The sequence below is a fragment of the Polypterus senegalus genome, chromosome 6 (genome assembly GCF_016835505.1).
Source record: "Polypterus senegalus isolate Bchr_013 chromosome 6, ASM1683550v1, whole genome shotgun sequence".
Lineage (NCBI taxonomy): Eukaryota > Metazoa > Chordata > Cladistia > Polypteriformes > Polypteridae > Polypterus > Polypterus senegalus.
The window spans coordinates 168509372-168653550 of NC_053159.1; positions in this window are offsets into that span (position 1 = coordinate 168509372).

Here is a 144179-nt window from a genome sequence, read left to right on the forward strand (position 1 = left end):
AGCAGCTGAAAGAAGGAGAAGAAGGTGCAGTGAGAGTAACAACGCTAAAGCAGTTATTGTATTTAGAATAGTTTGACCATTCCGTGGACCATTATATTGTTACAGGTTAATTACAATCAGATGCATTAAACTAATAAACAATATGCGGTTAATTTCAGTGTATTTATAAAGCCGCGTCAGGGATTTGAATCTGAAAAACAAAGGATAACCACACAGGAACAGTAGCACTGCTTTGACGTTGGGTACCGCCAGTCTGCAAAATTGAGTGGAGAAGTTGCGTACGCCAGGGTATGAGGTACCGTGAAAATGTGCGTGGCTATACGGCAAGTTTAGGTTTTATGTATCGCGATTTGAACGTGGAAACGTTCTTATGCAACATTTTTGTGCGTACACACTGTTTGTACATGAGGCCCCAGGTCTTCACCTCTCTCACATGGAGGTAGGGTTTTCCTCCCAAGCCAACCACCATGGCAGACTTATCTCATAGCAAAATGTAGTTTTGAATGAAATTTATGTATAAACAAAAAAGCACTAACTTTTCAAATGATTTCACTTTTTTAAACCATATATTTAGTGATAAATAAAGACACTGCACCAACATGTTGTAGTAAAGTGAACAAAAGTGCTAGACTAGCAGCAGGTGGCTCAGAGCACATGTGACTTCCACATTTTTTTCAGAGACCTTATTTCAAAAACATGTTGAGGCGGATGGCCGGGGTCCATGCCCGGCCGGGATGCCCCTTCATTATATGTTCAGGAGGAGCAGCCATGGACTGTGCAATACCTCCCCCCTGGACTCTAGATGGCCATCCCCCTGGGTTGGAGCAGTGCCTCGGTTTCCCGTAGGGCTCCATGGGAATTGGAGTTGGGTGCAGCCCTGTTGGGTCCTGCAGGCGCCACCAGTGGGTGCTGCAGCTGGGACTCCTGAGCCCGTATTGTCAGCGTATTCGCAACACCCGGAAGTGAAGCTGCAACTCAGTAGTCAACCACCTGGAGCACTTCCGGTCCAGGTGGACTATAAAAGGGCCCAGAAACCACCACTCAGAAGCCAAAGTCGGGAGGAGGAGGACGAGGTTGTCTGGGAGGAGTGGTGGAAGAAGAATAGTGTGCCTTTTGTTATTGTGCCTCCCTGTCTCTTTGTGCTGGGTCAGGCACCCATATAGTGCCTTTCACAATGTCCATATACTGAGTGTGGTAGAAAAAAATATGTGCCATTATAACAAAAAATCAGGTTAAGAAAAATCTGATAGACTGATGGCTGGATTTCTTAGTGCTTGTCAATATCTGCATCACTCACACTCAAGGAGATCAGTGCTGATGTGCAAATTTGCAAATAAAATTAATTTAATAGAAACTGAAAATGTGAATGCAGGTCACCATAACAATCTCAGTAAGACCGTAAAGCATTTAAGACATCATAGATGTGTCTGCAGCAAACTATAAAAAAAGCTACAGTCGCCTGATGGCTTTGGCTGAAGAGAAGAGAGCAGTGGAGTGTCACATGACACTAAGACATAGGCTGATGGTTGATCCACCTCTGTTGTGTCAACTGGTGGAGGGTGGTTTCCCAGTGAGGCAAACAAAACCAGCTGACCACCTCCTGGTGGACCCAGCAAGTCAAATGAAACCAGACCACCTCCTGGTGGACCCAGTGGAGCAAATGAAGCTGGTGGACCAAGCGAGGCAAACAATACCAACAGATCACCTCCTCATGGCCCGGGAAGGACAGGCAACTGGACACCACTTGCCAGGGGTCCAAGCAGGGCAGCCGGAAGCAACTCACCTTACAGCAGGGATGACTGGTCCACAGCAGGAAGGACACCTCCATCAAGGGCACCTGGGCAGCGTTAGCAGCTCCTAGGCTGTCTGGTGGGGCTAATGAGGTGAGCAGATGACCTCCTGGCTTGGTCAAAGAAACTGTGAAAAGCAAGCTAAGAGGTGAGTTTTGTATAGGTGTACTCACCTCTTGCATCTAAAAAGAGATGATTTCTTCCAGGCTACATGGTGGCAGCAATGGGCAGCAGCAACCTCCTGGCACTCCGGCAGTAGCAGGGTGGCAGCAGCAACCTCATGTTTGAACTCTGGTAGCAGGGAGAAAGAAGCCTCAGGGCAACACTCAAGCAGCAGCGAGATAGTGGCTACATCTGAGTTACACTCAGTCAGGAAACTTTCAGGGGTCTTACGAACAATTCTGGAAGAGCCACAAAAAAAATTGGTGCTTTATGGATTTGTCTCCAAAAAACTGGATCTTACACTACATAACCAAGACATTTTATGATGCACAACCCTAGAATCAATTTTCATTGGTGCCCCAAATCTGTCATCTATCATTGTACCAGGTTTACGTGTCATATCCCATAGCATTTCAAAGTTATACTGTTTGGCACAAGGATTCCCCCATTTTGGAAACACTGTGTCCCTTTTTGGAAACCTTCTCTCTTTTTACCTAAACAATCTCTCATAACAAGTATTGCATCCATCCATCCATTTTCCAACCCGCTGAATCCGAACACAGGGTCACGGGGACAAGTATTGCAGTTGTTGTTTTATTTCTTCCAATTTTTTTAGAAAAAAAAAAATCTACACATACATACAAACACATTATATCATGCTGAAGAAACAAGTAAACAGTTTTAACTATATATGTGTAATTATGTACTCATTCAAACCTTTACTTTCAAAATGATGTTTCATGTTAGTCCTTGAAACAATTTATGTTTACCAAAAGACACAATGAAACCTTACATTTTGTACACTAGATTGGAGATTTAGTGCTGCAAGTCACCATCTTCTCCTGCCTTCCATTGTAGTTGTAGTTGTCCCACAAAGGCTTAGTTATTTATTTTTTGGTGTTGTTGCTTTTTATTTTGCATTTCATGTCTGGAATAAACTAAGTACATGCATACATGTTCACACCAGCTTCTTCCAGTTCTGGTTTACAGGGGTACGGACAATGCCTTGGCTGGTAACTCTGGGCACAGAGCTCGTAATACAGACACATTCACCTAAACCTGCGTTTCTCAGCTACTTTTAAGTCGTAGAATGCCGCTGTTGCCTCGTGAGCATATGAAACTTGTTCACGATATAATCTGCTACACACTTTTTCCCCACGATACTACTGAAGAGATAGACACAGCCTTGCGAGGCTTTTAATCCTGTTTTCAAACTACGTTTCTTTTAACCTCCCTGACCCCCCAGGTGCTGTTCGATTTTATTTCCTTTTTGTAACTGTGCTGTTTGGTTCGGTGGGAGAGCCTGGGGTGAATCAAGCATGATTAGCAACGGGACACAAAATACTGCAATGTGCTGTCTATCCCTTTGGTGGAAGGGGTGGGGAGGGGGATTATACTGTGAATAAGTCACTATCCAAAACTGTTTTTTTGTTTTTTGTTTGCTACACAGCAACATTAGTGGCATGATCTAGTGACATTTGATCGAGTGGGATGGGGGTCCTTGCATGAAACTTCAAGAGGCACAAATACAACATAATAGTTACTCATCGATATGCTAAGAAACACTGTGGGTATACTGAGATGAAACTGAAAGGAGCCTGCTCAGAGGGAACACATGCAGGAGACCTGCATGAACGTACAATTGAACCTACAATGCTTGGACTGTAAAACTGTATGCCATGATGCTTCAAAGTCATACTCAGCAGTACTTACAAATCAAGTGTAGCCTTGAAACCTTCATCAAACATGTCGTTCTCAGTAAAGTCAAATTTTTGCTCAGTATCAGACTTGAGCTTTGTGAATAATGATACGCATCAAGCATTAAGATGAGCTTATGCATATGTAATGCATTTTCTGCCATTCATTCGCAGCTGCGACATGCAGTACAGATCACCTCAAAAGAAGCACAATGTCTGAACAAACTTATCAGGGAAACCTGATCTATCACAGGACGAACCCTGGACACACTGGAAGTTGTTGTGGAACAGACGATAATGGTAAAATGGGATGCCGTCATGAAAAATCCCCTCCATCCCCTCCAGGAGGCACTCTCTTAGAGCACTTTAACCCATGGGCTCATTCTACCATGGTGTCTGCCCACTGCTATCAGGTGATTCAATGTTTCTACCCAATGTACTTGTTAAACTTACGTATTTTTATTTATTTTTTTATTGGCTGTATTATCTGTGCTGTGAGTCTATACCCTTGTCTTTTATGTTTCTGTTGCTGTATGCATCTGAGTTTCCCCCATGTGATTAATAAAGTTTAATCTTATCTAAATGACCAATCATAGACAAATATACTGTACATCAATAGAAAGCTCTGTACCTCAGCTATCCAATGATAATGAGTCTTTCACTCGATGTAGGAGGGATATTTGGAAAAAAAATGGACTAACTCAGCTGTGACTCGTGACTATCCATCCATCCATTTTCTAACCCGCTGAATCCGAATACAGGGTCACGGGGGTCTGCTGGAGCCAATCCCAGCCAACACAGGGCACAAGGCAGGAACCAATCCTGGGCAGGGTGCCAACCCACCGCAGGACACACACAAACACACCCACACACCAAGCACACACTAGGGCCAATTTAGAATCGCCAATCCACCTAACCTGCATGTCTTTGGATTGTGGGAGGAAACCGAGTGCCGGAGGAAACCCACGCAGACACGGGGAGAACATGCAAACTCCACGCAGGGAGAACCCAGGAAGCGAACCCGGGTCTCCTAACTGCGAGGCCTCGTGACTATATATATGCAAATCGTATATTTTAATATTGAAAGAGAGCAGACAACATGGAAAGAAGACATACATGGGTATAGAAAAAATTATTACTTTTGTTTGACTTGTGGGTTTACTGTAACATAACTCAGAAATGCGGTGTGTATTAGAATTTACTTTGATGACTAATTCTCTCCATTTTCATATATTATTTATTAATAATACATGTTATTTAAGCCAAAATGGAAGTGTTTTTCTGAAGCGAGGCAATTTTTTAAATTGAAATAAATGGCAATTATGTGTTAGCACTACAAAAAGTTACCTAATCAAAGGGGTTTACATGAACAGATTAGCATTGCAAAGAGGGGGAAGCCTCAATATTCCTCTGGCTAGTGAATTCAATGGAAAGCTGTGCTGCTATAAGCTGGGAACGGCCACATATGTTTTTGTTTTATTGTTGCTGCTCTGCCTACACTACAGTATGTATTAAAATCTGCTGACGTTAGACTCCATACCTGACAAAAGGCTCACTTTGCCACAAGGGAATGTACATCCTCTCACAATATATATGCTTTCCTTAAATATAAACATTATCTATTGTGTGCCTTTCAGTGACACAAGTTTGGTTCATATTTAAATCAAAAGAATGAAAATCTTAAATGCCTATCTCTTGGTGGGCACTTTAATGTATTTTTAAAGATCTGTGTTTAAATAAAGAATAGGAAAGTGGCACCTGGTATCATTATAGCGTACTCAGCTGAAGCATTCAAAAATGAAGTTCAAAATGTTAAGGCACGGCTACAGCATAATAGAATGAAAAAGTACCTTTTCTGCAACTTTGTAATGCAAAGTTCAGTTCAGTCTACTGTATAAAATATGAACTAACTATGTGATTATTAATTGGACCTATTTTAATTTCTGTATTCTGTGCTGCATATTGCGAGATTCTCCCCGGACTCCTCCTGCTAAGTAATGTGTCGAGGGGGTACCAGCCTGGATGCCTGAGCCATTTAAAAAGCTGTTCGGCACTTGCAGATTGGAATACCAATGAGTGGGGTTAAAAAGCCTCTGCTCCACTTGGAGGCGAGCTCTCGTTCTCAGTTGCTCTGCAGAGTAGTCTCAGTGGACTAATTTCCAAAACCACATCGTAATGTGGGCTCATGTCAATCATCAGAACAGACAGCTTCATCCCCTGATATAAAATAGTTATACATTAGAAATCAACTAGAGGAGCTTCATTAGAATACGGCTCTAGTATTAAAACGAGAAGAAAGGATTTTAATCCCAACAATACCTCAAATGGCTTTTTAAATTCATGCTTCTCATTTCACATTAAGATAATCAAAATAACAATGAAAAAAATCACACTGACCAATTATTTCTAAGGCTTTTTATTATCAGCGTGTATGTATTGCACATTTCATGAATAAACAGCAGCTTTATTAATCCTTGCAAATCAGTCTTCAGAAAATTTTATGAACCTATGTCCTAATCTTTGATTTTTTTTTTTCTTTTTGTCTGGGAAAATACTATTCATATATGCAGAAAAAGAATTTGATTCTTTATAAGAAATGAACTGCTATTCTCTGTTGTAATTGTGATCTCTGTAACTAACCTAATATATTTTTGAGTTACTCTTTTAACTTGGACTTTATTTTAGATTAACCTGCTATAATATTTTGGTACGCAAAAACACTGATCCCATGTCTTCTGTTCATAAAATCAATGAATAATTATATTTAGTGCTGGGCTTCTTTAGCTAATTGAAATTGAGGAGTGATGGGTAGCCAAGCAAAAGTGAATGTGTTGGATAACACATGGAAAAAGCAGTTACGGGAATTTTTTTTTTATCCTTTTTAAATCATGCTTGGATGAAGTATGGATGAGAAGAACAGAGAAGGACCTAGAAACGGATGGTGTACAGTTCATTTAAGATGTAGTGTGCCTCTCTGTGAGCAAGTAAGGTTTGCTGCCTTTCACAAAGAAAGAAAGAAAGAAAAAAGAATCTTTCAACTTTTAATGTCAAAAGTAATAAATGTGTCTATTTTCTGAGCTGCTGCGATGGACTGCTGCCCCATCAGAGTTGACTGCTGCCTTGGAACCCTTAAAATCTTACCGGCTTTGTATACACAGCTGAAATGTTGTCTCTCACCTTCTTTTCATTTCAGAATGAAAATAATCTTTTTTCTTTCTTGTACACTGATGCACCCTTTCACCAAATGACACTTTAATGTGTTACGTAGTACGTAGGAATGAAATCATAAAAATAACAGCATTGTGAATGGACTGTTAATACACAAACAAGGCAGAATGTTGATAATCACATTTTTTTATTGAACATCATAGGAATTTTGTCTTTTCACTTGTGTCACACAATTTCAGTTCTGGCTGCTCCTTTCCTACCTTGGTCTCCTACGTTCATAGCATGTTCCACTGGTCCAGTCCTAATGCATACCCCTAGAGTGTAGTATGGAAAACAAGTCTTCTCAGCAACACAGAGCCCACTTATGTTGCACGAAAAGCAAGAATAAAACCATCAATAATGTTCACTCCTCTTACCAAAACCAAAAGGGACACTTAGGCCACCACTGATCATCACCACACTCTGAATTTACTGCTGTACCAGTGCATGCTCCCCAACCTGACTTGACATGATTAAAAAAAAACTATTATATTGCAACACACATACAACTAAATGGCCAATGACAAAAGTATCTTAGGAAACATTTACTGGAAGAACCCAAAATAAACACACCATAGTAAATTACGTAGATTATGTACCTTCTGTTCTCTCAGTAAAATAGACTGACTGTATAGTCTGTGCCTTTCTAACCATCCATGTGCCCAGTGATGCATTGTTCTTTTCTTTTTACTTTAAGAGAACAGTATGGTAAGAGACAGTAATGCAGATCTTTTCTTTGTTGACATTTTCAGAAGACTGTGGCCATATTGGTTTATTGATTAGTGTCACGCATGCATGCCATCCCCCGAGCACTGACGCTAATCTCATACCCTTCTGTTCACCCCACAGTGCTGAGAAGATTCCCAGTAAGGGCATTTGACTCTGCCTTTTCCTTTCACCCCACTATATATCCCACGGTCCCTGAAAGGATGCATCACTCGATACAAAAATGCACTGCAGGAAGAACCTCCTAGCTCAGTGACTAAAGCAGGGATTCCATAGCCAAGAGAGGTTCCCTAATTCATGGAAACCACTTATTTGTTTGTTTCTGGCACCATCAAGCACGTGGTTTGTTTGCACTGTTCATTTGATTAAACAGGGATGACCAGGTTGGTGCCCCAATATTTCTATTTATGGATTTGCAATCCTTCCATTGACCACAATAGGTAAAACTTTATTTCAATGGGTAAAACTGTGTATCAGGGCCATGTACACATATACTCTAAGCACCCACATCATGGCATGTCAGTCGTTTCGGACATGCTCGTACAGTTTGAGCACATACACGACTCTTATGTACAGTGTGACCAAGACTTCTAAAAATTGCACAGTATATGTCTGTTGTGTATGTTAAAAGGAACTCTACATTTTCATACCTCAGTTTAAAGATGCACTAAGATCACTACTAACATCTTCACTACATTCTGATTTTTCCCAGCCTACACAGAAAGCAATACTAATACTCTAAAATTAAACTCTGAATATCTTTACTGCACATCTAATCCAAGTGGAGGGTACAATCAGAACTTAGCATTTTTTAGTGCTTTCAATAAATAGTCATGGTCCACTTTGATAAAACGTTTCCTTTGGTCAAGAAAAATAATGACACTAAGGTGTTTAGAAAGCTCAAACACAGGAAGGAAGATGTTATCATGGATTACCACTTTGGACATACAATAGCTTTGATCACGATCAATAATACACTTTATACACTTCCCAGTCTGATAACTAAGGCTTTACCCAAGCTCTGTGAAAAGTAAAGCCCCCTGTTGTCAGTTCTTAATTTAGAAAAGACCTTAGTTCTGAAGAAGAACAGCAGTCGTTGCTCTCGTTCGGGTATTAGACAAGCATTCCTCTTTACTCAATTCAGTTCAATTCAAATTCTATTCAGTAGCTTTACTGGAAAGACAAGCATTAACGTGTTTTGCTAAAGTAGAAATGGTTCAAGTGCTAACAAAAATGAGCATAAAAAAATGAAGAAAATTGCACTGAGCTGAATCATTACAAGAAAAAGAGAACTCTAACTGATTATTCTCTTGTTCGTCTCACAAGTACAATACAGAATACATAATAGAATGCATTCAATTTTTATACTATTTGGTACTGAAATTGTTTTACACAGACTATATATATATACATTCAATAAATTAGTCACAAAATTATAACATAAAACGTTTACTTTAATTTCTAACGATTATTTACTTTCAAATTTAATTTAACACACATTTTTTATGTGTATCATTCACTAATTGTTTCAAGTTTGAACTGAATCATTACCTGAGAATGAGTCTCACAATTCTTATTTATTTGTTTCATAAATTAATCATTACCCGAAAATGGGATGCACAATTCTTACTCACTTGATAGTCTGATATTTTGTATTTTAACTGAGTTGTCACGCTTTGTGCACTGAAACAAGACAATGTCATATGAATTATCGGAATGCTAATATATAATTTATTATATATAACCCAGTGGCTGAACACTGTTCTAAGATAAGGAGGACACCCATGGGCTTGTTGATGATGACTTTATTCTTAGGTGTTCCTTTTTACAGCTAATTATCTCAGATACAAAGCATATGCTATATTCATGAGATGGTCCACTTCCCTTACTTTTTCAACAATAATTAAAAGGGAGAGTGCGGACATGGTGGAACAATCCAAATATCTAGGCACAATCACTGATAACAGGCTAAGATTAGATCTCAAGGGGGCAGAAATGGCTTTTCATTGGTAAAATCATAATGGCACTTTTTTATACTCTTTTGTTGAATCTGTTGTTAAATTTGCTTTTATATGTTGGTTTGGCAACCTCAGCATTAAGATTATAAACTATCTTAACAACACTGTAAAAATCAACAGTAAAATTATTGGTTTGCAGCAAGACCTCTGTCACTGAGGTGTATTAGAAACAAGTCAGAAAGAAGGCCAACTCAGTTCTGTCAGACAGTAGCCATCTAATTTTTCCTAAATTTCAGTTATTGCTGTCAGGTTGCAAGTTTAGGTTCCTGAGGATAAAAAGCAACAGATTTAAGAACTCTTTTATTCAATGAGCTATTAGCATTGTGAATTCTGTTGGTTGTAGAGATGCTGCTAAATTCTAAATTATTAGAAAGGTAATTCTTCTTCTTTGTACTAATCTTGAGTGTGTATGTATGATAACATTAATCTTCAGTTGTTCTGTCTTTACTTATTTTTTGTATCTGTGTAACAATGCCTTATGTTTCATACCTTCCTGCTTTAAACAAATTTCCCTCTCGGATAAAGTCGACCTAACTACCTGCCTACCTACTTACCGCACCACAATGCTGCTATGCTGCTAAATGCAAAAAATAAATTTTGGGTTTCATTCATCAAGCATTTTAAAAACAGTCACAAGTTGGTCTTGATACAAATAGTAGTCAGGAAGAAGTGAACTTAAAATCAGGTAGGAGAATTGCTGATTTAGAAGAGCAGATAACTTAAAACTCAGGCTCATGGGTGAGCTGAAACATATCCCAGGAAAACTGGGTGCATTCAGAGCAGAGAGGATACCAGTCAATCGCAGGGCCGTCTCATGCATATAAACCCGCTCACAATTTAGAATAGCTAGTTAGCCTCATCTTCACATCTTCTAGGATGTGCGACATGAAAAAGAAGTATAAACTCCACTCAGACGGCACTGGAGTGCAGGGTTCAAACCATAAGAGAATATTACAATTAATAATTTGAAAGAAAAGGGCATCACGGAGAACAAGAAAAGACGTGATTTTTCAAAACATATCTGTGCATTATTTATAAGAATTAGCATATGTATGCGCTGGCAGAACAGTTGAGAAGTGAAGGAGCTAGTCTTCAAACCACAAGGTCATACGTTTGTATCCATGTGTTGGTTTACTTTGTATGAAAAAAAAATAACAACAATTCTTTCAACCACTGGGGTGTTAGTAGTAAAAAGTTTACTTTGTAATAGCTCACAAACCTTTAGGATTATATTTTGCTCAAAAAAAACACTTTTTAAAATTCACAAGGCCAGTGCTGGAGCTGTAAGGTGACACAGTGGAGTGCGTCACAAGCTGTCTACTAAAGCAGGTGGCCTGCTAGTAGTTCGGGACCAACCAGGACTGAGGGGGTGATAAGAGAGGCACAAGAGAGGCAGATATACAAAAATAGGTAGGTTTTTATTCCACAATAGCAAACAAAAAAAATACGCTGTTGGTGTAAATATTTTGCACTAAATGGCAAAAAAAATGTAGTCCAGAGTTAAAACAATTCTTATTGTGAGAATGTCAGTCAGTCATTGTCCAACCCGCTATATCCTAACTACAGGGTCACGGAGGTCTGCTGGAGCCATTTCCAGCCACAACAGGGCACAAGGCAGGAAACAAACCCTGGGCAGGGCGCCAGCCCACCGCATACACCAGGGACAATTTAGGATCGCCAATGCACCTAACCTGCATGTCTTTAGACTGTGGGAGGAAACCCACGCAGACACAGGGGGGACATGTAAACTCCACGCAGGGAGGACCCGGGAAGCGAACCCAGGTCACCTTACTGCGAGGCAGCAGCGCTACGCACTGTGCCACCATGCCGCCCCTTGTGAGAAGGTGAAGAAGAAAAAATAAATAAATAAAAACAGAGTGTGGAAAGCAACACAAAGGCTCTAACTCTGATGTTTACGCAGTCTCTTTCAGTTCAGGAAAGCGTATCAGCAAACTTTAAAAAACAAAGCAAAAACTAGACTCTTATTTCAGCACATGCCATAATTCTCTCAAAACTCCTCGGGGAAAAAAAAATACTCAAATCTCAGGAGCAGTTTTTGGTTCTCAGGAGCCTCGAGCAGCCCCTTAATAGCAACCAACTGCTCAGTCACCACACATCTCTATGTCTGGCACACCTCGCACACCCTAACTCTTTCTCTCAAGTCTCCACATCCCATTTGCGGCCACAATTGTACTTATAAAGATGGCTCGACTTCCCTGGTCAGCATACCTACACACAGGGAGACACCATTTCAATCCTGCAGGAGGAATCACACACCTCAAACAAAAACTAAAGTATCAAACGACAAAATAGACATAAATAGCATAAAAAAATACAATCATACCTAACTTTGAGAACAAAAAAAAAGAAAAATGCTAAAGTGCACATCCGCTACTAAACCAAGATGCTCTCCTCCCCAGTAGGAGAACAAATCTAGACCGCAAATGTGCTTAGCTTCAGTGCCACTTTTATAACACCATCTAGTAAACGTGGACTACTACGTTTGAAGATCGTAGCTGAAATGAATGGCGAACCATCTGAAAAAAACAAGAAACAATCCAAGTCCAAAACCTTGTTATATATATATATATATTTTTGTTTGCTGTAAACCCTCTGACAGAATACTTATTGCAGCTCACGTTTAATGCTTACAGTGTGTCTCGCTGTTCAATGTCCATCAGCACTGTACGGTGTTGGTGTCCTGGTGAGGCTATAGCATCTTCATAGTTCCTAAGTTTAATACCCCATGAAGGACAATCACTGAGGAGTTTGAACTTTCTGCCTGTCTGCTGTGGGTTTTCCTCTCATATCCCAAAGATGTATCTGTTAGGTTAATTGGGCAGTCCTGGACTATATGAGTCCTGGACTCACCGATAATTGCAACTTTTGTCTGATAAGCAAACATCTGTCTGCTCCCAAGGCTTGTTCTCACCTGACCAAAGCAGCATTGTGATTTCTTTAGTGCTTTCAGTACCAACCATCCTCCATGTTAGGAGTAAATTCAGAGACATGCAGGTGGATGAGCCTATGGTGCCCTGGATAATGGACTATCTGTCAGGCAGACTACAGTTTTGTGAGGCTTAAGGACAGAGTGAGCAAAACTCACAGAGCACAAGGAACAGTCCTGTCTGGTCACACTGTACACCTGCAACTGTAAATATAACACCGGGTCATGCTACCTGCAGAAACTCTCAGATGATTATGCACAAGTGTCAATAAGGGGTATAAGAGTCAGGTGGAGAACTTTGTTTCTTGGTACAAAGGGAATCATCTGGAACTCATCATCAGCAAAACCAAGGAACTGGCTATTGACTTTCACCATGCTGAAGAGATGCTTTGTCTAGTCACTACAGAGGAAGTGAATGTAGAGGCGGTGCATTAATAGATAGATAGATAGATAGATAGATAGATAGATAGATAGATAGATAGATAGATAGATAGATAGATAGATAGATAGATAGATAGATAGATAGATACTTTATTAATCCCAAGGGGAAATTCACATACTCACATTGCTACAGTTACTTGGGGGTCCACATCAATGACACGCTGAATTGCTCTTGTAACACCGGGGGGCTATAGAAGAAAGGGCAGAACAGACTGTAATTCTCTTAGGAGACTGCAATACTTTTATTCTTGTAGTGACATACTTTACATGTTCTACAACTAGTGAGCCCATGACAGACAGTGAAATGTTCTTTGCTGTACTGTGCTGTGCCAGTAATGTCATGTTTAAGAGAGGCCTACTGAATCAACAATCTAACTAAAGTAAGGCTCAGTTATGGGAAGCACTCTGGACCCCCTAGAGGTAGTGAAACAAAACTGAGTGCCATTATGAGCAATACTGCACATCTGCTCTCTGACACACTAACACTGAGGACTTCCAGCCTACAAATTATTAAACAGAAGTGTGGCTCCTTCATACCAACATAAATACATCTTTATATTGCCACAGTGGCAATGCTCTCTTATTATTAGCACAGTCAGAACTTTTCTTCATTTTAGTAATTATTTGAGTGTATATATTAGGGGCAGTTGTTATTTATTATAATATTTTTGAGCTTATGTAAAAAGTTGAATTTCTCCTTGTGTAAAATCAAGATCTATCTATCTATCTATCTATCTATCTATCTATCTATCTATCTATCTATCTATCTATCTATCTATCTATCTATCTATCTATCTATCAGCTGCTGCTTCTTAAACAGAAGTGGAGTTCAACATAAAGACTCAAGAAACATAATTTAAAGGACAATACAACAAAAACTAATTATTCACAAATACAAAATTACCAATAATCAGTATATTAATGAAACATACAACAAAAAAACAAAAATACAATCAATCACATATACAAAATAATATTTAAAACACAACAAAAAGAATAATAAACAGAAAATACTCTTGAACCAGAAATAAAACCCTGACTAAATCATGACAGACTTTCAGAGAAACAGTAAAAACAGGAGCCATTATTGCTATAATAAGAAAACACAAATAAAGATAACGGGTTTGGTATATTATGATATTTGAAAAAGGCTTTGGAAAAAAAAAAAACCTTCTACAGCTGGCACTCTCTGACCATACTGGTGAAAGATGGTTCTGTTGCCCTTTATAAGGTTGATGAGGCAGAAAAGGAGGGATCGGGAGTCTGAAAGCTGGAAATGACATTATATGTCAACGGCCCACAATTCTCAGGATCAGCAGAGGGAATGGGAAGACTGGCGTTAGGAGGCAGCGCCAACCCCTGATTCAGGGAGGAATTGCAAGTCAACAAGCCCAGAAGTTGTCTCCCATGCACGTGTGTGTGACAGCACTTGTGTTGGTCTTTTTGATGCTTATTGTGTAATTCTTCTATCGGAGTATTCACATTAATAATATTTACCATAGCTAATTTATTTTATATCCTATAAGGCCTGAGTAAAATATCAGTCAACTATGAGGATCACTTGATTATATAAGTGAATATAAAACACGCATTGAGTAGCAGTTCCATTGAGGGATGGTTCCTACTGTGCAACTGATACTGCTGGAATAAGTTCTGAAGTCCCTGGCCTGGATTAAGCAGATTTCATAATGGGTGGATGGCTACAAGGCGGCTGTTAAGAATGATCACCCAGCATTTATACTTGATGATTGTAGGACACATTATACTTCTATTTAGCAGTGCTAGGATTTCTCCCGTTAAACAAAACCACTACACAGCACAGATTCACAGCAATATTAGATCTGTCTCTGTCTCCTCTTTCCAAGCCGCAGATATAATCAGAAACAATTCAGAGAAATGACTTGTGTAAAATGAGTCTCCTGAAAACTCTGATATTTTTAAGACCACATACATCTCTTCTATAAAGTGAAGGTCAATCCGAAAGTTTAGCTAGATTGCTATATGCAGATGGATGATGACGAGATTACAAGAAGCAGAATAGTTCACTCTGGTGAAATGCCATAAGCATTCTCAAGTAGATCCAGGATGATCAAATCTGCAGCAGTTCATTAATGAAAAAGGATAAGAATTGTTGCATTCACTTGATCCCTATTTCAGCTGTAATACTGGTAACTGTGAGGTTCGGCTGGTAGTAGGTTTGTCCTAGACTTGTCTCACTTCTTAGTTTTTAAGATGTAATTAAAATAAAAGTGGAGTGCTGTGTAAATCCAAGAATGTTCCACAAGATGGACATTATTCTGAAGTAATAAACCATCCAGGGGAACAGTAATTTTTATCGAGAAATATTAAGAAAATAATTACCCAGATCAACTGCCTCATCTGCAAATTGTAATGGCACTATTGGGATTGACATTATTTTATAAATGATGAATCTACTAAGAAGCTGCGGCAAGATGAGATGAGATTGTGTTTCTGGGGGGGATATCTGTCTGCACTCGGCAAATAAGCTGGGGCAGAGATAGAGATCTGAACCAAAGTACATCATGTACTATACAAATTACAGGGATGTGTATTTAAAAGACTGAAGCCACTGAGCACTTCTTCACATAAAGGGAATCAGGAACAATTTACTAGTTTATTTAAGTGAACGTTAAACATTGACCATCTTTAAAAAGTATCTGTATGGGATGTTTATGTTCTATGAACACTTTGAAATCTGTTCAGAATTTTTCGTCCAGCACCTCCTAACTCACCAGTATAAAAAAACCTTCCACATATGATAAACCTTTCAACTTGTCTAGTTATGCAAGACATCAAACGTTTTGGAGTTCCCCCATATTTGCAGACCCCTAGACCCCCACTAATGATTTTTAGCTCATTTTTGACCATATTTTGTGTAGGAAGTTACACTCTTATGATAAAAGTGTAAACCAAATTGGTGTCTTCAGGAAAAATGATTAGAAGGACTTGAAGTTGTGCATGTCACAACAACAAACCCCAGGGCTTCCACCCAATGGGATAAAAAATAATCCCTTTACGCAAAACTACTATAAAATATAAAATTGTTATTTTGAGAAAGTTGATCATGAATATGATAACATTTTTAGTGTCTGATTCTTATTCTAGCCCTGTAAGAGCCACTTCTAGATGTTTAAAATTGACAAATTTCAAACAGAAAACATGCGCGGTATCATTTTAGACTATGTGATAAAGGAGCTATATAGCGCCCAACCCGGCACAGACTGACGCAGAGGCACGTGTAAAATCACACAGGTTTTTTTATTTTCTCTTTAGCCGTGGGGCACGTCTTCCCATTGTCCCACAGGCCCAACACAGTCCCAAAGCACTTTAAACAGAGCACAAAAAACACTTCCTCTGGCAACACCACTACTCCTCCCAGGCAACCTTGTCCTCTTCCTCCTGATTCTGGCCATTGAGTGCTGGAGGCTGGCCCGTTTTATAGCCCACCCGGAAGTGTTCCAGGTGTTTGACCACCTGGTCCCAATTGCACCTCTGGGTGGGGCTGATGACTCGTCCAGCCGGGTTCTTGAGACCATGGAGCCAGGTGGGAGGCTGGGAATCCTAGTCGGCCCGGGAGGCTGCCACCAACCGTACCGGGGGAGGTATTGAGCTGTCCAAAGTTGCTCTCCTGGAACATACATAGCAGGGGCCTCCCGGCCAGGCATGGAACCCAGCCGTCCATCACAACTATTTCAAGGTCAGTGATTATGAATATGGTGTTATTCTTGATTTTTGATCTTTTCCTAGGGATCTTGCCCTTGATGGACCTCTATCAGAAGGTGAAAAATGACAAATTTCTTTTCAAATTGAATATATTTAGAATTTAAATATTTAAATTGACGGACGCATTTTAATATTTCAAATATTTGATGCAGATATTCTTTTTCCATATGAACACCCCAGGTTGGGGCTGTTTATGGTAATTCAGGCTTTTGGAAAGTCTAATTATTAGTTAATTAAATCAAACGAAGGAATAACTTAAGTGGCATCTCTGAGATGAACCAGCAAATAGCTGCAATAATATTTGTTGCTATTTGCCAGAACTTGCATCATTTTAGTTTTTTTTTTTAATTATGTCCATTTTAGTGATTATTAATGTTCTGCCAAAGCTAGACAAAGATTTTTGAAAAGTTTCAGATGATGAAATGTGGTCAGAGACACTCAAGTTCAATAAATAGAAGGCAATCCTATTTTATGTCAAAAAAACAGCAACACTGAAATCTCAGTCAGAAGTTAGAAAGAGAGGACTTTTAGAGCCAGAAAATAGAAAGAAATGATCAAAAAGGTGTTCTTGGGGTTTTATCCAATTTGGATCAATTTAAGTCGGGTGACCCTTAAATAGTCATGTCGATGATATCATTATCGTAATATTATGGAAAGCATTACCTAGGTATCAAATGACATAAAATCCACAAAATAGCAGTGCCTGGGGCCTCATGTATAACGCCGTGCGTAGAACTCGCACTATAACATGGCGTAAGCACAAAAGCCGAAATGTGCTTACGCACAGAAAAATCCAGATGCAGGAATCTGTGCGTACTCCAACTTCCACGTTCTTCCGTTACATAAATCCCGATCAGTGTGAAAACTAACGCTCGTGCACGCGCATTATGTAACGCCCCAAATCCTCCCAGAATTACGCCTATTTGAATATGCAAATCAATATAAATCGCCCTTAAGCGCAGCCTTCTGTGAAAAGACAATGGGAAAAGCATGGGGGGAAACATAAGAATTTCAGTGAATACCAAGTGGAGGCAAAGGAAAAACATACTATTTGTTCAAATAAACCGTGGTATAATCAACAAAATGAAGTTGATCGAGTGACATAGCGTGTTGGAGAAACTTGAAAGCTCACATCCACAAAATCGCACAGTGCAGGATATATAAAAGAAGTCACATATCAAAGTCGCCATGAAAAGGCGAGTTGTAAGCCCACTGTCTGAGTGTCATATGAAAGTTTATTAGGGTACAGAGAAAAAAGCCACACGGTGGGGAAAAAGCACGAAATGTCCACTTCAATCTCGACATTTCCACTTTAATCACGTAGTTTATTTTGTCATTAAAGTAGAACATCATAAAATTCATCTTAAAATTGTTTAATTAACCAGTTTCTAAAATCACATCGTAATTAAAGTAGCACGTTAAATGCTTTGTTTTGTATTTGATCTTCTATGTGCTCTATGTGTGTGAATCACTACTTGCTTCTTAAACCGGCTCTCTTCCTCCAACTGGACACAGAATCCATTACATTCGTGATATTACAGCTCTCTGAATAACTAAAATACTGAGATGTATACGTGATATCATTTTCATGATGATAGGAGTTAAAGCACGTTATTAAACATGTGTTTCACTTCGATGAAATAATTTATTGCAGCAGTACTCAGGGCGGCTCTAAGCTTGTGGTGGCACTGGGCAGAGGAAGAATCGGTGGCTCCTTCGCCGCCAATGTCATGCACGGTGGATGGCCACGTATGTTGCAGACACTAGCCGCCTCGTGCTCATGACACAAGCATTTAACTTTTGCGAAATTTGTCGCTGCGTTTTTAGCTGTGTTGTTATTTTCTCTTTCTGTTTTATATTCAATATATATTGGCGTAGCCGTCACTGCAGTCAGTGCTTTTCTTTCCCCAAGTAACCGATCGCCATACAATCAGCTCTGTAATAGAAGTTAAGCCATCTGTAAGCTTAGCCGATTCTTCAAAACGCGTTTAAAGAACATTGAAATATCTTTGTAGTACATGTTTAATTATTCTATCCTTAAAGACACTCCCAGTGAAGAATATAGATTATTTAAATGAAGTTAAAGTTTTATCTGTATAATTTAACAAACATATTTTGCTGCATTTCACCTTAAAAATGATATCGTCATCATATGTAAATACACGCTTCATAAAGTGGCTCAGGTTGTGTGATATTATAACTATAGTGCAAGTTTACAATGGGGTGATTGTACTTATAAGTCCTAACAGTTCTACAAGGTGCAATTGATTGGCTGCATTTAAAGTTCTTGGGATTAAACTGTTTTGAACCGCGAGGTCTGTACAGGAAAGGCTTTGAAACGTTTTGCCGTGGCAGAGACAGCGTGTGCTTAATGCTGTATACCGATAATTCTCTTTCCGATCAGCTGCTGCTGTGATTCACACTCAGATACAGTGATATAAATACTGAGTGGTGCAGTGAGAGTAATATGGAAAAAGATGATCCGCTGTGGCAACTCCTAACGGGAGGAGCTGAAAGAAGAAGAAGAAGAAGAAGAAGAAGAAGAAGAAGTGAGAGTAACAACGCTAAAGCAGTTATGGTATTTGGAATACTATGGCTGTTCCCTGGACCATTATATTGTTACAAGTTAATTACAATCAGATGCATTACACTAATAAACAATATGCAGTTAGTTTCTGTGTATTTATAAAGCCGCGTCATGAAAATAATGAGTAATCACACAGGAACAGTAGCACTGCTTTGACGCTGGGTGCCGCCAGTTTGCAAAACCGAGCGGAGAACTTGCGTACGACAAGGCATGAGGTACCGTGGAAAAGTGCGTGGCTTTACGCCAAGTGTAGGTTTTATACATCGCGAATTGAACGTGGAAAAGTTCTTACGCAACATTTCTGTGCGTATGCACCGTTTATACATGAGGCCCCTGGTCTCTAAACAAAATGGCATCAAAAGACAACACAAAAAAATTATAATTTTTTTTAAACCTTCAGGTACAAAACAGACTGCAGAAATGGATTTAGTGGATTTGATAAAGACTTCCAGAAGGCCACGATCATTTTAGAAAAGTGGGTTAAAAATTAAGGAAAACTCTAATTATGCAAATTAATTGTCAACATTATTTCTGTGATTTTCTTGCCACCATGATGTTGACAGCAACAATGCCTGTTCCTAGCCACAAGTAATTATAACAGTTATGGCAGAATGCATAATGTCACATCTGAAATTTGGTTCAGAAAATAACGTGTTAAGAACCTTTTTGTTACCATCCATGATATTGAAATTGAGGGTCACCATTTTGATAACTCAAAGGACGCATCCTCAAAGTCTAATACTATGTAAAAATCATGCTATAGACAACAAGGGTGATGGGTCCTTGGAGTCTAATGCTGAAAGCACAAAATGCACACAGTGGGGAGAGGTTTAGGTAACTAAAGGTATTATGTAACTTTATTTGCCTGTAGTTGTTGATGGGCATTACACTAGTGTTTGTGTGTATGAACTGAATCACAATAAGTGAATTTAGGAAGTGGATGGATAGGTGGGTAGATGCAGAGGACAGAAAGATATCGAGGAAGATGATCCACTGTAGCAACTACTAATGGGAGCAGCCGAAAGATGAAAAAGAAGAAGGGATAGGTGGATAGATCAGTTTAGATACTGCATGAAATACTAAACATCCCCTTAAAAAGAAGCAAACAGAACCTCTACGGAGTAAAAGATTAACCATAATATGTTCCTCCATAATAATAAATTCATTTAACACTAGTTAAATGGTTTCTATGCAATCAAATATGAATTTTTCTGTTCTTGCTTAAGGATTTTTTCCTACCCTTCCTTTGCTGAATTTTTCTAGCTTACAAATTTTCTTAGGTTTTTCTTGTATGCATTGCATGTTTGAGATTGTTGGGGACTGTACGGACCATTCCAAAAATGTATCTTTCCTTCCTGTAAATTCTACATGGTTGATTTGGAGGTATTTTTGGATCACTGATTTTCCTAGAATATCCAGCTCCACTTTTTATGTTTAATTTCCTCACTGACTCTGAAATTTTAGCTTCTGCCACTCTCTCAAAATTACCCTAAAATATAAAACATTCAAACTACCTTATCACTTTGCTTTCTTCTAATGTGCTTCTTTTTGTCTTTTCAAAGTATTGATCTTGGCCTCTTTTGCTTACCAAACTATATAAAATCCATACAAACCCTCAGTCTTTTACCATAAGACCTGATGAAGAGTGTTGTTCCAAGACTAACATTTTCCTATCCTAAGCCAAATCTAACTCTTACCGTAAATGGGTTTTTCGCTCTTGAAAGCCCAACCTTCTGTTGCCTTTTCACACAGTGTCATATACTGTTTATGTATTTCACAAAATGTCTTTTTTCTGGTTACATATGCCCTCATTTTTAAGCTAATGATTCATGTTTTTCAAAGGTAAAACGAATGGCAAGAAAACCACCTAATTGTGTGCAGATTCAACTAGACTAAAGTTCAAGACTTCAAAATGAAAAGTTTCCCATCCTTCCTTGCCATTTTCAGAATTATCAGCCACTAAACAAATTTCTAATTGCAGACAGAAATGTGGGAGTTCTACCTTCAGACTTCTGCACGCACTGAAAACAAATGGATAATTATGAAGTAAAATAATTAAAAACTGTGACTCACAGTCCTGCAAAATTCTCAGTCTAACAGAGTAGGATGTTTTAGTCAACATTCAAGCTGTTCTTTAATCAAAAAACATAATTATTTGCACAAATGTGATATATATACTGGAATAATTTTTCCTAAAGGCTGTGATTTTTTTAAACATGATTTGAGCTTCAAAACTGTAATTTTCTCACAGACTTTGCAAAAGAGATGTACACTTATAGCCAGTGTCTGATTCATAAGAATAATTATGTTTAAATATTTTTCACACTATATTTGTAATTATTGAGCAAAGTGCCCGGCTTGTGAGTGGAACAGTTTGAGATCCACGACAATCCGTAACTAGTTGGGTTGATTAAACCCTGGAAAGTTTCACTCCCTAATAAATAACTGAATAATTACCTTAATCTAAATTTACAGTAGCAAACAGTGAACGTAAATAAGACATATACTAAATAAATTTATATGTTTAGAATAAGCAAAAGTGAATATTACTATTGAATATTATGTAGTGAGAAGTCAAGCAAAACAACACCTTTTATTGGTTAACTAAAAAGATTACAATATGCAAGCTTTCAAGGCAACTCGGGCTTCTTCAGACAAGATCCCCTAGTTTCTAGTTGCCTCGAAAACTTGAATATTGTAATCTTTTTAGTTAGCCAATAAAAGGTGTTATTTTGATCGACTTCTCACTTCATCCACAATAGCTAACACGGTACAACACCCTAGTACTACTGAATATTATGAAAATCTTGTAATTGCTATTCTTCAATTAAAGCACCAGAAGAAAAGTTTTAAGAAGCTAAACAAAAAAGGGACACAAATGGTAAGACAATTAAACATGTAAAACTATTATAAAAATTTTGAAAGAAGTCTCTAAAAAATGAGAAAAGCAATTTCCATAAAGAAACATATGCAAGTAAATAAGTCATATACCACGCCTACAGATACAAAAGGAAGACCTTTTCCAAATTAAAGAATTAAGCTGTACATAAAATATAATAACCAAACTGTTTTCTTGATGGTCAAAGGACAAAACAGCAGAACTCATAGGATGCATGAGGTGTGGAGGTTCAGCCCCTTAACACAGACAGACATAACCCCAGATGTCCAACACCACACATGTTTAATATTCCTTTTGGCGTTACAACACCACACAATGCACAAATCTGCTATAATTGCTCACAGTCTCTTCTTTCCTTTACTCTCACTCTCACTCTCTCAATTTTTCTGCCGCCTCTATTCCTCTCCTCGTAAGCTTCATCCTCTTCCTCCAGACTCCGGCTCATCTAATGGAGTGAGGTGGCCCCTTTTATAATACCCAGGATGTGCACCAGGCACTCCGTGACGATCTTCTGGAAGCACTTCCTGGTGTAGTGGAAGTGCTGCAGTTCAAGGCTCTATAATCCTCCAGGTGCCCCCTGGCGGTGGCCATGGGCTCCAACAGGGTTGAGCTTCTAACCTCTGATCCCATGGTCGTGACCAGGGTGGTTGCCCTCTCGTGTCCCCGGGGAGGTATTGTCCCTCTTCCGGTCCTTCCACCTTCCATGTGTCCTGGCTGGGCAGGATCCCCAGCTGTCCGCCACACAGGCTAAACGGTAAACATGAACTGAATGCCCGCAGGTATGACTGCCTCTTAAATTCAGCAGACCCTGTCTCCTACACCATTGTCTCAAAACTATGAAACATAAGGTGCACTTGGGAATGGCTGAATCTGAATTTTCACTAAAAGGATGGACTTGAATAACTCAATAAAACATTCCACAAAAGGGTAAAGCCCAAACTCAATAATAAATAAAAGGAGGTTTACCAAAATCAAAAAAGGTCAAAGAGGCAGAAGCCAAACCAAACCTGTTGCAAAGCCATAATCTGTAATATTTCATGTCACTGTTTTATCTCAAAATTATTTTAATGTCACATTGCCACCATTTTATGGTTATTATTTTTTTTTTTGGACCATGGACATGTTGCTTATAGTAATGATGGACATTTCAATTACATGGACATGGGCTATGATGTCACATGAGTGTGACCTGTGATGTCACTGTGCCACCCATTTCAAACTGGAGTCTTGAACAAAAATGGGTATGGGGCTTCCAAAAATGAGCCATGAACCAGGTTCACCAAATGGAGATTTTTTCATGAACATTTTCAACTAACAGAAGTACATTTGAAAAGGCAGGATAATAGAAAATTACTTGTAACATGTATAAAATAGGGCGGCACGGTGGCGCAGTGGTAGAGCTTCTGCCTCGCAGTTAGGAGACCCGGGTTTGCTTCCCGGGTCTTCCCTGCGTGGAGTTTGCATGTTCTCCCCGTGTCTGCATGGGTTTCCTCTGGGCAGTCCAAAGACATGCAGGTTAGGTGGATTGGCGATTTTAAATTGGCCCTAGTGTGGGTGTGTTTGTGTGTGTCCTGCGGTGGGTTGGCACCCTGCCCGGGAATGGTTTCTGCCTTGTGCCCTGTGTTGGCTGGGATTGGCTCCAGCAGACCCCCGTGACCCTGTGTTCGGATTTAGCGGTTTGGAAAATGGATGGATGTATAAAACAACAAAAACAACAGTAAAATATACAAATTTAAAGCATGGCTCAACATAAGGAAAATTATTTTGGTAATGACTAAGCAATGAACTAAATTCAGAATTTGTAACACTTGGTTGTTGGACATGTTTTGTGCATGTGTTGGTGAGTTGACCTGAAGTAACGCAGTCAGAACCACTGGGAAGAGAAGAAGAAGAAGAAAAAGAAGATACGAGCAAGGAATACTGGTTGGGATTTTTATGGAAATTAAACAAGCAAGTTCATAGTTTAGACTTAGAGACGTTGGACTGCCTGTCCCCTTACATTCCCAGTTGTAACCACGGATCGTCTAACACTGGTTTTCTTATTATACCAAGTGATAAACATATGAAAGGAGTGGTGAGGTGGCCTTTTGCTGTTTTGCACCACAAATTTGAAATACTTTACTGATAGGTATATGCCAGGTTAATAACATTGAGCAATTTAAAAAACAATTAAAATCTCACTTTTTCAATATGGCCTTTTCTTAACTGCATTTATGTTCTATTCCTAATAGATTATATATGCATTGCAATATCACATACTTCATGGAAGTACTTTCATTACTAATCCCTACTTTTCACTGTTTTCTTTTCCAGTCTCTCTATGGTGGCATTTTATGCCACCTCCACCTTATCAAAGTACTGCGCAGCCACTTGTGATGATGGAATGAAAGTACATCCTCTGACTCTCTATGAGACCAAATACATCAAATTGTCTAAAATGAAAACTGCTCTTCCAGAGAAGAGCGACTAGGCTGATTCCAGGGCTACAGGGGATGAGTTATGAGGAAAGATTAAAAGAGCTGAGCCTTTACAGTTCAAACAAAAGAAGATTAAGAGGTGACATGATTGAAGAGTTTACAATTATGAAGGGAATTAGTGCAGTGGATCGAGACTTGTATTTTAAAATGAATTCATCAAGAACACAGCGACACAGTTGGAAACTTGTTCAGGGTAAATCGCAAACATTTGGAGGTTTTCCTTAACACAAAGAACGATAGATACTTGGAATAAGCTACCAAGTAGTGTGGTAGACTATAAGACATTAGGGACTTTCAAAACTCGACTTGATGTTTTTTTGGAAGAAACAAGTGTATAGGACTGGCGAGCTTTGTTGGGCTGAATGGCCTGTTCTCGTCCAGATTATTCTGATGTTCTGATGTTCAAAAATCCTGGGGATTTGTCCGGTCTTTTGGCCTGGAATCCCTGCAGATTTTGTTTTTGTTTTTTTCTCTAATATCTCACCCCTGAAGTTTTTTTTTTGTTTTGTTTGTTTGTTTGTTCTCCCCTCCCTGGATATCTGACCATAGGATCGAATATATCTTAATGTATCTAAGAAGCTTATCTTCAAATTAGGATTCTATTACTTGTATATTTTTATTAGGTAAGTGCATATTAATTGTCTATAAATAATTTTTAAAACATTGTTTATTTAGTTGTATATAACTATGCATTTGTAACTTGCCTTACTTGCTTTTCTTATATAACTCTTCCATTATATTGTGTAAAGCACTTTGAGCTACATTGCTTGTATGAAAATGTGCTATAGAAATAAAAATGCTGTTGTACAGTACTTGGTGTTTATATTGTGTTTGCAGCTGGTGTGAACGCTGGCCCTGGCACAGACAGACGGACAGCATATTTCCACCCACACACCGTTTATTTACAATGATATTATTTACAAATTGCTCACGTGCACCCCCAGTGCCTTCTTGCACCGATTTCCCCAATGTCCAGGCCCACAGTCTCTTGTGCCTTCCTGGCCGCCTCCCGTCCTCTCTCTCCAGCTCTGTCTGCTTCCTCCCGACATCCACCACTGACTGGAGGGAGGCGGTCCCTTATATAATGCTCCCGGATGAGCCCCAGGTGTTTCTGGCATCCGCTCCTTAGCCACGCCCCAGCATGGCGGAAGTGTTGGCTGTCCTCCTGGCAGCTCTCCGGGCACCACATAAAGTCTTCCCCCCAGCACTTCCTGGTGTGACGGAAGTGCTGGGCTCCAGGGACAATTAGGCACTGAGGCGCCGCCTGGAGGTGGCCACAGGTCCCTACAGGGCTGGGCTTCAAAGCCCCCTACCCGAGGCCCCCTGCATAACCAGGACGGACGCCCCCACTCGGTCTGGAGGAGGCACACGCCCTCCTCTGGTCCTCCAAGGCGTCCAGGCCGGGCTTCAGCCCGGCCGAGGACCACACGGGATAAACCGGCATCGGGGCGCCGCCTGGCGGTGACCACGGGCCCCTACAGGGTAGGGCTTCCATGCCCTCGACCCGTGGCCCCCAACAGAACCAGGACGGACGCCTCCTCACGGTCTGGAGGAGGCACAAGCCCTCCTCACGTCCTCCTGGAGCCCGGCCGGGGACCACACTGGACAAAGTTGTGCAACTTCGATTCTGTTTTTACTTTTCTTTAAGTGAATGTGCTACTTCTTTCATTTATTATTATATGCTTTAAACATGATTTTGTTTTTATACAGTAATATCACTTTATACTAAACTACATGTTTTAGTTTTGAACATGGCACTTTTGTTTCACAATTTGATTTGAAATAGTGTAGAATTCTTAACATAAGAATGAAAACTCATTTTCTCATACTGTAGATGACTCTCACACATACATACACACACACACACACACACACACACACACACACACACACCATGGACATATGCCTGCGTATGGAGTGATTGCTTCAGGGAATAAAGTGAAGTGTGCTTGGGGATGGAATGCAGTGATCGCCCAGGGGAGTGAAGTGGGCTTGTTGACAGGTACAATATTACACCGCTTTGGCTTTGGTACCCTCTGTCAGCTGGAGGACATGACAGCTCACTCTGCCATAGCTTTTTTCTATTCTATTACTGAGCTCTTCTTTTTATGGCCTATTCACCTTGTTACTGCATAGATTACACTGTATACATCCTTGTAAATAAAATAAACAAAAGCGATGCACTTTCATTTAGGCTACCTTTGAATTGCTCCACTCTAGAGAAATTTGACAATGTGATGGCAGATGGGAGTAAACTTTAGGTTGCTCTTTAACCCTTCCATTTGGTGTCATATAGTTTCAGCCTTTTAAATTACTGTGCGCCACTGGTTATTGTAAAGCAAAATAAAAATGATAACCTTTATCTTGTTTAGATCATTTTAATAATGAACAATTGAATAGTGGGGCTTTCAAAAACAGTCTTATGCTGCTTTGGTTATCTGTAATTTTGACATATAGCTAATGCATTACCATAAGATGGTGCTCTTTAAAGAGGCATCCAGTTTTTAAAACTGTTTTTCCAGTACAGAGTCTTAGGGATCCTTTTTCATCAGAAATAAGTGTAACCATCCCTCCATTGTATAACACTCCTACAGTCATCTAATGGAAAAGTGACAATCCTCTGATGTCATGTGTAGACTTAATTCTTCATTCAAGAATATATTTATATACAGTAATCCCTCCTCGATCGCGGGGGTTGCGTTCCAGAACCCCCCGCGATAGATGAAAATCCGCGAAGTAGAAACCATATGTTTGTATAGTTATTTTTATATATTTTAAGCTCTTATAAACTCTCCAACACTGTTAACATTATTAGAGCCCTCTAGACATGAAATAACACCCTTTAGTCAAAAGTGTAAACTGTGCTCCATGACAAGACAGAGATGACAGTTCTTTCTCACAATTAAAAGAATGTAAATATATCTTCTCTTCAAAGGAGTGCCCGCATCAGGAGCAGAGAATTTCAGAGAGAGAGAGAGAGAGAGAGAGAGCGCTCGCAAAGAAAAGCAAACAATCAAAAAATCAATATGTGTGCTTTTAAGTATGCCGTAGCACCGCAATAAAGCGGCATTTTTTAGAGGAGCGTCAGTATCTTCTAAGCAAACAGCCTCTGTGCAAACAGCTCCTCTGCTCACACCACCTCCGTCAGGCGCAGAGAACGTCAGAGAGAGAGCGAGATTAAAGCAAACAATCAAATAATCAATATGTGTGCTTTTAAGTATGCCGTAGCACCGCAATAAAGCGGCATTTCTTAGAGGAGCGTCCGTATCCTCTAGGCAAACAGCCTCTGTGCAAACAGCACCTCTGCTCACACCCCCTCCGTCAGGCGCAGAGAACGTCAGAGAGGGTGAGAGAGAGACAGAGACAAGCAAACAATCAAGCACTGCGCATTGAGGAGTTTTAATTAATATGTAATTTGGGTAGCTTCTAAGCCATCCGCCAATAGCGTCTATTGTATGAAATCAACTGGGCAAACAAACTGAAGAAGCATGTACCATAAATTAAAAAAACCCATTGTCCGCAGAAATCCACGAACCAGTGAAAAATCCATGATATATATTTAGATATGCTTACATTTAAAAACTGCGATAGAGTGAATCCGCGAAAGTCGAAGCGTGATATAGCGAGGGATTACTGTATTTTTTTCTGTTACTTACCCTGTGTTGTTTGTAGCAATTTCTGAGAAAAAAATTAATATAATGTTTTAATGGAGAATGAAGATAAAGTTTGTGACACAACAGGCTTTAACGGAAATCAATGCTGAACAATCAGCAAACAATACTAAAATATCTACGAAGAAAATCTCCACGTAGACATGTCGTATAATTCGTAACCAAATTTGTTGGTACCCTTTCAGCTCATTGAAAAAGTGCTGAATGCCTCTTGAAAAGGGATTATATGGAAAGGAATTGTCCCGTGTAGACCTGCGTGCTTTTGAAATGTCATTGAGTGAAGTAAAGCAAGTGTGAAAAGAGATCAAGAATTGCTTTTTCTACAAAGATATTCTAAAATGGCCTGGACAGGTTTGTTGCTACCCCTAGAAAAAAATCCTAAATAATTGGATTCAAGTGATTTTTTTCATACTAGCTGTGTTCTTAAGTTAGTATCACACACGTCTCCAATTGTGCAATCAGCCATTCAGCCTATTAAATGGAGAAAAGTCGTCACTCTGCTGTTTGATGTCATTGTGTTTTCCACACTGAACATGGATCAGACAAGGAAAAGGAGAGAGTTGTCTGAGGAGATTAGAAAGAAAATTATAGACAAGCGTGTTAAAGGCAATGACTAGAAAACTATCTCCAAGCAGCTTGAAGTTCCTGTGACATCAGCTGCAAATATTATTAAAAAGTTTAAGGTCCATGGACCTGTAGCAAACCTCCCTGAACGCTGCCGCAAGAGGAAAATCGACCCCAGAAAGTGCAGTAGTGAGAAAGTCAGACAAATAAGCGAAGGGCAATTTCCAAAGATATACAAGCTCAACTCGAAAGTGAAGGTGTCTGATTGCTCCATCCGTCACTTTGTTAGTGTCAGTGGGCTTAATGGAAGAAGACATAGGAGGACTCCACCATTGAAAGACATCTGCTAAAATGCATATTGACCAGCAACATGCTTCTGGGAGAATGTCCATTGGACAGATGAGACAAAGCTGGAGCTTTTTGGCAAGTCATATCAGCTCTGTGTCCACAGATGAAAAAATGAAGCTTACAAAGAAAAGATTATCATACCCTCTGTGAAACATGGAGGAGGCTTGGTTATGTTTTAGGGTTGTTTGCTGCATCTGGCATGGGGTGACTTGAGTCTGTTGAGGGAACAATGAAATCTCAAGACTATCCAGACCTGTTAGAGCAAAAAGTAGTGCTCAGTTTCAGAAACTGTGTCTCAGTCACAGGTCATGGATTCTTCTGCAGGATAATGACCCAAAACACACAGCTAAAAGCACTCAAGAATGGATAAGAAGAAAACTTTGGACTTTTCTGAATTGTCTTTCAAATAATAATAATAATACATTTTATTTATATGGGCTCTGATATGAATGTTATTGAAATCTATGAAAAGAACTAACATATATAGTCTGGAGTAGACACCTTTCAAACCTGACACCACAGAGCTGCAGGAATCGCTTGTTTGCAGTGATTGACCTTAAAAGCTTGTGCAACAAAATATTAGGTTAAGGGTCCCATTATTTATGTCAATGCCATTTTGAGTTATTATCTGAAATATTCTGTTTAATCAAAACTCTGCAGCAAAGTCTGATTTTTGTTAAATAAGCAATAAACAATGATTGGTCCAAATTACTTCTGTCAGTTTCAAATTATTTCACACACAATTATTGGTTCTTCTTTTTTCATGGCGCTGTATAAATAAAATTGTCCATGTCAGATATCCAGTTGTACGTTTACTGTTTTATTTGTGAAATAATAGGATTTGAGAAATGACCATTAGAAAAGATGAGTAAACAGAAGAAGGGTCAAAACTGGGAAATGTAAAACACAAGCATTAAAGTTAAAATAAAAGACAAGAATCATGGTCAAAAAATTCAAGCAAAACTCAGAACCTGGTAACATTCAATTATTCAACTTAAAATCTTTTATCAAGCACATCTATTTTGTTTAAAATTGTCCAAAATGTTTCTAGGACAAGACCCAACCTGCGAACATTGCAGTCGAGCTCCAGCCTCACTGGGTCACATGTTTTGGGCCTGCACCAAATTAACATCATTCTGATCAAAAAAATTTAAAAGTCTGTTAGACAGCCTTGGTGTCAAAATCACTCCTCACCCCCATTAACAGCTGTGTTTGGTGGACTCCCAGATGGGCTTAAAGTGGAGAAGGACAAACAAACTGTAATTACCTTTACTTCACTATTGGCAGGTAGACTTATCTTACTCAACTGGAAGAATCCTTACCCACCTCTTTTAAATCAATGGGCAACTGATGTTATATACTATGTGAAATTGGAAAAAATCTAATTTTCCCTTAGAGGATCTGTTCATAACTGTTTTTAAAACCTGTCAGGAACGAATCAATAATATTTTAGAATAAGCTTTTATACTGGGGGGTAAAGACTCCTTTCTGTCTTTACTACTCTCAACAGTTTTACTCTGGCTGTTGGCCTTCCTCTCTCTCTCATGAGTGGGGGCTGATTTGAATTTAGTTTTCAAGTTTGACCTGATTGTATGGAATGTTATATGCTTTTAATAAATTCAATAAAAGTTAAAAAACAGTATAAAACAGTACCTGGGAACAGTAGTATTGAGAAACCTTTAGAAAGAGCAGTTTAAAAAAGGGTTTTGAATCTTAAGCTTGGATTAGAAAGTGAATTCCTTGGTGACCTTTATATCCCTTCGAGTCATAACCTTAGAGGACAGGCCCCTGCTAACATACCAAATGGTTCTAATATTAAGGAACCATGCTCGGCATTGATCATGAAAATATACAAGATACTGTACACTGTCCAAAAACTTTGACTCTTTAAGCAATTGGAATTTCCAGAAATAAACATTACACTCATAATCGGGAGCCTCAAAAACCTCTAAAACAAGTGTTTGATCTCAGAAAGCCACAGAAACAACGTATAAAAAAATAAAAACAGAAAGCAAAACCCTAAAACAACATTACAGACACATGTATTTCTACTAAAATATTGTTAAATAACCACTTCTGAAAAATCCTCTCATGATTGGCCAAGGAATGAATCTAAATGAAATCAGGTTTAGTTGAAATGAAGTTGTTCCCCTCATTTGTTGGTTATTAATCCATAATGCCATATTTAAGGATTTTTCAATGGAATTTCATAAAACTGTTCTGATAAATTGACCTTCTTCTTCTTAAAGCACCTCAGAAATGCACAAGTAGGAGGCATACTTTCCACCTGATAGTGTTTACCTCTCTTTTCTTTAAATTTTAATCTCTAATTTGAATCCTTTCTTGCATCATGCTTTGCAATGTTGATATTATGTGGGCTAATTCTTACCAATGAATGAGTGAGGAAGGGGGGTCTCCAATTTAAAAGCTTGTTTTCATTTGAGCATATTCCCCAACCATTTATGAGAGTATTTTCTTGAAGTTGTTCATTTAACAATATTTTAGCAGAAATACACGTTTGGGATGTTATAGTCTTGCTGAAGCCAGGCATATAATGTATATGTCCATGGACTACAAGGAGTGAATTTTGTTTAAAACTGGGTGGGAATAATTAGATGGTTCAATGACTGTCGCATTTCTAAACCAACCCAATGCTTCATGAAGGTGGTGCTCACAGTAGGGGCGGAGATTTTGAACTGCAAAGACTAGAGGTGCACTCATTAACCTGGTACAGCAGACAGCAATCTTCAGTCTATGTTGAACCATCTACAATCAAAAAGTCTCCTAAAAAAACCTATGTGACATATAAATGTGTGTTGCATGTTTAAAGAGCACAAATAAAGATACTTGCTTTAAAAATACACATAGTCTGATGCAAGGGAAGAACCTTTCTGTAGCATCCGATTATACATTGGCATTCACATCAATGGACAAAGGGTAAATGTGAGCGATACGTTATTGCATGTGCTGTGTGTATTCTCTGTTGTTCAGCATTAGGACGACAGTGCAGGAGTTGATGTAAGTTTGAAAGAATTGGCAGCTATATTCATGAAAATATGAATTGCTAAATTTGCATTTGAAGTACACGATGTGTCACACTCCATCAAAAGGATTGGCTTTAAGACAGCTGATAACAAAGAGCTACAGGAGTTCAGATTTCAGTACTCAAAACACCTGAACCAACAAATCTGCCTTAAAACACCAATAAAGACAGATGAGGTAGCACAACATCCACCTTCTGACTGCACATCTAAATGAATAACTAAAGAAATTTAACATTACTGTCTATGGAAATACAATACAATACAATTTATTTTTTGTATAGCTCAAAATCACACAAGAAGTGCCGCAATGGGCTTTAACAGGCCCTGCCTCTTGAAACCCTTCAGCTTTGACTCTCTAAGAAGACAAGAAAAAACTCCCAAAAAAACCCTTGTAGGGAAAAAATGGAAGAAACCAGTTCAAAGAGAGACCCCTTTCCAGGCAGTTTGAGCATGCAGTGGGTGTCAAAAAGAAGGGGGTCAATACAATACAATACACAAAACAGAACAAATCCTCAATACAGTATAAAAATAAAAATTTTAGATGTACAGAGTAGAATTTAACAGTAGATGATACCACATAATATGATTTGGATTTGTTTTGAGTCCTGGAGACCTCATCCATCAAGCTGCCTCCCCCACAGCTGAAATAGCACTAATCTGATGAAAGGACCTCTCTTTCCCACGATTCCTGCGATCCTCCATCAGGAATGACTTTACCTTAGGCAGGCAAAACAACTTGGCAGGTGGGCCAAGGCACCAAGTACCACATTTGAGTATCGAGAAGAGAAATAGAATAGGTGAGGATTAGTATCAAATTATAACTATCATGCAACTTATGTTTTAGTGCTAATGACTAACAACAGAGATGCAGTCTGTACAGTTAATCAGCAGCTCTAGTCAGGATATGCTAAACTGAAGTAGTGAGTCTTCAGCCGGGATTTAAAAGCTGGGACCGAAGGGGCACCTCTTATAGTAGCAGGCAGACCAGTCCACATTTTAGGGGCCCTGTAACTAAAAGCTCGACCTCCCACTGGTATTTTATTAATTCTTGGAATCATAAGCAGACCGGCATCTTGAGATCTTAAGGTGCGCTCTGGTTTGTAAGTCATGATAAGTTCAGACAAGTAAGCTGGACCTTGGCTATTTAATGCTTTATGTGTTAAAAGGAGGATTTTGAAATCCGCGCTAAACTTAACCGGGAGCCAGTGTAAAGATTTAAGAACTGGAGTTATTTGTTCGTATTTGCTTGTTCTTATAATAATTCTTGCAGCAGCATTTTGGATTAACTGGAAGCTGTATAAAAAACAGTTTGAACATCCAGTGAACACCGCATTGCAGTAGTCAATCCTACTAGAAATATATGCATGAATTTATTTCTCAGAATCCGGTTTATTTAGAAAGCACCTTAATTTCCCAACATTTTTAAGATGGAAGAAGAAATGCAAACATGTTGTATAGAACTTAGAACACAATGCTTATCTAAACTCCAATTGCTCTTGCAATGTCATATAGTGACGCAATAGTTAAAAATTACAAAGATATCATAGCAGACAGAAGCACTTCTCAAATACATGTAGTTGCAGGGGTCTGCACATGTGTCTGTCTGTCCCCACTCCCACAGTGCTCATTATAATGCGTAAATTAATTATCAAGCTTCAGTTGCATTGTGCAGCTGAGCTCCTGAATGGATAACAACAATTTTATCTTTTTATTTTCTCTCAGTGTCAAGTCTTTTGTTCGGTATTTTTTGCTCTCTTCCTGATACCGTGGCGGCAGTTTAAAATGCACAGGCTGGAGTAATTGGGGACAAGTGTTTTAGGAAGAAGCCCTGTAGATGTTGCCTTTGCAGAGTAGGATTTTGCTGCTATTCACTGCACACTCTTTTACGGGTTGTTCCCAAACGTGTATTCTCGTTTGAGAATCACGTCTGACCCCGTGAGACTAGGGACGTCATAAACATGCAACTGGAATATCCGATGTCTGGATTGTTCGACATAATCAAATGGAGATTTTTTATGAATGTCTTCCTGTTTGTTCAGTTTTTGGTCTTCATTGAAGAGATATGAGATAAACATTTTTTCTTGGCCATTACTACAAACAACATGAGGTAATAGATAAAAAATTACTATTTATGTGACTGTGAGAGTTCTATAAAATTGTTGCTGTTTCTGCTGTGCCACTGGGTCACATGCTATTATTATTACCCATATCATTTTTGCTGTGCATTGTTGTGATTTGCTTTGTAAATCTGTTACAGAAATCTCTAAGAACTTTAGAACCATTTGATTATCTACACTGTGATATTCGTCATTGCTTTGAATAAAAAATGAAAATGAAATTGTTAATTGCATGTATTCGAATATTACTACTGACTATTCTTATCATTTTTACTACCTTATTGTTAAAAAGGCTTAAATGCAAATAATACTGATAATCCTTATTTTACACATTTAATGGTTTTGAATGTAAAATTAACATAAATTCTTCTCACTATAATTAATAATTAAATTGTTAATTGCTTTGAATCTAAACTAAACTTAGATTTTTCTTATTTGCACTATTACAATGACATCTGCTTTAAATGTAAAATAATCAGTAACTCTTTTTATTATAATTTACACAGTAAAATGAACTTCTTTAAATCTAAAATAATTACTAGTTGTAGCATTATTTGCATTGTAACATTATTAATTATTGTTTGAATCAAAGAAAATATAGATTATTCCTATTATTATGTAACTCACATTATTAATCAGTTTGAATCTAGAAATAATTGTGCTACTTTTATTATAATGTAAAATTCTGAATAGCTCTAAGTCATTAAACATTGATAATTCTTGTTATAACTTCTACGTCTGCCATGTTAATCTCATAAACTCTAAAATTAACCTCTTATTTTTTGCACTGTAAAATTTTAATTACTTTGTATCTAAAAATGATCATCGTTTTTTCTCATTATTATTTGCACTGCCACATTTGTAATTGCTTTGAATGTGCAATAGGTATTGATTATTCCTTTTATTTGCACTGTCACAATTTTAATTGCTTTAAATATAAAATACAATATTAACTATTATTATAATTGCTGTCGTGTTAATTGTTTTCAATATTACATAACCATCACATTTTCTTCTTATTATAACACCGTTAAGTGTGTTGAAGCTAAATTATTCATTGATTATTCTTGTTATCTGCACTGTAACATAGTTAATTGTATTACAGCTAAGATTGATATTTACATTTATTGTTCTTCTTAACTAAAAGAGGATTGAAGAAACAATGATTATTATGAATAATAATTTGTAAATAGTTTTCACTGTTTATGTCTATATCAACCCAAGCAATGGTAATGAAAAGCTGAGTCGTAAGGCTGCTGTAACAGGAGGTGAGCCGGATCAGATGCAGTCCATTACAAGCACCAGCAATCACACTGGGGTAATTTGTGGATGCTAGCTGTGATTAAGCCTTATTAAAACACAAGAGGTACCTGAAGTACTTGCATTCCATTAGATCATATCAATAACCATTCTATTTCTACCCTTTATTATGGCTGTCAAGTCTAGTGTCCTGTTACTTTAAAACACCAACAGCTGTTTTGGGATAGCTCCAGCATTAAAGGGAATTTTACTTCACAAATCTAACACTAGAACATGTTTAAGTTTAATGCACATCAAATGTAGAAACAAGACAGGAAGAGTAACAATTTAATGAAAAACATTTTTGACAATACATAACTCACACTACTCAAAAAACAAGAGTAAGAAAGACGACTGCATTGATGGGAAGTCGGTGTTTGCCCTCTTTGGTAAAGACCTGAAGAAAAAGGTCCACTGAAAGCAGAGGCAGAAGCTTTGAAAAAATAAGCATATTTCTGACAGAAGAACAACATAGAACTCGATAAAAGAGAAAGTAAAAAGCAAAAAAGAGAAGGAGTTCAGCAAAAAAAAAAGGATTTTTTTGGAAAGTACAATCTGCTGCTGGCTCTTCAGTGGCCATACAATAAGTTGATTTTAACCAATATTTTAAGATGATGTCCTTGATATTGACATTACATTCCCTGTAAGGACAAGGATAGGCTTTAATAGCCGGCCTTCTGTTCTTATTATAACTGATCTGAAAGAAACAGTTATGATATTTGTGAAGACAGAGCCTTTATTGTCCATTATGCTGCAGCTCTGCTTAAGATCTTTCTTTTCATATCTCATGCTTAACTGTGAGCCTGTTCAATTATTAATATTTTTCTATATATCTTTGTGCTTTCATAACACTTGCATACTGACAAGGTTCGGCCTTTCATAGGTTTGTAATTTATTGTAAAGTCTGGTTCCTGAAAGCATGTCTAGACAGAAGAGCCTGTGGATGTTTTGAAAACCACCCTTTGTCAGTATGCATAGTAGAGTTCAGATTAGAAGAAGCTCACAGCGTAACACGATAACATTCATATCAGCTACCTGCTGAAAAAAATGAATCATTTTGAGATTTCAATAGAGGTTTTCGTACGGGGCATTTGTTAAGAATTACAGAATGTAACCTCGTCTTTACATGTCCTGCTTTTCCTTTTTTGTACTGCGATCTCAAAAACCTAAACAGAATTTTTACTGAAGAGATGCATAAAAGAGAAGAGAAAGCAAAATAGTACACAATCAGTGGAAAAACAGTAGGCAACATTGTGGAAATGTTTTACCGAATGCCCACCTGTCACATCCTGGGGGTTATCCTGAAGATCCCATTTTAATTTCTTACTTTGTCTTGCAGTCTCAGGCACCACAAAATAACAAAGTGAAATATCAGTGAGCACAAAACAAAATGATGTATACAGGAATTAATATGCACTCTTTCCTAGTTGACCTTCTATTAAAATAAATTGCTCTGGAAAATTTCCTGGAATGGGCTGGAATCTTTACATTAATGTTCCTTGTTTTGCTTATTTTGATACAGGTTTTTCAGGGACTAGAATCTACCCCAGTAGCACTGGCGGTAAGTGAGAAATCATCACGGAATAGGCTGCCAGTCACCTTACCATGCATATGGTTGTGATGTGTGCGGATATTCTGGGATACCAATAAAAAGAAGAAAAATAGTAATGGTGATTGAGCTTGGATTTGAACTCAGCAATGCTCATCCTGGTCCCTGGGTTTGATTTCAGGGAAGGGTCCCCGTTGTTGTGAGCACCTTCTGAGAAACAGAATGCACACTAAAGACATTAAAATTAAAGGACCTGGAAAGGAAAAGTTTCAGTGAACAGACATATTCATAGATGAGATATCTGTAGCAGGGAGTTGGTGCAAATGAAGGCCAAAATCTGAACACCAAACAAAATTCTAAAGTCACAAGATTAGCAAAACTTCAGGTGTCAAAATTAGCAAATAATTCCCTGAGCAAAAAAAGAAATAAAGTATGCAGCATAAAAGAGGTTAGTTTATACATATCTAAAAGCTACAGTGCGAGGTCTGCTGTGCAGAAATGTGGTGCAACATGACATCATATACCATGTGACCTACATATGATATGTCCAGCAACAGGCATAGTAAACAGTAAACAGTATAACAGCTTTCATGCAAACTGAGTACAAAATGGCATGAAAGTGACATCATTGAGTGTGTTTACAATAAAGTAAGTTACCCAGTTTAGGCACAAACCTAGTTTCTTAAAAATCCTCCACTTATGGAGTTCTTCTTTGGCAAACCACTCTGATGTCATACAAATGTGCTAAAACCAATTGAGCATCACCAATGGCTACGGTAAATCCAAAAACAAGCATGGCTGCAAGCCTGTGTCTCCGAGATTGTGCTGCTGAGCTTAGCACTGTACTCTCAGTTCATTAAAGTAAATTGACTGATTTCTGAAATATTGAGTCAGATTACTTCAACCAGGAGAAGGAGTAATGTGATCACCTAAGTAGTTGCTTCAGGAAATTTTCTACCCGTGGCTGCTGGATGCGTTTGCAAAGCAAATATTGTACATGTGCAGGCAATAGGACTTAAGGCATCCTTAACTGCCACCCAATTGAGGATTTATATTCCCACATAACTGGGTTACTCACAGAGAAGTTTACATGTGTTAATACAGATTCTTAGAGACAAATAACCCATCCATCCATCCATCCATCGTCTTCCGCTTATCCGGGGTCGGGTTGCAGGGGTAGCAGCTTAAGCAGAGAGGCCCAGACTTCCCTCTCCCAAGGCCACTTCTTCCAGCTCTTCTGGGAGAATCCCAAGGCGTTCCCAGGCCAGCCGGGAGACATAGTCCCTCCAGCGTGTCCTGGGTCTTCCCGGGCCTCCTCCCGGTTGGACGTGCCCGGAACACCTCACCAGGGAGGCATCCAGGAGGCATCCTGATCAGATGCCCGAGCCACCTCATCTGACTCCTCTCGATGCGGAGGAGCAGCGGCTCTACTCTGAGCCCCTCCCGGATGACTGAGCTTCTCACCCTATCTTTAAGGGAAAGCCCAGACACCCTGCGGAGGAAACTCATTTCAGCCGCTTGTATTCGCGATCTCGTTCTTTCGGTCACTACCCATAGCTCATGACCATAGGTGAGGGTAGGAGCGTAGATCGACTGGTAAATTGAGAGCTTTGCCTTACGGCTCAGCTCCTTTTCACCACGACAAACCGATGCAGAGCCCGCATCACTGCAGATGCCGCACCGTTCTGCCTGTCAATCTCACGGTCCATTCTTCCCTCACTCGTGAACAAGACCCCGAGATACTTGAACTCCTCCACTTGGGGCAGGATCTCACCCCCAACCCTGAGAGGGCACTCCACCCTTTTCTGGCTGAGGACCATGGTCTCGGATTTGGAGGTGCTGATTCTCATCCCAGCCGCTTCACACTCAGCTGCGAACCGATCCAGAGAGAGCTGAAGATCACGGCCTGATGAAGCAAACAGGACAACATCATCTGCAAAAAGCAGTGACCCAATCCTGAGTCCACCAAACCGGACCCCTTCAACATCTTGGTTGCGCCTAGAAATTCTGTCCATAAAAGTTATGAACAGAATGGTGACAAAGGGCAGCCCTGGCGGAGTCCAACTCTCACTGGAAACGGGCTCGACTTACTGCCGCAATGCGGACCAAGCTCTGACACCGGTTGTACAGGACCGAACAGCTCTTATCAGGGGTCCGGTACCCCATACTCCCGAGCACCCCACAGGATTCCCGAGGGACACGGTCAACGCCTTTTCCAAGTCCACAAAACACATGTAGACTGGTTGGGCAAACTCCCATGCACCCTCCAGGATTCTGCTAAGGGTGTAGAGCTGGTCCACTGTTCCGCGACCAGGACGAAAACCACACTGTTCCTCCTGAATCCGAGGCTTGACTACCCAACGGACCCTCCTCTCCAGAACCCCTAATAGACTTTTCCAGGGAGGCTGAGGAGTGTGATCCCTCTATAGTTGGAACACACCCTCTGGTCCCCCTTTTTAAAGAGGGGGACCACCACCCCGGTCTGCCAATCCAGAGGCACTGTCCCGATGTCCATGCGATGTTGCAGAGACGTGTCAACCAAGACAGTCCTACAACATCCAGAGCCTTAAGGAACTCGGCGATCTCATCCACCCCGGGCCCTGCCACCAAGGAGTTTTTTGACCACCTGGTGACTCAGTCCCAGAGATGGGAGAGCCCACCTCAGAGTCCCCAGGCTCTGCTTCCTCATTGGAAGGCATGTTAGTGGGATTGAGGAGGTCTTGAAGTACTCCCCCACCCCCCTAGCGCCCCGAAGCGAGGTAGCAGCGCACCATCCCCACCATATATGGTGTTGACACTGCACTGCTTCCCCCTCCTGAGATGCCGGACGGTGGACCAGAATCTCCTCGAAGCCGTCCGAAAGTCGTTCTCCATGGCCTCTCCAAACTCCTCCCATGCCCGAAGTTTTTGCCTCAGCAACAACCAAAGCCGCGTTCCGCTTGGCCTGCCGGTACCTATCAGCTGCCTCCAGAGACCCACAGGACAAAAAAGTCCTATAGGACTCCTTCTTCAGCTTGACGGCATCCCTCACCGCCAGTGTCCACCAACGGGTTCGGGGATTGCCGCCATGACAGGCACCAACCACCTTGCGGCCACAGCTCCGGTCAGCCGCCTCAACAATAGAGGCACGGAACATGGCCCATTCGGACTCAATGTCCGAAGATATGCCGGAGGTGGGAGTTGAAGCTACTTCTGACAGGGGACTCTGCCAGCCGTTCCCAGCAGACCCTCACAACACGTTTGGGCCTACCAGGTCTGACCGGCATCTTCCCCCACCATCAAAGCCAACTCACCACCAGGTGGTGATTAGTTGACAGCTCCGCCCCTCTCTTCACCCGAGTGTCCAAGACATATGGCCGCAAGTCCGACGACACGACCACAAAGTCCAATAAAGTCCACAAAAAACAATAACCCAGTCACTCTAATTGGAATAAAGGAACACTGTACATGGAATTTTTTAAACCAGGTTACTGTAAATAACTGGGTTATTAAGGCACATGTAAACGCAGTCATTGTCACAATAATAAAAATAAGTAAGTGATTGAAAAACAAAATATTTATATTGACAAATGGTCAAAAACGACTTAAAAACAGAAAATTAATGGGAGTCACTACTCCTGCCTTTTTGAAGATTGCCCAGTCACAATTTGTTCACGTGGCTTTCTTGCAGAGAAACATAGTTATTAGGTAATTGCTCACACTAATCTACCTCAGTAAGTATACCCTGACCATCAAGCCCTCATTTCTGTCTAATGCTGCCATTGTGCTGATATAGTCTGCAGCTCATTATGACAGCTTAACTGGAACAGTACCTCCAGATGAACTTGCGGAACAGGTGCATGATAAATTGGGTGTGAGGAATTAAAAGAAATGTTTTTGCATTAATTTTCTTGTTTTTGTTTTTCTTCTTCTTCGTGTTGAGTAGCACTGTTAGAAAGACAGTGTAACTGAGGTGAAATACTCTTCCATTTGCAGCCAATGAGTATGATTTTTTTATATGATTGAAATAAGATTGAGAGGGCTAAAAACCCAGGGATGTTTTGATAAATTTTTAGTTTCAGTGGGAGAATGGAGCCATTACAGAACTGAGAGGTATTTAACATCAGCACCCACACCATGTAAATGGAACATTCCTGAGGAAAAAGGGAATGTGTGTTTTGGCGCACTGTCACTTCTGTCATGAGGTGAGGGTTTGTCTTTTACTGATAGCTGTCCGTTTCCTGTTCGTTTTGAGCTAAGTAAGTGAATAAATAAAATGAATCAGTAAAAGGGCATAGAAATTGTGGATTTTTCTTGCTCTTCATGTTTTATGTTCTATGTTAGCAAATCTTGGTTTTTGTCATTTTGGTTTCACTAATGATTTATTACTAGTGTTGATCGCAAAAATTTGCCAAAGTGCCTATTGCAGTGCATAAACTGTGATCGCCAGTGACTGTTTGTTGAATATTTTCCTAGAAATTCACCTTGTGGCTGGCTTAGGCAAACATGTTTTTCCTAGTGCCCCATGGTGCTTTGCAAGGGCAGCAAGACATTGCAAAGCTGTAACAGCCATGCACAGAATTTTTACACATGTATAGTGTAAGATTGTTCTCATGTTGTTATGGCATGATTAATACTCCAGCTGTATTTCCACCTTGTATGTGTTTTAAAAAAATATAAATCTTGCAGAATTTTCATTTGATTGGTACATTAGCTAATCTTAATGAAAATATTATGAGTACTGCGTCCAGATATATAACACTGATCCGTATGTGCTCACAGTGCAGCACCACATGGCTTATTTGCATGGACTGAAGTTAAACAAGCCTTTATGGAGCCCTTCTCTCTCTCTCTCTCTCTCTCTCTCTCTCTCCCCTTGTGTCAGAATGAAACCTGCTTAAGTAATAATAATATTAATGAAAGCATCTGCAGAGGTGAATGGTAAACAAGAAAGACGTTCAAGCTGTTCTCGGAACCACAACTTCATACAATAGAAGAGTCAGTCCCATGCTGCACTTCATGGTATAGCAAATTTCTGCCCAAAGATTGGAATTCTTTGAGCTCAACGATCTATATTTTTTTTATGTATGTCTAGTCTCTGGCTCTTTCTTGTAATTTTTTGTGGTATTTGTTCCTTCTGCTTCTTTTGTTGTTTGAGGAATGGTCGCACAGTGGTTAGCACTTTTTGGCAATAATAATCGGTCCAGCATAATTGGCAGATGCTTTCCTAGTCCTCAGGGACACTTAAAAGACCACTGATCCATTACAGGTCTTATATAGGCAGTGTGGTGTAGTGGTTAAGTCTTTAGACTTCAAACCCTGAGGATGTGAGCTCAAATCCCCCTACTGACAATGTATGACCATGATAAAGTCTCCTGACCTGCCTGTGCTCCAGGTGGTAAACCAAAAGAAGTGTAACTAATTGTATCATAAATGTTGTAAGTTTGCCTTGGATGTAAATGTTATAATCCACTCAAAATGAATTCATTTCCTCCTTCCCCGTTGATTTCAATACATGTCATGGAGTTCAGTGAAGTCCCTGAATATTTCCATAATTTCACTGAAATCACAGCAAAGCAAACTCTGTGGTGTTCGTTTGTCATTATTTGTAACATTCCATACATGTTCTCCACTTCCTTGATATCATCACAGTGTTATGGACACTACTAGGCATCTGAGAATTATTGAGAAATAAATAACCAGCAGTTGAAAAAAGCTAGGAAAGATGTAGAGAAAAGGCAGGCAAAAGTTAAAAATTGTTAAGGCAAAAACAAAACAAGGAAGATGGGAATAAAAGGGCAGAGTAAAATACATGAGTTAGACATGAAGTGAAGATAAAAACCAAACACAAGGACCTAACTTTGAATTCAGCTAACAGCACTATAATGATCTTGAGGATATCCACCTAAATAAGAAGAGTGAATGAACTGCAGCATTATTTATACGTCATTTCCCAAAATGAAACGACTGTGATGGTCACGATAATGTGATTATAGAAAGATAGACAGTAACAGCAATTTTCATTTTCAATTCTTCTTCAATCCAAAAATAAAACAGGGGAATATAGTCTTTGTAATTCAAAACCAAAAATATAAACATGTATAATATGACACACAGTAGTGGAAAGAGAAAGGAATCCTGAAGCTATGCCGTTTGAACCGAGCCATATCTGAACAAAGCAACGTAAATTGATATTAATTAAAACGATCGTCAGTTTGGTTTGGCGATGGATCAAGGACATGTATATAAAAAAAGGACTTCCTGATTTTAATTAGGATGGGGTTCAGTGTGCTCTGGATTTGTCTTTTCCACACAAGCCTTTCTTTTTCTTTATTGGACACTTTACATGGTGATTTTAGCACAGTGTACATTATGTGATAATAAAATTGCCTTATAAATAACAAGGAAAATATAATATGATTATCATGATCTTACACTGTGAAAATATTTTGAAAAGAAAAAAATACATTTGAGGTACCACACAATAGATTCAGGGCCTAACAACACCCCCAGGCTTTGGATTGTTGTAATCCACCGTAAACCCTGGTGAATTCTGCAAATGTAGGATATGACTTCTTCTCTTTCCCAGGCAAGATGCCAGATTGTTAAGTGTGTGCCCATAGGCAGTTGTCTTCATTGTTAGAAGGAGGATACAGTATGTGTCTTTCAATTCTGTGTAGACGTTTTCCCATGCCTGTATTTTTAACAAAAAAAACATATATTGCGGCTATAGTGAGCGGTAAGATAGTAGGTAAAGTCCAGATCAGGTACCTTGATGCAACAAAGTACTGGAGTTAGAATAAATATAACTCCTTTCATTATTTAGGAGAATATCTGGGCAGAGCATGTATTCTTAACCCTGGAGAACCACATTTCTTCTTAGGAAACCCATTCATACCAGGCATGTAATGCATCATTTAATTGAACATATTACTTGTTATTCTGCTTCTCCTTCAGAAATTCCATCCTCCACATACAGTCCTTTAACTTCTTAAGAAAATGAACTAAATCATATTTGAACCATCTGAGGAATACCCTTCATACCCTAAATAGTTTTCTGTCCTACTTTTTTCTACATATTTTATTCTAGCAGCTGGTTTATGAGGAGCCCACAGAGGTATAAAAAGAATCATAAACAACACTAAGAACTATACTGAAATGGCGAAAGCAGATTTGATAATGGATGCATAAAAGCAATATGAGACTGGATCAGCTGTTGCTGACTACAAGATATGTTGGAAATAAGTCTGTGTTATTTGTAATTACAGACAGAATCTGAATAAGCCGTCAAAATAACGGCATATCAAATAAGAAATGAGCTTAGCTTAGAGTTCAGACCTTGATTAGAACAAAAAGTAAGACCAGAGCTAAAACCCTCCATTCACAGAAATAATCTGTTTCATTCTTTAATGTAGTGGTCCTCAATAAAGTCTAACCGTTTCAAGCTGCTCAGCCTCAAGTCTCTCAAAGGCACCTAGAAAGTAAATTATAATTATAAAATTTATAATAGATTTACACCCTTGACAGAAGTAAATGTTACATCTCATAAAATAACAGGCAATCTGCAGCTTGAATCACTGATCCTACATATTTAGACACTTTTATATAGGACAATGACAGACCTGAGAATCAACACAACATTTAATCGAGCACAAATAATTATGCAACTTTCAGGAGTTGTAAAAGACAGAAGTTATAAACACAGTGTAGTAAGGATAAGATCTCCTAACATAAACAAGCCAGAAACATTCAGAAGGCAGTGGCAACCGATCTTTGACTTAGCTTTCAAAATCCCTTCCTCTTGACTCTACCAGTCTTGTCACTGGAATTATATTCTTTGTAAGTCTTTTGATGGAAGCTCAACAGGGACAGAATTGCAATTGTTTTCTCATAGTGCAGGACATAAGTTGGACTGTACGATTTGCAAGTGGATTATGCACTGGCAGTTGTGACAATGCCAGTGTTGCTAGACCAACATCTATGCCACACTGTATTTAAGATTGGAGAATTTAGCGGCATGCTGTGTGCATGTCTAAAAAGCAGTATTCAAAAGTTTAAAATTATAGCGGTGTTAGTTTCAAGATGCCACAACATCATTTTGGTTTGGAAGGGTGCTGCCATTTTGTTACTTCTTTGATAGCACAAGGCTTTGGGTTGCTAAGGACCTGGCTCCAGAAATTTCTATCGTTGTTGTCATCTCTACCGTGATATAATATTTATCATTTTGAATTAAACACTGTCTAACTTTGTGGATAAGTTAAAGAAAACCTTGCTCGTTCTTTATGAAATTCTGACTTTGAGATTTTGCCTGTGTATCCATGTTGAGCTGACCTTTCTCTTTGAAATTTGGTTGCTTGATTCTTACCAGTTCAATATTTCGTTGTGGGTGTACCTCTTATAGCACTTATCCTGTTCTCTCCATACCTCTTACACATACCATAATACCAGGGATGGTTGCTTTTGTGGCATACATTTGGATGGGAGACTTTGAGGGGCTAACCCATAGTACATTAGGAGACCCTGAAACCATTAGATTTCTCTCTTTTAACATTTAATAATAAACAGCTAATGGAGGGCTGTTTTGCATGTTAAGTGAGGGCTAGGATCAAAGAATACAGAGACCCCTCAGTTGTATGATTATGATACGGTTAATAGTTTATTCTCTGGTAACTTCCCAAGAGTTTTGTAGGTTCTGGAACATAAGGATTTCAATATGTGATTATTATTATTATTAACTAGTAACAGCACACTGCATGATAACATACAGTGAATACACTTGACTTGAGCATTCATAGTTTTCATATTCTTTCTCTGTACGTTTAGCATTTGTTTGCTTAGAGGTTCATGCCCTTGCTGCTTCCTGAGCAGCTCTTCTTTTCTCCACTCTAGCGACCCGCTTCTTTCTCTTCTTTCGTTGGCATCTTTTTGTGTTAATACTGATCAAGTCAGTGTTTGTGTTGCAATTACATAGTACGTTTTCCTTATTTATTCACTTAAGCTGGCACTTAAGTCTTCAATATACCTCAAGAATGATTTAAAATATGAAGAGGTAGGAGAAGTGACAGCGAGGGTGGTAGAGATGAGAACGGCGCGCGTACACATGCACAACATGACCGCCCTGCTGGCCACTGCCGAGAATTGATTTTTTAATAAAATAAAATAAAAATAAAAAGAGGAATAACCTTGGAGGTCAATCATCACCCTGAAAGCGGATATTAGATGTCACGTAGTATATGTGTACCAAATTTCAGGTCAATAGTTCAAACGGTTTGTGAGCTACAGATGATTTAAAATTCTGGACAGACAAATGGACAGCCACGGCAGCGTATCATATAAGAAGACTGTAGCTCTAATGGTATAGAAATTAATTTTGTTATGTGTTGAAATTATAATAACATTTTGGATGTTGTACACCTTGAGCAGGATAAGGATACAAACTGGTAGAGCAGAATTCCTGACATCCAAGACTGTGGATGCTTTCTATAAAAATATTGTGTGTCAGTTGTTTTCAATTTTTTGGCAAATTAATTTGTGACTAAGTTTTGACAACAACCTTGAGGTTACATTTTAGTTTAGACAATGTTTTTTGATTTATGTGTAATTTCTGTTTTATTATTCTTGTTTCTTATTGTTTTTTATATTTTATGTAATTCTGTTATGTGTGTCCGTAGTTTTACATTTATGTGCTGTCTCTTTATATGTTCTGCCATTCTGTGCATTATGTGGGTGGAGCCCCAGGAGGCAGGGCCACCTTGTTGATGCTGGCTTTCTGGCTTTCTAAGGTTGCCGAAGACCCTGAAGTAGAGTACTATGTTAGTGTCGAAGTTTGTGATTATTCCTTTTCTTGTTCATTCTTTTATTTTTTTCTAGATTTCAGCCTTTGGATCGTGTCTCTGAATCCTACCTAGCAAGGAGAAAATTCTTTGTTAGTTGTGGTAATCACAACTCAAAGACACATGATATTCTATATGGTGTCCCACAAGGCTCTATCCTGGGTCCGCTGCTCTTCTCAATCAATATGCTTCCGTTAGGTCAGATTATCTCAGGTTACAATGTGAGTTACCACAGCTATGCTGATGACACACAGCTGTATTTATCAATAGCACCTGATGACTCCGACTCTTTCGATTCACTAACACAATGTCTTACTGGTATTTCTGAATGGATGAATAGTAATTTTCTCAAGCTAAATAAAGAGAAAACTGAAATTTTAGTGATTGGCAATAATGGACCCAATGAGGTTATTAGAAATAAACTTGATGCATTAGGATTAAAAGTTAAGACAGAAGTAAAAAATTTAGGGGTAACTGTTGACTGTAATCTGAATTTTAAATCGCATATTCATCAGACCACTAGGACAGCATTTTTTCACTTAAGAAACATAGCAAAAGTTAGACTTCTTATATCATTGAAAGATGCTGAGAAATTAATTCACGCTTTTGTTTTCAGTCGACTAGATTACTGTAACGCACTCCTCTCAGGCCTACCCAAAAAACACATAAATCATTTGCAATGAGTGCAGAATGCAGCTGCTAGAATCCTAACTAGGAAAAGAAAATCCGAACACATTTCTCCAGTTTTGATGTCACTACACTGGTTACCTGTGTCTTTCAGAATTGACTTTAAAATTCTGCTTATGGTTTATAAAGCCTTAAATAATCTCGCTCCATCTTATATATCGGAATGTCTGACACCTTATATTCCAAATCGTAACCTTAGATCCTCAAATGAGTGTCTGCTTAGAATTCCAAAAGCTAAACTTAAAAGAAGTTTAACAGCCTTCTGCTGTTATGCACCTAAAATCTGGAATAGCCTGCCCATAGGAATTCGCCAGACTAACAGAGTGGAGCACTTTAAAAAACTGCTGAAAACACATTACTTTAACATGGCCTTTTCATGACTTCACTTTAACTTAATCCTGATACTCTGTATGCTCAGTTCATCATAATAACTATTCATGGTGGCTCTAAAATCTCTCTTCTGTTTCTTTTTCCGGTTCCACCTACTCAAAGCATCATGATGCTCCAACATTGATGGACTAAAAGCCAGAAATCTATGTGACCATCATCATCAAGTCCTTCCATGAGAACCCTAAATATATAGAGGACTGTTTCATTTATGTTAGGTAGATTGCCCAGAGGGCACTGGGCGGTCTCATGGTCTGGAATCCCTGCAGATTTTTTTTTTTGTTTTTCTCCAGCCGTCTGGAGTTTTTTTTGTTTTTTCTGTCCACCCTGGCCATCGGACCTTACTCTTATTCTATGTTAATTAATGTTGACTTATTTTATTTTCTTACTGTGTCTTATATTTTTCCATTCTTCATTTTGTAAAGCACTTTGAGCTACATTTTTTTTGTATAAATAAATGTTGTTGTTGTTGTTGTGTGCCAGGGCTTGTTCACTTCTGACTGCCTGTAATGCAAATCCTTTTAACTCTTATGGACTTTTTCTTATATTTTTCTATTTTGTTAACAATTCTTCAATTTTATAAGAATAATTAATTGCCTTTTTGCTCACAAGCTAGTGGTTTAGGCTCACTCTCTCCTTTGTAGGGCATTTTGGTATTTTTCTGGGACTAATTTTATATTTTGATTATTTTCTTTGACCAGTACAAAAATGTAAAAAGTTGGCAAGGTATCTTTGACCAAGCGGAAGTTAGCTATGCTACAACGTCAAATGTTGCCATTGTATCTGATCGTGTTCTGCATGTAATCATGCTTAGGCCAAACTGCAGGTAAAAGCAGGGGGACTGGCTAGATTGGAGTGACCCTGTTCTGGGATGGCCAGTGAATGTCCTGGAATGTTTTATGGGTCATTTTAGATCTCACACACCCTTGTGTCATATTTGGAGTCCATTACAATTCATCTTGTGACATGTTTTTCTCTGCCATTGTGATTCCCCTTTGGCAGCACACTAACAGGGTTCTACTGAATTAAGAAGCGGTGATACTTAGATGTATTTCCTGTTTTTTGAGTGGAATGACCGAGTTAAAAAGTGAAAAAAAAATTCTTCCCATTCATTACTTGTGTATGAAAACAGAATTCAATCCATCCATCCATTTTCCTAACCGGCTAATCCACAACATGCAAGCGGGACAGCTATCCCAGCAATCATGGAATAACACCTGGACAGGGTGCCATTGCAGGGTGAACACACACACAGGACAACTTAGTGTTATCAGTACAACCAACCTGCATGTCTTTAGACTGTACAGATGAAATAGGAACACCCAGAGGAAACCCATCCGGACACAGACAAAACATACAAACTCTATGTGGAGAGGACCCAGGGCTTGAACCTCAGCCTACTTACTGTGAAGCAGCAGTGCTACCACTGTCACAGAGTCACCCTAAGGAATGAAATGACAACAGAAAATAATACGTCACACAGGGTATACAAATATCCTAAGTGAACCTGGGCTGCTCTGCTGGTTACAGTATGTCCTTCACCCTTTTTATGTACTTTAAAAATGCTAAGGGTTACATTACAAATAAAGGACCTCATTTGACCTACTAAACTTAACTTAAATGTACTATTCTTCAAGTTCAAAGCTTTTTCTCAGTCTAATTAAAAAACCCTATCTTGTCACGCATCTACGTCAGAGGATCTCTTCACTGGTTTGATCGAGGTATGTGATAACTAGCCAAGGTGAATGGGGGCACTGTTGCTAACATTCTATTCTCCTTCTCTCCCTGCGTCACCAAAAAACCACCAAGTGAGGGCACTTATTCCCACCCCTTTTGCTTTGTGTGATATAAGAAACCCAGTTGTTCAGAAGAACTTGTTATTTGCAAACAGAGTAACTGCCGGACAGAGCTCCAGTGACTGACCCTGATTTCCACAGCAAAGAAAAGAATTTCTTTTGTTGCTTACATTCCCAAGCTGACTGCTTTATTGAAGGCAAGATGTGTATTTATGTTGGGTTTTCTATTATTAAACAGGAAGACCCGGTTGGAGTCCCAACTATTCATCTGCTTTCTGATCTGATATTCCCACATCTGGCCATAATCTTTAATATCTATCAATCCATTTTCTAACCACACTTTCATTAAATGATCAGAGAGATCAGATCCTATGCTGGACACTTCAGAAAAAGAACAGGAAACAACTGCAGATGGGCAGAAGTACAGTACAGGGCACACTCACTCTTACTGGACTAATGTCTTCACTTATTAACCTTAAATATACATTTGGGTGTACACTATGCAAAGCTCACACAAGCACTGTAACAATACACCAACACTGACCGCCAGGAAGTCAAGTCCATGTCTGAAGAAGTTTGGCTTCTAAGTGCTGCCTAGTGCTCCATGTCAAAATGTTGGTTCCTAAACTCCACTTCAGTCCATTTTCAAACCTAATTACTCCAATATATAGTAATACAGAGGCTGACTACTGGCCCAGTATTGGATTGTACTGGATTGTACACTATCCTAAATATTGATTACATGCAGTGCATCCAGAAAATATTCATAGCACATCACTTTTTCCACATTTTATGTTACAGCCTTATTCCAAAATGGATTAAATTCATTTTTTTCCTCAGAATTCTACACACAACACCCCATAATAACAACGTGAAAAAAGATTTTCGCAAATTTATCAAAAATAAAAAAAATTGAGAAAGCACATAAGCACAATAAGTATTCACAGCCTTTGCCATGAAGCTCCAAATTGAGCTCAGGTGCATCCTGTTTCCCCTGATCATCCTTGAGATGTTTCTACAGCTCAATTGGAGTCCACCTGTGGTAAATTCAGTTGATGGCACATGATTTGAAAAAGGCACACACCTGTCTATAGAAGGTCCCACAGTTGACAGTTCATGTCAGAGCACAAACCAAGCATGAAGTCAAAGGAGTTGTCTGTAGACCTCCGAGACAGGATTATCTCGAGGCACAAATCTGGGGAAGGTTACAGAAAAATTTCTGCTGCTTTGAATGTCCCAATGAGCACAGTGGCCTCCATCATCCATAAGTGGAAGAAGTTCGAAACCATTAGGACTCTTCCTAGAGCTGTCCGGCCATCTAAACTGAGCGATCGAGAGAGAAGGGCCTTAGTCAGGGAAGTGACCAAGAACCCGATGGTCACTCTGTCAGAGCTCCAGAGGTCCTCTGTGGAGAGAGGAGAACCTTCCAGAAGGACAACCATCTCTGCAGCAATCCACCAATCAGGCCTGTATGGTAAAGTGGCCAGATGGAAGCTACTCCTTAGTAAAAGGCACATGGCAGCCCACCTGGAGTTTGCCAAAAGGCACCTGAAGGACTCTCAGACCATGAGAAACAAAATTCTCTGGTCTGATGAGACAAAGATTTAACTCTTTGGTGTGAATGCCAGGCGTCACATTTGGAGGAAACCAGGCACCGCTCATCACCAGGCCAATACCATCCCTGCCGTGAAGCATGGTGGTGGCAGCATCATGCTGTGGGGATGTTTTTCAGCGGCAGGAACTGGGAGACTAGTCAGGATAAAGGGAAAGATGACTGCAGCAATGTACAGAGACATCCTGGATGAAAACCGGCTCCAGAGTGCTCTTGACCTCAGACTGGGGCGACGGTTGATCTTTCAGCAGGACAACGACCCTAAGCACACAGCCAAGATATCAAAGGAGTGGCTTCAGCAGGACAACTCTGTGAATATCCTTGAGTGGCCCAGCCAGAGCCCAGACTTGAATCTGATTGGACATCTCTGGAGAGATCTTAAAATGGCTGTGCACCGACGCTTCCCATCCAACCTGATGGAGCTTGAGAGGTGCTGCAAAGAGGAATGGGCGAAACAGGCCAAGGATAGGTGTGCCAAGCTTGTGGCGTCATATTCAAAAAGATTTGAGGCTGTAATTGCTGCCAAAGGTGCATCGACAAAGTATTGAGCAAAGGCTGTGAATACGTATGTACATGTGATTTCTCAGTTTTTTTATTTTTAATAAATTTGCAAAAGCCTCAAGTAAACTTTTTTCACGTTGTCATTATGGGGTGTTGTGTGTAGAATTCTGAGGGAAAAAAAATAATTTAATCCATTTTGGAATAAGGCTGTAACATAACAAAATGTGGAAAAAGTGATGCGCTGTGAATACTTTCCGGATGCACTGTAAGTGAAATATACAGTGGATTGAGAAACCCATCACTTCCCATACATTTTAATGTGTTATTGATTTCATTTTAAAAGGATGAATTTGCCATTTTTTCTGTTATTATATACTCTAAATAACCCATAATGACAAAGGGAAAACATGTTTTCAGAAAGGTTTGCAAATTTATTTAAAAAAAAAATCTTTCATTCATGGAAGTATTCAGACTCTTAATTCAGCATTTTCTAGAAGCCTCTTTGGCAGCAATGACAGCTTTGAGTCTATTGTGACATGTCTCGATCTCTTAAATGATCTTGTGATGTCCACTAGTTAAATAACAATGATAATAAAATGTCCCAAATTCCAGCATGTGTACTATTTGGTGTAAAAAATATGTGACAATTCCAATTAATCTTTAAAAAATAAATAATATTTTAGGTAAACTGAGCTAAAATGGAACAAAAGAATGAAGCACTATTTTAGCATCAGTGTTCTCTCACAAGCCACTAATTCTGAAACAGGTAGGAATTCCAAAGTTAAATAAATATAACATTCAATACTCCTTATTCAGTATAGAAAATACAGCCTTCACTAGTCATTATTCATACATTTTCTGTCATCCGTCCATGTGGTATTATGCCATAATAATCCATTACAAAGATATGCAAATTCTATGCCACAATATATACTAGGAATTTAACTCTTTGCCTTTTGGATTCGGCAAGTCAATACTATTGCTAACTGAAAAAGACAAATCCTTCCCAATGGGGATTGTTCTTTAAAAATACAGAAAGAAAATGTGAAAAACATATAGAAGCATAGGGAACAATGGTGTTGCTCTCTTGTTTCTGAATTTATTGATGGGTTAAAAGCTAGTAAAAATATTTCTGTTCTGGTGTTAATTTAATTATATCTGAACACTGCAGGACTTCAACAGAGAGAGTTACAAGAAGTCATTTTTTTAGATTCTCTCCTGCAGTTTAAACAATTAGAATTTTGTATCTGTACACTTTTAAATAGTGGCAACTCCTTATATTTTGGCTATTATAGGTACTTGAAAGAGTGGGGGTGAAAGAGGGATGACCTGAAAAATGTTAGGACTCTGTATAATTTAGCCGTCCATTGGAACATTATGGACATGATGTCCAAATTTCAAAAAAATTGGCAATTCTACACGAATCAGAATTTATTCCTTAATATACTGTGCTGTAAATGTAAGTGATGAACCCAACATGCCTTCAAAGATGCCAATGAAGATAAAGTCAAAACTTCAAAATGCACCACAACTGAATAAAATGAAACATTCCTTCGAAACACACACCACATTATTTCCACCAGGTCTAAAGGCAACTGGGATTTCCTTTCATTGAGGGTATGGAAAGTCTGAACATCTTGCTACTGGTGTTAATGCCACTGGAGCAGTTTAATAAGCCAGTGGTTAACAGTGCAGCCTGACATCTTGAGAGTGTCATCTTGTGTGGAGTTTACATGTTCTGTTTGTGTGTGTGGTGTTCTCCGGGCACATTCCAACACAATGCAAGTTAAGCTGAGTGGTGACTCTAAATTGGTCCTGTGTGAATGTGCATTGGTGAAATGGCATTCTAGGCTAGTGTCAAGTGCCTAAAGCTACCAGGATAGGCACCAAAACTCAGGTGTCCTGCACTGAAATAAGCAATTTGGAAAATGAATGAATTATCAGAGTAACCTATTATAATTTAAAACCTGGATCTTTAGTTGTGTTTGATAATCACTGCATTATTACTACTCCAGCAAAATGGTGATAAAACAAAATTTAGGAAAACCGTGTAGAAACAAAAGTAGAAATGCACTAGTGAGACCACATCTGGAGTGCTGTGCGCGGTTCTGGTCACCATGCTATAAAAAACACATAGTAGTATTTGAAGCTGTGTAGAGGAGAGCAGCCACGTGCATCCCAGAACTTAAGGACAGAGTCAGAGAATTGGACCCATTTAGTCTTGAGCAAAGGAACCTAATCCATATCTTCAAAATTCTCAAAGGCTTTCAATTTAAGGGTGGATCACATATTGAAGGACATCAGTGGAAATTATGGGGAAGTACATTTGTTAAATGGTGCGACTCAAACCACTTACATCTTATCACCAGCAAAACCAAGGAACTGGTGGTGGATTTTAGGAGGCCCAGGCCCCTCATGGACCCCGTGATCATCAGAGGTGACTGTGTGCAGAGGGTGCAGACCTATAAATATCTGGGAGTGCAGCTGGATGACAAATTGGACTGGACTGCCAATACTGATGCTCTATGTAAGAAAGGTCAGAGCAGACTGTACTTTCTGAGAAGGTTGGCATCCTTCAACATTTTCAACAAGATGCTGCAGATGTTCTACCAGACAGTTGTGGCGAGTGCCCTCTTCTACGCAGTGGTGTGCTGGGGTGGCAGCATAAAGATGAAAGATGTCTCACGCCTGGACAAACTTGTTAAGAAGGCAGGCTCTATTGTAGGAGTAAAGTTGGACAGTTTAACATCTGTGGCAGAGCGACAGGCATTAAGCAAACTCCTGTCAATCATGGAGAATCCACTGCATCCACCGAACAGGATCATCTCCAGATAGAGGAGCAGCTTCAGTGACAGACTTTTGTCACCGTCCTGCTCCACTGACAGACTGAGGAGATCGTTCCTCCCCCAGACTATGCGACTCTTCAATTCCACCCGGGGGAGTAAATGCTTACATTACTCAAAATTATTGTCTGCTTTTTTATTTTTATTTTTTTCATTTTTATTACTATTTAATTTAATATTGTTTCTTTGTATCAGTATACTGCTGCTGGATTATGTGAATTTCCCCTTGGGATTAATAAAGTATCTATCTATCTATCTATCTATCTATCTATCTAAGACTGAAGCCAGAAAGCAATTCTTTACTCTTTACTTCTTTTTGAGACATGTAGTAGAAACCTTGACAACCTTTAAGAAGAATCTGAATGAGATACTGAGACAGCTAGCTGTTAGCTAAACAAACATTCTTTATGGATGGAATGGTCACCTGTTATTTGTCAAATTCCTTATGTTCTTGGGTTCATTATTTTTTTTTATTTTTTGAGATGCTGGTTAATTAACCCCACACCCTCATCTTGCATACCAACAGGAAACCATAACATTGACACTAACTGATATACATGTTTTAACAGATTCTATCTGTTTGGAAAGAAAGGATCAAACAGGTGTATTATATGGGTACTCCAAAAATGCATCCATTACTCATTTATTCTTATGAAGAAAGACCTTAACAAAGGCTTTTTTAGTCTAAAATATAAGGCATCAGTAAATAGGTTGTTTGTCTCTGTGCAGTATGGCATTTGATATTCCGGTAAAATGAGGGATTCATGAGTCTTATATTGTAACCAGTAACAGCGCACTGGACACATGAGTGATCAGACTTTACTACTGCTTAGCCTGTGTACCAATCCACAACTCAAAAATTAACTGGACTGATACTGCCTGTAGTCAATTACGCTTAACACTTCAAATATATGACACCAGTAACGGCGCACTGCAAATACACTTGACTTGAGCATTCCTAGTTTTCATCCACTTTCTCTGTCTGTTTAGCATTCATTTGCTCAGAGGCTGATGCGCTTGCTGCTTCCTGAGCAGCTCTTCTTTTCTCCACTCTAGCGGCCCGCTTCTTCTCTTCTTTCGTCAGCATCTTTTCACGTTAAAACTGATTAAGTCAGCGTTTGTGGTGCAATTACTTAATAAGTTTTCTTTCATTTTTCACTTAAGCTGGCACTTAATTCTTCACTCTGCCACAAGAATGATTTAAGATATGAAGAGGTAAGGGAAGTGACGGCGAAAGTGGTAGGGAATGAGAACAGCTGGCCGCAACTGAGAGTTGATTCTACAATGCAATAAAATAAAAATTAAAAGAGGAATAATCTTGGAGGTCAATCATCACCATGAAAGTGGATAGCAGATGTCACGTAGTATGTGTGTACCAAATGTCAGGTCAATATTTCAAACGGTTTGTGAGCTACAGATGATTTAAAATTCTGGACAGAGAAATGGACAGCCACGGTAACGTATTTTATATTAAGAATTACAAAGTCATGAGACATATATCTCACCCACCTCTGACCATTCCAAAGTAAAGTTATTTTAGCAGGTCACATTGCGCAGATGAATAGCCACTTTACTGATGCTTTGTAAGTGTCATTAGCACCAAAAGAAGCCTTTGTTTAGGTCTTTGTACCTAAGAATGCACGAGTAATAAATATGTTTTTGCAGTAGCCAAACAAAAGTGTTACCATGATGTGTTATGTGAGTGAGGCCTGGATCATTTGTGATGGGCAAAGTGTGGAAAAGCTAGGTTTATATAGTAAAAGCTGGGATTGCCATTGAATCAAAAAGCTATAAAGGGCATATAGTTTAGGGCAAAACCAGAGTCAAAGACCAAAAACAATACTCTTGGTGTTTTCAAATGCTAGAAAAGGGTTGTTTCCTTCATTAGAAACAAAATGGAAACAATAACATTCTCAGAGTTCCAGGTTTGATTTCCAACCATGTCACTTTCTATGTGAAGTGTTATTTATCTTTGTGAGGTTATTTAAATGTACTTTGAGTTTCTTCCCATAAACTTGAGTGGTAGGCTAATGGGCGGCTTATTGTGACTGCTTTGATGCCTACTTGATGCCAGTATAGACTGTCCCCAGGCTTAGAATAAAGCTGATTTAATAATGGGTGGATGGAGTACTACTTTATTTTTAATTCTAGATGTAACTTCATAGGTTATTAAATACAAAATGACAATATAGATTAGGTTCAGCAAACTGAAAAACATCTGCATCCGATTATGTAAAGGTTATATATATTATTAATTCTGCTTTCTACTAGTAAAAAACCGACCTGTTCTTGGAACAAGAAGAATGTCAAATATGCCCTTATACACAGATTGGGTAATTGCCAATAAAGTTGCATTTCAGATTTGGCAGATAATTTATTATCTTCCATAATGAAGTACTACTAGCATAATAATCTGTAAGCGGAAAGGAGTCCAACGCTTATAGCTGTTGCAGTGTATCGTATGAGAAAATTCAAAAAGGATTCATTTTGTGGGACACATCTGTCAGGGAACACTGCATAAACTAGGTGTGTGTCAGCACTAAATTTAATTATTGATTACAATACAATAGTGCTGAGTACAGTAGCCCCTCTGATTCTTTGTAGCCATCAGCAGATTCCAAATGAAGCAACCCCAAGACAGAAGATGTGCATCTTTTTTCTTTTAGTTTTGTAAGTTATATTTTATGTTAAGGGCTACTTTCTGGTAAGTTTCATCTTCATCCTATAATGCTGCTGGTCCTGTAAAAACGTATGCATAAACACTGCCTACAGTAACACTGCAAATCACAATGAGGTGATAAGCATTCTGTCTTCATTGTAATTCATTATTGACATGCTTTGTATTTAAATAGTAAATTAGGAGCACCTGACAACTGCGCCATTCGATGTTCCTGAATGACATTCGGGTATTCTGAAGCTGGACAAATTATCTGACTTTCGGAATCCTCGTCTAAAAATTCAATGTACAGGAAGTGAGGAGGCAATTGCCAGTGAAATTGGCTTCTAAGTAACAGAAACCTGGCAGATAATTCAGTGTTCAGAAGTCCATGCGTGGCTTTTGTTGCAAAGGAAGGTTCCCTAATTAGGTGGGAGCGCAGCAGCTAGAGTACAGCCTGACATATCTTTAAAAAACATTCATGTAAGTCAGTCATTGGCCACTGAGATCATTAGGCATAACCAGGATATGTGGATAATGTCAGATCACTTGAGCCTGGAAGGGGGATCTTTGATGCTTTCTTTTTATAAAAATTTTACTAATTCTTTTACACTGAGTTTCATCCATTTGTCTAGAATCAATTAAAATTAAACTGTGTGTATCATGGCCATACAGTTTAATTGTTCAGTTAGTCTTTCTTTAATAAAAGTAAGCTGTCACAAACAACTTGAATAATGAAGCAAGACAAACATAATCTAAACCTGCTTAATCCAATTTTAAGGTTGAGAAGAAGCACATCCTATTGCAGAAGATAAATAAGATATTAACGCTGAATGGGCACCAAATCGCCTAAAATGTACACTCACACTCAAAGCCACATTCACTTATTCCATGCCAGTTGTTACTTGAATGTTATTCACCCTGCATCTCTTTCAGATGTGGGATGTAAGCTGGATTGCTTGGAGAAAACCGACATGGACACTGAAAGAACAGGTGTCACATCAGGAACTGAGGGTAGTTCCATGAAGTTGTGAGCCATTGGTACGTGAGACATGAGCTTTTTTGAAAGAACAGAGATTGTGGCTGATTTTCTTTCAATAATACTGTCACTATCTTCCCATTTGTCTTTCCAATGGAGGGCAATAAAAGGACGAATGTTACCGCTGCTTTATGTTCCTGATTATTAATTGTATGCAAAAATGTGGAAGATCCAAGGGCAAAATGGCCTGACAAACATGACTTCCACAAAAATGGTTCATTAAATCTGCAAAAACACAACGTGTCACCCCTGATGGTCAGTCAGAGCTTTAGCCAAAGGGGTAAACTCCACTAAACCTCAAATATCTCTGATTCAGGTTTCCCAAGCTGATGGCATACAATCCCCTTTTTTTTGAAAAATTTTTCCTCCTCCTCCTCCTCTCACCATTGTTGCAATTGCAGCCACTGTACCATTTTCAAGTATGATTTGTTGAAGAAAAATAAGCATGTTTTTGTTATTTACTCTGTGAATGCCAGTAGCGATGACCATTTTAACTGAGAAATGCTGATGTGACATTCCTGCTACTTTTTGTACGTGTGTTTGAATATAATGTGAAAAATACCAACTGCAGTAGCCATGTCTGTCTGTCCACCTGAAACAACACAATTCCCAGTGACTGATTATGCAGAAATTTAGCTCAGCTATTCTTCAAGGGGATTTGTCAGGACTGTTCAATTTTTAATCGACTTATCTTCATTACAGTGTGCTGTACATATTTTGTGAACTCGTCTAACTTAAAACTGAGAAACATTCAGTGCCACCTCAACTACAGATTAGTTGACTGTTTCAATTTTATCTTGAGAGTGATTACTTTAATTTGTATATTTGTAATTTATTTTCTTTTACTCCTTCAACAGCTGCTCCTGATGACAAAACAATGAAACACCTGCAGCTGTGGGCGCTGTAGCAGATGCACCTCAACACAGGATACAGGATGAGGTAGAGTCAGATGTCATATATATCATATATGAAAAGTATAACATTAGAAGTATTCAATTACGATTAATAATATTCTTTATTTATTCAATACAGTATTAATTATATCGTTTGTTTATTCAATGACCATTCCTTACTGTACCAGAAGGGAGATAGTAGGTCTCATTATATGCTAACTGTCTGCTTCTGCTTCTGCCTCAGCCCCATCTTACAATTGTGTGAACCTCACTCAACTGCAGCTGCAAAACGTCACCTTGCCAGTCTGCAAAACGGAGCAGAGAACTTGCGTACGACAGCGTATGAGGTACCATGGAACTGTGCGTGGCTTTACGCCAAGTTTAGGTTTTATACATCGCGATTTGAACGTGGAAACGTTCTAACGCAACATTTCTGTGCATACACAGTGTTTATACATGAGGCCCAAGGAGCCCTGGAATCAATGGATGAAAACTTCTGTTGTTAGATTGGATGACCCAGCAGGCGGAGTGGTGGCTCTGATGCTAAGGATCTGCGCCGGTATCCTGAAGGTTGCCAGTTCGAATCCCCGTCACTGCCAAAAGAGATCCTACTCTGCTGGGCCCTTGAGAAAGCCCCTTAACCTTCAATTGCTCCAGGGGTGCTGTACAATGGCTGACCATGTACTCTAACTCCAAGGGGTATGCGAAAATTAACAAATTACTAATACAAGAAATTATATAAGGTAAAATAAAAAAAGATGGTGCAGCGATACTTTATGCCACAGTGGCTAAACATGTACTCAGTATTTCTGTTGCACTAATAAAACCTCATTGCTGAATTAGCTAAAGATTACAACGATTTAGTATTTCTCTGTCACTGTAACAATGACCCTAAAGCTGTCATGTTTGGATGCATCCAATAATTTTAGCTTGAGATGTCAGGGCAGATTTTAAATCTCCATCAGGTATGTTGGTAATTCTTTAGTTTAGGTACTGCAAAAATGCATCTATTACTCATTTTCTGTTATGTAACAAGACCTTAACAAACGTTCCTTTGATCTTAATAACACTTACAAAGCATCAGTTAAGTGTTTATTCATGTCTGCAATACGGCTTACTAAAATCATTTCACTTTTGAATAGTCAAAGGTTACTTAACTGAAACAAATTTCTATTGATATTGCATATTATAGTAGAAGACCTGTGAATCCTTCTTATTCACAATACATTTTACTAGCATGTCAATATGCCTCACTGCACAAAGATGAATGACCACTTTACGGATGCTTTGTTAATCTTAGTAAGATCAAAAGAAGCCTTTGTTAAGGTCTTGTTACATAACTGTATATGAGTAACAGAGACATTTGTGCAGTACCTAAACCAAAGTGTTACTAGTATTTCTTTGAAAAATATTATGTTGAAGAAATTTGAACTGCAATTAGTGACAGACCTTCCACATCCAACAACTAAAAACAGAACCAGAATGTTTTCATCACTTGAGACGGACTCTGCTATCAATGAATACAGTTACAGCCTCATGATTTTGTAACGTGGTATTACAAACATATTTCATGTACGCTACTTAAACAGTATAAGTAATTCTATTCTATTGTATTATGTAATAGTATCTAATGTTGAATTCTGCTCTGTACTTGTAATATTTCAATTGCACTATTATATTGTATTGAGGATTACTTGTGTTCTATTCTGTGTATTGTATTGCATTTACCTCCTTTTTTTGGCACCCACTGCACGCCCATCCTACCTGGAAAGGGGTCTCTCTTTGAGCTGCCTTTCTTGAGGTTTCTGCCATTGTTTTTGGGTTTTTTTCGGAATTTTTCCTTGTCTTCTTAGAGAATCGAGGCCGGGGCCTGTTAAAGCCCATTTACAGCACTTTGTGTGTGATTTTGGGCTATACAAAAATAAATTGTATTGTGTATTGTACAGTATTGTATTATTCCTGTTATTTTAAAATACAAGTCACTGCTAAAAAATATGAAATAAACAAAATTTTGACAACAAACTCTTTGGTGAAGTGACTAGAAAATATATCAGTACTCTCAACTTTTAAACCAACTAACCACGTCTGCAAGCGTATCTGAATGTTACGTGGACATGACATTTTCTAACTTGTTTATATTTGTTTGAGCTCATTGACGTTTTGCAGCTGATAGGCTTTTCTATCCAAATGAGACGAGTATATTGGCTTATGCTTCACTTGAAGTCTAATGCTATTGGAATTGATGATATACCACAATAAGAAGACACCAACTGTTATCCAGGAACTTGAACTGTTATGTGATGAGGGGCATAATAGTTAAATCTGTAAAGGAATTCAGAATCAGCAAGAGGTTATTTAGCAGGCACAAAGAAGCGCCTGGAACAGCAAGTGACTGTGTGTGTTAGTCTGAAAATATCCTACTGATCTGCACTGCCAGGAAAATAAGTATCTTGAAGAAGACTGGCAAAAATATACTTTAATAAAGTTTCTCTGGACAAACAAAGTTTAAAAGAGAAAAAGAAGTATGTCTCTTTGAAAGCTCATATGAACTATGCCATGCACATTGAAATATATTAACACATTTAAGCCAGTTATTAATTAATTATTGTATTGTATTAGTATTTAATTAATTTGTTGAAAAGAAAACATTTATGGATTTTATATAAATTACACTCCAATTTTTAAAGAAAAATCTCTCTATATATAAAATCCAAAATCTGTCTGTCTGTCTGTATAACTATCTGCTTCACATGAGAAAACTACTTCACGGATTTAGATCGGATTTTTTTCTATAATTTGTTTGAACATTCCAGTTGATGTTGCAACTTCCCTCATCACGCTAAGAATCATAGTGTGCTTGCAGGAGCGATATATTTGTGGTAATCCAAGACAGAGGCTGCGGGCCGAGGGGAGGGGGATCCGTGACGTCAGGAGTAAGGAACAGGACAGGGCCCTCCTCACAGTCCTGTTTCACTATGACGCAGGCGGAGCAGCGGGGGACGGCTAGTTATAGAATAAAGTAGATCAGAGCCACATTATTCCTCTCAGAAACAGCAGAATTCAGAATTGATTTAGTGAAGTCTATCAGTTAATTTTCAAACCCAGTTATCCATTTTTGGGTCACAGAGATGATGCCAGCCCCACGATCATTGGGTTCAAGGTAGGCCCATCCACCAGTCCATCACAGGCCATCATTACCCACAATTCCATGTTCACATCTGTTGTTTGATTTTTTAACACTGAACCTGAGCACAGAGAAAATGTGTTCTTTTTTTGGATGATGCAGCAAACTTCGTTAAATACATTCTTCCATTTCTAAAGCAGCAAATTTATTTAATGTGACAGTTCTATGCAGCCATTTGGTTATTTGAATTGTGGCTTAAAAGAAGTAAAATAAATATTACAGTATATAATAAAAATGTTGAAGTCTGAAAAGACATACTGTGTTTACAAATTTACATAAAATGGAGAAAGAAAATGTATAGGCTGGGGAGAATTTTTGCCTAGATCATTAATTTAGTTTTTTACCTTGAGACTTAGGTACCAACAAAATGAATGACTTTTATACAGCTAGCAAATGAGAAACAAAATTTTTGTCATCCTAATCATCTTCAGTCATGCTAATCATTTATATTCCGACTACTATATATATAATTTTGGCAAGGTATTACTATTGCACATTTTTAAGGATATATGATCTCACAATACAAATTTTGTGTGCTGCTGCAATGTGATCCAACTCCCATAACTGACAGAGCATTAATAAACTGTGAACGACTGGACTGCACTTTCGATTTTTACAGCTGATGTGCCACCCCGTGTAGAGGGAAGGATGGCACCAGATTGCATACTGGGTGTCTTGTAGTTCAAGACCTATCGAGATCAGACCTGAGAGGGGTTAGACAGAGAGACACAGACACAAAAATATGGCAGTGCAAAAGAAAAAGTGGGTTTTGTTTACAGATGCAGAGAAAAACAGTATCAAGCAGGATTTTTTACACAGACCTCATCCCCTGTGGCACACAAAACACAAAGGCAATGCCCCCCACCAATAAATGAATATTATTTATAATATATAAAAATCAATAAGTGTATACACATAAAAAATAAAAAATGCAGTCAGGAAGATTCTACACAACAAAAAAGTCCTTCCAATGATCCCCAAAAATATATAGGAGGAGGAGGTTAGGAGCAGGCACTGATATAAAGCATTGCCGCACCCACCACATGACAAACCAACTCAGGATCCCAGATTAGGACCTGAGTGCAGCCATGCAATGGGTGACACCTCACCACCACACTAGTTCAGAAAGAATGGAACCAGTGTGAGGTTTTTTATGGTAGCTGGATTGCCAATTTTGCCACCAAACCCCAGGTTTGTCCATGCAGGTTGGATGGCCTACATGCAGGGCTGGATGCAGATTAATGTCACACCCAGGACAGGCTTCAGCTGAAGCAGGCCTAAAAATGGAGAGCTGGCAAAAAAATTGTATACATATATCACAGAACTAAAGTGAATGAAACCCTACAAATCTGTGTAAACCTCAAGCATGATCCCAAATAGGGCAACAATGAATCTTTTCTGTGCCAGGTCACAAGCTCTGGGCCACGGCTGGAAGATTGAGATCATTGATGCAAGTGGGCAAAATGAGGTTCCTCTGCAGGGTTGCTGGGCCGACTCTAAGTGACAGGGTGAGGATGATGACAACATGCCAGGGTGTCAAAAGAACTGCTGCTTATTCAAATTTAGGTGACTTGACCATGTGGCAAGGGTGCCCTCCCACTGGAACAGGTGGAAGGCTGGAGCACTGGGAGCACTCGAGACGCTAAAGGGGTTGAACCGTCAGTGGGAAAGAGAAAAAAAAATCAGTGTATGTACAAAAACAAAAAGACAAAAAGTGCACCGCAACCCAAATCATATAAATACCTCCACCAAAACTATACTATAACTAGGAGATATCAATCAATCAATCAATCAACATTTATTTATATAGCACATATTCATACAAAAAAAAAATGTAGCTCAAAGTGCTTTACAAAATGAATAGAGAAACAGAAGAGACAATAAAAAATAAACATAAGTCAACATTAATTAACATAGAATAAGAGTAAGGTCCAATGGCCAGGGTGGACAGAAAAACAAAAAAACTCCAAAGGCTGGAGAAAAAAATAAAATCTGTAGGGGTTCCAGACCAAGAGACCGCCCAGTCCCCTCTGGGCAATCTACCTAACATAAATCAAACAGTCCTCTTTGTATTTAGGGTTTTCATGGAAGGACCTGATGATGATGGTCACGTAGACTTCTGGCTTTCAGTCCATCAATGTTGGTGCATCATGATGCTTTGAGTAAAAAAACAGAAGAGAGAGTTGGGGTCAGTATGGATTTTGGAGCCACTGTGAATAGTTATTATGAAGAATTGAACATACAGAGTATCAGGATTAAGTTAAAGTGAAGTTATAAAAAGGCCATGTTAAAGTAATGTGTTTTCAGCAGTGTTTTAAAGTGCTCTACTGTATTTGCCTGGCGAATTCCTATTGGCAGGCTATTCCAGATTTTAGGTGCATAACAGCAGAAGGCCGCCTCACCACTTCTTTTAAGTTTAGCTTTTGGAATTATAAGGAGACACTCATTTGAAGATCTAAGGTTACGATTTGGAATATAACGTGTCAGGCATTCCGATATATAAGATGGCGCGAGATTATTTAAGGCTTTATAAACCATAAGCAGTATTTTAAAGTCAATCCTGAATGACACAGGCAACCAGTGTAGTGACATCAAAACTGGAGAAATGTGTTCGGATTTTCTTTTCCCAGTTAGGATTCTAGCAGCTGCATTCTGCACTCGTTGCAAATGATTTATGTCTTTTTTGGGTAGTCCTGAGAGGAGTGCGTTACAGTAATCTAGTCTACTGAAAACAAAAGCGTGAATTAATTTCTCAGCATCTTTCAATGATATAAGAGGTCTAACTTTAGCTATGTTTCTTAAGTGAAAAAATGCTGTCCTAGTGGTCTGATGAATATGCGATTTAAAATTCAGATTACAGTCAACGGTTACCCCTAAATTTTTTACTTCCGTCTTAACTTTTAATCCTAGTGCATCAAGTTTATTTCTGATAACCTCACTGAATCCATTATTGCCAATTACTAAAATTTCAGTTTTCTCTTTATTTAGTTTGAGAAAATTACTATTCATCCATTCAGAAATACCAGTAAGACATTGTGTTAGTGAATCGAGAGAGTCGGTCATCAGGTGCTATTGATAAGTACAGCTGTGTGTCATCAGCATAGCTGTGGTAGCTCACGTTGTAACCTGAGATAATCTGACCTAACGGAAGCATGTAGATTGAGAATAACAGCGGACCCAGGATAGAGCCTTGTGGAACACCATATCGGATATCATGTGTCTTTGAGATTTGATTACCACAACTCACAAAGAATTTTCTCCCTGCCAGGTAGGATTCAAACCAATTTAAGACACTGCCAGAGAGGCCCACCCATTGACTAAGGCGATTTCTAAGAATATTATGATCAATGGTGTCAAATGCAGCACTCAGATCTAAGAGGATGAGAACAGATAAATGGCCTCTGTCTGCATTTACCGCAAGTCATTTACTACTTTAACAAGTGCAGTTTCTGTGCTGTGATTTGTTCTGAAGCCTGACTGAAATGTATCAAGAATAGCATGTTTATTGAGGTGGTCATTTAACTGCATAATGACTGCCTTCTCTAGAATTTTACTTAAGAAGGGCAGGTTAGAAATGGGTCTAAAATTTTCAAAGGCAGAGGGGTCAAGATTATTTTCTTGAGCAGGGGTTTAACTACAGCAGTCTTAAGACAGTCTGGAAAGACCCCCGTATCTAATGACGAATTAACTATGTCCAGAATATTGTCAATTAGCACGCCTGATATTTCTTTGAAAAACCTGGTTGGTATTGGGTCAAGGACGCAGGTGGAGGGTTTCAGTTGAGAGATTATACTATGTAATTCAGGTAAATCTATCCTGGTGAAAGCATTTAATTTGTTTATAATGGAGTACCGGGGCTTTGGAGGTTCTGCAGTGTTGGGGAGATATACTATGTTATCTCTAATATCATTAATTTTTTGATTGAAAAATACAGCAATGTTCTCACAGGTTTCACTGGAAGTATTCTGGGGCATTCCTTTGTGTTACCTGGGTTTAACAGACGATCAATTGTTGAAAATAAGACTCTGGGATTACTAGCATTGTTATTTATAATATTAGAGAAATAGCAGCCTCTCAAGACGGACTGTGTTATTGTATTCTGTTATTTTAACTTCAATATCTCATAATGGATAGTTAGTTTAGTTTTCCTCCATTTACGCTCAGCTCTACGACATGTTCTTTTTAAATCAGACACTCTTTGGGTCTTCCATGGAATAACAATACTAGAGGATTTTTTAACTGTCTTTTCAGGTGCAACTATGTCAACAGCAGTTCTTACTTTAGAATTAAAGTTTTCCACTTTACTATTTACATTATCCTCGCTATTATAGTTGGCATTATAAACGGACTGATTGCTTAGAATAGTTGTAAGCTTTAAAGCTGCTGATGAGTCAAAGAAGCGTTTTTTAACAAAATGCTTCTCATGAGCGTTTTCTATCTTTATTTCTATATTAAATAGTAGAAGGAAATGGTCTGATACACCAATATCAGTGACCTGCTTTATATCAACTTTAAGTCCTTTAGTAATCACTAAGTCTAACGTATGACCTGCTTTATGTGTAGGCTGATTAACGAGCTGCCTCAAATCAAAAGAGTCCAGGAGGTTCATGAATTCCTTTACCTTTTGGTCACACTGATTGTCGACATGAAAGTTAAAAGCCGACTATTAAGAGTGTCATAGTTTGTAACTAAAATTGACATTAAGTCAGAGAATTCCTCAAGGAAAGACGCGTTATATTTAGGAGGTCTATACACGGATAATACGAGCGTGAGAATCTCCAAGAATAACAACGGCGAGATACTCAAAGGATTTAAATTTACCAAAACTAACATCTTTACATTTTAATCGGCTCGAGTAAATGTTTGCCAATCCGCCCCCCTTTTTCCCCTGGCGGTCTGAACGAGTAAAACTGTAATCCGGAGGCGCAGATTCGATTAAAACTGCCGCCCCATTTGAATTAAGCCATGTTTCATTTAGCAATAAAATCAATCTTTTATCACTAATAAGATCGTTTATAAAAAATGTCTTGTTAGTTAAAGCTCTAACATTTAATAGTGCCATATTTAATGTTTCTGACGGGCAGAGCTGAATTTTATGCGTGTTATTGGTAATCGGAACAAAAATTAAGTTGTTTTTGTTAACGCCGCTCTGTGTGTTACATTTCTACATAGATAGTTACATTTCTATGTACAAAATAAAATATATACATCATAACGCACAAGTCACTATGCTTGATGTACTCTTAGGATTAGCTACTAAGTTAAAAGACGACCCCTGCAGGCAGAAGGAGACTTTTATACTGGGGAAGAAAACTACCAACCAATGCTGTGTCACGTCACTGCTTTCATCCAATTGTGGCTGACGCACATGCGTTCCATGTATGTGCCACACCCAATTACCTTAAAGCCTGTATTTAATTGGATGGCAGCCTCAGGTGCATACCCACAATGTCTTTCAACTGGACAAAATCATACATTCTCTGGATTTACTATAGTAAGTTGTCAGGATCATCTTCTTGGAACTAATGCATGCATTCATTAAATTAACATTCCACACTTCTTACATTGCAACAGTATGTGGCTATGGAGATACTCATTTTTTGACCCGCCACATATGAAATCTAGGAGGCCTTTCCTGAACATGCGTCTACCGCGCTGCTGCCGTCACACACGGAGAGGTCCTGCTGAAGTTAAAAAGTGCACATTCGTACTTCCACTGTTTAAAAATTAAGTGCCTTTATTACTCTAAGCTTAAACTAGTCTTAGAAAATGTTCCTAGAATTTAGTAATGCCTGGCAGGTGCATTACCACAGCCGATTCAATTACAGTGAACACACATTTTCAAGTAGGTAGCAGTTTGGCAGTGTGGGATCAGCTGCTGGCAGCTGTAGGCACAGCTCACATTAATGTGAAATTTTAAAAGCTCCGTAACTTACTGTATAATCAGTTCACAACCCTGCTTTGTTTCCTGTCTTACAGATCATTCACAGAGCACGTAGGGGAGACACCTTATTCTTTTACTTTTCAGGAGGAGATGATTAGAGTCAAATGACTGAACAAGTTTATAGTGTTTGCATTTTGCCTCTAAAAGACTTCAATAGTGTTCTTTCACATTCACAAAGCGTGTTTAAAAGCACTTTTCTGGGTATCCTCTGTGCAACTTTGGATTCAAAACGTGACAAGTGGTACCAGAAGTTGGGATGCACAAAAATAAATCAGCAGCCAAATGTCTTGCGACTTCCTGAGCCTCTTGTTCTTAAAGCATGTAACACCAAAAATATAAAAACCTACAGTAGACAAATGTCATAAGAACCAAAGCTGCATCACCATGACCATGCAACAGAAAAAAAGTAAATAAAACCAACATTCGAAACACAATGCTTGAGCCATTGAAACTTCATCTGGTATTTCAAACAGATGGACCGATGGATGGATACAAAAGGCACTAAATCAGAAGATAGATAGATAGATAGATAGATAGATAGATAGATAGATAGATAGATAGATAGATAGATAGATAGATAACTGTTTATCGAGCAAAGAAGGATTTATCTGTTGGCCTTTAGCAAAAAAATAAATTGATAAATACATTAATTTATGTACATATATGAAACTACAATCTGACACAAATGACCTTGTGAAAAGACTTCGGTTTGGGGTTACACGAGAACACCGGTGTTCAGAAGGGCAGTTCAAACTGTAATCTTTAGCTTGCATGCGAAGGATGTAAACATCGAGCAGCCCACATACTGCACCATACCCAAAAAGTAAAGCAAAAACAAAGCCACATTTAGAACAGAGAATATTAAACTAATATTGATTTTTCTCTCACTTTGCTGCATTCATATCATATTCTCTCCTCTGGCACTGGACGAGAAAACAGAATCTTAACTTGGCTCCCATCAAGCAGACCCCAAATAAGGGTTAATTTAGATTTTATTCAACTTGCTTCTCAGCAGTTCAGTTATTTTAACTTTTTGCATTAGGAGTATACTCTCACTTGGGATTCTGCTTTTCCTATATAAGATTTTTTTTGCCAGCACTGAATAAAGAGATCACTTCATAGGAGACCTGGTGATTTTTTTAAACAAATGGATGTGTATTTAAAATATCCACATAACATTCTGTTGAAAAGTTTTCACCAGCCAAATAAAATTCTTCTTAAATATATTTAGTATACATTTCTATACATTACATCCATATATCTACAAGCACAGGCCTCGCCTAGTAGCATCATATGCAGAACAGGAACAACCCCAGTCAGAAAATCAGTCCACAGTGCACACACTCAAAACTTACTCATGCCAGGTCAATTTAAAAGCACCAATCAAAGTAATCTGCACATCTTTGATATGGGAGGAAAATGAAGATATCCAGGAAAACTGCAGATTGGCAAAGGGAGAACATATAAACCTCATACAAGCAGTGACAAGGATAGAATTTCAGGTCAGGATTCTGAAGCCGTGAAGTGCCAGTGTACTCCTGAATCACTCTAAAATCATCTCTCTATTATAATAAAAAAATCCAGGGATGAGACGAGACTTTTTAGCCTAGGATGAGACGTAATTTTTTCAGAGAGATACTTTCATGTCCTGCGAGACGAGACAAAGAGTAGATGACAAAGCAGAACGTCATAAAGAATTCAAAAACGTTGGCACAATACACATGCAGAGGCAGGTTAGAGATAATGAAAGTGCTAAAATTTGAAAGTCTCAAAAAAATGATAGTAAAGATCGCATTAGCTCAAACAAAAGGAAATTATTACTCGGTGAAATAACGGAAAAGTGCAAAGAGATTGAATATATTGTTCAGATTTAAACTTTAAGTCGGAGACTTGTAGATCATCTAATTCGTGTTGCCATCACGGAAAAGTAGTGTTTCTTCCCAATGAAGAGGCATATCTGCGAGAATTAAAACATTTGTTGTTTGGTAAAAGTGAAGTCCATATACGTGAGCGGCAAAGACGCAAAGTGGCTGGCGTGTAACGCAGGCCAGGGGGGCTGGCAAACAAAGTGAGCAGGGGGTGAAGCCCCCTAGTATTACAAAATGAAATGAAGTTTTATTACACAAATATTTTATTAAAACTAAAAAAAAGTCTGTTTTAGTGTGTGCCACCATAATTCAGAGTGTTTATAAGAAAAGTAATAATTTACTTCAAGAGATAGAAGAACATAATAAACAAGAATATCTGAAATATTAAACTGTGTGCTTTAATATAAATGTTTGAAGTCTAAATATTCCAAATTGTAATAGAAATTTGTGAATTTTCACTATCTTATAAAGGGTCAATAGGACCACCAGTAAATAATCAAAAATAACAACATATTCAGAATCACTGAAATAGTCTAAAAAAAGAAAAGAGCTGCAGTTTTGGACAGTGTTGATGAATGGCTTCTGATTTGCATAGTAAAGCCTTAACTTGCGCCTGCAAATGCATTAACGAATGGTGTTGCCTGACAAAGGTTAACCAAAGTATTCCAGAGCCAAAGTCATGATATCCATTACAGACGCATAATGATTTTTAAAACCATGAAGTCTGAAGAATTAGAGATCACATGGATTCAGAAGTGACTTTTGGCCTTGCTCTTTACAAACAATGCTTTGACCTGATTTCTTGAATCTTTTGATTGTTATTGTGAACTGTAGAAGGTAAAATGCTGAGAATCCTATTGATTTCTCTTTGGGTAGGGTTGTTCTGAATTACTGGCTGATGCATCTGTTGGTAGGCTTGAGTTTCAACCCATCCTAAGTCTTTTCTGGATGCTCCTTCCATGACTTCATCACCAATTTCACATCACCTTTTATTTCTACCTGTCTCATTGTTATTAATCTTAAACTACCCTCTCAACTATCTCAACTGTTTCAGAAAGTGTTCCGGAATAAACATGGATCTTCAGACAACAATAAAGTTGATTAAGTAAAACATGAAATACTTTGTCTTTTGGATTACAGATTATTGATCACTGTAAAAACATACTGACATTCTTGCGCAATACTGATGTATAAATAAATTCAGTAATTAAATAAGTGAAGTAAAAGATAAATAAATACAGTGTATAAGATAAGAGTTAAAAATGCTGACTTGCTTTTATTTGAATGCAAGTCAAAAAAAAATTTACTAATCACTCCTTTTATTTTTATTAGCATTTTCCATACTGTCCCAACCCTGCATTTTGGGTTGTACATGTATTTATATAACAGAACGTGACAGATTCTGCACCCCTCAGTCCCCAACTTTTCAAATTTCACACACAGACTTCTTCCCCTGCCCTTTCTTTCATCCTTAGTGCTGTAGCAATGGGCCAATAGCACTGGAGACAGATCTGTAAGTATTAAGGTTCCTAGTCATGGCAGTTGCTAGAAGATTGTCTGTCACAAGGACTGAAACAGGTACCTGTATGCTATTCTGCTGCTGCTTCCTGAATTGAACAATCCTATTTGGGATCTCTTCTACTCTTGCCCTAAACAAAGGTGTCCAACCTCTGGTAGGGACACCTTTTTGAAATGGAATTTATAGAAACAAACTGATGAAGTTTTCGACTTTTAATGCCCCACACTCCTATGTACAACAGCACCAATGACTATCACAAAAGAATAGAACATTAGAACAATCTAAACGAGAACAGGCCATTCAGCGCAAGAAAGCTCACCAGTCATATCCACTTAATTCTTCTAAAAAACATCAAGTCTAATTTTTAAAAGTTTGTAAAGTCTTACTGTCTACCATGCTACTTGAAAAACCAAACTTCCTAATGAAATTTACCCTTAACAGTGTTCTTGATTAACTCATTTTAAAATAACAGATCCTCTGTACTAATTCCTCTCTAAATTTTAAACACTTCAATCATATAACCTCTTAATCTTCTTTTGCTGCAATCATTACGCAGTAGAGTCCTTCAGATGTATCTCCTCGACCAGGGACAGCTCAGAAAAGACACAGGACACTCAATATTCTTTCAAAACAGATAACCTGCCAAGGACCAACAAGACTTTTTTATCAAGAACAAGATCATTAACCAATGTATCTGCCTTTCAATTGGTAAGAAAAAGTGCCTCATATGCTCCAAACATACATCCCAATGAAAACATCAAGGAATAATTTTACTCCAATTTGGACAGTGCATTGACTGCCATCCCCAATAAGATAAGCAGATCCTACCTCATAACTTCAAAGCAAGGGCTGAGTGTGACACCAAGTTATGTTGTGGTACAACTGCATGTGGAAGAGTTGAAATACAAAGACATTCTGCTTCTGAACAAAGCTGACCACATTATCCCTAATAAACTATTTTGTGTAGAGAAAGACCTCATTATCACCAACAGTGTATTTTGCGAGTTGTACAAATACAACATAACTGCATCCCTGATTCAAATTATGACATTTGGTGGAATATGCAAATTTAGACCATTTAACCTGAAGGATGTACAAAACACACGAGCTATATCTGAAACAACCACTTGCTAAATGAATCATCACCTGGTTTGTGAAATCATGAACTTTTATCTTCCCTGCAAACCTCAAGTGCTCCTACAGACAAGCAGGTAAAAAAAATTCCATGACTTAACAAAGCAGATTACCCTTCAAGAATGCCTCTTTGCTCAGCTCAAAGCCCTGACCTCTGCTGACACTAATGTTTAGCAGTAATAGATATATCACTCAGTCAACATCCACAAGATGTGTGCAAGTCATTCTTCACAACAATGCCTAGACTGGTTTGACAAGAATAATGTGGAAATCCAGGACCTACAAGATCATGTATGGAAAAATGATATCACATTACAAGAAAAGCATAAAGAGCAACAACACCTTGGGGTCCAGAAGATTCATAACCTTAAACTTGAACAGTTAGAGGAGAAAGCTAAAAAAATACAAAATTTCCTGTATGCACTGATCTCAAATGGGTCCCAAGATGGAGCAAACAAGGGTCTGAAACTCCAATTCCAAAACCCTTCTTGCACTTTAATTTCTTTAATTAGTGTTTAATTTAATAATGAATTTGAATTTTGTCCTTGTTCTTGTCTCACAGTTTTTGTTCTCCTGGTTCAGACCCTTGTTTTGTTAATATTTTTTCTCTATGTTTTTTCTTCCAATTGTTTTAATTTTCTCTTGCCCTCTGCTCAGTATATGCTGGTCACAAGGTAAAATTGTTCAGCAGTGATGGAGAGCAGGGTCCTCATGCATAACACCTTGCATAGAACACACTAAAACATGGTGTATGGGCAAAAATAGAAATGGGCGTATGCACAAAAAAATTCAGATGCATAAAACCGTGCGTAAGCCAACTTCCACGCACTTCCACTACATAAATCCTGGTCAAAGTGAAATGTAACATTTATGCATGCGCCTGCTACCCCACCCTCTCTGGTCCCAGAATTACACCACTTTGAATATGCAAATCAATATAAATATTCCCTTAAGTACAGCATTCTGTGAAAAGACAATGGAAAAAGTACAGGGAAAATAGAAGAATTCCATGAATGCCAAGTGGAGGCAATGAAAAATGTACTATTTGTTGGTTTAAGCAGTTGTATAAACAACAGAAGGAAGATTAAAAATTCAAGTTCAGAAAGTCGCACAGTATCTGAAATAAAAAAGATATCAAAGTTGCCATGAAAAGGCAAGCGTAGCTCACCATCTGTGTGTCATATGGAAGCTTATTAGGGTAGAGAAAAGAAACAAAAATAGGGAGACAGTGGGAAAAAAAGCTTCAAATGTCAACTGTAATCTCGAAATTTACACTTTAATCACGTTGTTTATTTTGTCATTAAAGCAGAACTTCATAAACTTCATCTTAAAATCGTTTAATTTACTAGTTTCTCAAATCCCATCGTAGCTAAAGTAGCACCTTAAATGCTTCATATTCTATGTGTTCTTCTGTGTACTCTATGTGGTTGAATCACTACGTGCTTCTTAAACGGGCTTTCTCTTACACCGACAGGACACAGAATACATTACATTCATGATATACAGTATGTGTACTTGATACTTGATATCATTTTAATGATGATAGGAATTAAAGCATGTATTACACAAGGGGGGGGCAGTGGTAGCGTTGAGCTGGCGCCCTGTCCAGAGATTGTTTCTGCCTCCTGCCCCAAGATGCTTGCTGCGCCATGCGCCACACTCGATGAAATAATTTATTGCAGTAGTACTATCTCTTTCAAATGTACTAACCCTAATTCCTGTCTATCCCATCCATCTATCCGTCCAGGATCACACCAGTCCCAGTAAGCATACAGTGCAAGGCAGGATCAATTCCTGAACGAGGCACCAGCTTATCACTACCGCTGTCCACCGTATCTACACGTTTAATTATTAACAGTATACATTATTTAAATGAAGTTAAAAATGTATCTGTAAATGTAATATACATACTTTACTGCATTTCATCTTAAAAATGATTTTCAAGAGCTCCAAGAAGATAGTGCTTGGAAATGTAAATCGACTTAGAAGCCAGTCGTCATCATATGTAAATACATGCTCTCGTCTATTGAACTGAATTGAATTCCTTTTTTGTTATTGTATGGTACAATGAGATTCAATATGCAAATCCTCCATAAACTTATTTTCCTAGAAAATGATAAAATAATAATAATAAAAATAATATAAAAAAATGAAAAATATACAATGTGAAAGCATAAGTGGCTCAGGTTATGCAATATTATGCAAAGTTTTCAGTGAGCTACTTATTATCTTACTTATAAGTTCAAACAGTTCTACTGGGACCACTTCATGAATGGATTGAGTATATTAGAGCTCTTGGGATGAAACTTGTTTCTGAACAGCGAGGACCACACAGGAAAGGCTCTGAAGCGTTTGCTGTATGGGAGATGTTCAAATATACTGTGCACATGGCTGAGGCAGCATGTGGTAGAAGTTGTATCCCGACAATTCTCTCAGCTCTTGAAGCAATCTGCCGCAGAGCTTTTGCTGTAGAGCTGTGATTTCCCAGTCAGATACAGTGGGTTAAAATACTCTGAGTGGAGCAGTGAGAGTAACAATGCTAAAGCAGTTATGGTATTTGGAATAGTTTGGCCATTCCGTGCATCATTATATTGTTACAAGTTGATTACAATCAGATACCTTAACACTAGAATGACCAGAGCCTACAAAAAAACTCGTAGATCTGTCCCACCTTAAATCTCTTCTCACCTCTCTGCCAGCATCTTTTGTCCTTTAAATTTGTTGATAAGCATCAAGCAGCAAGCAGTCTGCTATCACATCCCCCACCGGTGCACAGTTTTCTCAGCTCAAGTCTGTTTACCTGCGTGACAGTTGCTTGGAGCTGTATAGAGTGAGAAGTCAAGCAAAATCACATCTTTTATAAATAATATATCGTTATTTGGAACACATGCATTTCATGTGTGTTCCATGTCTACAACGATCTATGTCAGGGGTGCCCACACTTTTTTGGCTTGCGAGCTACTTTTAAAATGATCATGTGCCTCATGTATAAACAGTGCATATGCACAGAAATGTTGCGTAAGAACTTTTCCACGTTCAAATCGTAATGTATAAAACCTACACTTGGCGTAAAGCCACGTACTTTTCCACGGTACCTCATACCTTGTCGTATGCAAGTTGTCTGGTCGGTTTTGCAGACTGGTGGCACCCATCGTCAAAGCAGTACTACTGTTCCTGTGTGGTTACTCCTTATTTTCCTGACGCAGCTTTATAAATAAACTGAAACTAACCGCATATTGTTTATTAGTGTAATGCATCTGATTGTAATTAACTTGTAACAATATAATGGTCCAGGGAATAGCCATAGTATTCCAGATACCATAACTGCTTTAGCGTTGTTACTCTCAGTGCACCTTCTTCTTCTTCTTCTTTCAGCTGCTCCCGTTAGGGTTGCCACAGCGGATCATCTTTTTCCATATTACTCTCACTGCACAACTCAGAGTATTTATATAACTGTATTTGAGTGTGAAGCACAACAGCAGCTGATCGGAAAGAGAATTATCGGTATACGGCATTAAACACACGCTACCTCAGCCACGGTAATACGTTTCAAAGCCTTTCCTGTACGGACCTCGCGGTTCAGAAACAGTTTCATCCCAAGAACTATAAACACACTTAATCAATTGCTCCTTGTACAACTGTTTGTACTTATAAGTACAATTACCTCACTGTAAACTTATACTACACTACAGTTATAATATTGCACAACCTGAGCCACTTTATAAAGCGCGTATTTACATATGATGACAATATTTTTAATGCAGCAAAATATGTTTATTATATTATACAGGTAAAACTTTAACTTCATTTAAATAATCCATATTCTTCACTGGGACTGGCATGAAGGATAGAATAGTTAAACATGTACTACGAAGATAGTTCAATGTTCCTTAAACATTTTAAAGAATCGGTGCTCTAAGCTTACAGATGGCTTAACATCTATTACAGAGCTGATTGTGTGGCGATTAGTTACTTGGAGAAATAAAAGCAAGGACTGCAGGGGCGGCCACGCCAATATATATTGAATATAAAACAGAAAAAGAAAATAACGACACGGCTAAAAACGCAGTGGCAAATTTCGACAAAAGTTAAACGCTTGTGTCATGAGCACGAGGCAGCTATGCAGTGTCCACAACGGACATGGGCATCCACCGTGCATAAGATATCATATTGACATTGACGGGCGAAGGGGCCACCGATTCTTTCTCTGCCTAGAGTCGCCCATGAGTACTGCTGCAATAAATAATTTCATCGAAGGTTGCACACAATCACTGCACCGTGAAACCCATGTTTAATAATGTGCTTTAACTCCTATCATCATGAAAATTATATCACGTATACATCTCAGTATTTTAGTTATTCAGAGCTGTAATATCACAAATGTAATGGATTCTCTGTCCAGTCGGAGGAAGACAGCCGGTTTAAGAAGCAAGTAGTGATTCACACACATAGAGCACATAGAAGATCACATACAAAAAAAAGCATTTAACGTGCTACTTTAATTACAATGTGATTTGAGAAACTGGTTAATTAAACGATTTTAAGATGACGTTTATGATGTTCTACTTTAATGACAAAATAAACTACATGATTAAAGTGGAAATTTCGAGATTGAAGTCAACATTTCGTGCTTTTTTCCCCACTGTGTGCCTATTTTTTTGTCTGTACCCTAATAAGCTTTCATATGACACTCAGACGGTGGGCTACGACTCGGCTTTTCAAGGCGACTTTGATATCTGAGCTTTCAAGTTTCTCCAACATGCTATGTCACTCGATGAACTTCCTTTTGTTGATTATACCAACGTTTAATTGAACAAATAGTATGTTTTTCCTTTGCCTCCACTTGGTATTCGCTGAAATTCTGGTATTTTCCCCTGTGCTTTTCCCATTGTCTTTTCACAGAAGGCTGACCTTAAGGGCGATTTATATTAATTCGCATATTCAAAGAGGCGTAATTCTGTGAGGAGTTGGGGCGGGACATAAGGCGCGTGCACGAGCATTAGTTTTCACGCTGACCGGGATTTATGTAGCGGAAAACGTGGAAGTTGGAGTACGCACAGATTCCTGCATCTGGATTTTTCTGTGCATAAGCACATTTCGGCTTTTGTGCTTATCCCATGTTATAGTGTGAATTCTACGCACAGCGTTATACATGAGGCCCCAGGTCAAAATGATCGACCTACATTAAAAATGCTATATATATATATATATTTATACAGTAATCACTCCTCGATCGCGGGGGTGAAAATCCGCGAAGTAGAAACCATATGTTTGTATGGTTATTTTTATATATTTTAAGCCCTTATAAACTCTCCCACACTGTGCCCTCTAGACATGAAATAACACCCTTTAGTCAAAAGTTTAAACTGTGCTCCATGACAAGACAGAGATGACAGTTCTTTCTTACAATTAAAAGAAAGCAAACATATCTTCTCTTCAAGTGAGCGCCGTCAGGAGCAGAGAATGTCAGAGAGAGCGCTCGCTAAGAAAAGCAAACAATCAAAAAATCAATACGTGCTTTTAAGTATGCAGAAGCACCGCGATAAAGCGGCATTTTGTAGAGGAGCGTCCGTATCTTCTAGGCAAACAGCCTCTGTGCAAACAGCCCCTCTGCTCACACCCTCTCCGTCAGGCAGAGAGAGTGAGAGAGATAGAGAGAAGCAAACAATCAAGCACTGCGCGGGAAGCATATCTTATATCATTGAGGAGTTTTAGTTAATATGTAATACATGCTCTGATTGGGTAGCTTTTAAGCCATCCACCAATAGCGTCCCTTGTATGAAATCAACTGGGCAAACAAACTGAGGAAGCATGTAGCATAAATTAAAAGACCCATTGTCCGCAAAAATCCGCGAACCAGTGAAAAATCCGTGATATATATTTAGATATGCTTACATTTAAAATCCGCAATGGAGTGAAGCCGCGAAAGTCGAAGCGCGATATAGCGAGGGATCACTGTATATATACAGTATATATACTTGGTCATTTTAAAAGTAGCTCGCAAGCCAAAAAAGTGTGGGTACCCCTGACCTAGATTGTTGTAGACACGGAACACACATGACATGCATGTGTTCCAAATAACAATATAGTATTTATAAAAGGTGTGATTTTGCTTGACTTCTCACTCTATACAACTCCAAGCAACTGACCAGCAGGTAAACAGACTTCAGATGAGAAAACTGTGCGCCAGTGGGGGATGTGATAGCAGGCTGCTTGCTGCTTATCAACACATTTAAAGGACAAAAGACGTTGACAGAAAGGTGAGAAGTGATTTAAGGTGGGACAGATCTACGAGATTTTTCGTAGGCTCTGGTAATTATAGTGTTAAACTAAAAAACGATATGTGGTTAATTTCAGTGTATTTGACAAAGCTGCGTCAGGGATGTAAATCTAAAAAGTAAAGGGAAACCACACATCAACAGTGGCGCTGCTTTGACACTGGGTGTCACCAGTTTGTAAAACCGAGCCAAAAACTTGCGTACGCATAAGAATGGGCAAGAAAAATGGAGACCCGAAGAAGACTCACAAAGACACACGGAGAAAGTGCAAACATCATTTTGACAATGACAGGGTATGGAATTAAAACCTAAAATGATGGCTTTGTGATGCAACAGCACTAACCACTGTGCCACCATGCAGCTTTAAAAACAAAATAAACACAGTATCTCCTTCAACAAAGGCTTTGTCGCAATGGAAAAGAAGACTGCACAAGCACCAAAATAATATAAATGACATTGACAAATATGAACTTCTGTGAACCCCGGATTCAGTTTCAATTTAATTCTGTTTATTTTTGTATAATGCTCTTCACTGAGTGTAGACTTAAAGTGCTGTAACAAGCTCAGGTAAATGCAATTGCAACCTTTTCAGACAAATAATTTTGGCAAAACATGCACATGTCTGCATAAAGTTGAAGACTAGCAAACAAATGCTTACGCATTTTGTACCTGGAGTATGGTGGAGTAGTTGATGGTGATGTTGCCTTACAGCTCCATGGATCTGGCTGTGATTTTTGGAGTGGCTTATTTTCTTCCCTAAGATGTAGAAGACAGTTGCCTCTATCAAGCCATTTCCAAACCCAAAACGGCACCAAAGAGCCAGAACAACACATATAATGTCCCTCTGGGCCTTTCTAAATACCAATTTAAACTTCTGTCTCAGTGGTTGATTCAGTGGGATGGTTGATCCACTTGCCACCCCAGTACAAACCAAGCACTCCTCTCGCTCACCTCTTCCCATTCTCCCCCAGTTGTCTTCCTCCAGCTAGTCAAACCCCACTTTCCTCCTGACTCCAGATTTAGCAGTGCTTTTAAGTCAAAGCTATGGACCTCCTGGATAAACCCTTTAGAGGACCATGCAAACCCCAGGTTCGACCCATAACAGTTAAAGGTGGGGAGCAGGCATATGTCACAAATTCCCTTGTTGATAGTCTTCTACTTCTGTACCTTACATCAATTACTTCACGGCACTCTTCTTAAGCTTATGGTGTATTTCATAACATGACAATGTGTATTGTTTATGCCAGTGCTTTTGTTTTAATTTCCAGGGCTTTTATGACCCATTCTTATTGTAACCCATATTGCTTGTACCTCTGATTTCAATCTGGCACCCCTCTGCAGGTAGTATTTTGATTTGTCCCATAACATGGAAACAGCTATGTTAATTTACTTGAAAAATTACTCATATAAATGTATCCTGTGATGAATGAACATCTCATCCAGTATTGCCTCCTGCTTGATCTTAATACTGTCAGGTAAGGCTGCAGCAGGGCTCAGACAATTATTGGATTCAATAAAACATATTTGCTTTGTGCCATTTAGTTTTATCACGAAGAAAAATATTGTAATTTGCCCTTAAGGATATTTTGTCTCCGCTTAAATAGTAAAAAAAAGTCACTCTGCTAAAGTAATATTAAATTTTGTAATGTTTATCAGAAATACATTTTAACAGAGTAACAAAGGGTAACACAAAATCAGGGGATGCCTTCAAAGCAATACCAAAAGTCGGCCATGATTCTGTTTATCCATTAAAACACAAGATCAGAATTTTTTTCCTCTCTGTTTTCTTTCTCCCCCTCTGTCTTTCGCTTGACGTGTGCCGCTAAAAACCTGCCCACATACTGAGTTTTGCTTTTCATTTTACAATCTCAGATGACACACGACGCAAAAAAATGATGAGAAAACTGTGGGGAGGCTTCCAGGAGATTGATTCTCTCATTGCCTGATTCTTTTCTAGTTAGTCTTTTATTGACTACAAAGGTACAGGCAATGCAGAGAGGGAAAACAAGCTGCCCTGTTTAATCCTAGGGGCATTGGCAAAAGGTGATCACTTTTGGAGAAAGCCAAGTCCTACAAGGAAATCAGCACATTGTATGGGATGCCAAGCTGATTTAAGCACAGAAGGGAAGTTCAAAGTTGAACTCGGGAGCTCTGAGGTGTGAGATGAGAATCCAACCATTCCACCACATATATTAAACTTAACAGCAATGTGAGGTGGAGTCAGACAGGTGCCACTACACGTCACAGAGGCCAGATTTTAATTGTGACAAAAGCTGATTGGCTGTACTGTAAGAGCCATTGCAACACAAAATGCTGGCTTTCTTTATTGGTTTCTCTTTTCAAAGAGTACTTTTTCATATTTTTGAAATGTTTCATGTGTACAGATTTTATTTATGATGAATGCTAAATTCAATTGAGGATAACATAATAGTCCCAATATGCTTAGCCCAACAAGATTTGAAACCAATAATTTCAGTACCTAAAATACACAAGTATGGGAGGTGCATCATAAAAATGCCAGAAATATTACTGGGATGGAGATCAGCATAAGTAGAGTAGATAGACAGATAGATATGAATGTTAGTGTAGTATGCAGGATAGATAGATAGATAGATAGATAGATAGATAGATAGATAGATAGATAGATAGATAGATAGATAGATAGATAGATATGAATGTCAGTGTAGTATGCAGGATAGATAGATAGATAGATAGATAGATAGATAGATAGATAGATAGATAGATAGATAGATAGCACTTTTTGCTCCTAGAGGAAAACTTGGCTTTTTACAGATGCTCAATAAATAAGTCCATCCATCCATTTTCTACCACTTATCCAGTCTGGGGTGTGGGTACAGTAGTCTCAACAAAGATGCCTAAATGCTTGTTTTCTTCACCAGATGCTCCAGCACCTCATGGGGATGCCAAGGTATTCCCAGGAGAAATAATCTCTCGAGTGTGTCCTGGATGGAAATACTCGAAACACCTCCTGAAGGTGTCAGATGGCCGAACTACCTCAACTGGCTCAATTCAATGCAGAGGAGCAGTAGGGGTACTTCTGTGCACCTTACAATAGCTCAGAGTCTCAATAAATAAGTAAATAAAAAACATACATAAATATTGCAATAAATTAATACAATGGTAAAAAGTAAACACTTAACAATTAGAACTGTAAGAGCCATTTTCCTAGTTTTATAAAATTCATGAATATTTTACTAGATGACAATGCATAATCTATTAGAGGTTCCTATAACCCCTGTGAATAGAATTGTGTTGGTATTTTCCTGTCATTTTCTAACAGCTTTGAATGAACAATGTTCTCCAGGTAGTGTCTATCCTTGCCTTGTGTAACGTAGAGAGGTATACGGTTTTTAACCGTGTTTGTGCTCATGATCGAGCTTGCGCACATGACCGTGCCTGAGCACATGTCTTATGTGCCAACGGCCTATGGGCCTTTTGAGTGTGAAGTAATTAGTAAAATAGCACTTTTATTTAAGTGTTGAACCGTATGCTTAAGGCATACAGAAGAAGAAATTAAGAACCTTTAAGTACAGAAAGAAATAAAGAATGTTTAAGCATAGAAATAACTAAAGTTTCTCAAGGAAAGCTAAGTTTATAGAAGATACATTTTTTCTTTTTTTGCCATTATTCTACATGTGTAACTATTTTTTTTTTTATTCTTGTGTGGATTATTTGCCTTTAATTTTCACTAAATATTTTAAAACGAACTTTTGGACTGTGAGATTTCTTTGACATGCGTCTTACCCATGCCTGACTTCGCCTTATGCATCGGCGGCTACAAGAACTATAATGTGCAATACAGACATTGAAATAGTGACTTAATTTGTCGACGTTACTGTCTTGGAAGATAAATTACATCATCCTTATAAATGTCTATTCAGCAACAGAAATGATTCACTCAAATACCAACTCTTTAATGATGAATCATTCAGATGCTAGAATGCTTGTGACTTCAACCAGATTAACACTGGAAGGAACAAAACTCTATTAGCATGTTCCTTTTGTGAACATAACAAGCTGGATCTGCTCTAAACAAATGCCCACTGCTATCAGGCAATTCGATGTTTCTCCAGACATTTTGCAGTTTCTGGACAATATACACATACAGTATATATCTATCAATACATTAATTGTATTATTTGTCCTGTTATTCTGTATCTTTGTTTTTATGTTTCTGCTGCTGTATGCAACAAAACTTCTTCTTTGGATTACTAAAGTTTATCTTACAACTTATTTTTTGTATAGCACTCTTCACTGAATGTAGGCACAGAGCACTGTGAACACTTCTGTTAAAATACAAGTATAGATTATACTATTTACTAAATGCAGAATTAGTATACATACAAATATAGATCTGTTAATACAGAGAGAACAAGGTATAATCTGAGTAAACATAATTGGAACCCAGAAACATTTGTCTATTAATTAATTGTTGAACTGTGGCTAGTTTATAACATTAGAGATTAAAATTGTGAAACAGAAATTATTAAACAAAGTCAAACACAGTTAGTGTCCTGGAGACCTCAGCCAACCAGCCATGTCTAGCTTTTCTATAGTGGAGTCTGTGCTGGCCATCCAATATGATGAGAGATTCTCTCCATCTGATGATTTCAATGCTAATTTACCTGAAATTACTTTACCATAGACAGGAGAGCAGCTTGTCAGAAGAGCAGTGGCACATCTGGATACTGAGAAGAAAAACAGTAAAGAGGATGGTTAGTAATGGTATATAAATATTGTTTTACTTTTACTTATATATAAAGGACTAGCAAACAGAAACACAGTATGCACAGCTAATCAGCAGCTCTAGTCAGGGTATGCCAGACTAAAGTAGTCAGTTCTCAGCCAGGATTTAAAAGATGAGACTGAAGGAGCGCCTCTTATAGTTGTAAACAGATCATTCTATAGTTGGGTGGCCCTGTAAAAGCTCAACTCCCACTGTTATTTTATTAATCCTTAGAAACAACTTAAAACTCATCTGTTCAGGAAGGCTTTTAGCTCTATTTGACTTCATTCCCCTTCTCTCAGTTTACCTCTCTGTCAAGATGCTCATGTAACCTGTATGTGTGTGCTAGACCATCAGTTCTGTTGTCTGTTAGGCTTTCTCTGAGTTTACTGTCTTAATCTTCTTATTTATTAATTTGCTTTGTACTATGCTATATACTGTATACCCTGCCGTTCTTTCTTATATTCTGTAAGTGCCTTGAGCATGGGAAAGGCGCTATATAAATAAAATGTATTATTATTATTATTATTATTAATCTTTACTGAGCTGGCATCTTGAGATCTCAATGTGCGCTCTGGCGTGTAAGTAATGGTAGGTTCGGATAAACAAGCAGGGCCATTTATGGCAGTTAAAACGAGGATTTTGAAATTAGTCCAAAGCTTAACTGGAAGCCAGTTTAAGGACTTGAGAACAGGAGTTGTGTGTTCATATTCTCTGGTTCATGTAATAATTCTTGCAGCAGCATTTTGAAATAACTAAAAGCTGCATAAATAACAATTAGAACAGCCAGTGAACACTGTATTGCAGGTAGTTAATCCTAAAAGAAATAATCTAGTATTATCTAAACTGTAATCTAATCTAACTGGGCCAATCTGACCACATTTTGCTGCCAGCTACAGTATATGCCTGTCATTGACAGCAGCAGTTCTCTTACTACCAAGCCAAAAGTTCTTATATATTGTATGTGTCTGTGAGGAGGTTGTGGGTTATTATATTTATATAATAAGAAATTACACTGCATTTTGTCTTCATTCTCTTCTAAGTTATGACCTCCAGAGGGTCAGAGTACCTCCAATAACTGAGCCCACCTTCTTCATCAGGTCGCTAAGTTCAGTGGGCATCTCTTGAAGTGCTAGCACACAGCAGCTTAGAAAATCACACTGGCCTTTACAAAGTTGTAAAATTATGTTATTCAACAATAAATCATAGTGGATTTAAATTGCATTTTGACAAAGATCTTAGAATAAAATATTTGTAACTCTTATAACTCTTAAAACTCATCTGTTCAGGAAGGCGTTTAACTTAACTTGACATTCTGACACCTCTTTCAGTCTTCCTGTCTGTCCAAATGCTCAGTATAATTTGTGTGTGTGTTATATCACAAATGATGTTATTTGTTCAGGCTTTTCTTTTAGCACTGAATTTAGTACTTGACTGTGGTTTATTGTCTTTTATTCTATTTAATGCTTTGTATATCCTATATCTGTTTTAGTGTTCTATTCAGGAAACACTTGTATCCAATGTTACATATACCTGCTGTTTCTTTCTGAGACTCTGTGAAGCGCCTTGAGCATGGGAAAGGCACTATATAAATAAACTGTATTATTATTATTATTGGAATACTAGCAAAGGACACAGATGAACATTTAAGGAGGAAATACATCAGCATTTTGGAAACAGATTAAGGAAAATTTCAGGCCAGCTCACTCATTGATTTGAGCAAAAGAATAAACAGAAACAAATGTATAATCATAGTTTTATCACAGACTTTGCTTTTAGGCTTTTATTTAATATAATCAAAAACGAACATTCAAACCTAAAGAATACACCAGTAGACATTTGAAGCACAGGAAGCCCCAGGGTTTATTCACTTTAATTTAATATTTTTGGATTTTTATTTTGGGTGGGTGTATTCATTTTCAGCACTCAGACTTAAACACAGAGCTGCCCACTCAATACTTATTGATTCCACTTGTTCTTTTGGTCTTTAATTTTTATGATGTATTTCAGTGCCAGCTCCATCTCAAAGTGCTTTCATACACACAGTAGTACAAAAGTTATTTTATGTATATCATTACCCTCAAAGATTCATTTAATTAGCAGATCATGACCTGGGCATGGTGAAAGAATTGACATCCACTAAAGGTCCTTAAACAGATACTGTCACCGAGTACATTGGGGAGAGGCAAAAATACACTCCAGAACTGACTACTGTGATCAGTCCATCCATTTTAAGAATCTACTTACATGCATTGCAAAGTCTATTAGGCAGCGAGGCATAAACCCAAACTGGTCAGGATGCTAATCAATCACTGGTAGACACAGAGCCAGTTGATGCCCATTTGGAGCCCTAGGTGGGCTGTGGTTGGTGGTGCCACTCAGTGAAAAGCACGGCAGTTAGTTAGTATTACACTTCGACGACCAGGAGTCCCCCTGGAGCATGCTACCCTTCAGCTTCATAAATGGTGCCCCTTTGTGTAAATAACATGGACTTTACTAAGCATACACCCTTTAACTGGCATAAACAAAGGCCTGAATGGGATGACCAGCTTAGAATGTAATCACTATTCTGAATATTTTGGTGCGGGCACCTCATGACACTTGTGGTCAGATGCAGCCCTGGGCATCATATCATGTCACCCCTACCTAAATCTGCCATTGGATAGAGTGATATTCATTTATGTGCAGGCATTTTAGATCACCTGGCACCCATGTTTGAAATGTGGGAAGGCACTAGACATTATACTTGGACAATGGAAAATGGACTACACACAAGCAGTGACCTGCACGGAAATCAGACAGGAGACAGCAGCTCTAATTAGTGTGCTGGAGTGTCACTGTAGGAGTAAGACCTAGTGGTAGTGGCGTTGGTCACTGGTGTAGTCTGGTCACATGTAAGCTGTAAAATTAGCCTAGAGCTACACTTCTGCACTGACCACCAGCAAGTTAAAGGTGTGTTTAGAAGAGATACATGCCATAATTGAAGGAGAAATGAGTGCAGCAGCCATATGTTAGGGAGACTTGCTCTTTAGACATGGAACTTCATTTCAGAGTATTTGTAGGAGGTCACAACCGCCAGCTTGATATAGTAAACCAGGGCAGTTTTTGACCATTTTAGTGCCCTATGCCCGACATCCACCATTGACCCTTTACAACCATCATTAACACGCTCACATGCAAAACAGGGCTCACTTGTCATCATGCTTCCTTTACAGCGCATGTAGCCACAATTATATTCTTAAAAACAATTCATCTTTATATTAATACACTTAAATATCAACATTACATAGAAGCAAATAAATAAATGGACAATGTAATAAATAACCATGCAAATCAATCCAAAATCCAAATGCAAGTCTGTGCAAACAGTATTAACTAAAATAAATCTGAAGTCTTGTGCCGATTGGCTACAAAAGTCAGGCAGGAATAAAACCTGCAGGTACAGAAAATGCAGTCTTACTTTACTTTATGAAGCCTTCTGAAGAAGAAACCTAGATAAAAGACTGCACACAGCATACCAAGCACAAATACTTCTGCTTGTCCTTTTAAACCACTAAATCTAATTCAAACAAATTTTGTTTGAGTTGCATAACATCCAGAGCATCAAACAACTGACACTGAAGAAAATTACCGTAACCCCAAAAGACTTAAAGAAACTATCTTTATGCTATATGTTAAAGCATTGACTGGAGAAAGTGTTCATTATCAAAAAAGTACCAACACTCAATAGAAGTCTACTCAAGCCCGAATTGTCCTTAGAGGATGACATCTCTAATGTATCAGTGTGAATTTATGTATATTTTATATTTTACTAGCTGAAATACCCAGTGTTGCCCAGCAGGAAAATAAAATGTTTTTTTTTTAAATTGTTTTACAAAAATATAAACACAACTTTAACACTAGAATTACCAGAGCCTACGAAAAAACTCGTAAATCCGTCCCACCTTAAATCGCTTCTTAACACTAGAATTACCAGAGCCTACGAAAAAAACTCGTAGATCCATCCCACCTTAAATCGCTTCTTAAAACCGTTCTCACCTCTCCGCCAGTCTCCTTTGTCCTATAAATATGCCGATAAAAACAAACTGCAAGCAGCCGGCTATTACATCCCCCCACCGACTCAGAACGTGCACAAACTTCTCCGAGCTCATGCCTCGATTATCTGGGAGTGAAGTGAAGTTTTAGAGTGGAAATAATAGATTGCTATTTGGAACACACTCATTTCATGTGTGTTCCATTTCTACAGTAACCTATGTAAACACAATGTTAAAACAGAAACTTTTTCATATTTTAGTAATAAATGTTACAAAATGTAGACATAAAATATAAAATGTGTAAAGACTGACAACCAAAGAGAAAATAAACACTTTCATAAAAGGTCCAAACTTTTTACAGCAGCTTCTGTGGTGTACTGGTAAGATTTCGTCACTTAGAGCGCCAGCAGACTTGTTGTACTTCAAGAGATCTGAGTTCAATTCCCCGCTGGAGAAAAAATGTATTTATTTTTAACCTTTACCATTCTGCCTGCCTGAAATCCCTGTCTATTTATATAGTAATAACAGTAATTTTATTATTATATAGGAGCTTCCCTGTCTGCCTATCATATAGTGCCTTTCCTTCCTATCTATCTATATATCTATCCCCTTAGCTGTTTTTTATATATCTATTATACAGTGCCTTCCCTGTTTATTTATATATCTAGTGCCTTCTCTGCCTGTTTGTCTGTCTAAATGCATATAGCGCTGAACTTACTGCTCTGTACTATTCTGTCGTCTGCATGTCCTGGAGTACAAAAGAAACACCACCATACAGCAACATGTGCGAACTGGCAAGATCAAGGAAAAAATAGGCGGTCATTGATTACAAACCGCAAGATGAATGAAAAAGACAATATATGTAAAAACATCACCGCACTAATGCAATATTATTTGAAAACGAACAGCGTCAGATCGGGTTTGAATATGCGCCCGATCTGACGCTGTTCGATTTCAAATAATATTGCATGTACTGTGCGTTGAAACTGCTGCACTGAATAAGCTGACTTCTTCTGTAACAGCGTCAGCGTGTATTCAAACCCGATCTGACGCTGTTCGTTTTCAAATAATATTGCATGTACTGAACTATTTTAGAATAAAAACATACATTTGATTTCAGTCAGTCTGTAAGAGACAGTGTAAATTCATGACAATTGTAAAGGTTAGCTTTTTTTTTTAATTCAGTTCCATTCACGATCCATCATCCATCTGATATTGCTGTTTTCACATAAAGACGCGCTATAACTCAAATGTGATTTATTTGGAAACGCCCTGTACTCGAATGTTATTTATATAGGGAAGAAATATACAATGTCAGGTGCTCATTCAGTGTAATAGGAACCATAGCACAGAGAGCTATGTACACTGCAACAAGTACACATGTCGTGAATGTAGGAAGGGTGTGTGGGAATTGTTAATATTTGAATGTGATTTTATATGGCACGGATCGGAAATCAGCAGTTCTTAGCATTGCACCACACAAGCTGCCGTATCAACCGCCTACTGAAACTTGCTTTATTTTTTCTTCACTTATAGTCTAGAATAAAAGTGCACTTGTTTTGTTATACTTGTACACCAACATATGTTCCTGTGTTTGAGCGACACGGGCATGCTCAAAAAAATAGACGTGTAATGCCACGAAAAGTGCACGCCGGCACTTCAGTTCGCAAGCATTGGTACGAGAATGCAGTCACAAGTACGCTGCAGAACTGTAGCGCATCTTTATGTGAAAATAGCATTCTCAGATGGGTGGGTGGTAAGAGTCCTGAACACGATTGAGAGAATTAAAAGTGAATAAAAAAAAAACTAACCTTTACATGTATCATAAATTACACCGGGTGTTACACACTGAAATCAAATGTCTAAAACAAAAGACACTGGCGGAGAGATGAGAACGGTTTTAAGAAGCGATTTAAGGTGGGACGGACCTACGAGTTTTTTCGTAGGCTCTGGTAATTCTAGTGTTAAAACCATTCTCACCTCTCCGCCAGCGTCTTTTGTTAATCTAAGTGTGCTAATAAAAGAAAAGCTGCAAGTAGCCGGCTATTCCATCCCCCCAACGACTTAGAACGTGCACAAACTTCTCCCAGCTCATGCCTTGATTGGTTTTCTGAGAGTGAAGTGGAGTTTTAGAGTGGAAATAATAGATCGTTGTTTGGAACACACGCATTTCATGTCTGTTCCGTTTCTACAGTAATCTGTGTAAACACATTGTTAAAACAGAAACGTTTTTTATATCCTAGTAGTAGATGACAAAATGTAGGCATAAACTATATAATGTATGAAGCCTGAAGTCCAAATATCAAAGAAATATTTTCACAGAAGGTACAAATCTAACACAATTACGCTTTTATTCAAAAATATAACTGCAGAAACAAAAAGCCGCCTTAACATGCGACACTGACACATGTTTATTAAGACTGCCTCTGTGGCGCAATAGAATCAGTTACTGACTGGGAATCAGAAGGTTGCGAGTTTGATCCTGCACCACTCCGTTTTGAGAAGTAAACTGCTTTTAGTCTTTACAGAAAAAATCAAAAACCAAAGCTAACCTTTACAAGTATCATAAATTACACCGGCTGTTACAGACTGAAATCAAATGTATGTTTTTATTCTAAAATAGTTAGACTAAGAGCAGTTTACTATTAACTACTATTTAATATTTTTTTTTTCTTAAGATGTTTACAGTGTAATTTTAGTACATTTTGAAAGCTACTGGATTTTTTCCTTCACTTTATTGATATACTAGCAAAATACCCGCGCTTCGCAGCGGAGAAGTAGTGTGTTAAAGAAGCAATGAAAAAGAAAAGGAAACATTTTGAAAATAACGTAACATGATTATCTCCTGTACCATCATCAGTCCACACTTTGAACCTCTCCCAGTCATTTAATACATAAGACACAATGTCCTTGCGGATATCAAAAGTGAGCCTGATATGTCTGTGCAATATGTAACACAGAGAATGGAAAAGGCAGGCGCCATCTCCGGGCATAGACACCACTCGGTAAGTGATAGTTCTTTCATTGATGGTAATCACGTCGATAGACATTTTAATAGGGGTATAGTTGGAAGAATAAAGGGAATGATTACTTGATCAGTAAACAAAGTATAAAATACCTATACAATAAGTGTAACAATCGTAATAAACGAACAATAAAACTGAGGAGAATCCGTGGATTAATTAAAAAGGCTGCTAAATTGACGAAGCAAAGAAAAACGACTTCCTTATATGGCGTTTGTTTATAAAATAGCGGAGAAGCTATGTAAAGGCTGCTTGAGAAAAAAACAGCGGAGCGGCTTATATGGGCAGGCAGTCAGCGAAAGAAGGGAAGCAATAAATAAGTAATCGTAATAAAGGAACAAAAAAATAGCGGAGAGTCCGCGGATTAAATAAAGGAAATGGGTATTTGAACAGTAAAATAAGTCTAAAATAGCTACACAATAACTGTAACAATCGTAACAAATGAACAATAAAATAGAAGAGAACCCGTGAATTAAATAAAAAGGTTGCTTCGTTGGTGAAGCAAGGAAAAAGGTCTTAACCCGTGAATTAAATAAAAACAAATGAACAATAAAATAGAAGAGAACCCGTGAATTAAATAAAAAGGTTGCTTCGTTGGTGAAGCAAGGAAAAAGGACTTAACCCGTTAATTAAATATATCGTTCGTTTATAAAACAGTGCAGAAGCTGTGAGAAAGCTGCTTCCTTAGCGAAGCTCGTAAACGAAAGACACCGCAGTGAACACAGAAGAGAACCCGTGGATTAAATAAAACCTACACAATAACTATAAAAATCGTAATAAATGAACAATGAAACAGCGGAGAACCCGTGGATTAAATAAAAGGCTGCGTTGGCGAAGCAAGGAAAAGGACTTTCTTATATATCGTTCGTTTATAAAACAGTGCAGAAGCTGTGAGAAAGCTGCTTCCTTCGCAAAGTAAGGAAACGACTGAAGACACCGCGGGGAAGAATCGCCTTATATGGGCAGGCAGTCAATTACGTGGGAGGCGTGCTGAGTTCCACAGTAGCCGCGTCGGAGGCGTGCTGATTTCCACAGCACTTATGAATATGCTAAAAGAGTGGAGAAGCTATGAAAACGCTGCTTTCTTGGTGAAGAAAGGAAAGGAGTGAACACACCACAGAGAAGAACGGCCTTATATGGACAGGCAGTCAATTACAGGCTGCTTCGTTGGAGAAGCAAGGAAAAAGGACTTTCTTATATTTCGTTCGTTTATAAAACAGTGCAGAAGCTGTGAGAAAGCTGCTTCCTTCGCAAAGCAAGGAAACGAAGCAAAGAATGGCCTTATATGGGCAGGCAGTCAATTACATGGGAGGCGTGCTGAGTTGCGCAGCAGCCTTACTTATGAATATGCTAAGCACATTCCTTCACCCGCCACGCCTCCCACGGCGACCGAGCTGCCCGCTATGGCCGTATACAGTATAGGAAAGAAGGTTCCAGTTATGACTGTTACGCGTAGAATTTCGAAATGAAATCTGCCCAACTTTTGTAAGTAAGCTGTAAGGAATGAGCCTGCCAAATTTCAGCCTTCCACCCACACGGGAAGTTGGAGAATTAGTGATGAGTCAGTGAGTGAGTGAGTTCAGCGCTCTTTGGAACTGTTGCTTTTTATCTGCGCACTGCGTCAGTTCACGTGAGCCGCTGAATATGGTTTTATATGTCACTCGCTCGCTTCTAATTGTTTCGCTGCCTTCTTAATTATATAATGTATGTTTTCTTGAGCGGTTTTTGGAGCTCTTACTGGTTTTCTACGTACTGCGTGATTACGTGGGAGGCGTGATGATGTCACACGAAACTCCGCCCCCCACGACTTTCGAGCTTAACTCCATTACAGTAAATGGAGAAAAATAGCTTCTAGTTATGACCATTACGCGTAGAATTTCGAAATGAAACCTGCCCAATTTTTGTAAGGAAGCTGTAAGGAATGAACCTGCCAAATTTCAGCCTTCTACCTACACGGGAAGTTGGAGAATTAGTGATGAGTCAGTCAGTGAGTGAGTGAGGGCTTTGCCTTTTATTAGTATAGATGTACAATTGGGGACTGTTTTAGCCATTTATTGCACAATAAATTGCACCTTTTTGTCAAATTGTACCTCTGTGTTTACATCCCTTACTGTCCCACTGGCCTCAGTTCTTCTATTAAGGACCTGGGGTCTGCCAGTTTATCTGACAAGGATCTGTTTGCTTAGTATTGCCTAATAGGCAACTCCTTTTTGCCTATTTTTGCTCTTTGAAGCATTTTGCTTGTATTATACTGTTCTTTCTAATACATTCTTTATTTGTTAAAATTTTGTTGCCATTTTTTGTGTATAGGTTATTTTTCCTTGTGGAGTTTTGGCCAGATTTTGAGATACTGAAGTTTGTTTTGAGGCTAAAATCCTTTTGGGTCTGCAAAGCCTGAGACAGGCCAGTGGAGTTGGAATTAAGCCCCTTTGGGGAGAGGACTTTTCCAGGCAGGCAACGCTTTTTCAACATCTACCTTTAAAAGAATATTACACCTCAAAATGCTTTTTTGTTTATATGTTACTTACCCCATGTAAGTTTGTAGAAATGGCCAAGAAATATTTTAATCTCATGCCTTCATGCAGAATGGAGCTAACATACAGTAGTGTCTGATATAATAGGCATCTATGGTGACCAACACTGGAAAACAGCAAATAATAAGAAAAAAGTCTTTTAGGAAAAACCTCACTTTACTCATGCCACATTATTCACATGTCAAGTTTTCCAGTCAGACTCCAAACATCCCAACACACATATTTTTACTAAAATATTTTTAAATAAACCACATCTGTAAAAATATTCCAAATGTAAATGGAAAGTGCTCAAATGGGAAGAAGCATTTGAACTGAACACCCACCTCGTTCATTGTTCAGGAATCCTACCCAGTAACAGCTTATTCATTGGCTAACCTTGTGCTTTGCATAATATCAACAAAAACGCATGCATAAAATTAAAAGTTATTTAAAATTTAAAGAAATAAGTAATTAATGACATTGCCAGGAAGACAATTTGCCTCATACTTGTACATATCTGAGATGCCTCAACAAGAATTAAGTCAATATACCTGTGTAGCTTCACAGACTGCTGCTAAATAATCCCAAGGTACTCCAGTTGTGACTCACTGTTATGAATTTAAATGTAATGATGGGAGGCGGTGCTACAACTCATTACCTCAGAAACTTTCTTATCTGCGTTCTGCACAGAAACATGACATTAAAAACCTTTCTCAGCCATCACTACAAACTACATGGGGTAAGTAACATATTAAAAAAATATATTTTTTGTGTGGAGTATTCTTTTAAGGCTCCATCAGTCACAACATATATCTGAGGTAACCATTTTATATCCCTTTTTTAGATCTGTTTTAAGTGTATTTATTTCTCTTCTCTGCAGACACCACACTGAGGCTGACCCCGCAGTGAAGTTTCAGTTCTTACTGCTAATCCAATGTTTCCTTGCTCATGTTGTGCTGTAGAAGTACAGAGGGTCACTAAAACTTGAAGTTCAATTGATGATATCTGGCAGGAAATGCATAGCCAAAGACCACATTCTTTAGTGAAAAATCTTTAGTGTGACTTTTTGCTGTTGCAGTTGTGTTTGTTGAATTCAGAGAAGGTATTTTATTGTGTCCTACCCAAAATAAGTAAAATCTTTGTGTAACTAGGACAGTCAACTTGACAAAGAAATTAAAACTGAAGAGACATAACATTTTTATTTTTTAACAGATTAGATGTGTATCTACACATTGTCTTAATCTGTTTAGTCCAATGCTTCACATATTTTTAAATATTTCAAATGAGACACATGTGATGTCTCAAAGCATGTGTCTAATTAACTGAGTGTTGCTTATATCTTATGTATCCATTTTGTGAGCCTTTTTATCTTAAACATGATCAGGGAGATATTAGGGGATACTGGTGCCTGGTTCTATTACCAATAGGAAAAGCAAAAAACAAAACAACAGTAAAATGGTGTAGGTAAGAAGTAACAGACTGGTGTTGGTGTACTTACCCTAACAGAAATTAGGAAAGAAATGTATTATATTACTATTTTTTTAATTTTTCTTCTAAATCTTGCATTTCTTCAGCACTGTTTTGTGTTGTGAAGTAAACCTATTTCTTTGAAGTATTTCTGTATCCTACAATTTATTACAGATTAAAGTTGCCAAGTCACATTGAACAGTGTCTATAAGAGTTTGTACTTCATGGGCTGTGGTACACTTGTGATTCTGCATTAAAACTGCGAGGGTGGTACAAGTGTCATGGATTCAGTATCCTGGTTTTAAATGACAACCAAGATGTTGTCGCTGTGGAATCTGGCTGATTTCCCCAAGGCTACTCCGACACTAGTACTTTTTTGTGTTAAAAAGACAGCCAATTGTAACATTTTTTGCCTTTCATCAAAACTACCCTAGTGTTTTTACCAATTGAGACTTTTGATAACGCTCTTCGGAGCTGTATACTTCTAAAAATGCTGGTTTGGTGTTGCTGTGTGGATGGGTAAAAATGGAGAGTTGTCAAAACACAGACTCTAATTGTGCTCTGATTTTTCATAATCATAGCTCTTCCCTGACTGGATAATGCTCATTGCAACACTTCATTCCATGGTTGATCATCCTCCACAAATGAAAACCATATTGCAGTATTTATTTATTCAAGTCATGTTTTAAAATACATCTTTATTGATATAATATCCAGCATAAAATGTAAAAAAATAATTTGCATAAGAAAATGAAATGCAAACCATGCAAACTTTATCTATTTAGTATTATTATTTTTAATAAATCTTTAAATATATTCCAACATAGTAGACATATAGGACTGCCTTCGAGGGTGCTTGTTATGTTGTATAAATCTGAATTGTGTTCTGTTCAGTTTGAATGCTGCATATATATGCACAAAAGACAAATTATTTACTGGATGCTATAGTTATGTAATAAATCCTATGGTTTGATGGTCTTACCATCCCTTCATGGATTTTTCCGGTTTTGCGTGTGTGTTCAATATAGAAAAAAAGTTCACAAAAAACGTATAGATTACATTTTCAGTCATTTTAGTATGGTGTGACAATAAACAATCTCAGACATCAGAAAGGTTTGGGGCAGCCACCCATATATTGTGTCCTGGCTGCAAATTGTTGAAAAAGTACACAAGAGATGTTTGTAGATCAAGGCCACGACTGAACTGAACTACTGCCTTAAGATGGCAGCTTTAAACCCTAGTGGAGGATGGGACGTCATCAGGGCCGAAACCAGAAGTGATTTTATCGGTAGCACAGTAACTGGAAGTGACCTCATCGACAGAGTTGGATTTGAAAGTGACGTCATTGGCAGTGCTGGAACTAGGTCAGATTTCTCAGGAAGGGTCTGTAAGGGATTGAGAGAGGCTTGCTGGCCGTGGGTTAGGCACGGAATGAACTATTCAGGCCCTTTAGTTGTCTCCTATTCGCATATGTGTGACAGTGGACAGAGATACTTTCATAAATGATGTAAAAATGCTACTATGGATGGAGAGTTTTCTTAGAAATGTGGACATATGTAGTCTAAATCTAAATAAGTTTTGCCTGTGTGCTCTATTATTTCTATCACATCCAAAAGATGAACAGATTAGTAATAAATCAAAGATTCTACAGTATATTAGCCCTGCATGTATGTGTGTTTGTGTGAGTTGCCTGGTGATTTACTGATATCCCATCAGCACATGGTTTATGCCTTGCACGCAGTGATCCCTTGTGATCCTGAACTGGATTAAGTGGGTTTCAAAAAGTTATGTTATATTAAAAATAACTAAGTATTGTGACTAGAAAAACACACAATTAATGCAGCTGTTTACAAACTACACACAAAGCAATAACACTTCAAGTACAGGCTTGAAATAAGTGACTGCCACATCATCATGGCCTTGTTAAAGAGTAATTAGGCTGGCAAAGGTTTCATATAAAATATAAAAATACACTTTTGATTCCAGGTACCTGCTATAAAAACATAAGGATCATTGGTTGGTAGTGGAAACAAGACAAATTGGAGTTGCTGAACCACCCACATGAATATTCTGTGGCAGGTCTTTACTAGGGAATCCATTCCCAGGCTCCCGATTACCGGGAATGAAACTGGGAACGGCCAAGCTCGCATATATAGCGTGTAAAAATCGATCAAGAAATAACAGAGTTATAGTTGAAAATAATTAAATTGCACGGTTTTTTGGCCCACGGTGTACTGTTTTCCAGATTGATTCAGTCAACCAGCAGCAGTCGTCAATCTCCCGGCTCCGACTAAGACTGAGCACAGTGGACTGGGAAGAGTCTGCACTCAGCAGCTCACGAATGCCAGGACAGGACAGACTTTGTTGACGTCTGTCAGACAACAGCTTTGAACAGCAACTTGAAATTGCAATGCGTCAGTCTGTTGCATTCGCATTATCTTTGCCAAGAAACTTGCCACATGACAAGAATGATGACAAGAAACTGGAGGCATCAGTAAAAGCTGAAATGGCGGTGTTTCAGAGCAACGCAAGCACGGGCGTTGTTTAGAACAAGTGTATCAGTATCTGATCAGGTATATCGCGTTGCATTCAAAAAAAATTTTTTTTAAACGTTAGTCTATCATATATCCTCCCTATGGCATTTGCCACTTGATTGACATACAGGCTGACCAGTCTGAGATCTCTTTCCTTCTAACACACTGGTCATCCCACATGCACCCATACAATCAGATTGTGATTCAGACTACGAATGCCATGAATGTAATTACCCCAATCTACATGCTGTCAAATAAACGAACCACACGCCCTGGCTTCGCCTCTGACGCTGACGTGCAGTGAGTGTGTATGCCTGATGAGCCCAGAATTAGGGCGAAACATGTGTCGCGTACTCTTTGCATTATTTGACAATAAAGCTTTGCAACATTCAATGATCTACTTCTCGCAACTGAAGAGAGCAGCGTGGCAGATGTTTGCTGACACAAGCGTTACCTGGTAGGTAACCACCCATACAATTAGATTGTGATTCAGACGACGAATGCCATGAATGTAATTACCCTGATCTACATGCTGTCAAATAAACAAACCACACGCTGTGGTGCAATGTAAAGGGCGAAGCACGTGCCGCGTACTCTTTGCATTATTTGACAGTAAAACTATGCAATATATATATATAGATATGTAGCATTTTTAATATAGGTAGATAATTTCAACCTGGTCATTTTAAAAGTAGCTCACAAGCCGAAAAGGTGTGGGCACCTCTGAACTAGATACATGTACTTATATGACAGCATGAACTGCTTATAGATAAGGTTAGTCTTTTATTGGTGTCAACATATAGCAGTAGTTTTATTAAAAATAAGTGTCGGTCGTTCTAAAACCGTTCACAGGTGAGATGCCCATGCACTGTGTCATCCCCAGGCGCCCGGGATTCCCGGGAATGACATGTGGGATTCCTAAATTCCCGGGAATGGATTCCCTAGTCTTTACCCTCTTTTGGAGTCCTGAGGCCTTGAACATGCATTATGAGACATGAGCTGCTAGTATTACTTTTGATTAAAGGAGGGTTTCATGGGTCTCAGAGCTGGAGGGTAAGGAATCTAATCAAGTAGTAAGAGAAAAAAAAAGCAATTAACAAAAAAGGAAATACAACAAAAATTCTCTTCTGGGATGCCATGTGCATTTTCTTAGAGGTTTTCTTTATGTCAAAGTCACATCACTGTCCAATTGGTTAAGGCATCATTTATACCCCTACCTTCTGAAAACACAACCAGAAGGGGTAATCCTCAGTTATACCTCTCTGACCCTCCTGGGCAGGGTTCGGTCCTCTTCATATCAGGTCACCCACTCCTTCAGGGCAGTGTTTCTTGAACTTCTTTTTCCCACTGAATACAAGGAGTCACGACCCTGTGCAACTCAAAAGGCAGCAACCTGTGACCCAAAAATGTTCTATGGTGTTCGTTTATTGTGTTATCAGATTTCCTGTGACCTGCACCTAACACAAAAGGTACCAACTAACATCTTAAGTTCTCTTCTTAATGGGGGACAGGACGAAATGGCCCAACCAGCTTTATAACTGGTAGCTGTAACATCTTACCAAGGTTATTATAGTTAGCAAAGACTAAAATGAAAAAAAAAACAATTAATACAAAAACTAAAATACTGAAATGCAAAACTAAACAGAAGTACCTATCTTAAACTGAAATAGAATAACAATTTACTAAAAAAAAGTTTTCGTTTTGGTAACAACCGGACTTACTAAGGGTTAACCTGGGCTGCAGGGGTCCCAAAATTAATCAAAATATATTAATAAGAATTACATAGTTCGTTTTTAAACAAATATTTCTGCCTGTAGTATTTAACCTTTGTAACTTTTAACTCTCAGACAGAAAGTCATCCACCACGAGTCACCAACTTATATTCATAAAGTAAACAGCGGCTGATAATAGAGAAAGCTGAAAATGGGTGCGTAAAGCGTGTGACAAAGAACAGCGATCTACTGTGTTATAACAGTGGCAGTTCTTCAGGAGCTCATAGTGACAGCATGATAGATTCTGGTTCAAGTGCTAGTGAAGCATAGCAATGTGATGGTTTGGCTTTGGATGTACTCCGTTCACTGGATCTCCAGGGCTCAAGAGAGCAGTATTAGATACAGATAATCCCTTTCAAAATTTCAGTCTGTTCATAAATGACAGCAGGTTAGCTGTAATTCTGACTGAGCCCAAGATACAGTATGTAGACAGCAACTATTACAACAGCACACACTAAGCCAAATTGCAGGCTGCATGAGTCTGATGTCCATTATGATGAGCTGCTGCATTTCTTGGTGCTTCTTGTATATCAGGATGTAATTCAAACGCCTGAAGTCGGAATGTGCAGGTTAACAAAACCTTTGCAGTACGGACAGAAAAATCATTAGTAACATTTCAGTTTATTTATCAGGTGTTTGAGTTTTATTGATATTAATTCACCTGAAGTGGTGAGGCGGCCTTCTGCTGTTATGCACCTAAAATCTGGAATAGCCTGCCAATAGGAATTCGCCAGGCAAATACAGTGGAGCACTTTAAAACACTGCTGAAAACACATTACTTTAACATGGCCTTCTCATAACCTCACTTTAACTTAATACTGATACTCTGTATGTTCAATTCATCACAATAACTATTCATGGTGACTCTAAAATCCGTACTGACCCCAACTCTCTGTTTCTTTTTCCGGTTTCTTTGTGGTGGCGGCCTGCGCCACCACCACCTACTCAAAGCATCATGATGCACCAACATTGATGGACTGAAAGCCAGAAGTCTACGTGACCAACATCATCAGGTCCTTCCATGAAAACCCTAAATACAAAGAGGACTGTTTCATTTATGTTAGGTAGATTGCCCAGAGGGGACTGGGCGGTCTCGTGGTCTGGAACCCCTATAGATTTTATTTTTTTTCTCAAGCTTTTGGAGTTTTTTTTTGTTTTTTCTGTCCACCCTGGCCATCGGACCTTACTTATTCTATGTTAATTAATGTTGACTTATGTTTATTTTTTATTGTGTCTTCTATTTTTCTATTCATTTTGTAAAGCACTTTGAGCTACATTTTTTTGTATGAATATGTGCTATATAAATACATGTTGATTGATTGATTGATTGACCTGCCACTTCACATAGGAGAAATCCTTTTTGAAAATAAAACGGCACTGATCGAGAGACTGACTAGGTCAACGTACAAGATCAGCATATTGTCGCTGACCAATCATTTTTGTTTTAAAAAGTTCGTTTAACAATGAAATAATACAAACCTTGTAAAATTCCTGATTTGGCAATGTCTCTACTGAACTACAGGTTGATAGGTGAAGACTAAACCTATTAATGTGTTTTTGTAATTTTTCTAATTTATTCATTTATCTGTTTGAGTTTTACATTCATAGCTCAAAGTACCAGATATTGTGAAAATAATCCGGTGGTAGAATCATGTTTTAAAATATCTGTCTCCCTGTTTTCAATCTCTCTCTCTCTCTTTCAAAATAGATACTTAAAATATCATACTCTTTTCATTCTTAACATCAGCCATGTCATACATCTATACTAATAAATGGCAAAGCCCTCACTCACTCACTCACTCACTCACTGACTCACTCACTCACTCACTGACTCATCACTAATTCTCCAACTTCCCGTGTGGGTGGAAGGCTGAAATTTGGCAGGTTCATTCCTTACAGCTTCCTTACAAAAGTTGGGCAGGTTTTATATCGAAATTCTAGGCGTAATGGTCATAACCGGAAGCAGTTTTTCTCCATTTACTGTAATGGAGATGAGCTTCAACGCCGTGGGGGCGGAGTTTCGTGTGACATCATCACGCCTCCCACGTAATCACGCAGTTCATAGAAAACCAGGAAGATCTCAAAAAAGCGCTCAAGAAAACATGCATTATATAATTGAGAAGGCAGCGAAACAATAAGAAGCGAGCGAGTGACATATACAACCATATTCATGAGTTCTGCTACTTCGGAAACAAAGCACGATGTAAACCTACACTTTAAATTAAGTTCATAGACAGGGTGCCGCTGGCGTTTGTAATTAAGTGCCTGCCCATATAAGGCCGTCCGTCAGCGGCAATCCAATAGCAAACTGCCACGGGTAAATATTCACGGGTGAAGGACTGTGCTTATGGAGAGGAAGATGAGATGGTCAGGGTGGTGTTTGACACAAACTCAGCGAAACTGCGAGAGAAAGTTTTAAGTGCCAGGACTAAGGTAACATTAAATACAGCTATGGACATAGCACGAGATGGCACCAGCACAGCTGGGAACCTTCGATGCATGTACACCGAGCGGCTCACGTGAACTGACGCAGTGCAGAGATAAAAGGCAACAGTTCCAAAGAGCACTGAACAAAAACCGAATTACACAATTGAAAAGGCAGCAAAAAATATGAAGCATCTGATAAGCATATTCATAAATCCAACTACTGCGGAAACAAAGCACACGGTGGAAAAAGTCAATGTCCCGCTAAAGGAAGACAGTGTAAAAAACCCGTGCATGCAGTGTGTCAGGTCTCAGATAAAGAAGAAGACGAGCTGTTTATTGATGCAGTAAGAAAGCGAATCGATGAATGAAACCTGTCATCTTTACAACGATTGACAAACACGGAATGTAACTTGAACACAACACATCCTACAAATACGAACCTGATTGAAAGAAATAATGATAATCAAATCCTTGATGACAGCAACACTCAGTAACACTCACAAAACAAATACTGTATATTGACAGTCATGTTACGTTATTTTTAAAATGTTCCCTTTTCTTTTCTACCTTTTTTAACACACTACTTCTCCGCTGCGATACGCGGGTATATATATATATATGTATATATTTATATCCCGCTCTACATACTCAAATAATGGATACTTTATTCGCCATCAATGATTGTTTTGGTAAAGCCATACTCAGTGTATTCATTAGATGAACGGTAAAAAAGTAAGAGCGAGGGAGGATGACTCATTGAGGCATGCAGGCTGTAGTCTTCGCGTCAACTCTATCTGAATTGCGCGATCACATTTGAAAAAGCATATCTTTTCAAGTTTTATTTAGTCCATATGTGTCAAACTCAAGGGCTGCGGGCCACATCCGGCCCGGCGTGTAATTATATCCGCCCGAGATCATTTTATATACTGTATTATTGTTATTAAAGCCGGGTATATGAAGCGCTGGTAACACAATAAACTACAGATCCCATAATGCAGCGCTTCAGCTGCCTTGCATCAGGGTAACCTGAATGCAATTCAGAAGATACAGAAAACAGCATAATTAAATAAGAATCTGACACTTCAGCGGACGTTTTAACCCGTGCACAATCACAAAGTGATTTCAAGTGAAGCTGCTTTTATGGGAGACACAAATGCACCAGTTCACCTTGCCCCACTTTCCCTGTTGCCAAGTACTGTTAAACCAAGTCGTCACTACGGTGTTCCCAAATACGCACTTTGCTGATAAACTGAGCGCACTGCGCACTGAGTTTGCACGGCGCTTTGGTGACTTTGATGAACAAAAAAAGTCCGTCTACATGCGGCTCGAACCTTGTGCATGTTTGGTAGCACATATCTGTGTGAGAAGCTCTTCTCAGTGATAAAGACTAACAAAACAGCACACAGGAGTCGCCTCACTGATGAGCACCTGCAATCCATCCTGAGAATCTCCACAACACAGAACCTCACAGCAAACAGAAACGAACCTGTGGCCAAAAAAAGATGCCAGGCGTCCAGCTCTAAAATGACATATGAGCAAAGACAACTGAATGATTTGATTTGTTATTGCACGTAAGAGCGGAGTCAACCGTTTTAACAAACAGCGTATTGCACTGATACGAAATAGCTGTGTGTGTATATATGTAGATATGTATGTATATGTATATATATGTTTATATATGTGTGTGTGTATATATGTGTATATATATTGTGAACGCCTCCCGGGCACAGACAGGCGGACATCTTGTTTTTAAACACCACACGTTTATTATATAAATTATTTACAGTTCTTTGGTCACCAAGACCCCCAAATACTGGTCACAAAGACCCCCAAATACTGGTCACAAAGACCCAGTTCAGTGCACATTACCCCAAAACAGTCCCAGTCCTGGCCACAATGCCTTTCTTCGGGCCGCCTCCACACTCCTCTTGCTTCGTCCTACTTCCACCCGACTCCAGCCCTGAATGAATGGAGACGGCCCCTTTTATAGACGACCCGGATGAGCACCTGGTGTTCCCGGCATTCCTTCTCTGACCACGCCCCAGCGTGGCGGAAGTGTCGGCTGTCCTCCCGGCTGCTCTCCGGGCATCCTCCAAAGTCTTCCCCCCAGCACTTCCTGGTGTGGCGGGAGTGCTGGGGAAACAAGTCCCCAAGGCATTGGGGCGCCTCCTGGCGGTGACCACGGGCTCCTACAGGGAAGGGCTTCCATGCCCTTGACCCGTGGCCCCCAAAGCAACCCGGAAGGCAAACCCCACGTGATCCAGGCAGGGCTCTGACCCTCTTCCGGTCCCTCCTGGCGTCCCGGCCGGGTCATGGCCCCTGGCATCCCTGACAATATATATGTATTTGTGTGTATATATGTGTGTGTATGTATGTATATGTGTGTATATATGTGTGTGTATATATGTAGATATATATGTATGTATATATGTGTATATGTATAGATATGTATATATATATATATGTTTATGTGTGTGTGTGTAAATATATATATATATGACAACAACGCTCATCACTCACAACAGTGACAAAACAATTACATTGACAATCAGGTTGCGTTATTTTCAAAATGTTTCCTTTTCTTTTCATTGCTTCTTTAACACACTACTTCTCCGCTGCGAAGCGCGGGTATTTTGCTAGTATTGCATATATAGTATTATTGCAATAGGGTGGCACCCTGTCCAGGGATTTCTTTTGACTTGCATCCAAAGCTGCTGGGCCATCCTGCGATCCTGCCCTGGATAAGTGGGTTTAGGAAATATATTGTGTTTTGGCTGTCCAAGCTCTTATTATCTGCTCTTACTCTGCTTTTTAAGGGTTTACTATTCTTATGCATTGGCTATTCAAGTCTCATTGCCCCAACCTTCACACTTGTTTTTGTTTTCCTCAATACTTGGGTCTGCACGCTGATTCAAGCCTAAGAGCCTTGTTCTTCCTAAGCCCCCATGATTTTCATGATCACACCTGTCAGGACAAAATAGAATCTATTTTCTGATTCTTGATATCTTTTCAGGCCTGCAATTGGCAAAATTCTGTCTATAAATTGTATGTGCCTGAGATAGAATCAGAGATCAATATGGCTGATAGAATATAACAATGAATAGTATGGGAGATTTTTGAATACAATATTGATCTGCTGTGGCGACCCCTAACGGAAGCAGCCGAAAGAAGAAGAAGAAGATTGAAGGCATTACTTGTAAGCACATTGTCTTGGAGCAGGATATGTTGTTTGCTGTAGACATTTAAAGTAAAAAAAATCCTCAAACCTTAAAATTCACCTAAATTCCATCACAAATTGGCCCATTATGGGCAAGAAAAAGAAAAGATGAAATGTGCCAACAGTCAGCACAAATATCATAGAAAATATTTTTAAAATGATAAAAATTGTATAAAATTGTTTATATTTATTATCTGGTTTTGGTTATGCTTGTTTTTATCACACATAAACTAAACTAGATAGTAAACAATGCAGGGTAGTAAGCTTCCACTGAAACTAAACTCATATCCAAACCCGTTAAGTGTACAGTTCTCTATGTTTGTAATACAAAACTAAACTTCATAGTAGCTCTTTAACCATAATTACTAAAACTAAAGCTGAAATTAATATATATATATATATATATATAAATAAAACAGAAATGACTGTGAAATAAAAACAAAATTAAAGCTAAAAATACACAGTGAAGGCATACTTAACTGAATATCCAAGAAAGATAATAATAAAGAAATAAAAAATAATATAAAATGTACCCCATCTATTCAAACCTAAAGACCTCTATAGCGGTGGGACTGACTTTACTTCCAAACTTTTATTTCAACTCAGGAATTACTAATCTAGCTTCTTATCTTACTAGTAACTATTAGACTGAGACATTGATTTTAGCTTTCATTTTTGCCTCAAATCAATAGCAGCAAATATCAACAATGCAAGGAATTTTACAGCCTGGGTGGGTTCATGCAGTCTACATTCAGTCCCAGATGGCAAATCCTTGATGGCTTCTTTTGTTTAATTAGAAATTATATATGCTTAATCAAAAAATGAAAAGAAAAAGATTCCTTACCAGAGACAGAGCTGTTTGGAAAGTATCAGTCAGCTGAATAGTAACAGATAGAAAGCTTCATGAAAGTGTCCATATTTTTCCTCCAATCATAAACTTGTTCTGAGCTCTTTGCAAAAAGTGTCAGAACTGAACTGAAAGTGCCATTAAAGTGTGTCAGAAAAAAGCAGCAACAGAACTGACCGAACTCTTTTAAAAAAAGAATCTAACAATAAGTAGCCACTCTGTCCATTCCATACTCTCTCTCTCTCTCTCTCATTCATCACCATTAGCAAAACATGACATGTTGCATTTCTCAAAAAATAGAAAATGTTACTACATCATTATCAAAAAGTAAAGGTTATTTTTTCATAGGTTGCATTATCTAACTAAGCAAAACCCTCTGAATTCTGCTTTGCCATTTAGCTTTCCCAGAGTAGACTGCAACCCATCAAGTCTCTTGATAAAACTTTTAGGCTTAAGGTCTGTTACCTGAAATACTGTATATTAGCTGAAAGTACCTCCTTGTAAAAAAAAAACCCATAAAATACAGGGAGAGGGTTGAGATACCCAAAGGGCATTCACTGTGTAAAGAAGAAAAACAAGTGGCAAGGGTAAATAAAATGCACAAAAGACCATGCAGGTTGTTGTAAATTCAATATACTGTAAGTTGTGTCTGGTGTGCCGATATGACGACTCAGATGCATGTTTTACAAATGATGTTTACAATGTTGCTGATGTTCTTTATGCCCATGACATTAGCGCACCTTAGGACTGTGAGAGGAAACACAGGCAAACATTAGAGGTACTACCTGTGAAATCCAAATAACCAAGAATCAAGCAAAGGACTAAATATTGGTATACAAAATATTTCACGAATATAAGTATTTGAAATTGGTTTGATTGACAGAACTATCACAATAAACCACTAACTAAATAAAAACAGAGCAGCCCCTGTATGTTGTCCAACCACACCATGTGAAGTATCTACCCAAAGTCAATCATTATCTTTTTCCTTTTCTTCTTGTTCTTGTGGCCCTGGCTAATAACTCTAGTAGATAAAATGTTCAATTTACACTAAATATCCTAGTCAAATTACGTGATAATTGAAAAACAGTTTGAGTATTAACCTTTTGAAGACTATATTATGTAGTGATCCTACTCAAGGTAGACCTTGTTTCTGATACAATCTTCTTAATTCTTCTGAAAATAATTTTTGAAAATAGCCTTGCATTAATTAATTAATGGAGCACAAGAAAGAAACAAATGAGATGCCTGGAAGCTATTTTCAATTTCCTAATTTACTAAGGTATGGTATTAGAGGCACAGATCTGCTCAATGGAAAAAATATTTTTAGCAAGTATGGATGCACTTGTTAAACCGTTTTCAATAGCACTGAAGTCTTTTTTATTGTATCTAATCAGAGGTAAGTTATAGAAAAATCTCAGAGAAGATAACTACAGTCAGCTGAAGGAACTGCAATCAAGTCAAATTTTGATTGTTGAATATTTAACTGGATATATTGCAGGATACTTATTAATGCATACAAGACAAATAGGCTTTGTTTCAAAAGACAACCACAGTTGATTTAAAGATGTAGGAAAGATGATTCCAAAGCACAAGGTAGTAATAATATAAAACAAGTTGTTCTTTTTTATAACAAAACGCACATGGGAGGGTCACTGTTAAGAACTGCTAGATGCAGGCTGCTAACAGAACTGAAAAAATGCAGATAGGTTTGGTGGAGGCACAAAGGGGGCAGCCATGGGCAAAAATTCCAAATACTGTCAAGATGTCAAAGTAATGGTCATCAAAGTGCCCCCAACCGATCCATACCCCAAAGCCCACACACACACACAAAATCAAAAATTTTCTTGGTAGAATTTTGGATTTCTTTCACAAAAGAAAAGAGCAAGAGAGAATAGCAAAATCAAAGAGATACAATACACGGGTGTCAGAAGCTATAGGATGCCATCTTTTGTAATCAGGACTCAATAACACAATATGGCAACTGAATTATGTATCATACGACCAGGAACAGGCATAGTGACTGTAAACATACAGCCATACAAAAGAAATTTTAAAAAGGAGGCAATCATCCAAGAAACAAAACGTCAAATAGAGTTGCCAGAATACAAGTATGATAATTCAGCTGGCAAATACACAAAATGTACAAAACTGAGTGCTAGAAGTTTGAAGCTAAGATTACAGTATTCACACAAAGCACAAAGTAAAAGACAAAAGAGAAACCAAATACAAATGCCTTTCTAGCACCTTCCATTACAGGGGTTCCCAGTCCTTCGGATGTGATGGCTCACCCAGACCTGCCTACTGTATTTTATGGGAGCAACTCTTTGCTGAAAAATGTTTCTTTTTTAATCAACGTCCACTCACAAAGAGAAGGATGCTAATGATAGAGCTGCCAGGTAAGAGGAAAAGAAGAAGACCTAAGAGGAGGTTTATGGATGTGGTGAGAGAGGACATGAAGGTGATGGGTGTAACAGAACAATACGAGGAGGACAGGAAGATATGGAAGAAGATGATCCGATGTGGAAACCCCTAACGGGAGCAGCCGAAAGAAGAAGAAGTCCACTCACAAAGAGATACCTCAAAACAAGGAGCAAAGAACAAGGAACTTTAAACATTAAAGAAGCATTCTCTCTTCCTGTACCTTGACTTTTAATTGTCATGTGAACAGCCAGAGATGTTGGCTTTTTAAGGAATCTTTTGTTCTTCTGTAAATATTACTTAGTAAATTCTACTATTATATCTCTCTTAAAAAAAGTGTATTTATATTTTTGCTTTTTTGCCGATTATATTTTTAAACGTCAAACTATGATGGCTGCTGTGGAATTGCATAACGTTTCTTTTTCTATTTTTTGTCTCCTTTTGTTAGAATTTGGGATTATGGATTTTGGCAGTGCTTTTTGGTTTGATATTTTGGTTATAAACTCTCACTTAGTTTAAAGGTGTAGGTTTTTGGGATTGTCGATTGATTTTGTTTACTCTGTTTCTGTACCTTTTAGGTGTACCTTTCCTTAATCTAGTTTCATGTTTTCTTTTTCATTTATTCATTTGTTAATACATCCTTCTAATCTGTCCATTTCTCCCTTTCAGTATCTCATTCTTGAATTTGGACTATGAATTTTGTAAGTGTATGGCAAGCCAAATAAACTTTTAAAGATATCTCAAAATGAATTTCAAAAATCATAAAATGCAGTTTACTTTTTAGGATACATGAAACTCGTTTCCAGATATTTCAAAATATGTTCTTTTTGACCTTGCATACATTTTATGATATCTGAAAGAGATTTGAGATATTTTGAAATGTACTTTCAGATATCTCAGAATGGACGGACATCTTAAAATGTATTAGAGGTATCTTTAAATGCGTTTAACTTGAAATAGACATATTTTGAGATATCTGTAATTCTTTTTAAAGATATTTTAAATGCATTTCTAGATTTCTTAAAATGCATTTTGAAATATTGCTATGTGTAAATTTGGCTAGACTTTAAAATAAATTTCAGATATTTTAAAATGTAGTTCACTTTTTAAAGATATCTGAAACACGCTTCCAAATATCTCAAAATATGTTTCTTTACATTTTAAGAAATCTTTAATACATTATGAGATATCTCACATCAAGATATCTCAAATTGACCATAAATGCATTTTCAGATATCTGAAATTTATTCCAAAATCGTTTTTTGTAAAATTTCCTATTCTTTCAAATGGACTTCCTGTTTTTCTTTAGATATCTCAAATTGTATTTCAGGAATCTGAAGATGAGTAGGATTTCAGGATATCTGTAAAGGTATTTGAGATATCTTCATTTGTAATGCAGATATCTCAAAGTCATATTCAGTTATAATGAAATAAGTCTGTCTCTTTAAAGATATCTAAATTGTATTTTAGAGTTATTGTAAGATATCTGAAATGGAGCAGAAACCCATTTTAAGTTATCATGAAATTAATTTGATATCTGAAATTAATTAATATCTGATGTACACACAAAGATGTCTCGAGATCATTTCCAGATATCTTAAAATAGCATCCAGACGATCAACTCTAGACTAATATGTCCTCTATTTTGAGAAATTTTTAAAATCTGCTCCTGCACTCATTACCTGGGTTAAGGCCAGAGCTCTCTGGCTCACATACTAGAATTCACTCTAGAGACCCTAAATGTCCTTAAACCTGTTTTATCAGGAATAGTCTTCCAAATAGAAGAGAGTAGCCATCTCCAAAAGGCACAATCTGGCTGTCACACTTTCAAAAAACCCAAAGAATTTCATATTACTCATAAAAAGACATACGTGCGAGTCAATTCAGTTGTTCTTTTGGGAGGACATGTACAGTACAGCTTGTGGTTTGGTCCCTAGGAATCCCAACATGACTTTAAAACTGAGAAGCTAAATTGGAGCCCACAGATGAGCTTATAAGTACTCACTTCATATCCCAGACTCTGCATGTTATTATAATTAAAAGAAGTCACAGGTACTATGTTATAGCTGCCTGACAAGATGCCAAAAGAATAAATCCTAATGGAATGAAGAAATTATATTAGATTGGCTGTGAAGTTCTTTTTAGTCATCTCCAAACCTACTAGGTGGCAAATTTATTAGTAGTGGAAATTCTTACTTACATGTCCAACTAAAATACATTTTGTGCCCAAAACAATAGTTATATGTTTTAAATCAATGCTCACATAAATGTAATTCATTTTTAATTCTTTTATACAAATAATAGAAAATGGTCTAAGCCAATCTAATCTATTCCAGAGTTATGGAGAGACAGATCCTATCCCAGCACTACTAGGTGTAATTTTTGGAACCAACTGTAGACGCTGTTCCATCACGGGGCAAATGTGTGACCTCACCAGGGAAGTTACTTAAACTGCGTGCCCTTCAGATGTAAAATACAACTGGACTACTAGAGGAAAAACCTGAAAACATGGGGCAACCTCACACAACCAGCATTCTGGGGATTTGTACTCAATTTCCTGGAGCTGTGATGCAACAGCATTCAATAATGCCACTCCCTGATCACCGCAAGTGGTTTTTGGCAGCAGCTGTCCTCAAGTTGACATCTCTGTGTAGATATGAGAGATTTTGGCTTGTATCGGGATGTCAGTTTCAGCTAGTTTTAGGTAGCTAGTGTGCTGGCATCCCATCTAGAATTGGAGAAACAGTGACAAGTGCTAGGTCCCTAAAAGTATGTGTGGATAGTGCAACCCTGCTCATGTTTAACAATAATAAGAAGTAACAAATGTTATGGGTAAAACAAATGTTCAGATATGCAGTCAGCTTGATTGATTTCCTTTATTCCAGTCCCGATTGGCTATAGATATAAACCTTTAATTAGCAATTAAGTTGTTGTACCTAACACAAGTACTATAACTATTTCATTAAATAATGTATGTGTGTTACAATAAATTCAATTTATTTCCTTCTGGCCATTAATATATATATCTACAATGTGACTGTTTTAACTGCAAATATATTTTCCAAAAAAGCTCCAAGCATCTATTTCAGTGTTAATTTGTCCACATAAAAAGGAACGAAGAGCTTTTTATAGGTCTCTGTTAAGTACACTTAAAGCACGGGCTCCAGACCGTTGAACATTCCTCTCTAAACAATGAAAAATGATGAATAATCTCAAAACAAATCACAAAAGTAAAAAGCTGTTGAAGTGTTATGAATCAATTTACCAGTTAAATATAGAATGTCATTGACAAATGAAGTGTGCAGATGTACTTGGGGAGTTAATGGTTTTCTGTCAATAACACTGAAACGCTATCCTTATCTGGAGTAGCGCTTCACTCAGAGGAGAAGCAAATTTTGCATCTCTGGCATTAATGTTTTGTAATTTCATTCCTAATGAAAGGCTCTTCAGTTTTTAAAAATGCAGGTCAAAAGGAAGGCTACACTGGACAAAAAATGATGCAAAGTACCTCTACAACTCCCAATATTATTTTTGTTATTTTTCTTTAAGACTTGCAGAATGGTTTTAAAGTCCAAAATTTTAAAAATGTTTTAATAATTTCATATATACAGTGGATAATGAAGCAGCTGCCAGATTTTGTTTTTTGCAAGTTAATAATTGGGGAAATGCAACTTTTTTGCAAAATAAAACAAATAGAAAATGGAAACAAGAACCTAGCTGGTATCATCTTATTGAACAACTTTATAACTCAGAATAGTCAATTCAATTCAATGTAATGCTGTTAAATTGTGTGTAGGCTCAGATAGTTTCATTATTGTATATTGGATTTGCTGTTGTAATAAGACAATAGCAATGTTTAAAACCTTATATTTGCATACATAAAATAACAAGGTTATCAAAAATATTCCCGCATTTTACAGAACCCACTTAATTCAGTTTTAAAGTCACAGAGAGTTGGAGCCTAGCCCGCCATTACTAAGCATTTGGCAGGGCTTTCTGTATAATGCACCACAGATCACTGCAGAGCGCACACACAAACACACACTCACACACTAAAATTGACCAATTGCCAATTAACTGTATGTTAATTGTGTGCAATGTATGCATAGATTCCAAAAGAAATACCTCAATGGAACACCAAAACGCTGATCATTACATGAATGTAGAATATAATTAATTTTATTGGTGTTCTGCAGATTACCTGCATTATGTGACTGCAGACGTAGCACTGGAAAACGCTGAAATGGGGACAATCCTGAACATCCTCTTAGCCCTCTAGCTGAGTATCCTGCTGCTGTAGACCTGCCTGACAGTGTAAGAGAGTGTATACCCAAAAATATGGCTTTGACTTTACTAATCTGCACCTAAAGAGAACAGAAAACCATTGTGAGGGTTTGTAGACAGAAGATATTAAAGGAGATGAAATTCATACTGGTTTCGTAGAATGGGGACAATGCTTTATTTTATCTTAAATGTATACTAATGGATAAAGATGATCAAAATTTTTTTAACAAATTAATATGAACTCTGGGGGTAGCTGTCATCATTTACAAATGACTAATAATAAAGCCAATAACATTACATCTAAGAGAAACTGTTGATTTGCAGGAGATGATGAGGTGAAATAAGCAGCTTACAGACCATTGGTGTAAGTGTACAGAGAAGCTGGGAGACTATATTGAGAAGAAATTAATTTTAAAAGGTCTTAAATAAATGTAGTACTAGGGTGTTGTGCCGTGTTAGCCATTATGAATGTAGAGAAAAGCCAAGCAAAATGACACTTTTTATTGGCTAACTAAAAGGATTACAATATGCAAGCTTTCGAGGTAACTCAGGCCCCTTCTTCAGGCAAGATGTAAGTCTTGCCTTAAATAAATGAAAACAGAAAAAATAGTGAAACAGCGAAGAGACTTACAAAAATGAAGTTCCTACTATATGTACAAAGACGGATTCGTAAGAATATAAGAAACTTAACTGAGGATACATGTAGCCGTTTTAGGTGCAGGAGTGGAAACATTCACCTTACAAACATTCTAAATTGGAAATCTAGCTGTCTTTCTAGGCCAATTAGCACTACTTAATTATTCTCATATGGTTTTATGTTGAGGGGGATGTGCTGTCAGGGTGATTGGCAGCTTTAAATTATTCCATTGTAATTGTGTAGTGGTCATCACACCTGGTGCTTGTCAGGACTCTGGAGGTTGCATTGTATAGCAGATTCAATCTATGAATGTTAAATCAGGCAGGAGCAGAGGGGGTTTGGATGCCAAACAAGAGGTGATTATGGCATGGCAAAGATCTTTTATATTCAACAAGGATGAGATAAGGAAGAAAACTGAAAATATTTAAACATGGTAGAAGGTTAGTCACAAAGCATTTAGTAAAATCTCACAAGGATGTGTCCAAAGCTGAAGAGAAAGTATAGATGCACCTGAGATTAGAGTAAACTAATGCAAAATATTGACAAGTACTATTGTGTGATCCCTCAGGGTTTGGTAGTTGATAACTACTCCTTAATGGTGGCACCGCCCATGGCTGAGATCTCCCTAGGAATGTTATATGGTCACATATGATTATTAGCCTACTAACCTAACCTACCTATCCTTTGAATCTGATTCTTTTAATAAAGAATCATGGGAAGCCACAGTCTGTCAAATATGAGTAACTCCTATATTAGCAAGGCTCACCACTCGATTACTTTGACTCATTCATAACCAGACCAAGGCTTAATATAACAAAGATATTACAACAATAATAATGAAGACATTACAAAATACAATATGTTCAACACTTAAACCATCAGATTGTTATCTTCTTTCCTTTAGATAGATAGATAGATAGATACTCTTTACCAGTCTTTTAAAAAGCCCCCAAAGAAATCCTAATTAATCCACAGTAAGACCAGAGGCTCAGAGACTCAAAACCAAGAGTATCAAGTTTACCTGTAATTTTTAAAGTATATGTTCCAGGTGTGTTGAATTCAGAATGTCTCCTTATTCCTTAGAAACCTGCTTTTATTTTCCTTTTCTTTAATTTGAGTTAAGGAAGATGCCTTCAGTACAATGTGGGAATAATCCATTCTGATCTGGCAGGATACTCTTCATAGACTGAATCAATTTCCTTTTCCCCAGTATTCCCCTCTGGTCCTTATTTCAAACAGAAAGATCTCAAGATGCAACTTTCATGTTGTAGAGGCCCTCTGAGCCTCTGGTTTAGGTCGTTGTCCTTTCTGGGAAAAGTCCAAGCCCTATAATAACCCGGCTCATAAAGCAGTAAATCTCTGCTGCTTCTCACAATATTCAGTGATGTTATATGAGAAGGACATATTTACACAGATACACAAAGACCATATGTGGCACTGCTACACAGATCAGTGTATGTGAAAAAAAGGTATAAGCCCACATACTGTTAGTTCATCACATGTATTTACAGTTACTCACACCAGGCCAATTTAGACATGCAGTGAAACAAGAGCACTCAGAGAAGTCCCATGGGAAGACTAGTGGGTGATGTACCAAGGCAGTCACAAAACAGGAATTAATCCAAAATTCTTAAAGTTGCTAGGTAGTATCCTTAACCACTGCATCTCTGCCAATGGCCCATCCGCCTATCCATTTCATAAATTTGTAATCTTAATTAGAAGACCATGGCGTCCCAGTGTGCACCCAAGCAGCAGTGGGTGCTAGGCCGAAGTTAACCGTTTGAAAGGATGCCGAGGACACTCTCATAATCAATCACATATTCTGCCAAACTAGAGGCTCCAACTAGTTTCACACACCTCTTTTTATATGTTAAAGGAAACAGTACTAGTGTAGAAAAATGCCAAATGGATGTAGAGAGAATATGCAAACTCTGCAATCACACTGATAGGACCAAGTATTGAATGTTGGTCCTTGGAGCAATGCAATGTGCCACCATACCACTCTGTCATTTCTTCTGACAGTGTTGAATAACAAGCCATTATCCCTCGATAAACAAACTTCAGATTGTTCATATATTTCTTGATCTATGCAGTTCTATTGACAAAAGTTGGTTTTGTTAACAACATATACTGTATTTCTATAGTACATTTCCATAGAAATGAAATTGCTTTACAAGATGTCAAAGACAGAAAAATAAAAATTAGATAAGGGAAATGCTGTAAAAACAGTATCCAAAAAAATTCCACTTAAGCTGGAGAAAAAAACAAAATATTTTTTTTATTTTTTTTTTCTTAGAGTATTTGACACTGTGGTTCTAGTGGCATGCTGGGGTATCCACTTTCATTACAACAGCTCTTCAGAGGCTAAAGAAGGCCTGCCTGTCTCCTCAAAGCGTTCCATTCAGGTGATCGAGTTCCCCTGTGGGGCATCCTGAGGGTTCGCGGGATCCCCTCAAGGTTGCTGGATATCATGGTTGGCCTGTACACTGTTACTGTGAGTGCTGTGCAGAGTGGGGGCAGAACCTCCGTGTTTTTCCCAGTTGATTCTGGGGTTCGTCAGGGGTGTGTTCTTGCTCCTACTCTGTTCAATGCTTGTATGGACTGGGTGTTAGGCAAGGTCGTGGGGTCCAGCAGCTGTGGGGCATCTGTTGGTGAAGAAAGATTCATGGATCTTAACTTTGCTGACGATGCTGTGATCTTCGCGGAGTCAATGGAGGCTCTGATTGGGGCGCTCGAGTGATTGAGCGAGGAGTCTGATTGTCTGGGCTTGCGAGTGTTTTGGATGAAAACCAAGATGAAGGCCTTTAATGACCTCTTGGGCACGGCCATCAGCAGAGAGTGTTGACCTTGTCGAGAGATTTTTTTACCTTGGCAGTGACATTCATGTCTCTGGTGACTCTTCCTATGAAGTCAGTAGACGGATTGGGAGAGCATGGGGGGTCATGAGGTCGCTGGAAAGGGGTGTATGGCACTCTCAATATCTATGCAAAAGGATGAAGGTCCAAGTCTTTAGAGTTCTGGTGCTTCCTGTAGTGGTATATGGTTACAAGACATGGATGCTATCCAGTGATCTGAGACAAAGACTGGACTTCTTTAATACTGTGTCTCTCCAGAAAGTCCTTGGGTACCGTTGGTTTGACTTTATGTTGAATGAGCGGTTGCTCATGGAGTCCCGAATGAGGCACATTACCTGCATTGTGAGGGAGCGTCGGTTACGGCACTATGGCAATGTTGCGCGTTTCCCAGAAGGCAATCCAGCTCGTAAGATCCTCATTGTTGGGGACTTGAGTGGCTGGACCAGGCCAAGGGGTCACCCACGTAACATCTGACTGCAGCAGATAGTCATTTACAGAGGGTGGGACTGGACCGCATATCTGCCTGGGAGGTTGCCAACAGGGATCTCGAGTTGTTTTGTTTTTTAGTGGGTGTGGCAATGCACTGTACCAGTGCATGCTCCCCAACTTGACTTGACTTGGCTGTCTCCTTAGATTCTATTAAACTTTTACTGCTGCACTGTTGAGAGCATATGGTGTGGTATGACAGCTGCTCCATATTTGACAAGAAGATGGTGAAAACTGCCCAGCACATCATTGGCATCCCACTGCTGCTGACCTGCAACATACACCGTACAGTGTCTGCAATGGGCTTACAGCATCAAAAAGGATGCCTGACACCCCAACCATGGACTGTTTATCCTCCTTCCATCAGGGAGGCGCTACAGGAGCCTATGGTCCAGTACCAGCAGGCTCAGGAACATTTTCTTTCATAACATCATCACGATTCTGAACTCTCAATGCTTACCACTCAAATAACTGACCTTTCTAAATATCAACAACTTCTGACTGTACTCTGTGTACACAAAAAAATATTTCATATATATATATATATATATTGTGACAGATTAGGGCTTTTTCACACACTTGTACCCTTAGACCACACAACAGACACCAGGTAAAAGTCCAAATAATTATTATTTATTATAATAATAAGTGCACAAAGCACGCTGCTCTCCCAAATACTCCAATAATAAAATACCCAATACTCCAATAAACAAATCCTCCAATCTCCCAGACGCTTAGCCACCCTGCCTCCCAACTCAGCTCGCCGTCTGGGAGCTCCCATAATCCTTTTATATTCCCTGACCCGGAAGTGTTCTAATCCCCAGTCCATGTGATCTCCTATCACTTTTCTTCACCCCGGAAGCACGTCATTCCCCTTGTCCATGTGGCTCGGACGTACTTCTGGGGTGTAGGGAAAATAAACACTGTTCCTCCCTGCAGCGCCTCCTAGCGGCCTATCCAGCAGGGCTGTGAATAAAAACTCCAATGTCCATAATGCCCTGCTGGTCTTCGGGGCACCTTCATACTGCAGGGAGGGCTCCACCTGGCAGCGTGGGGGTATTGGCCGGGATGAACAGCCGGCCATACATCACAATATCTTGTACATATTCTTACTGATCAGTATTCATATCTATTTAGTCTTCTTTGCATATACATTGCTACCTGTAAATTCAAACATCATATAGATATATATTCTCATTTGTATGCTGCCTTATTGCACCTTACTGTGTATTGCACCTCTACTTTTGCACTTAGCTTAGGTTAGATGCTAAACTGCATTTCATTGTGCCTGTACAATGACAATAAAGGTGAATCTAATCACAGGTGGCTGCATAGGACTTTGATCAGTTGGCGGTGGTGGAGAATGCCACCTGACAAGAAAAGAAAAAATGTGAATATTAGAAAAGATTTCTGATTCATTGAAAAGTATGATAATTCTATGCATATCTTAGTTTATTAAGGGTAGAACTAAATTGTAGTTGTGAGAAGGCCAAATTAGAAAAGTGGGTTTTCGAGAGTTTTTTTAAATGATCCACGGTGTTAGCCTGGCGTATCTCTATTCGTAAAGTTTTCCAAATATTTGGTGCGTAACAGCAGAAAGGTTCAGAACTGATCTGTGCATCATGTATTTACCCTGCCAACATGTACAACATTTATTTATACAGCACATTTTCATACAAATAATGTAGCTCAAAGTGCTTTACAAGATGACATAAAGTTAAATGAAAAACAAATAAGAATAGGCAATAATATTAAAAAGTAAGTAACAAAGCAAAAGGTAAGGTCAGATGGCCAGGGGGACAGAAAAAACAAACATAAAAAATAACTCCAGCCTCACTGACCAATCTACCTAACATAATTGTTCTGAAATCAGTCCTCTTGGTTTTCATGCTTCACATGAGAGTATTTGAAGAAGCTGGTCTTATAGACATCGGAGACACCCGCCTTCAGTCCATCAACGCAGTGGGCTGCATGGTGCCTTGATCAGGTGGCGGTGGCGCAGATCGTCACCATCGAAGAAATGGAGAAAACAACAGAGAATAGTAGAGATTAATACAGATTGCGGATCCCTGAAGAATATAATTCTATGCCCATATAGTCTATCATGAATACAATTAAAATATATCTACGAAAAAGCCACATTAAAATAATGGGTTTTTAGCAGTTTTTTAAAATTATCCACATTAGTATCCTGGCAAATTTCTATTGGTAAAGTATTCCAGATTTTAGGTGCATAATAGCAAAAAGCTACCTCACCTTTTCTTATAAGTGTAGCTCTTGGAATTATATGTAGACTTTCTTGTGAAGATCTAAGTTTACAATTTGGGGTGTAGGAGGACAGGCATTCCAAAATATAGGACGGAGCAAGATTATTTAATGCTTTATAAGACATTAATGGTATTTTAAAGTCAATTCTGAATGATATGAGTAATCAATGTAATGATGCTAAAGCTGATTCTGACTGCTGAATTCTTCACTAGTTGCAACTGATTGATGTCTTTCTTAGTTAGTCCTATTAGGAATGCATTAAAGTAAACTAGTCATCTAAAAACAAAAGTGTGAACTATTTTTTCAGGGTTTTCTGAAGTTATAAGAGGTCTAACTTTTGCAGTATTCCTTAAGTTTAAGTAAACAAATGCAGACCTAGTGATCTGGTTAATATGTGATTTAAAGTTTAGGTCAGAGTCAATAATTACATCTAAACTCTTTATCTCCCTCTTGACTTTTAAGCCTAAGGGATCAAGTTTATTTCTAATACCCTTGCCATACCCATGTTTGCCAATCAACAACATTTCTCTTTTCTCCTTATTTAGTTTTATTTTGATTTTTCATTCGGAAATACTGCAAAGACATTGGATCAGAGAGCCAAGAGCATCAGGGTCATCAGGAACTATCTATAAATAAAGCAGTGTGTCATCTGCATAGCTATAGTAGCTTACCTTGTGCTTTGAGATAATGTGACCTAATGGAAGCATGTAGATTGAAAAACACAGAAAAAATCCTTGTGGTACACAATATATAGGGTGGTCCAGATCTAATTATGCAACTTTTAATGCAATGCAGGAAAACAATACAAGACAAAAGAATGGTTCGAAATATCTTGTAATAAACGAAAATGGACTTACATTGAATTAATTCACCGATTTTCCATGTAATGTCTCACTTGTCCTCCATTCAGTTGGATACCGGCTCGGAGTAATAAACTTAATAAGTTATAGCTTAATGAAAATTGAATAATTAGATCTGGATCACACTGTACAATATCATGGATCTCTGAAGTGCAATCACCACAATTAATAAAGAATTTTTTACCTGTTAAATAAGACTGAAACCAATTTAAGAGGCTGGTGGAGAGGCCCACCCATTCTTTAAGGAGGTTTGTAAGAGTAATGTGGTCTATGGTATCAAAAGCTGAACTCAAGTCGAACAAAAACAGCTGTATAGCTTCTGTCCCACAAATCATTCACCACTTTAACCAGTGCAGTTTCTGTACTGTTATTTGTTCTAAAACCTCAGAGAAATTTGTCAAGAATAGAATGTTGAGTCAAGTAATCATTTAGCTGCTTAATAACTGCTTTTTCTAGAATTTTACTTAAAATGGCAGGTTAGAGAGCAAGAGAGAGAGGTTAGCAGCATGTTCTGATACAGCGCGTTGCCACACCCACCACATCACAGACCACCTTAGGATCCCAGATTAGGACCCGAGTGCAACAATGGAACAGGTGACACCTCAGCACCACACTAGTTCAGATGGAATGTAGTCTAAAATTGTCTGAAACAGAGGAGCCAAGATTATTTTTCTTGATTAGAGGTCTAACAACTGCAGTCTTGAGACAGTCAGAGAAGACTCCCATATCTAATGATGTGTTTATTAGGTCAAGTAGACTATCAATTAGTAAATTGGAGACTCCTTTGAAAAAGCCTGTTGGTGCTGGGTCAAGGACAGAGGTGGAGGGTTTCAGTTGAGAAATTATTCAATGTAGTTCTGGTAGATCTATTCCAGTAAAATAATGTAACTTGTTTAAAAGGACATGCCATACTATAATATTTCTCATATTGTTTATTTTGTGTTTAAAAAATATATCAAAAGCCTCACATATTTCACTAGAGTTTTTAGGAGGCATTTCATTGAGAGAGCTGGTTTGAGAAGACAATCAGTAGTTGAGCATAAAACTCTTGGACAGGGGTGCCCAATGCATCGATCGCAATCGACCGGTAGATCGCAAAGGTAGTGCAGGTAGATCGCATTGCATTCCAAAAAAATTTTTTTAAACGTTAGTCTATCATATATCCTCCCTATGGCATTTGCCACTTGATGGACATACATGGTGGCCAGTATGAGATATCTTTTCTTCTAAGACACTGGTCATCCCGCACGCACGATCAAATGCGCGAGCTACTGCAAAACTCTGGCTATCTATGTGATCTAGTTAGCCTTCCAATTTATATCGACTAAAGAAGGGATTTAAAAAAAAATTGTTTGGGGAGGGTATGGGCTGGAATGTGGAATTGGAAGACGATTTTTTTTCTCACAATGTCACAATCGAAGTGCGTTTGGTCTGATCTGTCAATCTATCATTACTATTCCAAAATGTGAAAAGGCACTTTCTAACTGTTCATAAAAACTACGAAACTGACTTCCTTCCGAAAAGCCATCTGAGAAAGCGAAAGTAGAGAGAACTAAAATCGCAGTTAATCGGACAGCCGTCATTTTTCACTCGGCTGAATTCAAAAGCTCCTTGACTGCATTATTCGGCTCTACTTATTTATGCGAGTCAGCCTTTTCCCACATGAAGATTATTAAATCCAAATACTGTAGTGACCATAAATGTATTGAATTGTTATTGTGCCATAAAGGTTATTCAGTTATGCAAGGTACAACATATATTTTATGTATAAAGTATATTCAGTGCATATATATATTGTGAAGGCTGGCCCCGGCACAGACAGACGGACAGCATATTTTGCTCCACACACTGTTTATTGACACTATTTACAGTTCAGTGCACTCACGCAACCCCAGTGCCTTCTTGCACCGATTCCCCCAAAGTCCAGGGCCCACAGTCTCTTGTGCCTTCCTGGCCGCCTCCTGTCCTCGCTCTCCAGCTCAGTCCTTCTTCCTCCCGACTTCCACCAATGACTGGAGGGAGGCGGCCCCTTAAATAATGCCCCGGATGAGCCCCAGGTGCTTCCGCCTCTAGCGCCAAGCGTGGCGGAAGTGTCGGCTGTCTTCCTGGCAGCTCTCCGGGTGCCACACAAAGTCTTCCCCCCGGCACTTCCTGGTGTGGCGGAAGTGCCGGGCTCCCGGGATAATTAGGCACCGGGGCGCCGCCTGGCGGTGGCCACGGGTCCCTACAGGGCTGGGCTTCAAAGCCCTGTACCCGAGGCCCCCTGCCTAACCAGGACGGACGCCCCCACTCCGTCTGGAGGAGGCACTCGCCCTCCTCCGGTCCTCAAAGCGTCCGGCGGGCTCCAGCCCCAACCGGCAACGCCGCGGGATAAACCGGCATCGGGCGCCGCCTGGCGGTGACCACGGGCCCTACAGGGAAGGGCTTCCATGCCCTCAACCCGTGGCCCCAACAGAACCAGGACGGGCGCCCTCGCGGTCTGGAGGAGGCACAAGCCCTCCTCCCGTCCTCCTGCGCCCGGCCGGGCTCCAGCCCGGCCGGGGCCACAGTGCCCCACCGCTAGCGAGGACACGTGGGTCGAGCGGCACAACCCGAAGGGCAGCACGTCCCCAGCGAGGGTCCTACTATGTCCCCAGGGTCCAACACGGCACCCTGGGACATCTGTCTTCGGCACCCTCGCCGGCGCAAACGTCCCCCTGTGGTCTGCGCCGCTCCGCCCCGCTGTTCCCCAGCGGGTCACGTAGTCCTCCGGCGTGGAGCACTCCGCGCGAGCGCCCGCTCCAGGAGGGCAGGTCCCTGTCGGCGTCGGCCTCAGCTCGTCGGGGCTTGGGCCTGTAAAATAAAGGAAAAGAGGGCCAGAAGCACAGCCAGGACACTCATCGGCGCCCGTCGGTCTCCGTATCGACCGTGCTCCTGCCCCTCCGACAGCCCCCAACTTGCCTGCTGAAGTCCTCCGCCGCAGGTTCCACGCCCGTCCGTTAAAATGCCTCGGCACCGCTCTCGCAGGCAGCTCGTCCAGCCGCCCAGGGGATCTCCTCTGCCCATCCAGAGGACGGCCCTTCTCCGGACGCGCGCACCAGCGCGCGTCCTCTCCTATCGGAGGAACCGGCATTCACCCCGGTTCCTCCTTCTTTCTAGGGACGCTGGCGGTCTGGGTCTGAGCACAGCAAAGCTCAAATCCGCCCGTCTGCGTCCAGGCAGAGCGACAGGAGACAGCTGCAGGCTTGAAGCGCAGGCGCTAGGACCCAGGGCACTCAGCAGCCCGATCCTACCAGCCCTTGCGTGTTCGAGCTCCTCGCCTCGCTAGCTGTCTGCACCGCCCGCATCCGCTGTTGGGAGGTTGCCTACCGGGCCGGTCGTCCCGTGTCGGTCCGGCCATGTTCGGCGAAACCCCTTGCTCTACGGGAGCGGCAACACTCACCACTCCCGCCGTGTTCTGCCTGCCTCCGGTTCCAGCGCGCCCGATCCTCCGTCTCAGTCGGTGGCTTTCTCGGCGCGACCGCCATCTCCATCAGCTGCTCACACTGGCGGCGAGAACACAAGCAGTTCCTCTAAAAGCGGCTTGGCGGGCGAAGGACTCCTCCGGCGACGCCGAGCGCTGGTGGAGAGAGAGACAGGCGTCGGTGGGCTTACCTGTCCATCAGCTCCCGCGACGCCTGCCTCCTCTGGGCCACTCCCTCTGGCCCAATCGGGTCTCGGTTTGGCACGAGACTGGCATTCCTTAGGCCGCCTCTATCCAATCATCGGCGGGCACGCAAGACACACCGGCCAATCCGTGCCTGTCAGCGGGCGGGACCACCGCCCGCGACCATCTTGTCTCCCTGGCGCTGGAGTGCGGAGGCGTGCCTCCTCACCAGCGTTGTAGCTGCAGCGATTCCTCGAGCCGCAGCGGCTCCGATTCCGCAGCCTCCTTTGCTGCCTCCGTAGCCGCACTGCCGACAGCCCGTGGCCCGGCGCCTGCCACAGACGCGGATCCGGTCTGTCCCTCCCTGTGGAAAACAAGGTATGACCGACCCCGAAGGGCCGATTACTGCAGGGCAGGGCACTCACCTCCGGATCCCGTCTTGCAGGCCCCACCTGGTGTGGCCTTTGCGTCGCCACGCCGGCCTGGCTGTCCGTGTCGACAGCGCGACTTTGGAGCCAGCTGCGCTCCAGCGAGGCCCGCTCCTCCTCCGCACCGGGGATGGCCTCTCTTCATTTCCGGCGGTTTCCGGTAAAGCGCTCCGCGGCCGTGCCGGGCGCTCCAGCGGCCAGTGTGTGGGTCGCTGCTGCGCGGGCGTTCACAAAATATTTATAAAGGCGGGGTCCCCCCCTTTTAGCAGGGGGTTGGTCCCTGTTCGGGCGCCATTGTGAAGGCTGGCCCCGGCACAGACAGACGGACAGCATATTTTGCTCCACACACTGTTTATTGACACTATTTACAGTTCAGTGCACTCACGCAACCCCAGTGCCTTCTTGCACCGATTCCCCCAAAGTCCAGGGCCCACAGTCTCTTGTGCCTTCCTGGCGCCTCCTGTCCTCGCTCTCCAGCTCAGTCCTTCTTCCTCCCGACTTCCACCAATGACTGGAGGGGCCCTAAATAATGCCCCGGATGAGCCCCAGGTGCTTCGCCTCTATGCCAAGCGTGGCGGAAGTGTCGGCTGTCTTCCTGGCAGCTCTCCGGGTGCCACACAAAGTCTTCCCCGGCACTTCCTGGTGTGGCGGAAGTGCGGCCCGGGATAATTAGGCACGGGGGCGCCTGGCGGTGGCCACGGGTCCCTACAGGGCTGGGCTTCAAAGCCCTGTACCGAGGCCCTTGCCTAACCAGGACGGACGCCCCACTCCGTCTGGAGGAGGCACTCGCCCTCCTCCGGTCCTCAAGCGTCCCGGCGGGCTCCAGCCCCAACCGGCAACCGCGCGGGATAAACCGGCATCGGGGCGCCGCCTGGCGGTGACCACGGGCCCCTACAGGGAAGGGCTTCCATGCCCTCAACCCGTGGCCCCAACAGAACCAGGACGGGCGCCCTCGCGGTCTGGAGGAGGCACAAGCCCTCCTCACGTCCTCCTGGCGTCGGCCGGCCACTAATATATATATATATATATATATATATATATATATATATATATATATATATATATATATATATATATATAATTTTAATGTAGGTAGATCATTTTGACCTGGCCATTTTAAAAGTAGCTCGCAAGCCAAAAAAGTGTGGCACCCCTGCTCTTGGATTACTAGCATTATCATTTGTAATTTAAAAAAAATTGCCTCTCAAGTTGGACTGCACTGTTATATTCAGTTATTTTAGCTTTCAATATTTCTATCACTTTAACTTTTCTCTATTTACGCTCAGCTCTCTGGAATGTTCTGTTTAAAGCAAACACTCTTTGGGTCTTCCAAGGTATGGTAGTGATGGAGGATTTCTTAATTGTCTTTTCAGTCATGACACTGTGTCAGCTACAGCTCTTCCCTTAGCATTAAAATGTTCCACTTTTCTGTTTACACTATTAGCATCATTAAGGTAAGCACTAGAGTCAGGTTGATTCTTTAGAATATTAGCAAACATTGTAGCTACAGATGTATCAAAATAACATTTTTTAATAATATGCTTCTCATTAGTTTTAGTTATCACTATTTCTGCATTAAATAATATGCAAAAGTGGTCTGATATACAGATATCCATGACCTGACTCACATCAACTTTTAATCCTATTGAAATCACTAAATACAGCGTGTGTACTCGCTTATGTGTGTATTGGCAGATGTGCTGCCTAAGATCAAATGAGTGCAGGAAGCTCATGAATTCTCCTGCTTTTGGGTCATATTGATTATCCACATGAAAATTAAAATTTCCTTCAATTAAGAACCAGTCATAGTTAGTTATTATTATAGACACCAAGTCTGAGAAGTTCCTCAATGAAAGGCACATTATATTTATATAAATGGTCAGTACAAGAGACTGTGAGACTCCTAGAGAAACCACGGCAAGATACTCAAAAGACATGATGGTACCAAATCATCTTTACAATTTATTTGGCTCAAGTAAATAACTCGATAAACCACCACCTATTTTGCTTTGGTGAACCGAATGAGCAAATCTATAATTCAGAGGAGCTGCTTCAATTAACACTTCTGCACCATCAGAGAAGAGACACATTTCACTTAGTGTAATATCCCACAAAATCATAAATATGCTCCAAAATAACAGTTACAAACATGAAACGCATCTAAACCATTCCAAAAATTTAAAGTGTTATCACATTATACATCTGATAATGAAGCAACAAATGGATTGTCATATGTGCAACATGATGAGCCATTTTCCTTTCCATAATACAAAAAAAAAACAGCGCAGTCCTTGCAATGTTAAATATGCCATATGATGCCCTTGACAACTCAAACTGCCTCCATTCTGTGGTGGAAATTCTCTAAAGAGAGCCTCTCCGGCTGCGTGCCAAGGAGTGTTTGACAGTTAAGTGCCGCTGCTTCCCTCCCCCTACTTTACACCCACCCAGGTTTGATGCTTTCTTGCTTTATCATAAAGCATTTTTTTCCAACTCATAACCTTAGCATGAAACTTGTAACATTATGAGACTCATAAACCAACAAGCATGCACAATTAATAAAAGGCTACACTCTTCTAAGGCTGAATTACCATAAGATCAGAAGCCAACTGATATGCTTGAACATGAAATTACTGATTAAATAACATTACTGCAATCACCTATCATTACATCCTTTTTACATCTAATATGAGCATGTCAAATCAAATATGCCACAGTGTGCTTTTGACGTTCTCTAATATATTTCTGGAGCTAGCTGCTATGTTATTCTTTTAGAGCTGAATATAATATGTTACTCCGAGGGTGGCAAGATGTTAACATTTTGCTTTAACAAATGCCTTTTTCAAAGAAATATGGAATTTAGTGAAACCACATAAATTTCTCATCTCCACAGTTGAGACCAGCAAAGTCCCCAGAAAAAAATGGTTCATGATGGAGCCCACCAGACTATAAGTATCCAATTAAGGGAGAGTCTAAACTGGCTTATTAAATAAAACTATTTATATAATTTTAGTTATTGTGTACCACTGGAGGTTATTTCTTTAATGTTATAGTTCCAGGCTGTTACAATCATCAACAACTTTCCATCCAAATCCTTAGAGACCACTTTTAAGGATTCCAGCAGAGACCTTGCTTTGAATTACTTTAAATGGTTAATCAGAAAGTGAAGTTGGTACATAAGGAACAAGGATCCATAACCAAAGTGCAAGGTCTCAAATCCAAATGTAAAGTCAAAAGCTGATTCAGAATTAAAAGGCTTTTATGAGGTCTTCTCCTTATTTTTAAGCAAATTTCATATGTTCCTAGGCGAACGTAAGTAAAACAAGCAACATAACCTCAAATGTTACTCACTGTATGCACCATGTTTTCATAATTTGCACTGGCTTCTGTGGTTTCCATTTCTAATTTTTTTTTTCGTTGCTAATATTATTTTGCATCTTATTATATTTTTTATCACAGAGTGTTTTCCCTTGTGGGCACTATTATTTTCTGTATTGTTTTCAAGGGATTTTTCTGGTGAAATCACATGTGATGGCATCGAGCTTTGGGTAATCTGGTTTTCTTGCTTTCTGTTTTTTTTCACTTCTTTACCTGACATCTCTTTTGTTTTGATCTTGAAATATAAACTTTCATCTCCTGGGGCCTCATGCATAACGCTGTGTGTAGAATTCGCACTATAACATGACGTAACCACAAAAGCGGAAATGTGCTTACGCGCAAAAAAATCTGTGCGAACACCAGCTTCCACGTCATTGTGAAAATGAACGCACGCGCCTGACATCCCTCCCCAACTCATTCCAGAATTACGCCTTTTTGAATATGCAAATCAATATAAATAACCTTCAAACTCAGCGTTCTGTGAAAACGAAACAGCAAAAGCACGAGGGAAAATAGAATTTCAGCGAATACCAAGCGGAGGCAAGGAAAAACGTACTATTTGTTGGTTTAAACAGTAGTATAAACAACAAAAGGAAGTTGATCAAGTGACATAGTGTGTTGGAGAAACTCGAAAGCTCAAGTTCACAAAGTCGTGCCCGAAATCAAAAAGAAGTTGTCACATATCAAAGTTTCCATGAAAAGGCGAGTTGTAGCCCACCGTCTGAGTGTCATATGAAAGCTTATTACGGTACAGAGAAAAAGAAAGGAACACAGTGGGAAAAAAGAACGAAATGTCAACTTTAATCTCGAAAGTTCCACTTTAATCATGTAGTTTATTTTATCATTAAAGTAGAACATCATAAACTTCATCTTAAAATTATTTAATTTTCTAGTTTCTCAAATCCCATTGTAACTAACGTAGCACATTAAATTCTTTGTTTTGTATTTGATCTTCTATGTGCTCTATGTGTGTGAATCACTACGTGCTTCCAGTGATGGCACTGTGTCCTCACATGTTTAATTATTAACAATATAGATTATATAAATTAAGTCAAAGTTTTATCTGTATAATATAATAAACATATTTTGCTGCATTTCATCTTAAAAATGATATCGTCATCATATATAAATATGCACTTTATAAAGTGGCTCAGGTTGTACAATATTATAACTGTATCGCAAGTTTACAGTGAAGTATTGTACTTATAAGTACTGTGGGATATGGCGGGCTGTTCAATACCCCCAGGCCGCCAGGTGGAGCCCTTCTTGCAATATAGAGGTTCCCCGAATTCCAGCAGGGCATCATGGACAGTGGAGTTTTTCATCACAGCCCTGCTGGATACCATGGGGACCTCCAGGGGACGTTGCAGGGAGGAGCAGGGACTGCTATTTTCCCTATAACCCGGAAGTAAGTCTTAGGTACAGCGACAGAGGAAATGACGTTCTTCCGGGATGAAGAAGAAGAGTTTTCACCCGACCCGGGTCATGAACTATAAAGGACTCTGGGAAATCCCAGACGAGTGAGCTGAGTCGGGTGGCAGAGGGACAATGTGTCTGGGAGTGTGGAGGATTGTTTATTGTATTATTGGTATTGAGTATTGTATGAGTATTGTGGAGTGTAGGTTGCTTTGCGCACATTATTACTATAATAAAGTCAACTTTTGGACTTTTATCTGGTGTCTGGCGTCTGGTCTGAGGGTTTAAGGGGACGACAGCACCCCTATTTGTCACAGTACAAATAGTGCTACAAGGAGCACTTGATTGACTGATTGAGTGCGTTTAGAGTTCTTGGGATGAAACTGTTTCTGAACCCGCGAGGTCAGTACAGGAAAGGCTCTAAAGTGTTTGCCGTATCAGAGCAGTTCAATAGACAGCATAGCAGCGTGTGCTTGATGCTGCATATCGATAATTCTCTTTCCGATCAGCTGCTGTACAGCTGTGATTCACACTCAGATACAGTGATATAAATACTCACAGTGGTGCAGTGAGAGTAATATGGAAAAAGATGATCCGATGTGGCAACCCCTAACCGGAGCAGCTGAAAGAATAATAATAATAATAATGCTTTGCATTTATATAGTGCTTTTCTCACTACTCAAAAGGCTCAGCAATTGCAGGTTAAGTGCCTTGCTCAAGAGCAGAGTCCCTTTTGGCATTTACGGGATCGAACCGGCAACCTTCCGATTGCCAGTGCAGATCCCTAGCCTCACAGCCACCAAGAAGGTGAAGTGAGAGTAACAATGCTAAAGCAGTTATGGTATTTGGAATAGTTTGACCATTCTGTGGACCATTATATTGTTACAGGTTAATTACAATCGGATGCATTAAACTAATAAACAATATGCAGTTAATTTCAGCATATTTATGAAGCCACATCAGGGATGTGGATCTAAAAAAGAAAGGGTAACCACACAGGAACAGTAGCACTGCTTTGATGCTGGGTGCCGCCAGTCTGCAAAACCGAGCGCAGAACTTGTGCACGACAGGGTATGAGCTACCGTGGAAATGTGCGTGGCTTTACGCTAAGTTTGGGTTTTATACATCACGATTTGAACATGGAAACGTTCTTAAACAACATTTTTGTGCGTACGCACCGTTTATCCATGAGGCTCCTGGTCACTACTGTCAGTTGTCCACTTAGGGAAGATATTTTTCATCCTGGTCATAATACACATACCTGGTGATATTCAGTGTCTTACTGACCAACTATGCTAAAATGGCAGCATCCATGTAATAGAAATGAATCACATTTGGAGTTTATGTTTTCCTGTACTTAATTTCCATTTGGCAATAGTCATTGTTATTATCATAATAACTAAACTACCAGATCATCATATGTAGGAAAAATCGTTCAGGTTTTTAACACATTTTTCAGTTACTCAATATATTTTATTATTATTATTATTATTATTATTAAGATATTGACAATTATGATTTCACCTGCCATGAACGCAGGAAAACCTTAGCATAAAGTTCAAAAACTGCAGCAAAGAAAAAGAGGAAGGGTCCATTTTGTAAATTAAATATCACTCGGCTCGGTGCTCTTTGTTTCAATGTTTAGTGTGCATGTGTATGCTAGTATTACTACTTTTTTACCTACTGTACATCTTGTTGAGCTGACAACATCTACAGCCGACAGGAACTTCTCAAGATCGGAGTGTGCAGGGAGGGGACTATTTCATCAGAGTTTCTCCGCTCCCACGACATTCTGGCTAACATAGAGAGGAGTCCCAGCTCTTCATGGATTTTCATCCCCACTTACAGACGACAGAGGCGGCGCAGAGAGAGAAAACAAAAGCGAGGCAGCAGGGCTGGCGTGTTAGTGAGATTATGTAGGCAGCCTGTTAAACCATCGCTCACCAGTGCTTTTCTCACCAATGCCAGATCTCTCGTCAACAAAATCGATGAACTGAGGCTACAGGTGGCAACAAATAACATTGTAAAGAACAGTTGCGTTCTGTTGATCATGGAATCCAGGCTTCACTCATTGATCCCGTACTCTGCTATCCAGCTAACAGGCTACACTGCACAGCGCCATGACAGGAGCAGTGACTCTGGTAAGAGCAGAGGAGGGGGGCTGTGTGTGTACGTAAATAACAACTGGTGTACAAATACAGTGACTGTAGACAGCCACTGCTCTGCGAACCTGGAGTATGTGACTGTTAGATGCAGACCCATATATCTCCCTGGAGAGTTTACTGTGGTCTTGATTACCACTGTTTACATAGCGCCAGAGGCTAGTGCAAACTCGGCTATTGAACTTTTACACTGCAGTATTAGCAGTCAGCTGACCAAGCACCCTGATGCTGTGTACAGGTATATCGTTGCTGGGTACTTTAACCATGTGGATTTAAAACCTGTGCTCCATAAATTCCATCAGCACGTCAAGTGTGCCATCAGAGGAGCTAATACATTGGATAAAGTCTACACAAACATTAAACAGGGCTACACCGCTGCCACACCTGGGCTACTCTGACCACACATCACTGTTTTTAATCCCAGCATACATTCTACTTAGAAAACTGCTCCTATCAGCACAAGGACAGTTAAACCTTGGCCAGATAGAGCTTCTCAGCAGCTGCAAGACTGTTTCAGTAAGACCAACTGGGACATCTTTGAACACGCAGACCTTGAAGTGTTTAGTGACAGCGTACTGTGCTATATTAAGTACTGCACAGACATTGTCACATGGATAAACGTATCCAGGTCTACCCCAGTCAGAAGCCCTGGATTACCAGGGAAGTCCAGAGGCTGTTGAAAGTGAGGAACACTGCCTTCAGGTCTGGTGACAAGGCCCTTTACAGCATAGCCTGTGCCAACCTAAAGAGGGGTATCCGAGAGGCCAAGTCAGACTATAAAAGGAAGATCGAGGAACACCTGGATAGCAACAACGGCAGGAAAGTGTGGATGGGTGTCCAGCATATGACCAACTACAGGACCAGTCCCAGAGCTGTGGGAGGTGATTTATCTCTGGCTGAGTAACTGAACCACTACTTTGCCCGGTTTGAAGTGGATCCACCACAGACAGCCAGACCCCATCCAGATACTAACAACAGCGCCAGCATGAGGCGAGATGCACGCTGTGAGCTGTCAACCCACAGAAGGCAGCTGGACCTGACGTCATCTCGGGACGCATGCTGAAAGACTGTGCTGACCAACTGGCTGGGGTCTTCACCAGGATATTCAACCAGTCTCTGTCTCAGTCCACTGTGCCATCCTGCCTGAAATCCTCTGTCATAGTGCCTGTGGCCAAGAAACAGACTATCACCAGTCTTAATGACTACAGGCCAGTTGCACTGACTCCTGTGGTTATGAAGTGCTTCGAGAAACTTATCAATAACCATATCATGTCATTCATTCCTCCTATGCTTGATCCGCACCAGTTTGCCTACAGAGCAAACAGGTCTGCGGAAGATGCTGTGGCCACTGTTCTCCATGCTGTTCTGTCCAATCTGGAGCAGCAGGGAAGCTACGCACGGCTGCTCTTCATAAACTTCATCTCTGCCTTTAATACCATTTTACCCCACAGACTGGTGACCAAACTGTCAGACATAGGACTTCCACACTCCACCTGCCTTTGGATCAAGGACTTCCTGAGTGATCACACTCAGAGGGTTAGAGTGAGCCCCTACTTTTTCACACCCATCAGCCTCAGCACTGGCTCCACACAGGACTGTGTGCTGAGCCCCCTGCACTATACCCTCTATACCCATGATTGCATTCCTGCCCACCACAGTAACACCATTGTTAAGTTCGCTGACGATACCAAGGTAGTAGAGCTCATCTCTGGGGGGGATGAGTCCGCCTACAGGGACGAAGTGTAGCAGCTGACAACATGGTGTAGAAATAACCACTTGCTCCTAAATATAGCCAAGACCAAGGAGCTCATCATGGACTTCAAGAAGAAGGCAGACAACATCCATCCACTCATCATCAACAAGGACTGTGTGGAGAGGGTCTCAGACTTCCGCTTCTTGGGAATCACCATTAGGGAGGACTTGACCTGGGGAACACACACTGCTGAGGTAGTGAAGAAGGCCCAAAAGAGACTACTTCCTGAGGGTGCTTAAGAAGAGCAACATCCCTGAGAAACTGCTGGTCTCCTTTTACCACTGCACAGTAGAGAGCATCCTGGCCTACTGTCTCTGTGCATGGTTCTCCAGCTGCACAGTATCACAGAGGAAAGAGCTCCACAGGGTCATTAAGGTCACCCAGCACATAGTCGTCTGTCCTCTCCCCTCACTAAAAGAACTACATAATTCCTGTTGTCTCAGGAACATTAAGAAAATTCATCAGGACCCATCACACCTAGGACATGCATTGTTTGAACGCCTGCCTTCAGGCAGACGTTTCAGATCCATAAAGACTAAAACAAATAGACTGAGAAACAGTTTCTATCCTTCAGCCATCACCATGCTGAATGCTGCTAAGTGGTCAATCTGACCGAGTGCACTTTCATGTTTACAATATAATACACTCTCATGTTTACAATACAGCTCTAAGTTAACATTGGATAAGGGACAATATGACATACGCATGAGTGGAAAACATTTTTCTGCTGTTATGGACTATTTTGGTACTTATTTTATTCCCTTTTTATTTTAGTTTTAACTTGAGTAATTGAGTTTTTGTTTTGTTTTTTTTTTCTTTATTTTTTGCACTGGAAAATTGCACCTATTGATTGATTGATTGATTGATTGACTGATTACTCAATTAATTTGAATATTTTATTGATTCATTTTCACATTTCCAAAATGATGTTCTAGATATATACAGTACTTTAAATGTACACAGTCTGTTACAGATGCAAACCAAATGTATGTGTGTACTGTATAATATTAAAAATAAGAGCAGCTCACTACTGAAAATGGCAAATATAGGAGGCAGTGGGGATCGAACCAGGGACTCTTGATTACAAGTCAGCAAATCTTACAGCTACGCCACGGAAGCCGTTGTATCATCCTTGAACCTTTTGTGAAAGTGTTTATTTGATCTTTGAACTTCAGGCTTCACACATTCTATAGTTTATGTCAACATTTTGTAACATTTATTACTAAAATATGAAAAAGTTTCTGTTTTAACAATGTGTTTACACAGATTACTGTAGAAACGGAACACATATGAAATGCATGTGTTCCAAATAGCGATCTATTATTTTCACTCTAAAACTCCAGCACTTCACTCCCAGATAATCAAACAAGTCATGTTCTGCGATGGTGGGGGATGGAATAGCAGGCTGCTTGCTGCTTGTCTTAATCGGCACATTTACATGACAAAAGACATTGACGGAGAGGTGCGAACGGATTTAAGGTGGGCCGGATTTACAAGTTTTCTCATAGGCTCTGGTAATTCTAGTGTTAAAATTCACCTAACGTTCATTACAAATTGGTCCATTCTGGGCAATAAAAGGAAAAGATAAAAAGTGGCAACAATCCACACACATTAAGCACAAGAAAATATTTAAAAAAATCATAAAATTCTATAAAGTTGTTCATATTTGGTATCTGGTTTTGAATATGCTTGTTTTTGTCAGACAAAAACAAAACCAGATAGTAAACCATGTAGTATAGTAAGCTTCCAGTAACAAACTCATATTATGTCCAAATCCTACAAAAGTAAACTCCGTAGTAGCTCTTTAACCATACCTTAATTACTAAAACTAAAACTGAAACTAATAGATATAAAAATAAAATAGAAATGTCTTTGTGAAATAAAAACTAAATTAAAACTAAAAGTACATGATGATGAAAAAATAAAACTAAACTTAATTTCAAAGTAAGGTCAGAAAAAATATAGAAATAAAAACTAATATAAAAAGGCAAAACTATAATAACCTCGGAGTTTCTTTCTGTATGCTGAATCATTTCCATTAGTAATTAGTCCAATAATGGTGATGTCATCGGCATAACTAATGATTTTTACTGAGGTATCAGTGGATCTTCAGTTGGTGGTATACAGGGAATAGAGTAGTGTGGAAAGAGAGACAGTCTGAAGGGTGGGTGCCCATCCGAACATACAATCCCCAGATTGTCAAAAAACTCTAAATCCCTTTGTAGATGGAAGCATTCAGTCAAGTATGCAGAGGTATAGTCTACAAACAGTATTCTGGTATAAACTCCATTGCAGTTCAGGTACTCTAGCACAAAGTCAAGGCCCATGTTGAAGACCTACTATACTCTATGACCCCTAACGACACTGCTTTTGTGATCAGACTTTGTCACTATCAACCAGACAGAAAATGATTAACAAAACTACATAAAATAAATATTTAAAAATGGCAACAAATTCAAATACGGATTTGGGAAACATATAAAGCCACCTCAAAAAGGTATAATCAAAAGGAAGTTCTGTAAAATGATGTTAAAAGAATTGCATCAAAGAAAAATTATATACTGAACGCATCTTTCTCGTTTAAAATTGTCCAAAATGCTTCCAGAGCAAGATCCAATCTGCGAACGCTGCAATCGAGCTCCAGCCTCATTAGGTCACATGTTTTGGGCCTGCACCAAATTAACATCATTCTGGACCAAAATCTTTAAATGCCTTTCCGACAGCTTTTATATCACAATCCCTCCTAATCCACTAACAGCTGTGTTTGGTGTTCTTCAAGATGGGATTAAAGTGGAGAAGAACAAACAAACTGTAATTGCCTTTACTACGCTATTGGCACGTAGACTTATTTTACTCAATTGGAAGAATCCTAATTCTCCTATTCTAAGTCGGGGGTAACTGATGTTTATATACTATTTTAAACTGGAAAAAATCAAATTCGCACTTAAATTGAGGAAACAGGTTCTCTCCCCTCTTTTACTCCTTTTATCTCTATTTATTTATTATTTAATCTATTCATTTGTGTTTACTAGCATAAAGTCTTACACTGCTGGCCTAGCTCTCTTTCTCAGGGGTGGAGGTTGATTTGTTTTAAACCTTTCTTTTTTTCTTTTTGTTAAACTCAAATTATGTGTATGGAGTGTTATTTTATTTTTAAAAATTCAATAAAATTAAAATATACTTCTAAAAATAAAAGAATTGTATCAAAGAAATTAACCTCACATGTATGATTTTTATTAGGTGTTGACCCTAAAAATGACAAACAATACAACCTTTAATTGAAAGTATTGGTATCTCATAAGAGTAGGACTTCTGCAAAAGAGTCAACTGTGTTGTAAGTGTCAAGTTATTTCCTTGTCAGGCAGCTATTTTACTTTTTGCTTATTGATTGATTAGAACATAATTTTATTATCTTTTGAGCAATGACATCATGACATGTCTCCATATTCATGGCAGCAATTATTAGAGACATGGTCATAATTTCAAGGTGCTTGGGTTCACACCACATTGATAAATTCATGAAAGATTTTATTCAACAGCAAATCTCTGCTTCCAATTTCATCGATCCATCCATCCATCATCCAACCAGCTATAACCTAGCTACAGGGTCACGGGGGTCTGCTGGAGCCAATCCCAGCCAACACAAGGCTGGAAACAAGCCTTGGGCAGGACACGCACACACACACACACCCACACCAAGCACACACTAAGGACAATTTAGGACCACCAATGCACCTAACCTGCATCTTTGGACTGAGGGAGGAAACCGGAGTACCCGGAGTAAACCCATGCAGACACGGAGAGAACATGCAAACTCCATGCAGGGAGGACCCGGGAAGCAAACCCCGGTCTCCTAACTGCGAGGCAGCAGTGCTACCCACTGCGCCACCGTGCCGCCTGCTTCCAATTTCATCTGAACTTTATTTAAAAGGAAGACTAAACACTTTTTAGTGTTTGTAGAGCTATAATCAATGTAAAATTCTAAGGATACTTACTGTGGTTCATCTAGTGTTTATGAGTTTTATTTTAATCATTCGGTCTTGTACAAACTCACCAGAATGGCTGAAGTGTAGGTATTTGATCTGCTGCTTTTGGTGCATTGCACTGCTATCTTTATTGTTGCCACTTCAGTTTATGTTTTCCTCCACTGTCTGAGTCTCGGGAATACCAACAAATCTCCTATGTTTTGATAATTCTGCCACCACTTGCACTCCTTTCTTATGTAAATGTCTATTACTTTCCAAAACAAAAATCCTCCTAGCTCATGACAAGGTCTAAATTAGATTAGATTAGATTAGATAAACTGTATTAATCCCATAAGGAAATTCAAACGCAGCAGCAGAAACATAAGAAACAGGAATACAGACTCACAGGACAAACAATTCAGCTGATCAATCAATAAATAAATAAATGCCCACATCCATCTGATGTTGCTCAAAGGGCCTGCAGTGGTAGCTTAGTTTACTGATATAGAAATTGTTGGCATACTTCAAGATGTAGGTCTTGGTGTTCTCACCCTTGCCAATATTACCTTTCATCTGCCCATTGACATAGCATGTTATTATTAAATATATAAAAACTTGCCTAAATTATAATTAGAATTTTAAATATAGTATCTGTCTCTCTCACATTTAAACTGTGTTAATTCAATTTTTTATACATAGACCTATAAAGGAGGCTACAATGGGTTATATAACTGAGCATTTAATTCATCATCCAGAAAAGGATCATCCCCTGTGTACTCATATTTAACTTTGGTAGGTGATTCAGGGTTAGTGGACAAGAAGGCCGTGTTCCAACTCTGTAAGACATGAATAGCTAGTGCAATTATTTAAAGAAGGACTTGTGAATTATAAGTCACATGAAGGGAATAACAGAAAAAAAAAATCAGAGCAAAGAAATTAGAAGCTGAGTAAATCCACATTCAATATCAAAATCTGAGGCACCAACAAAATGTATAAGTACAGATTAAAGACAACCTAAAGAGACTCGGCAAATCTAACTGATTTGTGTTATGAACTGGGTTCAATTTTAAATATCTGTTATTCATTTTGGTGTCTTATTATTTTGATGCAGTTCAGTCTCTATTTTTGGGTTTCCTGTGATTAGAGCAAAGGGCTATGTTATCAACGCAACAAGTACATGCAAGAAGTTAAGAGGTTGGAGAACAGATCATTTCCTTTTTCAACCTTGTTTTGTCTTGGTAGAGTAATATATTACTTTGCTTTCCCCTTTTGTATTATTAATATGTAGTCTTAGTCAGAATGCCTCAAATCTCACAGACTTACCACTGTTTATAAGGTATTGTACCATATAACTTCTCCCCACCTTCCCTTGTACAGTTATTACTTAAGGCAATTAGGTGTAGTAAAAGACAAGCAGGCATTAAGTTACAATTTAAATAATGTATTATAATAATATAATAAATAATAACAATATGCAAAGTACATTTGAATATTGGCAGCTATACAACCTGATAAATGCTGATGTGTAGTTTCAGACGGCACACAGACTTGTTAGTTACTTAAAATGTCTCTAGTTCAGTCATCATTTGTAGCTTTCTTCAGAACAGGCTGCATGCCTGTCTCAATATGGCTGCTGAGATGTTGTGAGATGCTCCTTTATCAGTTGGTAAGAGAGAGAGAAAGATGGGGGTAAAGCAAGCAAATTTATAGATTTTCTGTCCAACCCCTTCAGCCAATAGGGCGTGATGGTACTTAAAGCTTCTGATACAAGCCAATTCCAAACAGCCATACTTCAGACCCGTGGGGCAGAGAACATCTTCACACCTGCCCTCCAAACCATGTGTTAAGGTAAAGTTTTCTAGCTAGGCAGTCTAGCTTTCCTGTGGGGGTTGAATGAGAGAGTTCTGCAGAGAATCACTTGCCCCAACCCTGTTGTAAAATTCAATACTAATATATTGTATATAATAACATAACATTAGGGTTATAACATACAAAATATTTATCAACTTGTATGCAAAATTTCACATCACAACAAACCTGCAGATAAAAAACCTATTTTTTGAAGCTTACAATCTCTTTTTGATATATTTACATTCCTCAGGTTTTATCTTTTGTTCACGTTAATTTTGACTACATAATTATCTCTCGTTTTGGCTTTGTCACACACATTTTTGATCTACCAGTTTTGACTCTTTTCTGTTTAGACATCTGTCTTCTGGTTGCCTCTCAAATCCTTTGTAGTTTGCTAGCATACAGTAACAATATGGAAGTAAAAGACATACATACTTGTCAACCCAGTAAACCTCCTCTTTAAATGAATAGATTTTACTTTTTTATTTATTTTTGCCTCACAGGCAAGATTTGAGTTTGTCCTAACATCTAACTCCAGAGGTCACAACTTGCTTTGTAACCTTCTAATCTACTATAACATAGTAGATTAGAAATAGTGTAGACAGCATATTTCGTTTTTGGAATTAGGGTTTAAGAACAACAGAAAAACTGAAAATGACTCAAACGCTTCAACAATAATAAGGAGCTTAATTTTTGATGCAAGCATTCCAAAACTCTTACACTGCACAACAAAGTTTTTGCTTCTTGAACACTGTTGGGTGTTTCTTATAGATTTTTGGGTGCTGATCACGAATATCACATCAAAATTTACCCATTATGTACCATTTCAGTTTTGTCACAATTTTTTCTTATATTTGTATCCAAACATTTTCGCTCCTGTAAGTGACTTATCAACAACGTGTAACAGAACAAGATGTAGAGGACAGAAAGATATGGAAGAAGATGATCCGCTGTGGCAACCCTTAATGGGAGCAGCCGAAAGAAGAAGAAGAAGAAGATGTGACTTATCAACAACGGTTTGTGCAGCCATGGAATCAGGCCAGGTTGGAAGCTGTTCTGTGGAAGTTGAAATCCTGGGCATGCCTGGGTAGATGTGAATGAGCTTGATGCTGTCTCAGCATGCTATAAAGGTGGCTTGCATACACCAATCCTGGTCATTTGGTTAATATGGATAGTCAGTGTGTATGTATAGTATCAGTATACTGTAGTAAAGTATAGTTTCTGTAGCAATATAACAGTAAATAAGCTTGATGCTATAGACGTTTTGGTGTTGGGTGATATGTCTCGTCAATGTCGTAACAGCCATGATACATTCGCTATATCTGTGGCAAATATACACTTGCACCTCAGAGACATTGGACGACTGCTCTTGTGAAGAAAGCTTATCATCTGTATGTCGGCTGCAAAATTGTTGATCAAGACAAGGAATGGGCGCCTCACATTTGCTGTGTGACATGTGCCATCAGTCTAAGAGCCTAGATCAGAGGCACTCGAACGACGATACTGTTTGCTGTTCTGATGATATGGCGAGAACAGAAAGACCATGTGATGGACTGTTATTTCTGTTTGACTAATGTATCTACTTTCTCTGCCAGAAACAAGAAGTCAATTGAATATTCTAATCTGCCTTCAGCAATGAGACCCGTGCCATATGACGACTGTCTTCCAATTCTGAAACCACTAGAGGACTGGACCTTAGATGAACCAGATGAAGAAACTGCAATGCAGGGTACTGACAGTGACATTGACCTGGATTTTGAACCGTGCTCATCAGGCGATCCACATCTGATAACACAGTCTGAATTGAACGATTTGGTCAGAGATTTGGGTCTGTCAAAAGCAAAAGCCATGCTGCTGGGTTTGAGACTGCAGGAATGGTGTTTGCTGTCACCAGGTATGAAATTGTCTATGTTTTGAGGCCGAAATCATGATATAGCCAAATTTTTTGCACAAGTCTACAGTCTCTGTTTCTGTTGTGACATTGAAGGATTGTTCTCGGCCTTGGGTTGTGATCATTGATTCGTCAATGTTAGGCCTGAAAGATGTTTTGCTACACAATGGCAACATTTATCCTTCAGTACCTGCTGGTTATGCAGCACACATGAAAGAAACATATGAGAATATGGAACTGTTGCTGAGGCACATCCAGTATAGCAGGTACAACTGGAATATCTGTGGAGATCTTAAAGTCGTTGCTCTGTTATTGGGACTGCAGCTTGGCTGTACAAAGTACTGTTGTTTCATCTGTGAATGGGACAGCCATGCCAAAGAGTCACACTATTCTCGATAGAACTGGCCACTCCGTAAAAAGTTAGTTCATAAAAATGTGGCACATGAATCGCTTGTTGACCCGGCAAAGATATTTTTGCCTCCTCTTCACATAAAACTGGGACTAGTGAAAGCACTGAACAAGGAAGGTGAAGGTTTTCATTATTTAAGACAGATATTCCCAAGAATAACTGACGCCAAGATAAAAGAGGGCATTTTTGTTGGCCCCCAGATCAGACATGTTATGAATGACAAGCGGTTTGAAGATCTGTTAATTGGGCTGGAAAAAATTGCCTTGAAAGCCTTCAAAGACGTTGTTGACAATTTTCTGGGCAATTACAGAGCCCCAAACTACATTCAGCTGGTAGACAAACTTCTCAAAGCATACAAGACAATGAAGTGCAACATGTCACTCAAGATTCATTTCCTCCACTCACACTTGGACTTCTTCCCCATAAATCTCGGTGCTGTCAGTGCCGAACATGGTTAAAGGTTTCACCAGGGCATTGCTATGATGGAGAAACGATACCAGGGAAACTGGAATCCATCAATGCTTGCTGACTACTGTTGGACACTGCAACGTGATGCACCAGACATTGAATACAAAAGAAAATCAGAAGCAAAACACTTTTAATTCTGTTGAATATAATAGCTTATGCAAAACATAAACGTGACTAAATACGTTATTGTCAGTAAACATTTCTCAGAGTTGCTATGTGATGCAGTAAAACCAAAACTATATTTATGCATACCCAGTAGATACTTTTCAGGAAGGAAGACGTTTAAAAAAATTGTTGTGCAGTGTTATCTAAGGTAGCGAGCTTATTAAGTTTCCATTTACCTTTACTTTTATTTGTTTAGTAGGCACTTTTGACCTCTTTTGTAAGTTGCTGCGGTTAACATAATGGAGTAAACATAAGTCTGCAGGACTGTTTGAGACAAGTGTTACAGGACAAGGGTACAAAATTGACCACCACAAGTGAAGTGCTCAGAACAAAATACAGACAAGTTACAGCTCCTAGGTTACACAACGTGAGCGCTAGCATCAATTAGACAGAAATTCAAATGAAGGAGTCAGAATTTCAAATGGAGAGGGAGACCTTGTTCCACCAGCTAGAAGCCACATATCAAAAGGTCTGGACCTACAATGGATTTGGTAACACGCAGAGGTGGAATCACCAGACACCATTCAACACCAGACCTAAGGGGCTGAGAAGCAGTAGAGGACCTCACAAGTGTCTCCATATCTGGGGGTGCTGACCCACTAATTTGTACACAAGCATCAAGGATTTAAACTTAATATGTGCAACTACAGGAGTGTACCACTAGTGCCCAAGTTTATGTTTTAAAGGGATAAAGAAAAGGATTTAAAGGATGTCTACTTTATATCTGAAGTTAAACTTATTTTTTCACAATTGTGGCATGCTGTTGTTTCCCCCTGAAACCTGCTTTATATATTAAAGTTGAATACGGTAATGTTATGAAAGAAAATGCATATCTCCAAGCAGGATACAGTTGTTTAGCAAAAACCTTAATAGACTGAACATTTCCCCTTCAAAGTGACAAAGAGTTATTAAAACATAATTCTTCTTTTTTGGAGGCAACAAAGTGAATATGAAAATAACTAAATGGACTGTAGATTAACGTCTGGGGAAAATACCTGCAAGCTAAAATAGTAAAATCACATATTCATCGGTAGCAATAGAAATATCTCAGTAAAGTCTGAAAGATTAATATTTTTTTATTTGAAATGCAATGGAAGAATCACATCTTGTTTAAAATATGGTATTATCCTTCCCCAGTTGTGCTGTGTTGGAGAACAGATGGGCACAAAAAAACTCAAAATCATTATCTCTGTAGAACAAAATCTACTGGAGCAATCAATAGGCTACTAGCATTTTACACAATGCTAATACCTGTGCCAAAATTCATTTGGGCTGAGTGATTCATTTTGTCTTTGTCTCCACAGGGCTCCCATTTTAACACATAAACAAACTTCACTCTGAGAAGAGGTCAAAATATGTTCGGGGATGCCTGAATTGAGTAAATCTGCGGAAAACTTGTTGAAAGCTCAAAGATATCAAACTTACTTTTTTTCATGAAATTGTAGCTTTTCCCTAGACACTGCAATATAAAAAATACTTTTTTTTTGCAGAACAACTAACATTTTGGTAATTTAATATTCTTACTGATTCCTTTGAAAAACTACACTGGTTCAAAGAGCCTTACAAAAAGGATAAACAGAATATCAAAAGTGCTGTCTTCCACTCCTTTTGAGTTTGTTTCCATTGCCGTAGTCTCTGCTCCATCAGATCACTTAAAATGCTAATAAAATCCTAATCTAACCACCCCTTACAGATTAGATTGGGCCTTGGCATCCTCACTAATTTCTTTCCCATTCGACACACATTCACACTGTTCTCTAATGCCTACAATAGTGATAAATTGGTAATATTTCATTTATCATGGTGCGACTGAGGTACTCTTTAATGCAGAGGAGTTAGTGAAGGGCTTCATCGGTGTGAATCCACAAAAGTAAAAGAAGAAAAAAAAATAGTAAAAGTTATTCCCACACTGAGAAACTAAGAAAAGAAGCTTAGAGAAACACTGTACCGGCTGTAAATTCTTTTTCAGATTTTCAGTTTCTGAAATTCTCATTCAATAATCATCACAGTAACAGGAATTGTCACATTTTCAGTATAGTTAGACGCTCCTTGACAGTCAATGTAATTGTATTACACTTGTGTAATGTAAAGACTTTTAGATCTGAATTATGGTCCCAAAGTACACAAAATACATAGAAAGTGTTCAATTAAAAAAAAAAGAAGTACAGACGGGCTAATTTACTATACTATATGGCATCTGGAATTTCAAGTAGTTGGGCACAATTCATTTCATTTTAATGATTGGTCTGTCTATTCATACATGTTCACAAAAAATGGTCATTATGATATGCTCCACTTAATGTCATTTTGTCCAACTGCTGCCAGTAAAAGACGGCTGGTCATTGATGGTCATCCCAAAGTGGCGTACAGACTTGACGGGTGTTAGCGATAATAAGCAAAGCTAAAATGTTGTGCTGAATGGATGGATGAGCTGGTCTGTTTTTACCTGGCTGAGCTGAAGATGGTGTTCCTTCATTCAGGTTGCAATATCAGAGAAACATGCAGAGCTTCTAGTTGATATCCTGTGGTTCTGTGGAGGGAATGGCAAGTAAGATTGCACATCATCAATGTAGCACTGATTAGAGAAACCATGGGACACGATGATTGGGCATAGTGAGGAGGTATAAAGAAAGAAGAGGAGAGGGTCCAGCACTGATCTTTGGCTCACCCCCATACTAGCCTGATGCATCTTTAACATCTCTCCATACCATGTGTCCGGTAGGATCTACTCTAGAGGTAGGACTCAATCCACCCGCGGGCTGACCCAGTGATACTAGGATCAGAGAAGATGGCTCTCAGAGGGTTAGAATTAGGGTTAGGGTTACAGGAACCCCATATT